Source organism: Cryptomeria japonica, chromosome 5, assembly GCF_030272615.1.
Source record: "Cryptomeria japonica chromosome 5, Sugi_1.0, whole genome shotgun sequence".
Taxonomy (NCBI): Eukaryota; Viridiplantae; Streptophyta; class Pinopsida; order Cupressales; family Cupressaceae; genus Cryptomeria; species Cryptomeria japonica.
In genome coordinates, this window is record NC_081409.1 from 670,310,887 (window position 1) to 670,455,065 (window position 144,179).

General features: G+C 36.4%; 1 protein-coding gene across 1 annotated transcript; it reads right to left on the bottom strand.

The window, feature by feature from the left end:
• Nucleotides 1-15,375: 15,375 nt before the first annotated feature.
• On the bottom strand, nucleotides 15,376-96,105 carry LOC131039540 (probable RNA-dependent RNA polymerase 1). Its single transcript, XM_057972325.2, has 4 exons — nucleotides 94,604-96,105; nucleotides 91,047-92,950; nucleotides 16,660-16,810; nucleotides 15,376-16,157 (listed from the first exon to the last, which is right to left on the bottom strand). Exons 1-4 carry the CDS (start codon nucleotides 95,117-95,119, stop codon nucleotides 15,399-15,401), a joined length of 3,330 nt encoding a protein of 1,109 aa, XP_057828308.2. The 5' UTR covers nucleotides 95,120-96,105; the 3' UTR covers nucleotides 15,376-15,398.
• Nucleotides 96,106-144,179: the final 48,074 nt, after the last annotated feature.

Here is a 144,179-nt window from a genome sequence, read left to right on the forward strand (position 1 = left end):
TCTCAAATGGTCCTCATTAATGACAATATTATTGCCTTGGAATTTAGGCATCTTTCCTCTAATATCAATTGAATTTAGATGAAGATATCATGGAATGCCTTAAATTTGATTTGTTTGTATCTCTCCAATCCTAATAGTTGTCTTATTGGAACACATCTTTAAGCATGTCTTTTGGGGTAGATCCTCATAGTTTGTCTCATTTTTAATTAAGATAACCACAAGAAAGGGTCCAAACCCATTACAAAATAATCATATAGGCTAGTTGGATGAGTCTCACCAAGAGTGAGATTAAACTAAACACAAAAGTATAGAACACAAAATAAATTGGTGACAACCAAAAAGAATAGTAAACAACTGGCAAAGAAAAACTATGGGTCACTAAGTAGTTTCAAGCCTTTGGTTGCCTACCATTTCTTATTGAGGAAGTCCAATTTCTCCTTGAATAATAGCTCCTTGAGGAATATTATTATAGTCTTCTTCAAGAATCAAGGGGATATCATGTTGGATCATATCTTTACCTCTTGTTTTTTTTCTTTCTATTGTTGAATCTATCATTAGGGTTGGGAGAGATAACCTGGGTAGCAGATTCATCCACCTTGTGCTTGGTTCTCCTCTTCTCAAACAAATTGAAACAACTAGAGAGTTGTGCTTGTATTTTTCACTAATTCTTTGTAGCAAGAAACAATATCCAACATATTCTTGAGGATATTCCTAGCTAACTTTTAGGAGTAATCACCTCTTTTTCTAGAAATATCATCTTATCAATATCCTCAATCGCCTTCTTGACATCCTCCACCTCCCTTTCAAGCTAATCTCACTTATCAAACTCAAAAGCCATATTTGTTTTATAAGCTCCCACACATCATCTTCAATCTCCTCATCTTTCCACTCCAATGATTTAGACAAATCAAGGGACTCCATATAATTTTGCTAAGAGTTTTACTGATTTAAAAATTGTTGATTTTGTTGGACATTGTTTATCTGCTAGTTTGGAATAGTTTGTGAATTGTAACTTCCATTTCCCATATATTTTTAATTAGGTTGAGCATAGGCCTAAGATAGATAATCAATTTTAGATGTTATTTTCTTTGTCTCCTATCTTGATCAATCATGTCCAACTCTTCATTTAAAATCATTTCTCTTCCATCAGCCTCATTTTGTATTTGCCAATTTGCATCCTAGAAAGTTTGGTCATGATGAGACTTGTGAAAACATATAGGTGAGACTTTTTGTTCATATATTTGATCATGCATGTCATGTGTTCCTCCATTTGTGTTTTTGGGTTGACCCCTACTTGTTCTACAAATCATCATATTATTTCATCTCACACCTATAGTTATCCACATTTTCTCTTATCACTATGAGCAACTAATGACCTAAGTAATCAAATGTTTGCTAATATTGGTCTCTTTAATCAAGAATGTTATAGTAATATATGATTGATAGTAATGAATCTACGTTACTACAACAAAGTTGCCACTTCCCTAAAATGGAAGGATGTAAATTTTTTAATAATAGTGTTAAGGGTGTCAAAATTTTGATTGGTTTTCCTCTTTTTGTCTCCTGAGTTCCCTTCAATTAGGGTTTATTAAAATCTCAATAGGGTTTTTTCTTTTGTTCACCCTTGTGAAAAGATCCTCTTTGTATTTGTAATTTGTTATAGACCAATGTTAGCAAGTGTCTTTTTTTTAAGTTGTCGTGAGAAGGGTTTCCTTTCGTGTTTTGACCGGCCCCATGTGCTAGGTAATCAAAATTGGGTCGGTCACCTTCAATGAGGGGTCTGGTCATGTTCGTCGTGTTAAATATTTTCCTAGGACCCCCTAGGTTCTAAGTTTCCCTAACACACTAAAGAGTCACAACCACATTACCCTTTGTTAGTCGTCACGTGCTGAATTGGCTACTTAAATGTCGGCCTTGAGCATTTTGGTCCAACGGGATGACAGGGTCTCGGCTTTGTGCCTTTAAATCTTGCCCCACAAGGGCTTTCTTGTAGCTTCCTGAGCGTTGCGGAAAAGCGTGGTATGCACCAACAAGAAGAAAACTTTACCCCGCACCCCTCTTTGGTTCCAAAATTTAGTCCTGCGGGCTAGCGGGATGAAGACCGACAAGGAGAATACTTTGCTCCATGAGTGAAACAGTTTAGCACCCGTGGGATGGCAAGATATGTTAAAATATCAAGGGAATCCTTACCCCAAAAGCGGCATGAAGTAACAAGGATGCATCCATGGGACAACAAGATGTGACATAGGAGCCACGGTAATTCTTCCACATAGGAGAAAGAATGCTATGGAAAAGGTGTTGCGAGATGGCAGGACAAGTGTCTTCCCCACCACCCCGTGAGCCGTAGGAAAGAAGACAATTTACGGTGCGGGCCAGCGGATTAAAGGAGAAAAGGATGTTTCTCGCTACCCCGCATGGGCAAACCCGAGATGATCATGCCAGACAGTGAGCAGGTGCGGACGAAGAAATATGAACCTTGCGGGCTAGCGGGGAAGGTTTTAAAGGTAAGAGATAGTTTACCCCGTAGGGGTATAAAAATTTAGATAAATATGACACGAGATAGTGGGGAAGCTGCAAGATGATTCCCCCACCACCCCGCAAACCAAGTATGAAGAAGAAAGTCGCCCCGCAAGATAGCGTGATAATGAGAGTAATGGGTAACCCCACTACCTCGCAACATAGAAAATGAAGGAAGCTGTTCCCCGTGGGGTAACAAAGTGAATGGAGATAGCAGGACCCTGCCACCTTGTAGTGTCAAAAGCGATGGAAAATGACATCACAGGGTAACAAAGTAGATGAAAATCGGAGACCCCGCTATCCCGCAGAGGGAAAATCATGAGTAAAGGTGGCGAAATGTTATGAAAGGCAGGACTTTAGAATTGATGGAAAATTGAAGGTGGCGGAGAATGAATTGTATGAGGCCATGTCATCATTCAAAGAGGTCAACGATACAATCTCAACCATCCATGCCTAGATCGACAGTGAAGTTTAAATCCTGAAGCCACCAACCAAATGAGTTTACACGAAGGAATTAATGACAACGTCCCTAAGATCAATAAAGGCGAGTTCTGAGGCAGAAGTGTTCACCCTGCATTCGAAGGGCACTGGCTATGCAGCAATTTAAACCACACCTTATAGCCCCCTACTTTTTAGCCTTCCATGCCTGCCTCTTCCTGCAGCATCGTGCAACCCTCTCCCGTCCGTGCAACCTTCTGCGGCTTCGAAAAGTGTGCCCTTCTTGTTGTCCTTAAAGGCGTATTAAAGGATTACGCTGCCACTTTAAAAGAAATTATTTATATTTTTGTTAAATTTTGTATATATTTTTCAATGTATTTTATTTATATTATATTTTTTATATTTTTATTTATTATTATATTTTAAATTTTATATTTTTATTTATATTTTGTTAAATAAATTTATTAAAATATTTTTAATATATTTTTTTTATTTTGATAATTTATTTTATTTTTAAATTTTTAATGTATTTCTATATTTAATTTTATAAATTTAAATTTAAATTATAATATTACATAATTCATAAATAATTATATAATATATTTATATTGTATTTTTATATATATATATATATATATATTATTAGTTTTTTTATATTTTAAATTTTTTATATTTTATTAATATTTTAATAAATATGTTTATTAAATTTTTAATATATTTTCTTTATTTTTAATGTACTTTATTTATACTTTTAAAATGTATTTCTATATTTAATTATATATATTTAATTTTAAATTATATTATACAATTCATAAATAAATGCATACTTTATATTTAATTATATAATATTTAAATATATTATATTTTTTAAAGTATTTTATAGTATAATAAATTTTATGTATTACATAAAATTTATTATAATATAAATTTTATATGCTTTATTATGATTCTAAAGTGAATAGTGAATAAGCTTTCACTTATAATTCAAAATCACTAAAGTAAATTATAAGTAAAAGTTTATTCACTTTTGAGTTATAATTGAAAGTTTATTATGTTTTGAATTATAATTAAATTTAATAAACTTATAAATCTTAATAACTTTATACATAAAAACTTAATAACTTTATAACTTTATAACTTTATTAAATTTGATTATAATTAAACAGTGAAAAAGTTAACACTTTATATTTTTTAATCTTAATAACTTTATACATGAAAACTTAATAACTTTATTAAATTCAATTATAAGAGTCAATAAACTTAGTTGCATAAAGTGAAAATATATTTTAAATTATATTAAATATAGATTATGCAATTATTTATGAATTATGTAATATAATTTAAATAAACTTTAGGCACTTTTGAATTATAAGTATATAAATTAAAAGTGCAAAAGTTTATTAAAGTATAAAATACAAAGAAAATATATTTTAAATTATATTAAATGTAGATTATGTAATTATTTATGAATTATGTAATATTATAATTTAAATTTAAATTTATAAAATTAAATATAGAAATACATTAAAAATTTAAAAATAAAATACATTACCAAAATAAAAAATATATTAAAAATATTTTAATAAATTTATTTAACAAAATATAAATAAATATATAAAATTTAAAATATAATAATAAATAAAAGTATAAAAAATATAATATAAATAAAATACATTTAAACTTTAATACAAAATTTAACAAAAATATAAATAATTTCTTTTAAAGGGGCAGCGTAATCCCTTAAGGGAAACAAGAAGGGCACACTTTTCGAAGCCGCAGAGGGTTGCACGATGTTGCAAGAAGAGGCAGGCATGGAAGGCTAAAAAGTAGGGGGCTATAAGGTGAGGTTTAAATTGTTGCATAGCCAGTGCCCATTCGAAGAGCAATTGGAGGAGGGCCAGTCAATGTTCTTTTCCATTTTTGTGTTTTCTATAATTTTCTACGGGTTTCCATTTTTTGGAGATATGATATGAGCATTCAACCAATATGTACCAACCCCAATGCACCTGACATCCATCGCCAGAGTTCAAATTTTGATTGTGATGGATGCTGCAACAGAAGGACATCCTAGCGTATCAGGGTTGTGACTCCAGTTTCTAGAAGTCGTCATCATAGCCGCCCTCATTAATGCTTCTAGAAGGACTTCATATAGTACATATAAAAAGATACCCTAGGGCATATCCTAGCTTTAGGCAATCAAATTTTGACAGATGTCTTATTCGGTGTGAAGCTTGTTTTTGCTCCCTTGTCCTATAAAAGGGAAATTAGGGCTAGTAAGAAAGGATTCTAGAATTTTTGGGATGTATTAGGAAACGGTTTGAGGTAATATAGATAGAACATTTCCTCTCTATAGATGATATAAATTTCTACTATATTGTATCAATTTTTGAGATTAATGAAGAGAAATCATTTGCAGATTGCCTTATTTTTGTGTTAATGGCACATTAATTTGTTTTCTTCAAGTAAGAATATGTGATCTTGAATGTGGGTCTCTTTCAAGGAAAGAGTTAAATTCTGCTTCGAGTTTACTGCAATGTGTACGCATTGAAATGTGTTGTAGTCTATTATGGTTTCAGTAAGCATAATATGGAAGTCATGATATGTTTGAATGTGTTAAAATGATGATACGTTGCAGAAAGTTGAAATTTATTTGTATTTTTTACTCTATTTGCCATTGGATGAGCGTTGGTCTCTCCTTCTCAAGGTTTTTTAGGGTCATATTTATTTAAAAACCACTTTATTTCTGTTTGTAGGAGTAGGTGTAGGAGTAGGAGTAGCTTAGAATCGGTCCCAATAGCTGAGTGAGAGTCTAAAACCAAGATTGCAGCCAAAGTCTAGAGTGTTGAAGCTTTCCTTGGTATATTTTCATGGGGATATTTTCTTAAAACAATGTTCATGTATGTATCATAGTAGTTTATTTAGACATTGTTTAGGTATACCCGCCTTGGTCTTGCCGAGCCAAAAGTGTAGAAGGTTTCGGTCTTGTAACTGAACCTTGTTCGTTGGCCAAGTCCAGTCATAAACCTGTTGATAGAAAGTGGCTAATCCTCTAGGGTTTATGATCTTTTCATTTGGGAACCAACAAATAGTATATTGTTGCAACCAAAACCTTTGGCTACAAACACACAAAATCATAATTTTGCAATGATCTCATGTAGTTCATACATGAATCATTGGTAATGATGTCATTTATTGGTGATCTAAGTTGTAAATCTAAAATCCCTAAAGTTGGATAGTCTCCCAAGTGTTAAGGGTGTCAAACCTAGGAAGAATGCAAAGAAAACTATATTCAAATTGGGTAACTGAGGAATGATTACTTAGGTGGGTAAGACCTTCACTTCTAGTTCCACAAGACCAAGGGGGTTCCATAATTTGCTAAATTATGTGATTTTACAAGGATTGAACAATCACTTTACTACAAGGCATACCCAATCCACAATGTACCCATATTTTGGTTGTCATTGTTGATGTATGTGGTTAGCAGCGGGAGATATCCCAAAGCTATTAATACATTATTTTATATTTGTTAGATGAGACGACCTTGATGAAGCAATTCATATATTAAATATGAAATGAATTTAATTAATTATTGCTTGAGTCATGAGGGTCAAACCTTTGTGAAAGGGTATCACTCATGTATATATGAGGTACGATTTCATTCACTTCACTATTAATCATTTCTAAGACAAGTAGGTTTTTTTAGAGGAAATGTGCTCGGGGGTGACGATACCAGTTTATCGTTTATGGTTGGGAGGGCAACAATGATCTGAGTCATTGCCCGTGGTTAAACGAGCACCCAATTAATATGTCTGATTACTTACATCTTTGATCGTCAAAACTCAACATGATATCAGAGCCAGGTTGCGAAATTTGATCAAATTTGTTGAAGCAATCTAGACATCTCCTCATCTAAGTCAGAGACTCTATGGTGTCAGTATCCTTCATCGAGTGGGAATCATGGATGTTTGGGAGTCATGAATGATAATCAAATTGTATCTTAGACCTTGCATCAGACGTACATTTCATCATCCATGCGAAGGGTTTTGAAGGGTGGATTGGCATCCATCCATGACCCTCCCACCTATGCCCTCGGTGATCAACAGATGGTGTTGGGAATTAATGCTACGCATTTGACTGCAACTGTGCGCATTCACCCTTGACCCTCGGCCCTCACCTTCATCTTTGTCGTCGCTCACCCTCTAGGTGAGGTCTACGTCTTAGTCGACGGCTCTATGCAACAATGTGTCTCACCTCCTTCATGCGGGCTGCACAGAGAGGCGAAGGGGGTCTATGGGGGCTCCTTCGCGTGGCCTTTGCAGAGCCGCGATGAGTGGAGGTCTACAACTCTCAAGCGACACCCCTTGGCATGCCTAGCCACCCTGCAGTCATGGGTTATCACATAAACTAACCTTCAAGAATTAAATGCATCCAACACACTAATAGTTTCTTCAAACTAAGAGAAGTTTGACAACATTTGTATAATTACTAAACAATCTGCCCTTAATATATAGGTACAAAGAGGACAAAATGATAAATTATTACCAAAATAATGGATACCAAAACCATTGTATAATGCAAAAACACCACTCCCACCATGAAGAGAATTTGTTAAAAAAAAATTGCATGACCAAAAAAAAAGGAAAAAATCTAAACTCAACATGGTATCAGAGCTAGGTTGTGAAATTTGATTAGATTTGTTGAAGCAATATAGACATCTCCTCATCTAAGTCGGAGCTTCTATGGCATCAGTATCCTTCATCGAGTAGGAATTGTGGATGTTTGGGAGTCATGAATGATAATCAAATTGTATCTTGGACCCTGTATCAGACCTACATTCCATCATCCATACGAAGGGTTTTTAAGGGCGGATTGGCATCCATCCATGAACCTCCCTCTATTCCCTTGGTGATCAACAGATGGTGTTGGGCATTCATGCTACGCATTTGACTGTGACTGTGCGCATTCACCCGGGTGAACTCACAAAGCTAGTTCCCACTTTCTGGTACGTCCTGATTTTTGTTGAAATCATACATTTTTTAGAAAATATAATGATTTAGGATTTAAGAGGTCCCATTTTAAGTAATTAATTGAAGAGAGTTAAATCAAAGGCTCTTAGATCAAAATTTATTAGATATAACCTCTCTACTTCTAAATCATACTTGCAATGGAGTATCCATTGCCTCTATCAAATGCTGATAAAAAACCAATTTTACATTAGCTTTTGGGGGGTCAAATTAATTCATTTAAAAGTTTTTTTTATAAGTATTTAGTCCTTATTATAAGCTTTCCAAATAGTATAACTTTTAATATATTTAATTTCATTAATATAATTTTATTTTATTTCTTATGAATGTAGGTTTTTCATCAAACATGAACTTCTTTGTTCAATGCATTGGGAAAAATAGTAAACTAATTCAAAAAAATTTAGAAAACTATCTATGCCCTAGGTATTGATGTTTTCTTTCTAACAAAAAAAAGAAAATTGAATTTTGATATGTATAGAACAAGTTATGTGTTCAAACGTACACCTATATCTAAATTATGATTAGTCGAACTTCAAAACTTAATAAATTGAAAAATACTCAACATATCACTATCAAACCAACTGCATGCCCTGGGTATTGATGTTACAAACCAAAATTCAAAAGAATTAAGTATTTATCATTTATAGAAAAAAGCTTATGCATTTCGGGATACACATCACTCTTAAAAAATGTTGTTTGTTGTAAAAAAATATTTTTTGAGGGAGATGGAAAAATCGATAAAGTTTTATTCAAACAAATTTGAAAAAAATATATTTAGAATCTACAAGCAAGATGTTAAAAATCACTTGTTTATATCATCTTCAAATTCTTAACGGTTTAAAAGTTATAGGTGTCGGAAAGTGAAGGTTTTTTTCAAAATATTCATATAAGTGTCAAAGTTGGTCAAAAAGTGGGAACCAGTATTGTGAGTTCACCCACCCTCGACCCTCACCTTCGTCTTTGTCATCACTCACCCTCTAGACGAGGTCTATGTCTTAGTTGATGGCTCTACGCAACAATGCGTCTCACCTCCTTCATGCGGGTTGCATAGAGAGGCAAAGGTGGTCTATGGGGGCTCCTTCGCGTGGCCTTTGCAGAGCGGCGATGAGTGGGGGTCTACAACTCTTAAGAGACACCCCTTGGCACACTTAGCCACTCTGCGATCATGGGTCATCACATAAACTAACCTTCAAGAATTAAACGCATCCAACACACTAATAGTTTCTTCAAACTAAGAGAAGTTTGACAATATTTGTATAATTATAAAACAATCTGCCCTTAATATATAGGTACAAAGAGGACAAAATGATAAATGATTACCAAAATAATGGATACCAAAACCATGTTATAATGAAAAAACACCACTCCCACCATGAAGAGAAATTGTTAAAAAAAAATTACATAACCAAAAAAAAAAAAGAAAAATTTACAAAAATCTAAACTCAACATGGTATCAGAGCCAGGTTGCGAAATTTGATCAAATTTGTTGAAGCAATCTAGACATCTCCTCATCTAAGTCAGAGCTTCTATGGCGTCAGTATCCTTCATCGAGTGGGAATCATGAATGATAATCAAATTGTATCTTGGACCCTGCATCAAACCTACATTCCATTATCCATGCGAAGGGTTTTGAAGGGCGGATTGGCATCCATCCATGACCCTCCCACCTATGCCCTTGGTGATCAACAGATGGTGTCGGGCATTCACGCTACGCATTTGACTATGACTATGCGCATTCACCCTCGACCCTCGACCCTCACCTTCATCTTTGTCGTCGCTCACCCTCTAGGCGAGCTCTACATCTTAGTCAACGACTCTACGCAATAATGTGTCTCACCTCCTTCATGCGGGCTGCATAGAGAGGCGAAGGGGGTCTATGGGGGCTCCTTCGTGTGGCCTTTGCAGAGTGGCAATGAGTGGGGGTCTACAACTCTCAGGCGACACCCCTTGGCACGCTTAGCCACCCTGCGGTCATGGGTCATCCATGTCATGACACCCCTCAACAGCGATAGAGAATGTATAGAGGTAGCAGCACGATCTGCGCAGAGCAACAGACTCTCCTCCTTGGAAATCCGATGACAAATTCGAACTGTCTAAATCAAAGAAATTCCTCGGGCTCCAATATATCAAGACATCAGATCCTTTGTGTTGGCAGCTTTCCATATGTTGGCCGCATGTAATAATGTTGGTGTGGAACAAGATATGGAGAGCTTCAAAGAGTTCTTTGAGAATCCTTCTTTCTGGGCTGATGGCCTTAAGGTTTATCCTCTTTAGTGAAAAACTGAGCAGATTCACTGTGGATGGTCACATAATATTTCAGTCTACTGTGTTGACAGCTCTGAGTGATCTGTATATGTTGTCATTGAGCTGAAAATAGATGATGAGGGATGGCGAGGGCCAAAGGCCACGCAACCATCAAATCTTCACTAGATGCTTTGAGATTGCATTCAAGGAAGGAAGATTGCTTACAATTTTTCGTAGAGGAAGAATCAGCATTCAGAGGGAGTCTGACATATCATCAAAAGTAACCTTGGACAAAGAGGTCAAAAGGTTGATATATGCTTCAGAGGGAGCATGACGCTTCAGCTTCAGAGGGAGCTTGACATTTCAGCTTCAGAGGAAGCCACATCTTTTGGTTAATGCATTTTTCTTTGTGATGGAGAAATTTGAGGTGAAAGCCCTTGTTAATGAGTCCTTCTCTGTGAGGAAGAAGTTTGAGGTGCAATCCCTTGTTATGCATTCTTCTTTATGAGAGAAGTTTGAGGTATCAGCCCTTGTTATGCATTCTTCTCTATGAGAGAAGTTTGAGGTATCAACCATTGTTGTGCATTCTTCTCTGTGAGAGAAGTTTGAGGTATCAACCCTTGTTATGCAATCTTCTCTGTGAGAGAAATTTGAGGTATCATCCCTTGTTATCCATTCTTCTTTGTGAGAGAAGTTTGAGGTATCAGCCCTTCTTGTTGTGCATTCTTCTCTGTGAGAGAAGTTTGAGGTATCAGCCCTTGTTGTGCATTCTTCTCTGTGAGAGAAGTTTGAGGTTCTGGCCCTTGTTCCACCCTCTGCGAGAAGGTATGGTGGATCCACCCTCTACGAGTAGGCATGGTGGATGTCATGTGAGAGACTCCATGACTTAGCACTTGTTTTTATTTACCCTCTGGGAGTTGCCACAGTGAATGTCATGATGAGATGACGACATCATGTTGAGAATTCAGTGATGGGCACTTGTGTTCTTTTGCATTTCCATTCATGAGAATAGCCATGATGGACCCACCCTCTGGGAGTAGCCATGGTGGTTGTGTTCATTTGTATTTCCACCCTTTGGGATGAGCCATGGTGGACCCACCCTCTGGGATGAGTTATAGTGGATGTCATGTGTGTGACACCATGACAACATCACGTGAGAGAGCTCGTGATGATTTTCTTGTACTTGTGTATTCACCCTCTGGGATGAGCCATGGTGAATTTCATTGTGAGGTGACATTCTCACAATGATGAACACTTGTGCATTTTACCATCATTGTGAGGTGACAATCTCACAATAATGGTTGATATCACGGTGAGGTGATATATTTCCTTTCCACATATGGGAGTAGCCATTGTGGCCAAACATCACGATGAGATGATAAGCTTCTTTCATACACATGAGTGTAGTCATTGTGTTAGTCATTACGATGAGGTGATGTGACTTGTAGATATCAAGAAAGATATCTCCCTAGCTAAAGAGGCAGTGTTGATGTATGTGGTTAGCAGTGGGAGATATCCCAAAGCTATTAATACATTGTTTTATATTTGCTAGATGAGCCGACCTTGATGAAGCAATTCATATATTAAATATGAAATGAATTTAATTAATTATTGCTTGAGTCATGAGGGCCGACCCTTTGTGAAAGGGTATCACTCGTGTATATATGAGGTACGATTTCATTCACTTCACTATTAATCATTTCTAAGACAAGTAGGTTTTTTCAGAGGAAATGTGCTCGAGGGTGACGATACTAGTTTATCGTCTATGGTTGGGAGGGCAACAATGATCTAAGTCATTGCCTGTGGTTAAACGAGCACCCAATTAATATGTCTGATTACTTACATCTCTGATTGTCAAAACTCAAGAGTCATAATGTACCTATGTGTTGGTTTGAAAATACAAGGTTATACACCTTCATTAAGTAGAAAAGGCTTACCATGTAAAGTTATAAAAATATGGATATAACAACCCCTACCATTGTTATGCACTTATACATGGATGTTGACATGACAACAAAAGTAAACATGTCTATAATGATTAATTTGTTTGCAAAGCAAATTCTACACATGCAAATGAGTTATTTAGAATATAATGATCATTTAATAATTATTTTTATTGAAATAATAAACTTTTTTTTTGTTAAGGGGTAAATGCTTTTAACCCGGAGCTATGAACCGGTGGGCTTGAACCATGATGGCAAGAACAACAACACAACAACTTAACCATCACAACATGCCACTATTGGCATTGAAATAGTAAACTTAATTCTTAATTATATATTTAATTAATTTAAAAGTTAAATTTTTAAAAATTATGTTTCACATTAAACTACACAATAAATTTTAAATTATATAAGATAAGAACATGCATATTTAATCATATTTTTCATATATAAGTGCAATAAAAATCTCTAGAAAGATCTCTATATATTTTATATAATTTTTTTAAAGATATATTGATCGATTATAAAATATGTTTACAACTATCATTAAAAGGGAAAATTTGATGGTCGCATTTTGTTTGTTACATAGTGCTAGAGAATGATCAAGATCACTCTCAACATTGATATGAGTGATCGTGGAAGACTTTGAGTGACAATTTGTTACGTAATATGATGTTAACTAGTTACTGTGTTGTGAATTTTAGTGCTAAACTCCTCTATGGTTGGTCCCCTTGCAACTGCTTAGCTTATTTTGGCTAGCAGCCAATGCTTAACCTTTTAAGCAACAATTTGTGGATTTGATGACCCCATGAGTATATATTTTTGTTACTTATTTTTTAGCAATCATCTTAAGTTGCATGTTTAAATCAAATTATTAATAATAATTATTGCACTTATAAAAATTGAAATAAAAAAGAGGGAAAAAATTTGTTGAACTACATGTCATCCTATCAAGATCCATGCAGTCTAATTTTTTTGTCTAATTTTTTAATTAATTCATCCAATCAGTGCATAGAATTAAAATAATTTGAACAAAAAGCTATAGTCTAAATTTTATTTTATTTTGAATAATTATAAAAATAATATTTTTCTCTATTTCTATTGGTGACAGTAAGTATAAAATTCAATTTTTTAACAAAAAAAAATTTAATTTTTTGTACATTCCATTCATTAAAGAAAATATTAGTAAATTTGACATCATCATTCTCATGATAGGCTTCCTTACTTTCCAATAAAACTATTATTATTAATTTAATTTTATGGTTGTTTTTAAAATATCCACTCCTTAATTTAATTTGTCATGATTAATAAATAAATATTATTATTATTAATTTAATTTTATGATTGTTTTTTTAATCTCCTCTCCTTAATTTGCCAGACTTCATACATCTACGTCAAAAACTCCTCAATCCTATTACTCCAAAAAAAAATCGATTTGTTAGTGTTGTGTTTTCCTTAAGAATACATAACGCATTCAAAACTATATTATAATTAAATTATTTATCTACATTTATTTTTTTGACTTTTTTGGTTAAAAAATAATTGGTATAGATATTATTTATTAAGGTTTACCTTTTTAAGATTTTTTGTTAAAAATTATTAGTAAAGTTTTTTTTATAATAGTAAAAATAATTTATATTTGATATTTTTTTTCTAATAAAATAAGGTGTAAGATAAATATTATTATTAAGTCTAACATTACTCAAATATTAAAAGGGAAATAAAATGATTTTTTAAATATCTAAAGATGATAAAAGTAATTGAATTTGAGTGCACAAAATAATCTTATGTATGGGATTGTGCTATAATTTGTAAGATTGACTTAACCTATTGTGGACTCCTTGATTGTGCATAAAACATTGATACTTAAAAATATTGAATGCAAATAATTAAAATAAACAATATGATGTGAGGAAAACAAGTTGCAACTACTTGTATGTAGTGTTTTGTGTTTAGTAGAGAGTAAAAAAGACTTTGGTAGTTAGATGCAATTTTTTTTTAAAACTATTGAAATCAATATTCAACCTACTAGCTTTTGTAAAAAAAAATTTTAAATTTAATATATATATAAAAAAAACCTACCTTAATTGTCTTCATATGGCCATAAACATCAATTATAGTCAAGTAATGTCTCTTTAATTTAGAAAAATAAATATTAACTTCATAGTATAGAATATAAGATTATAATGTGGGTTTAGGTATTGGAATTCCAATAGCCCATAGAATGCAATGTAATTATGGAGGAAATATTTAATATTATTTTTTAATTTTATATGATATTTAATTAGAATATAATTATATAAAAAAAAATTTAATTTATTTATTTTATATTTTATATTTTATAAATATAAGAATCCATTTTGTTAGTATGAATAATTTACTTAGTATCAGTCTATTTAGGTAATGTTTATAACGATGGAGTATCTCAAGTATAATTTTGATGGGATAGATTCCTTCAAGATCAAATCAACTTAATTTGTTAATGAAAACATCTCTTTCTAGTGTTGGTTTTACTCTATGATTTTTTTAACACCTCTTTACAAACAAAAATATCTTCGTTTCACTAGGGAAACATTGGATCTCTATAATCGGGTGCATAGGTGATTTGAAGTTATCATCTATCCATTGCAACAAAAGACAACTTTACAAAAGAATCAAATTTAATATACTAAAACAATTTTACTTTATTATTTTTGAATATTTAGTTGTTCACATCAAAAAAAAAAATCTATCCTCTTTATCTGTCTATCTCTTTATTTCTATCTCTCTATTTTTGTCTTTACCTCTACCTCTATCTATTTATCTCTTTCTTCTTCCCCTCTACTTTCATCTCTACTTCTGTCTACTCTAAATTAACTACACTATTGGCAGAAACTCAACGCATCGCATCCCTTGTTTTCAATATGCAGCTACTTATTTTCAGGCCCCCCTTTTTTTTCAAAGCTTATTTTCAATTGTCAAATAGTAGCTGCTATATTTAGGAAAAGATTCCACGGAAACACTAGCTGCTTAAATTTAAGCAGAAATTACACTTAACCAGCCACATGAGGACATGGGGTTCTCTAATGTAAATTTACTGAGCTTTAAATTTTTTAAAAACAGATGGTAAACAAAACCATTTTTTCATTTGTGAAAAAAAATTAAAAACAAGAACAAAAAAAAAATGGCCTAACATACAGGACACCTACAAGCACAGCATAACAAACTAATTAATCGTTAAAATTAACTTCCATTATTTATTATTAAATTCATTGTATTTTTTAACATTGAGTAATACATCATATATAATCCATGGGAAGCTGACAAAATGAGTTTTCGTAGAATAATCAGAATGGTAAGTGACATGATACCAAGCAGACGCCATTGCAGCCTCATTATGGTGCACTTTGCAACTTTCCTGAAACCATCCCCTCACTTCACTATGAAGGGATCTTACTGACTCGTTGATTTTCTCCTTAATGTCACCATATCTCTTCTTGTCAAAGAATTTTGAAAATGAACTTACATTCCCACTTATTATTTCAGCTTCACTTTGTATATCATAATGTTCCATCAATGCAGATAACTTGGCCTCATACCAACTTTTATAAATTAATGCATCTTTTACATAGTCCTTAAAACCTTCAACTTCTAGAGCACTGTCATGTGCTTTATGGGCATCTTCTCTTCGAGGCTCTGATACACAAGGACTCTCTTTTGATGTGTTTTTCGCTGCTCTATAAAGCTTCCCAAGAATCCCAGTAGATATGTACATTGGTTTATCCTCTTTCTCCATGAAATCAGGATATTCTTTTGGAAACAAGGACAGAGGCATTTCTGCAGGTATACCTGTCTTGGGGAAATTAACTGCCTCTGAGTGAAGCCTTGCCAACAGTTGGCATCTCTGACTCCGTGCCTTGGTGGGCTCTTTGTCAGCGTATACTGCATGCATATCAGCTATAATACCCAAGCTATCGTTAAGCATGTAGTTCACAAAATATTCCTCTATTTCCTGCATCACAAAGTTATAGATGAAATTATCTGATATAATTACAAGAATAATTTTGCATTATGCATTCTCCATATCAACTTCCAAGCTTAGATGTAACATGGGTAGCAAGTTTATGCTATGGTTCCATGTTAGCATTCTGGGAATGACTGAACTGGTGAGGTTATAGTTAAAAATGTAGGACTTCAAATCTATAAATGATTTCTATACATGATTTCACTGCTAAAGTAAACCAAAAATTTATAGTGCATATTACTATATAGAAAGAGAGAAATAAATTACAGATCAATGAGATACAAATGTGATATTAAACAGCTAAATATTGAATGAAGTTCACAGTGATATGTGAAGAATATCCTCTAAGCATCTTTGCGAAATAGTATTCTGAATACCAGATCATATAGAGTAGTAAATCAAGATCTTCTCTGCATATAAAGTTGATTAATAATGGCATTTATTGGATCTAGAAACCATGCTGTCAATTTATTTTATCACACACACATACCTCAATCATCAAATCACAATTTCGTTGAATAGGTTTCTGAACAGAGTAGTCCATTGGCAGATCTTGATCAGGTGGAATAAGTAGTTCATCCCAACATACAAAGTAGAAGTTCCCACCCAAATCACTCCCAGAAGATTCAACTGGATGAGGCCTAAACAATTGATATTAAAGAGTTAATCTCTAATTATTCAAATTCTTGCAATCTACGTATTGTTGCAAAAATCAATATATGTAGCTTCAAACAACCAAATAATTTCAATGAGTTGGGAACTAAGTGTTTTCTGGGACATATCGAAGTGCCTCTTTAATTGTTTAAAAAATTAATCTCTGAGAAAATGTGTAATGAAGTTTCTGTATTAAACTATGTTGATAATTTTCATCAATTTGAATCATATTCTATAATCGAGACAGTCAAATTCAAAAACTCCATTACACAATATCAGACTCTCGAAATCTAATGTCTTTGTCTTTAAAAATGTCAATGTTTTCTTGAATAGAATTTGTTGATGTATTAGTCTGCAATGCAGCCTAAACTCAATGCTCTACATTAATTTCATAACAAATTTGCTTTCATCCAAACAAAAGCACAAATCCTCTACATTTACATAAATGTAAGAATCATCATACACGCAAGCACCATGACACATCATAATGATCCACTTTCCACCATAAAAGAATGAGAAAGGTCAAAAAACCAAATGACACAACATGATTGCAAAAGATGCACTAAAACTAGCACCAAATGTATGATAAAGCATTTGCCTCACACAAACAACAATCTCAAAAAGCAATATATGAAGCTTCAAAAATCCAAATAATGTCAGCGAGTTAGGAATTATGTTTCTTCTGGGACATACCAAAGTGCCTCTTAATTGTTTAAAAAAATTAAACTTTCTTTGAAAATGTGTAGAGGAGTTTCTGGATTTGACTATGTTGAATTTTTTCATCAACGTTTCAGAGCCAGAAACTCCATTACACATCATTGACTGTGGAAAATTAATATCTTTTGTCTTTAAAAATGCCACTATTTTCTGTGACTAGAGTTTCTTAATGAACTAGTCTTGAATGCAAGCCTAAACTGAATGCTCTTCAACAATTTCAAAGCAAATTTGCATTCATCCAAACACAAGCACAAATCTTCTACACTTACATAAATGTACGAATCATCAGAAATGCAAGCACCGTGACACATCATACTGATCCAATTTTCATAGTAAAAGAATGAAGAAGGTCAAAAAACCAAATGACACAATATGATTGCAAAAGATACGCTAAAACTAGCATGAAATGTATGATAAAGTATTTGCCTCAGACAAACAACAATTTCAAATTTATATTCTATCCAATAAGCTTCAATGAATTTAATTTGATTTAACAGATCATTACAGGGAAAAAGGTAGAAAAGGACTGAACAATAAATATGCGGTTGTACAAGGCTTGCCTTCATACTGCTAATTTACAAAAACACCTAATTCTCTACTAAGGTGAAGCTGTTTATAGGCAGCTGCAACTGAAAATTTTCACCACAGTAAGATAAATGTATACTCTAGTGTAGAAAATAAAAGAAAATATAACAGAAATTAACATGCATGAATCCAGGTTGTTAAGATATGCTATGCCACCCTTAATCTTTGAGTACACATAGGGTTATTAAAAGTGGGCTTGTGGCTTCCCTAACTTTTAATTAAGTCATGTTATCATTATTATATTGTTATTTAGATATTTAAATCAGCCACGGGCTTTATATGTAGTTATCTAAGTCAGACTGGGTGATATCCTAGGCATAAGTAGTGTATATATTAGTGTTCCACAGGGATGCATCCCCCACAAAAAACCTTGTGTTTTTGGGATAAGGATGTTTTCGGGATGTTGGGACTCGGGAAACATTCCCCCATCACACAGCCACCTCCGCCAAGACTTCAGAGACACTGGGGCCATCCCAAGATGTTTGGAGGACTCCTAGGAGTGTCCCAACCATCCCAGAGATGCCCAAGCATCTCCCACAGCACGCAAGCCATAAAGTTGTTTGTAATGAAAAGATAAAAAAATTCTTGAAACCTGCACCCAAGGCCAAACCTTAATGGCCAATGGCCCCATCTAAGCCCCTCAAACCCTATAAAACACCCTAAAATCCTCATTTTTACTCAGAAACGCAATTCAACAAATAGGGTTAAGGAGGAGCAAATTGGTGAGAGTGAAGTGCTGAAGTGCAAGAGGGTTGAGAAACAAGAAATAGAGGAAGAGGATCTACACCAAGTTGAAATATTTTTCAAGCATAAGGTAGGATTCTATGACTATTTGTTAATTTTATTCATAATTTCATAGACATTATTGCAAATGCACATTCAATGTTTATTGTTCATATTGTCATCAAGATTCAATATTGAAATTTGAAAATAAAAAAAAACGTATTCATAGACATGGTTTCATATTTTTTTATTTTAAGTTATACAAATTTTTTTAGTAGTTTATATGTTCGAATTTTTTATTTTGTCAAACTAAAATGAAACTTTTGAGTATCCTCTCCTTTGTGTAGATGTATGTCAGGTGTAAGGGACAAACTTGAAATTTAGGGTTGAGATACGTAGGCTAGAGGTGTCAAAGACTCGGGTTGTCAACGTCAGCCAAATGATTCTACTTCTACTTTGCAGAGGCAAGTTGCACATATGCCAGTTTCTTCTATTTCAAGGGCCTATGCAACAGAGGCTACGGGAAACGCAGGTTGACGAGTGATGCGCCTAACCCATTAGCTGAATTATTCAATGTGCAGATGAAAGATGAGCCAAATAATTGTTGCAAGGTTTGCGCCCTTGGTCTCCTTGTGTTGTGCAGCGCAGTGCTTGGGTTTCTTTTAGTGCAAAGGCAACCGTGTTTATAACAATAATGCCATTGGCAAATTCTTCTTTGCCAAAGGCATTCCATTCCATGTGGCTCAGCTTATTATAAGGAGGCGATGGCAAAGGTAGCAAGGGCAAGTCCATCATATGTGCCAGCAAGGGAGACAAAATTCGAGGACCACAATCTTGGATAAGAAATATTCCAAGATAAATGTGCTAATGGAGAAAATGAAAGAATGTTGGGTGGCAAGTAGATGTAGTATAGTCATATAGATGGGTGGATGGACATTAGGCATTGTCCACTAATCAATATCATGGCTATATGTTTTCAGGGCCCATATTTTCTTAAGGCAATTAATTGTTCAAGAAATCACAAGGATGCCAATTTTTAGTTTCAAATCCTCAAGGATGCTATTAAGGAGGTTGGGCCACAAAATGTGGTCCAAGTAGTGACTGTAGACACCCAAAAATGGTTAACGCTTGCGGAGTCATACTTTAACAATTGCGCATTGCCTCATTTTAGGTTTTTGCGTCGCATTAACATTTCTCCTATGATTTGCACTTGGTCTTTATCATTTGCAAACATCGAGTCATTCTTCTACATTCTTCAATCATCTCGTCCTCGAATTTGGTCTTGTCGACAACGTTATCCAATCATGATTTTGATCGAACTTATCTTGTTGCATCAATGTGCGTGCTAATTTGTTATCATTTTGGACATCGTCAATCCTAATTAGGGTTTTGTCCTCTCATCAATCTTATCATTTTGGACATCGTCAATCCTAATTAGGGTTTTGTCCTCTCATCCATCTTATCATTTTGGACATCGTCAATCCTAATTAAGGTTTTGTCCTCTTTTCAATCTTGTCATCATACGATCGATTTGTCATCAATCGTTGTCATTGTTCGATCGTGGTCGTTTTCAATCTTGTCGATTTATCATCAATCCTTCAATCTTGTCATCTTGCGATCAATTTGTCATTGATCGTGGTCGTTTTCAATCTTGTCGTTTTGCAATTTATTGGTCATCGATCCTTGTCCTTTTGTCAATCTTGTCATTTTGCGATCGATTTGTCATCGATCGTTGTCTGTCTCAATTATGTCAATTTGGATCAATTTGTCATTGTTCCTCGTCAATTGGCACATTTATCAATCAAATCATTTTGTCGCATTGGTCATTTATCAATTCAAAATCATGACATTAATTATCTTCAATCAAGACCTAATTGTCATTCTCGCATTTCTAATTCGTCTTCTAGGGTTTTATGATTTATTCATTTAACCTAATTTGTCATTTCTTCCTCTAGGATTACTAAATTATTTATTAATCCTAAGTCTTCTCATTACAATTAAATCTTTATTTAATTGGCTAATTATTCTTCCTCTTGTAAATTAATTAATAAATGACAAATTGTTAATTAATTTACCTAATTTCTTCTAGTTCCTAATTTCCTATTTTTCCATCAATTTCTAATTCCTAATTTTCATCAATTTCAATTTTCTAATTTCCTTAATTTCTAATTTCTTTTCCCTCCTATTTCATCTCCTAATTCTATGGGAATGACATTTCAATTTGTCATAAATTGTCATAATTGATAATCAATCAATTTTGACATAGAATGTGTCATAATTTGTCATCAATTATCAATCAATCAAATTGTGTATGGAAAGTGCATAATTTGTCATGATTTGTCATATTGATTTGCAATTTCCATTTGAATTGCATCATGCTAATCTTGTCATTTATCCAATTCTTCTATAAATTGGATGATTTTCAATCAAAGCTGATCCCGAATCCCTAATCAAACTATCGAACTTATGCTTCTAGTACTCTTGACCAATAACCAACATCCATCTTGCTTTCAATTGTATGTGTGCACTTGTAGGTGAGATCCACAAATCCATTTGAAGAGGAAAGAAGAACAATGGAGCCGCATGGAAGAAGCATCCAAATCGTCATCTGGTTTGCATGATCTTTGCTTTCGAATGCTTTGTTTTTATGTCTCTATTGAATGTGTTTTAGGATAGGTTCATTGCAATGAGTGCTCTTATGATTGAGTTATCATGTCTAGTGTTTTGATCTACTTGTTTTTGATGATTCCTATTTCCTATGCCACAGTGACAAATGTGGCCCAAGTGTGCAAAGCTATAGGGAAGTTAATTGAGGCAGCTTATAGACATATTTGGTGGATTCCTTGTTGTGTGCTTGCTATGAATAATGCACTCAAGGTCATGGGAAAGATTGATTGGATCAAAACAATGGTTAATGATGCTCGAGATGTCCAAATGTTTATCTACAACTACCACACTTTACATGCACTCTTTAGGGATTTCTCTAAGAAGGAATTCTTGAAACTTGCCGAGACTAGATATGCATCCTATTTCATTCTCTTATAGAGAATACTTGAGTTGCAAGAGGCCTTGCAACTAATAGTTATGACAGCATAATGGAATTAGTGGCCTGAGTCCAAGACAAAGCAGGGGAAGTGGGTGAAGGATGTGGTGAAGAATGATGTTTTTTTGAGGTGATGCAAAATCTATTGTCTCCATCATTACTCCAATCTTCCAAATAATTAGATATGTGGATGCCAATGCACCTAGCCTTGAAGATGTGTATGAGTGCACTGATTCTATGCTAGATCAAATGAAGACTACCATGTGAGAAGGACCCCACATTAGCATTCTACAATAAGCATATTCAGCCAATAATTCATTGGAGATAGGAGAAGCTCAACACTCCATTGCACATGGTTGCCAATACATTGAAACCTAAATGGTACATGCAAAGCCTTGGTAGAGTTACACCCATACAAGATGCTAAGATGAAGGTAGGGTTCATGAGGGCTAACCAAAAGATGTACGATCCTATAGATGTTGACATCATTCATATTAAGAGGACAAAATTTGCCATTCTTAGGGGTTATTTTGAGGAGGCCAAGATGGATAGGGCAACTATCACACAAAAGGACTCAATTTTGTGTTGGAATATGCGTGGACTGAATTATTTGACTACCACTCCAGCCATTTATTTTCTATCTCAAGTTTCTAGTTCTTCTACTACTGAGAGGAACTGGTCTACTTATAGTTTCATCCACTCCTTTAAGAGGAACAAGCTTATCTCTAGGAGAGCAAAGAATCTTGTGGCTGTACATAGTGTGTTGTGTCTCATTGACCACAAAACACCTTTGTACAGGGAGAGTCCAGCACCGCATAGGATGTAGAGCCAAAGGAGCCAGCATAGATTGATGAGGATGCTACAATTACATATGCAAGGTTGTTTGATATTAGAGTAGAGGAGCTTGACCATGCACAGTCCAACAATTCTAGTGATGGGGAGTTTGGGGATGATTAGAGGCCTCACTTCACTCCATTTTGTTATTTTAAACATTTGAAATCATCAGTGTACTCATTGCAATCATCATTATGAAATCTTGAATATAATATAAGTTTCGAATTTGAAATTTTCATTGTTTAATGTTAAATTGTCAATGTTTACTTCATAGTTTATAAGTTTTACTGATTTGCCAAAAGTTTCATTTGTAGTTCTTATCAATCTTTTTATGACTATTTTTCCAAGGACTATATGCATATCAACATCACCCCCAAAACTTGTCACTTTGTCATTGTCCCCCTATCATCCCCAAATTTAGGCCCTTGGTCCCCCAATCCCCGAAACCCATCTCGTGTCCCCTCATCAAGAAATTCTATGCAACTATGGTATATATAGGAGGTAGTGAGTCTTATTTGTTAATTAGATTGTGAATGGTGTTCCCATTGGAGATATTTGGAGGTTTGCCCCCTCAAAGTGGCTTGTTATTCTTAGCTATTATAAAGTATTTACAGCATATTTCATATTATCTTCCTCTTTTGTGTATGTTATTTCATTGCAAATGGTAATAGAGCATGATCTTGGCACCATGAAGGCAAAGCGCTTTCTCAAAATTTAAGGTCATTTTGGGAAGCACATATATCAAACTTTGGCAATTTTTTAATTTTTAAAGGGTTTTTGAAGAACCTATTGAAGCAACTTCGATCCATATTTTAGAGGAATTGGAGCACAATTGAGTGATTTATTGCCGAATTAGGATTTCTAATAAATTTATTTGGAAAGCCTATATCTCCCAAATCTTGGTAAAAACTTTCCTGATTTTTAGTAGGTTTTTCAAGAATTCATCGAGGCACCTATAGTCCAAATTATAGAGTACTTGGAGCAGAATTTAGTGATTTGTTACAGAATTAGAGCTTCCAATAAATTTGCCTTCAAAGCTACAAATCAGCTAGTCTTTGGGAGATTTTTCTAGGAAAGTGTATCCTAGGCCTTGATAAGTCACAGCAAAACTTTCAAAGTATTTTGAATTTAGTGTGTGATTTGTTGCAAAATTATTATTTTCCATCATGATGGGGCTTACAACAAGAGGCAAATAGAATGCCACAACACCTAGGAAATCTCCAAATAAGGATGATGTAGAAATTGAGGAAATTACATCTAATGAAGAAATTGGCAAGGTCAAGGGTGAAATTTCAACAACAAAGGAGATGACTGAAGGAATTTCATTGGTGAGGATGCAGATGGACATGAATGACTTTCAAGGAAGTTGGAAATGTTTATTCAAGGGATGAAGTATAAAGGAGAATATTCACCTAATAAGGTGGGATATAATGCTTTCATTGGACATAAATTTTGTGGAATCGACTCAAATCTCAAAAAGGATCGTCTCTTTAATAACCATATGCCTAGGCAATTCATACCCAAGTTGGATATGACAAAGTTTGATGGCAAGGACCCAACCAAATGGCTTTGCCAAATGGAACAGCTCTTTGATCTTCACCATGTTCCAAGTCAACAAGAGGTAGCTATGGCATCATTATACTTGGAACCAAACCAATTTATTTGGTCTCATTTAATATGTGATAAGACAATAAAGAAGGGTTGTGTGGTCACATGGTCAATTTTTCAAGAGGAACTTGCTACCCATCATGGAGATAATTTTATGGATAGCTAATTCTACAAACTCATTAAGTTAAAGCAAAAAAGTACAATCAAGCACTATACTCATCAATTTCAATCCCTTTGTCTATGAATGGAGAATGTTAAAAACCAAAATTTGAAAGAAATATTGCTAGGAGGTTTGAAGGACCACATAAAATATGAGGTATGTTTTTTCAAACCACAATCCTTGTCACAAGCAATACTTATGGCAAGACAAGTTGAGGAGAATTTTTTGGCCAATAAGATGACAAGGGATCGTAAACATAAGAGAAATAAGCTAGTCATTGCCTCAACTATAATATCCCCCTTAATTTTTTTCAATTATTTCAGTTTACAATCAACACAAACACCCGTTAGGGTTAGAAAATGAAATCCCAATACTGCTGAAAGTAATCCTTTCCACCTTTTGATCACCGAGAGCCCAATCTAGGAGGGTGAGAGCATGCAGTGTTGAGGGGATCGTTAGATGCAAGAAACTGAAATTGATTACGGTACTTGGGCGGCAAGCCAGCCCCTTCCACTTTTCAGAGGGATAATGAGAATACTGAAAGATCACTTGGCGGTAAACCAGCCAAAAACAAGCCAAGAAACTGAAAAAGCAATCACTCAACTGCTTATCCAGCGGGAGGACTAGAAATGAAATTACAATCAACTCTATCGCTTATGCAGTAGGAGGACAATATTACAATATTCAAAATAGGTGGCAAAGCTAGCCTCTTCCACTTATGCAGTGGGACTAAGAGCAATAATCCAATTAGATAGCTGTTAGTACTACTAACCAGTTTTACAATGCACAATATGGATTACAATTTAAGGGAAATCACTATTCCAAAGATAGGCGGCAAGGCCAGCCTCTTGCACTTATGCAGTGGGACAAGAGTCAACAATAGAAACTGTTGTTAGTACTACTACCAACATTACAATATGAATCATAGCATATAAGAGTGATGAACCAAGTGCAATAACATGACCGACAGTTGCAAATGAAACCAAGTCCTTTCTCTTCACACCAATGAACTCACACACCCCAAAACCAACTCCAAACACCAAAAACTCTAATTCTGATATACTCCCAGCACGCAGAAAACACACAGACCAGCAACACCAAATCCCACTAAAACACACACAACTCACCCAATTCTTAACCAAATGACACGTAACTAAAGCAAATGATCACTAGGAGGTAGGCGATCATTCCTAGGACAACAAAACATGGCAAACTGACCCCAATAATTTATGCACGCATTCCACAGCGCCCAGCCACATGGTACAGCCAGCTAAGGTACGATTTTGCAAAAATAAAATCCAAAACACCATTTTAAGCTCTATAAACTTGCAAAATGAATCGCCTAAACCATAAAGAAAGATAGATGAGATACCCAAAACGAGGAGAATGACACACTGAGACCTGTGACCAAAAATCGACTTCAGCACACTCCGCGACCAGCAACAAGAACACTCAGAAATCCACACAAATCTTCACCACATTGAGCCCAATCTGCTCCTCTGGATGAGAAACAGTCATACATTCAGCTAGGCGCTATCTTTCAAGCACGAAACTGAGGCACTATGAGGTATGCATCCCTCGAAGTAAGAATTTGACGACATTTCAACAGCACTTCGTTATCATAACAAGAATGGATATCCAAATGAGAGCCCAAGCCATGTATTTATAACTTTTTGCCAGCCAAATTCAAATTCAAATTCCACTCAAACGGCGCCCAAATTCCATTACATTTCATTTCACCCCTTAGGTGTTGCATTTCATATTTTCCCCTTAGCAAATGGCGTCCAAACATGACCCCTCTTAAGTCGAACTTTTGGAGATAACATAAAGTATATAAAATAATAATAATGCACTGTATTTTGGTGTCTAGCAAAGGGGTGAAATAATTCGCCCAAGTAGACTTAGGATAGAATTATTATTTTCTCCTTTTCCTAAGTCGTCCATCCATAAAATAATCAAATGTCAAAACCTTATGCCTAAGGTATTAATATATTAAAAATACCTTCTCCCCAAATACCGATTATTGTCAAATTGAGCCGGAGACTGAAGTGCTGGAAATCACCAAAACTGAACTGAATTGGAGCTCTGAACTGAACTACTAAAAATAGTCATCTGAGTTCGAATACAGGATCCTGCCAAAAATAGTACTTACTATAAATAGCATACTGCTAAAAATAGTAAGTTTGTCAAAAGTCATTTTCATCACATTCTGAGCAGTAGTCATGACTTACTAAAAATAGTAAGTCCGGAAATCATCTCCGAAGAATTTGCATGTCAAACCATGGTGGAGCTCTCAAAAAACCTAGAAAACCCTATAAAGAAAATAGTTGTCGGCCTATCGCAATTTACTAAAAATAGTAAATTCAAAAATCTTCACTGATTGGAATGCATGTCATACCATCCTGAAGCTCACGAAAAACCCAGAAAGAATGTAGACAACAAACTGTAGAACTCCTGCAAACACCTCTCCGAAAACCTTCCTGAAGACAAAAACCCTAATTTAGTCTTTGATTAGCCTACGAGTTTCCAAAATAGGCTAAGACTCCATCCATCAATCTAGAACTGAGAAGGGAGCATTACATCAACCTACCACGTTGACTCCACAACTAGGTGAGGAGAAGAGAGAAAAAGGGTTATTTTTTAATTCTGATAGCAAAACCAATCGAGGACAAAAATGCAATGAAAAAAAATTGTTTATATTGAAGGTCCAAGTGAGGAAGAAGAGGAACTAATATTTGAGGGTTATATGGAGTCAGATGATGAATCACATGGTCCCCAACAAATAATTTCTTGTCATACGCTCTCAGGTTTAGCATCCCACAAACTCTCAAGGTAATGGGGTTCTTAAAAAAACAAAGAGAAATGGTGTTTGACTTGGGTAGTACTCATAATTTCATCAACAAATAGTTGGCTACTTGTCTAACTGTTTATATATTTCGCTCCAAAGTTTTAGGTCTTGATTGCAAATGGCAATGCTGTTAGTTGTTCTAGAAAATGCCACAACATTAAATTATCCATAGGGGACTATAATTTGGATTGCTCTATGTTTGCTATCTCTATGGTTCCAACAATATTGTTTTGAGAGTGTAGTGGATTACTAAATTGGGAACAATTGAGATGAACTTTCAGGAACTATTCATGAGATTTCAATCAATAGGAAAGACAATGGAGCTAAGAGAGTTGCATGCAAAGTCCCCCTAGATGGTAAGCTCTCATTAAAAGCAAAAGTTTATTAAGAAAGGAGCTAATGGATTTGTGACCCAATTGTTCTCATTAGAAGCCTATCAATCAAATGCTCCTACCCATCCAGATTTACAAGTAATTATAGATTGTCATGCAGTAGTTTTTGGAGATATGCCTAAAGGAATTCCTCCTAAGAAGGATCATTATCATGCCATATAACAAGTACCACAAAGCCAGTCACCCAACATCAGGCCATGCAGGTACCCATATACAAAAAAGTGACATTGAAAAGATTGTTCAAAAGATGCTAGAGGTGAGAATCATCGAGTATAGCCAAAGTGCTCATGGTGATGGTGCGTAAAAAGGATCAAACTTGGTGCATGTGCCCAAACTATAGAGTTCTCAACATGTACACCATCAAAGATAAAATTCTTATTCCAATCATTGATGATTTACTAGATGAGTGGGAGCTATGATTTTACAAAGTTAGATCTTAGATTGGGTTACCACAAAATTCAAATCAAGGAAGAAGATATTCCCAAGACAACATTTAGGAACTCATGGGGTCATTATGAGTTTTTGGTGATGTCATTTGATCTTACTAATGCACTATCTACATTTCAAAGTTTGATGAATTCCATCTTTAAGAAATTTCTTAAGAAGTTTGTATTGGAGTTGGGAGGAACATTTGCAGCATCTAGATCAAGCATTACAAGTTCTCAAATATAACCAACTCTATGCTAAGCCTACCAAGTGTGTGCTTTTGGACTCAAAGAGGTGTTGTATTGTTGTGACGTAATCACACATCGCCCCATTGCAAATGGGGACCCCCTTGTTTTTGCTTTTTTGGGTAGTGTTTTGGTGTCTTAGGGTTTTGTCTTTGATTTCTCACTTTCACAAATGATTCAAGATTTTCAAAATTTGGAGGAGCCACCAAAATCAATAGGGAGAAACAATGGCCAAAAGAGCGTTATGATGCTATAGAAGTGCTCAGACATGTTAGAGGAGTAAAATCACAACTTTCCAAGATCAATTCTGACAACTTCCTATTTTTAGGAAATTTGCAATTTTTTGCTTTTTCTAAAAATAGAAAGTTTTGTTTTTGACTTTTTGGGGCCAAGCCAAGCACTTTCTTTTTCGTTCTGCTTTATTTTCTAAAAATAGAAAGTTGCTTTTTTGCTTTTTCTAAGGTCATAGGTGGTCATCAAATCAGGAAATTATGGAGCCAAGAGAGTTCATCTAGAACAAACCAAGTGTCTAACCTTCTTCGAATCCAAAGGATAATTTCCAAAAAGCTAATTGAAGATCACGAGAAAATGGCTAAGTCTGGAACTTGGATCAAGAAATTCCTTGTTCAATCATCAAGATCATCTATCCATGGAAAAATTTCTTGATTCCAAGAGAAGTCCCCCCTCTAGATAGGAAGTTTCCTTGACGTCACATGAAGTCCGCCCTAGACAAGAGGAAAATTCTTGGTGGCATGTGAAGCGCCCTAGTAAGGAAGGAATTTCCTTTTCTTCAAAGTCAAATTTTCTCTCCAAACATGGAAAATTCCTTGCCTCGACATGAAGTCCGCCCATGCTTGGTGAAAATTTCCTACTGAGACATGAAGTCCACCCTAGATAGGAGGAAAATTCTTGGTGGCATGTGAAGTCTATCCTGGTAAGGAAGGCATTTCCTTGCTTCAAATTCAAGTTTGCTCTCCAACCATGGAAAATTCCTTATCTAGACATGAAGTCAGCCCATGCTTGGTGAAAATTTCCTAATGAGACATGAAGTCCGCCCTCTAGACAAGAAGTTTCCTTGACCTCACATCAAGTCCGCCCAAGCCAAGAAGGAAAATCCTTGTGTTCGCACCAACTCCACGCAAGTAGACATAGAAAGTTCCACAAACATGTGTGAAGTCCACCAAGGCATAAGGAAAATTTCTTGAAAGCAAGCAAAGTTCACCTTGGGAATGAGAAAAATCCTCAAAAGCACATGAAGTCCACCTTCAAACATGAGGATTTTCCCTACCCAAGCATGAAGTCCGCCCAAAGAGAGGATAGGAAAATTGGTTAAGTGTTGATACTTTGGAGAAGAGAAAATTCAAGAAATTTGGCTAAGTGTTGATACCTTGGAGAAAAAAATCGAAAATTTTGGCTAAGTACTAGTGGATTAAAGCAAAAAAGTTAAAATCAAGTGTGAAGTTCACCCTCCAAGAGTGAAAATTTCCTGACTTCATGTGAAGTCCACCCCAAGCTTATTTCCTATTTGAATAGCAAGTCCACCCTCAAGGAGAGGGAAATTCCACATCTCAATAGCAAGTCTGCCCTCAAGCCATGAAGGAAACTTCCCAAGAAAGTGCCGAGTCTACCATCCATGAGGAATTCCTTGAGATGACACCAAGTCCGCCCTAGGTGCATGAGGATTTCTCAACCAAACATGAAGTCCGCCCCCCACCCACCCTTCCCCAAGTGAAAAATCCTTGTTCAAACATGAAGATCATCCAATGCCTACGGATGAAATTCCTTGATTGCCAACTAAGTCAGCCCAAGGGAGATGAGGTAAAATTTGCCAAAGTGTTGAAAAAAATTCAAAACTCTAAAAATTTGGCCAAGTATGAAGACATGGGAAAATTCTCAACCAAGAAGAAGGCCCGCCCAAGGGAAAATAGAAAAGAAATTAGCCTAAGTGTTGAAAGAAAAGTGATGAGGAATTAAAGCAAAAGTTAAAAAATCAAAGTAAAGTTCACCATGAGAAGAAACTTCTAGGAGAAAGCAAGAGGTCGCCTTTGAGGTCATTAAAGCAAAAGAGAAAAGGGAAGGTTCAACTTGATGTTCAAAACATGATCAGATTCGTTTCCAATAAAACATTAAAACAAAAAACAAACCAAAGCAAGAGTTCGACTTCTCTATAAACATAAGCATTGGCATTCATTCAACTCACAAGTTGCTTGTCAAGGTTGAAAGTCGAAGCCAAGGAAAGAATTTCTTTCAGACTTCAAAGCAAAATTTGAAGTAAATTGCAGGTACTGGACAACTTCCAAGGGAATTTCAAAGCTAATTCCTACATTTGGAGACGAAGTTTAAGGCAATTCCTTAAAGCAATTTAAGGAATTTCATCAAAATTTTCAGGTTTACAAAAGATTGAAAGCAGACTTTTGGAATTTCAATTTCTTTCAAACTTCAAGATTTCTTTAAGTCTGAATTTCTAATTTTCCAGACTTGCATGAGAACTTTCATTTCAAATTTTTTGAATTTCATCTAGGATCATGTTGCTTTTTATGCTTTTTACAGTTTTGGAGACAGAAAATTTCATAATCGGACTTAATTTTAATTTCCAAATTTCACTAAGTCTGATTTTTAGTTAAAATTTCATAATCAGACTTGATTTCACAATTTCCAAAATTCCACTAAGTCTGATTTCTAGAATTTTATAAGTTAAATCAGATTTCTTACTTCGAAATTCCTTCAAACGAGCATCAAACCCCCTTGTTCTTTTTTCTAACTCAAGAATTTTTCATGTTTTTTAAGTGGTAGATGTCAACTCAAGAAGGGATTTCTAGAAAGGTGCAGATGAAGTTCAATAACAAAGGACCACGACTGGAGTCCAAGATTGTGACAAATGAAAGAAGATTGGAGATACCAACCTTGGCCATGTGGACCTCAAAGATTTCAAGAAAAGAAGGCAAAGAAATATTCCTTAATCCTTAAAGATGGCACGGGATCTTGTTCAATACAGGTGGCCATTCCAAAAGTTGACAAAACAAAAGAGGACATCACTCCCGATGATGACAAGCTAATGATCGTGGACTTAGGTCCTACTACAAAGGAACAGGAAGTCCAAGACATCCCGAAAAGGCTAAGGAAAGAGGAAGAAAAGAAGAAACAATCAAAGTAGTCTGAGACAAGGACATGGATGTAGAGAACCTGAAAGCCAAAGTTCAAAGCAACTTCTTCGCTTCTGCAAATTCAATCCGAAAGCAATATTTTAGCAAGGCATCCTCATTTCTGTCCATTGAGGATGGTTTTCGAAAACTGGAAATAGATTGGATAGCCACTTTTGCCACATGTGAAGATGAGATGGACCTAATGGAATATAAGATCGACATTATGCCAAGTGTCCCAATGGAAGAACTCGACCCCATAGTGACTAGGTTCATTGAATTTGTTGCCAAGGAAAAGGATATGAGACGTGTTAATTTTAAGCAATCAGATGTTAATCTTAAATAATCAGGTTATAATAGAACAGTAACAGCAATGAAAAACACAAGACAAGACACACCAATACCCTGGGAAAACCTCCCTCTTGGAGGTGAAAAACCTAGCAACAAAGTAGAATATGTATTATCTCAAATGTAGGCAATTACAAGGCAAGTGAGCTTATCTCAGACTGCTGTCCAATCAGCAGGTTAGTAGATCTGAATTTCTCTTTATATAACAATGAAGATAGTAGCCCTTATCAGCAGCAGATGACTAAGGAAGATCAGCATCAAATTCGCACAAAGTGAGTCTCCATTAATTTCGCAAGATGATCTTGATAGCATCACCTAACAGCCAGCCTTAATAACTTCACACAATAGATGAGAAGCAAGTTTGCACAAGACAGAGAGAGATCGCCAATATTGGAGAGCAGATTACATGTGATAATGAAGATGATAATGACTTCATTTGCTGTTGGTTTTATATCCAACCTTTGGTGCCAATACCCCAAGTCGACTTGCTCATTAATTTAATAATAATAATATTATGTATATCGTCCAAATAGGTCTTGACCTATTAACACGTTATTGCTTGTTTTCCTTTTACCACACGCTACATGAGTTTGGGCCCAGCCCAATTACATAATCGCTCAAAATACATATTTGATTTTACTGCCCAAATTGGGCCTGCCCTATCTACAAGTACCATTATACATAGGTCTTGTCCTATCCATAGCAAGATATAATTACAAGTTACATGTATTTGCTCCCAGCCCTAAGTTACATCATTTGCCTTCACATTACATGTGTTTGGGTCCAACCCAAAATAGTTCGAATTGTATGAGGGATGATACATGTGTATTTTAATTGTCATTGACAACATTAAAATACAATAGACAGGTATCCGAGCTAGCTACTATTTCAACAAGACGCTCACTTCTAGATGAAAGTTGGATTTAATAGTTATTTATTTCTCATTGGTCCGTTTTGGATAACTGTTGTAGCTTGCCCTATTTAGGGTTTAATGTTTTAATCTCAACTGTTGATCTTGGATCAATCTGGGCCATTGCTTTGTAATGGGGTGTCTATATAAACCCTCCTCTTTACATTTGTTAGAGAGAGATTTTGGAGAAATTGTTGTAGTGATACTTATTAAGTAATAGACAATTCATTGTTCAATATGTTGGTGAATCTTTGTCCACTTTTGCAAGTTAGCAGTGTTTCATGGTGTTGACAATTGCAGCGGCGAGAGTCTCCTTGGCTGACTACATCCAAATATGCAATTAGCCATTGACTTTGCATATTTGTTTAAGAATACCTTAAATAGCGCTTCATTATATAAAATATATTTATTTTATTAAGTGGCCGACTTTGCAAAAGTCCGCCACCCTTGTGTAAAGTCGCCTTGATTCAAAGGAGGCCAAACCTTGGTGAAAGGGTGTCTTCGATTGGATATAAATAAGGATCGGATCTCTTCCCATAAGCATCGAATGACATCAAGCACAGATCGCATAACTTCAACAACAGTTCGCATACCTAGAGCAAATTGTGGATTCTCAAGATCAAATTAAGTTATCTATCTTGCTTCAAGGAGTGAAGCGATTCATATTGGTCCTTGTATTTGATCATTGTAAAAGCATCTTTTTGTTCTTATTTGATAATTATAATAGAGATACTTGTTGCTGGGTTTTTCTCCCTCATGTTGAAGGGTTTTCCCAGGGTACATGGTGTGCAAATTTGATTAAATTGTCTTACATATGCTTACCCTAGAATCTGATCATAAAATAACATGGTATCAGAGCGGGTTTAAGAAGATCTTGATCAGATTTCTCTATAGCAGTGAAGTTCTCTACTCTTCTCATCCCAAGGAGTAATTCTTAGCAATCGAAAATGATGAATGGACTCAAGGTTGAGGATAGGCTTGAAAGTGCATCAAACTTCACTTCGTGGAAATATAGAGTCCTTATTGCACTAGAAGAAAATGATCTTCTTGAGTTCGTAGAAAAGGATGAAATACCTGATCCAGCTGATGAAGCTGAAAAACTTCAAATAAAGAAGAATGGCATAAAGGCCAAGAAGATCTTGATTGATTCGGTGAAGGATCATTTAGTGCCACTTATTTCCAAGATGACAACTACTAGAGATATGTTCGAAACCTTGGAAGGACTTTATGAGATCAACAACACTAGTAGAGCCCTTGCTCTAGGGCAACAACTTCATCAAATCAAAATGGTGAAAGGAGAAACAGTCATATCATTCTTCATGAAGATTACTAAGCTAAGGGATCAATTATGCGCCATTGGAGATCAAGTTGTAGATAAAGATCTAGTCATGTTAGCATTGAATGGTCTCCCTCAATCTTGGGAACCATTTATTCAAAGCATTAGTGGGAGAACCAAATTGCCCAAGTTTGATCATCTTCGTGCAGATTGTTACATCCCACTTGTGCCCTAGTTGATTTTGTGCAGTATTTACATCCTGATACATGTTAACCCTAGTGCATTTTGATATACTCGTATGATGTATAATGTGCCTAGTTTTATGCTTTAAATGATGAATTTGTTCAGATGATTATACATATGTGAATACTGATAATTATGTTTTCTATGCAAAATTTGATGTACTTTGATTAAGTAAATTGATGAATTTCAGTTAGCAATATGATATCATGTTTCACTTTTATCATGATTTATTAATTGTCAGAACTAGACAAGATTGGATCTAACCGATTTCTGTGGGCCAAGTGTATGCAGGAGACAATCGTCCTCCACGAAAGGAGGGAAAGTATCATCAAGTCGGGAGGTGAAAGGAAGGAAAGAACTCAATGCCATTTGAAAATCCTAGCCTAAGCCAGGTAAACCCAGGTTGATCTTTTCGGACCTTGATTAGTCAGTGCGTTAGGTAACCTGGTAGGTCAATGCATAGAATCTAAGGTTTGTCGCTTCTTGAAATAATTATTAATTATTAATATTAATAAATTATTTCATTCATTATTAATTAAGTTGACTGCACTAATATTACTTTTATTATTTAAATATATGTGTTTATGTATAAGTATATATACGTAACTTATATATCCTATACGAGTACCTGGGTACGGTAGCACGTATACCTGATCGTATACGTACTACCACAGTCAAGTATTCGTAGGGAGTATAGGTCACGTATATATAAATATAAATAAATATGTATTATTAAATTTAATTATAATTGCCTAGCAAGTTTTATTTTAATTAAATAAATATTTTATTTGCCAACTTTAATTGGCAACTCAATAGTTAAGTAAAGGTTATGAGAGGGGGAGATATGAAATTAACCTCTCCTATAGTTGCTAGTTAATTGGCTTGGAATATTTTAATAATGCCAAGTGGGAAATAAGTTTTTAATAAATCATTTTGCATCGCTCCACCTTACCTTATGATTTTATCGGGCATGAAGGAGGTAATAATTAATAAAAAATTAAAGGAGATTAAAACGATTGTTATTTCTCAACTTTGATATAAATTTTATCGAGCATATTGGAAGGGGGAAAGATATTTCATTTCTTCGGGCATTTTGGCGTGAAGTGGTGGAAGCTTCTCTTGGAAGGCAGAATGCAGATCACGTGAAGGAATAAGCATGCTCTGCGTGACTCCTTGGGGGTTTTGATAATCCTGCCTGGTATTAGGACGTGGGATTGAGATTACGTGGTATATAAAAACCAAAAGGATAAGAGAGGGATATCATATTTTACGGCTGGCTTCTGGAAAATATCAAGAATAGGGGTTTGTTTGGTACTTGCTTTCATTCACAACTCTACTATTTGATATTCTAGAGAGAGTTCTCAAACGAGATACTTCATATCTCAGGTCATGTTATCTTTCAGACCTGTGTTTTCCTCTTCTTCTTACTGTTATTTTCTCTTATGAAAAAATAAAAAGAAGGAATTGCATAAATGCTTTTGTGGTTGTTAAATGTTGAAAGTCTGAAAAATTCTCATCACAATCACGTGAGTTTGAAACCCTTCTGCACTTTTATGTTTTATTTTAGCTGTAATTTCAGTTTAATCATGTGATACCAGCATGAAGAAATGTAATGTATTATGCTAAGGGACCAGTGATAGTCTGTAATTGAAAGTGCATACATGCTTTTCTCCTGTTAATACTCTGTTAATATTTCAGTAATAATTATGTTTCTTGAAATTACGGAGAGGGTTAACCCTATGTAATTAAATAAGACACAATGAATCTCGAATTTTAGTGAGGAAACACAATGGGTACTGTTTAAATCTAGGAAGGGTTTGGGCTCTTAAAAAAAAGAGCAAGAAAACATACGTATCACAGCTGCATTACCTTATAGTTAAACCAGATTTCCTAGCTGCCTTCTGTAAATTAGGAAGTAATTATCCTTCCATTCTGCTTTTAATTTTCATATATAAAGTAAGGGGACTTACGTAGCTGTGACTGCATCTATTTATTTTGTTCCTATTATGGTGAGGAGTGGTAATAGTTCTTTATACATATATATTTGTATATACAGTAAGTATATATATAAATATGTGTGTATAAGAACCCATACAATGGTTTCTTGAGTCTGATGTAAAATGTGAAGGTTTATAAGAATCTATACTACCGATGTTAGACAAGGGTTTGAACAGTTTGCAGATTCTAAGGAAATATAGACATTTTCTTCTGTTCGAACTATGTTGTAGCTTCTTGAACAGCAAAACCCTGCTTCCCCCATAAAAGATTTTGGCAAACTATAGATATCTGGGTTGCTTATACGGAACTACTGGATCTTCTTTTTATATCAATACTGAGTTAATGTATCAGTCTCTTGTAGGAACAGTCCATTCTATTTCTGTTATGGAAAGAAAGGGACTCAATCACTAGTACTTTTGTTTCTTTTCCAATCTAACGAATAAGGTGTATGTAGTGTATATAATTACTTGCATACATATACAACGTGTATAAGTACTTGCCTATACTAGGTTGTGTGTGTATGGAAGCATGAAGGTGTAATACTACGTACCGATATATGTATGATATATAGACTGAATTCTTAAACTGCAAAATTAATTGAAAGAAATTATAACCACAAGGTCCCTCAGTATAGAGTCGGAAACTTGCATTGTCTCATGTTTTAGAAGACTGCTGAAACCTTAATAGAGCTTACTCAGTTTTGCTTAAACCCGAACCACCGATCAGCAATGTCAAATATACTATTCAATTGAGATCATCGGGCCCTAGTTTCCCTTTTGAGTTCAGTTGAACTCCCTAAACCTAGACTTATTGCCGAGAAGGGTGGGATATTGACAGTGCGAAGACTCGTGCTTATAGTGTAAAACCTTGGCCAAGGTGGTGCTACGTAATGCATGCACTAGTCTGATCTTTAGCACCAGATATACCCTTATTCAGAGCGTCATACTAGTAGGGAGTTACCCTTAGTGTATGACTGACTAAGTGTGTAGGTCCTAACACCAAGTCTCAGATGGCATTGAGTTCTCGTATTCTTTTACCTCCCTACGAAGGGTCGGGCCAGTCCAGAAGGACATGGCATGGTAGACTAGATAGTCTGTGGTCGGGTGGAAAAGCGCCCTAATGATACTTTCCCTTCTCACCAGTATCATGACAGAGTTTGAAGTTTAGAATTTAGCATGATTTGAAAAGTACTCTCTAAACCCTATCTTTTTTAATTCATGCAAGTTAATTAGTTCTTAAATATTGCATGTATACTAAATTTTTAGTTCAACGTACTTAATCTTTAGTTATCGTTATTCATGTTCCTGTTTGAAATTAAAGAATATATATATATCCATCTTGCTATGCTTATGTTAACGGCTAATTTTGCAACAGTTAGATTATTTGAATTTAAATTTCTTTCAAAATTCTCAGCATGTTACACATGGTATCATAGCATCTGGTTCAACACTGAACCTTGGGCTCACCACAACAAGAACAAAAAAAAACTTGAAATGAAACTAAAACAAAATACTTGGCATTGTCTAGAATGTACCGCACAACCAAAAGAAAACAAGCACGTGACCCGGTTTACCTTCGGTTGTGGAAGGTAATCAATCGCAAGTATGATTACTCGTATTGCTCCATATTGTCTGATGACGAAAACCTAGCCGATGCCCTAAAAAGAATCGTCAAGGAGAGACGACTTTGGACTGTTGCTAGTAAGGCAGCAGTACAAACTAAAATACTAGCAAACAAAGCACCGAAACCGGTTAAGCCTACAACTGAAGAAATGAAGTACAACACTGATGTCATCCATCCTGAACCTGAGGAACCGAAAACGGTTCGCATACCCCAACCTGGTTTCCGGTTGTTACCCTTCTCCGACTTTGAGGGGCAAGAAGAGCCCATCACAAGATCGGAGAGTAGTTCTTAGAGAGGAAACCTTTCTTGTAAATATTGAAACCTAAGCCGAACTATTTTTTGAGAATAACCCTGATAGGGTTACATTGTATATAATGAACTTTAACTCCCCCGCTTACTTTGGACAACAGTTTTTGGAAACATTTTCGTGATATATATGTGGATGGTTAGATGGTTTAAAAAAAAAAAATTATTTATGTTTTCATACCATACTCTTAATGTTGAATACTAGACAAAACTAAAACTGCATATTTTTGTAATATCAGGTGTCACAAGAACTATAACATGTCTCATCACCCAGAAGGTGGGGGAGAATCCGGAGGTCCGGAAACATCAAATGATAAACTAGATGAACTCATCCAAATGGTTCAAAACACGCAAAACAGGCTCCAAGACTTGGAGCAAAGAGTAAGTGGCCATACAAAAACACCCAGCATGGAGTTTGAGTCTCAATTTAGGGACCAGTTTATTGAGCAAGAGCACACTCTTCAGAGTGGGTTCCAAGAAACCCAAAACCGTAACCAGAACCCTAAGGGAAAGCAACTTATGGGGGTAATATCAGAAGATATGAAGAAAGTAAGACCTCCACAGTACGATGGGGCTGAAGGAGGAGACGTTGTTGAAGCCTGGCTTACAAGCATGGAGAAGTACTTTGAGATCAGAGATTATACTGAAAACATGAAGGCTGTTTGGGGAGACTACCAACTAACCGGAGAAGCTGTCGATTGGTGGGAGAACAAAAAGACTGAACTTGGCCTGAGATCAGCCAATATAACCTAGAGAAAATTTGTGGAGGTGTTCAGACAAAGATGGCTGCCTCAATTATTCTTTGAGCAAAAATTGACAGATTTCTAGGATTAGAAACAAGGAGAACTTTCTGTGCATGCTTACTGGGAAAAATTTACGCGTCTCCTGAAGTATGTACCTCACTTCCAAGTAGATGAAAGGTATAAAATCAGAAAGTTCATTATGGGCTTAAAAAACCAAATAGGTGGTTCAGTAGATGTTTTAGCTCCGACTACTATGCATGAAGCCTATGAGAAAGTTGTTAGGCAAGAACAAAAACTCCATAAGGACGATTCCATTAGAGATAGAAGCAGAAAGAAGAGTAACTGGGGACAGTCGTCTCGAAACTTCAAGAAGAAGGGAGACATATATGGAGTCAACAATAAAAGCAATAAAAGGTACCAAGGAGGACAACAAAACAACCATAGAGAGGGTAAGAATTATGATAAACCCAAGAGGGACAATGGTGGGAATAGTAGCAAACCAGAAAAGAAGGGACACCAGGGGGTTGTTTTAATTGTGGTGGTAATCACTACGCCAACTAGTGCCCAACTAAACCACCAAGAGGGCAAAATTAGAGGAACCCACTGCCACCTCAACAGGCAGTTTTTCAGCAAAGAATTCATGCGGCAGTTGATAACCAAGTTGATTACCAGTTCACACCAGTAGAAACTCCAGGTACTTTATATGGTATACCCATTAATATACTCATTGATACAGGTGCTAATGAAAATTTCATTTCGCCAAAACTGCTTAGTAGATTTCCTAGGAGAGCTATTTTTATGGTTAATTCATGGACTGTAGAATATGCCAACCAGTCAAGAGCTCAAGTAGAGCAATGCCTATTTGGGGCAAGAGTGGAATTTCCAAACTTCACTACTGAAGTTGACTTGTTTGTAGCACCACTAGGCACGTATATGATGTCATCTTAGGAATGAAGTGGTTGGGTCAACATAGGGCAAGGGTAAATTGTTTCAACAAGTTTGTGGAATGCCAGGATGACTTTGGCAACAAAGTACTCTTACGAGGCATGCAACGGGAAATTAGATTGCGGCAACTCTCTGTTATGCAGCTGAGACGAAGCGAAAAGAAAAGATGTCAGATATTTATAGTTAAAATGGATGAAATCAGGGATGCAAAGGATGTCCTATATCAGGATGATATGATGATGTATGAGAACTGTTATCGTCATAAAAAGGAGTTTGGTGAAGCTGAAGAACCAGAAGAGCCTTTTGATGTGAAATATCCTTACCCCCAAGATTTTCAGGATGTATTTCCAGAGGAATTGCCTGGCTTACCACCAAAAAGGATATTCGATTTTTTTGATCAAATTAATACCACGAGAAGCACCTGCATCCAAAGCCCCTTATCGGATGACAACGGTCGAGTTGATGGAGTTAAAAGCCCAACTCCAAGAACTCATGGATAAGGGATTGATAAGACCTAGTGTGTCGCCTTGGGGGGCACTAGTAATCTTTGTTAAAAAGAAAGATGGGACTCTCTGACTTTGCATAGATTACAGGATGGTGAATAATTGACCATCCGAAACAAATATCCTCTACCCCTCATTGATGATTTATTTGATCAAATGTGTGGAGCAGCAATCTTTTCCAAGATCGATTTGCGATCAAGGTACCATCAGTTGAGGTTAAAGGATGAGGATATCCATAAGACTGCCTTCAAAACTCGTTACGGACATTACGAGTTTATGGTTCTGCCATTTGGACTTACTAATGCACCAGCCGCTTTCATGAATTTAATGAATAGTGTATTCCATGACTGCCTCGACAAGTTCGTCTTGGTGTTCTTAGATGACATTTTGATATACTCAAGGAATGAAGAAGAACATCTGCAACAATTGTGGTTTGTTGTACAGCGATTGCAAGAAAACAAATTATATGCAAAATTATCCAAGTGTACCTTCTTCCAAAAAGAAGTACAATACCTAGGGCATATAATTTCAGCCAAAGGGATAGCAGTAGACCCGACAAAGATTAAAGCCATTTCTAAATGGCCAAGTCCCAGGAATGTGCATGAAGTTAGAAGCTTCATGGGGTTAGCAGGATACTAAGAAAGTTCGTAATGAACTTCTCGCGCATCACACACCCCATCACATCATTGCAAAGGAATGGCAAAAGATTTGAATGGTCAGAAAAATGCCAGGTGGCGTTTGAACTCCTTAAAGAGAAATTGACCATGGCACCAATTCTAAAAGTGCCAGATCCATACGACCAATACTTAGTAGTAACTGATGCTTCAGGGGAAGGATTAGGTGGAGTCTTGATGCAAAGAAGACAAGTAATTGCCTATGAGTCAAGAAAGCTCAAAAATTATGAGCAAAATTACGCACCACATGACCTTGAGCTCGCAGCAATAGTACATGCTCTACAAATGTGGCGTCACTATTTGCTAGGCAAGCCTTTTGATCTTCAATCGGATCACCAAGGGTTGAAATATATTTTCACTCAACCCAACCTTAACGCACGATAGAGACGATGGTTAGAACTAATCTCGGATTATGATTTTGAGATCAGCTACATCAAGGGTAAGGAAAACCGAGTGGCAGATGCACTGAGTCGTAGACGCCATATTAATGCCATCACTGCAATGCATACAGATTTTTGGAATTGTGTCCTACAATTATTAAGAGGGGATAGATTTTACCAGCAAGTAGAAGAGGCTTTACACATAGATTCCCAAGATCCAAGATATGACGGTTTGAAATTTGAATCAGACAGACTTTTAAGATACCAAGGTAGGATGTATATACTTGAGTCCTCCGAGCTAAGAAAATTGGTGTTGAAAGAAGTGCACTTGGCACCTTACTTTGGACATCTGGGAGTAACTAAATTGCTTGCTGACATCAGACCCTTATATTTCTGGAAAGGAATGAAAAAGGACGCCGCAAGGTTTGTGGCTAGCTGTTTTGAGTGCCAGCGAGTTAAGGCCGAACATCAACACCCAGCAGGGTTGTTGCAACCTAACGCAATACCCAACTGGAAATGGCAGATAATCAACATGGACTTTGTCCAAGGATTGCCTATGTCCAGAAATAAGCATAATGCCATTCTAGTGGTGGTAGATAGACTAACCAAAGTGGCTCATTTTATACCAGGCAACTTATCTGATGGGGCACATACTATAGCTTACAAATTCTTGCATGAGATATTTCGGTTGCATGGTATACCAGAGAAAATAATCTCGGATAGGGATGCCAGAATGACGTCCAGATTTTGGCAAACTCTATTTTCAACTTTAGGAACTCAGTTGAATATAAGCTCAGCCTATCACCCTGAAATCGATGGTCAAACGGAAAGAGTTAACAAGGATTTAGAAGACCTTTTGAGAATGTATTGCATGGATCAACAGTACAAATGGGAGGAATACCTTCCATTGGTCGAATTTGCCTATAACAATTCCTACCAATCATCCATTAAGATGGCACGCTTCGAAGCACTATATGGAAGGTGTAGAGCTCCTATCAGCTGGGATAAGCTAGAAGATAAGATAACCTCGGTCTAGAAATGCTCTCAGAAATGGAAGAGCAAGTCAAGCTGATCAAAAAAAGATTAGTAGAAGCTAATGATCGGCAGAAAAGCTATGCAGATGCAAAGCGTACCCCCAGACAGTTTGTAGTGGGAGAGAAAGTGCTTCTACGGGTGAAACTGAACAAAAGTAGCATAAAATTTGGGAAGTCCTCCAAATTAGCTCCGTGATACGTTGGACATTTTCAAGTGCTGGAAGTTGTAAACCCACTTGCCTACAGAATTGCTCTACCGCCAGCTCTTGCCCAGTTGCATGATGTATTACATGTTTCCTATTTGAAAAAGTATGTTTCAGATTTTGCACATATGATTGATTCAAACTCCTTGCAGGTACAAGACCCAGGGGTGGTCATGATCGAGACAATCAGGGTGCTCGAGGCACGTAAGCAGCACTTACATAACAGAGAAGTTACTCAGTGAAAGGTCCAGTGGGACCAGTACACTGACAACAGTGCCACTTGGGAAGATTATAATGAAATCCATCAAAGATTTCCACACCTGTTTAATGTTTTTAACAGCTAAAACAAAAATTCTTTTGTTTCTTTAATACTGGATAAACATTGTTATGTTCATAGTTGTTTTAAATGATACTTGAAAATCATCGAGGATGATGATTCACAAGGGGTAGGATAAGTTACATGCCACTTGTGCCCTAGTTGATTTTGTGCAGTATTTACGTCCTGATACATGTTAACCCTAGTGCATTTTGATATACTCGTATGATGTATAATGTGCATAATTTTATGCTTTAAATGATGTATTTATTCAAATGATTATACATATGTGAATAATGAAAATTATGTTTTCTATGCAAAATTTGATGTAATTTGATTTAGTAAATTGATGAATTTCAGTTAGCAATATGATATCATGTTTCAATTTTATCATGATTTATTAATTGTCAGAGCTAGACAAGATTGGATATAACTGATTTTCGTGGGCCAAGTGTGTTCAAGAGATCGTCATCCTCCACAAAAGGAGGGAAAGTATCCTCAGGTCGGGAGGTGAAAGGAAGGAAAGAACTCAATGCCATTTGAAAATCCTAGCCTAAGCCAGGTAAACCTAGGTTGATCTTGTCGGACCTTGATTAGCCAGTGTGTTAGGTAACCTGGTAGGTCAGTGCATAGAATCTAAGGTTTGTCAATTCTTGAAATAATTATTAATTATTAATTTTAATAAATTATTTCGTTAATTATTAATTAAGTTGACTGGACTAATATTACTTTTATTATTTAAATATATATGTTTATGTATAAGTATATATACGTAACTTATATATCCTATACGAATACCTGGGTACGGTACCAAGTATACCTGATCGTATACGTACTACCGCAGTTAGGTATTCGTAGGGAGTATAGGTCACGTATATATAAATATAAATAAATGTATATTATTAAATTTAATTATAATTGCTTGGCAAGTTTTATTTTAATTAAATAAATGTTTTATTTCCCAACTTTAATTGGCAACTCAATAGTTAAGTAAAGGTTATAAGAGGGGGAGATATGAAATTAACCTCTCCTATAGTTGCTAGTTAATTGGCTTGGAATATTTTAATAATGCCAAGTGGGAAATAAGTTTTTAATAAATCATTTTGCATCGCTCCACCTTACCTTATGATTTTATCGGGCATGAAGGAGGAAATAATTAAAAAAAAAAGTAAAGGAGATTAAAAAGATTGTTATTTCTAAACATTGATATAAATTTTATCGAGCATATTGGGAGGGGGAAAGATATTTCATTTCCTCAAGCATTTTGGCGTGAAGTGGTGGAAGCTTCTCTTGGAAGCCAGAATGCAGATCATGTGAGGGAATAAGCATGCCCTGCGTGACTCCTTGGGGGTTTTGATAATCCTACCTAGTATTAGGGCGTGGGATTGAGACTGCGTGGTATATAAAAACCAAAAGGATAAGAGAGGGATATCATATTTTACAGCTGGCAGCTGGAAAACGGCAGGAATAGGAGTTTGCATGGTGCTTTCTTTCATTCACAGCTCTACTATTTGATATTCTAGAGAGAGCTCTCAAACGAGATACTTCATATCTCAAGTCATGTTATCTTTCAGACCTGCATTTTCCTCTTCTTCTTACTGTTATTTTCTCTTATGAAAAAATGAAAAGAAGGAATTGCATAAATGCTTTTGTGGTTGTTAAATGCTGAAAGTCTGAAAAATTCTCATGGCAATCACGTGGGTTTGAAACCCTTTTGCACTTTTATGTTTTATTTTAGTTGGAATTTCAGTTTAATCATTGGATACCAGCATGAAGAAATGTAACATATTATGCTAAGAGACCAGTGATAGTCTGTAATTGAAAGTGCATACATGCTTTTCTCCTGTTAATACTCTGTTAATATTTCAGTAATAATTATGTTTCTGGAAATTAAGGAGAGGGTTAACCCTATCTAATTAAATAAGACACATAATGAATCTCCATTTTTAGTGAGGAAACACAATGGGTACTGTTTAAATCTAGGAAGGGTTTGGGCTCTTAAAAAAAAAGAGCAAGAAAACATACGTATCACAGCTGCATTACCTTATAGTTAAACCAGATTTCCTGGCTGCCTTTCTGTAAATTAGGAAGTAATTATCCTTCCATTCTGCTTTTAATTTTCATATATAAAGTAAGGGGACTTACGTAGCTGTGACTACATCTGTTTATTTTGTTCCTATTATGGTGAGGAGTGGTAACAGTTCTTTATACATATATATTTGTATATACAGTAAGTATATATATAAATATGTGTGTATAAGAACCTATACAATGGTTTCTTGAGTCTGATGTAAAATGTGAAGGTTTAAAAGAATCTATACTACCGATGTTAGACAAGAGTTTGAACAGTTTGCAGATTCTAAGGAAATATAGACATTATCTTCTGCTGGAACTATGTTGTAGCTTCTTGAACAGCAAAACCCTGCTTCCCCCATAAAAGATTTTGGCAAACTATAGATATCTGGGTTACTTATACGGAACTACTAGATCTTCTTTTTATATCAATACTGAGTTAATGTATCAGTTTCTTGTAGGAACAATCCATTCTATTTCCATTATGGAAAGAAAGGGACTTATTCACTGGTACTTTTGTTTCTTTTCCAATCTAACAAATAAGGTGTATGTAGTGTACATAATTACTTGCATACATATACAACGTGTATAAGTACTTGCCTATACTAGGTTGTGTGTGTATGGAAGCATGAAGGTGTAATACTACGTACCGATATATGTATGATATATAGACTGAATTCTTAAACTGCAAAATTAATTGAAAGAAATTATAACCACAAGGTCCCTCAGTATAGAGTCGGAAACTTGCATAGTCTCATGTTTTAGAAGACTGCTGAAACCTTAATCGAGCTTACTCAGTTTTGCTTAAACCCGAACCACCGATCAGCAATGTCAAATACACTATTCAATTGAGATCAGTGGGCCCTAGTTTCCCTTTTGAGCTCAATTGAACTCCCTAAACCTAGACTTATTGCCGAGAAGGGTGAGATCATTGACAACGCGAAGACTCGTGCTTACAGTGTAAAACCTTGACCAAGGTGGTGTTGCGTAATGCATGCACTAGTCTGATCTTTAGCACCAGATACACCCTTAATCAAAGCATCATACTAGTAGGGAGTTACCCTTAGTGTATGACCCACTAAGTGTGTAGGTCCTAACACCAAGTCTCAGATGGCAATGAGTTCTCGTATTCCTTTACCTCCCTACGAAGGGTCGGGCCAGTCCAGAAGGACATGGCATGAGGGACTATATAGTCCGTGGTTGGGCGGAAAAGCGCCCTAATGATACTTTCCCTCCTCACTAGTATCATGACAGAGTTTGAAGTTCAGAATTTAGCATCAGCTGAAAAGTACTCTCTAAATCCTATCTCTCTTTTATTTCATGCAAGTCAATTAGTTCTTAAATATTGCATGTATGCTGAATTTTTAGTTCAACGTACTTAATCTTCAGTTATCATTATTCATGTCCTTGTTTGAAATTTTTTTTAAAAATCTATCCATCTTGCTATGCTTATGTTAACGGCTAATTTTGCAACGGTTAGATTATTTAAATTTAAATTTCTTTCAAAATTCTCAACATGTTACACAGATTGTATCCAAGAAGAATCTAGGTTGGCTGCAAGAGGAAATGGCCGAAGCTCTCACAATGAAGACAATCATGTTCTAGCCACTCAAACTACAAAGAAGAAAGGAAGAGATAGGAGAAAAGGCAACTTCAAGAGAAACAGAGATAGAAGATCAGACTCTGCACCTTATTCTAAGAAGAAGAAAGACCTCTCCCACATCCAGTGTTTCAGATGTGATAAGTATGACCACTACGCAAGAGATTGTTTGACAAGGCCAAAGCAACATGCTTCTATGGCGGATGTTGGTGAAGTATCTCCTCAAAAGGAATCTAGAAACAACAAAGAAGGGTTTCTATTCATATCTACTCTATCAAGCAATGTTCCAACCGACAGCAACACTTGGTTGATTGATAGTGGCGCTTCTCGACACATCATGGGTTATAGGGAACATCTTTCAGATTTGGTGGAAAGGAAGACCAATCTTCAAGTGATAATTGGAGATGATGCATGCTACTCTGTGGAAGGTTCTAGAGCCATCTCTCTAAACTTAGAATCTGGCATCCCCCTCCATCTAAGTGATGTCTTGTTCGTGTCAGGAATCAAGAGGAACCTTGTATCCGTTTCGGCCTTGGAAGACAAAGGTTATCAAGTAGCATTTTTAGAAGGGAAAGTTCTTGCTTGGCCAAAGAACTCTAGCATCAAAATAACACATGTGATTGGCAACTAGCATGAGAGTCTGTACAAGCTGTCCATCCGACCAGTTCAAGCACTTCTACATAACTCTTCCAGTTCCAGTGAGCTATGGCATAGAAGACTTGTTCATTTGCATTACAGGGCCCTTCCATCATTGGAGAAAATGTTTAAAGGCATACCTAAGCTCAGCCATGACCATGATGGCACTTGTAAAGATTGTGCCATGGGTAAAAATACTAAGAGTCCATTTCATAGTAGTGAAAGTAGGTCAAAAGAAATATTAGATCTTGTACATTCGGATTTATGCGGTCCAATGTCAATGGCATCCCTAAGTGGATTTTTGTATTATGTAATTTTCATAGATGATTACTCTAGGAAGACTTGGATTTACTTTTTGAGGTCTAAAGAATCTGAAGGAGTCCTAGATAGATAAGGCCCAAGTAGAAAACTTGTCTAGAAAAAGGATCAAAGTCTTAAGGTCTGATAATGGGGGTAAATACACTTCCGCAAGCTTTCGTAATTTCTACATTCAGCCAGGAATTAAGAGGGAATTTTGTGTTCCTTACAACCCACAGCAAAATGGGGTTGCAGAAAGAAAGAATGGGTACATAGTTGAAGCAGCTAAAGCCATGATTCAAGACCAAGACCTACAAACCTTTCTTTGGGCAGAAGCTTCCAAAACAACAGTATATGTTCAAAATAGGTGTCCCCATCGGATATTGTAGAATATGACTCCAGAAGAAGCCTTTATAGGGGTTAAACCTGAAGTCAATCATTTGAGAATCTTTGGTTGTCCAGTGTATGTTCATGTACCTAAAGATAAAAGAACCAAGTTAGAACCTTCTGGCAAGAGAGGAATATTTGTGGGCTACAGTGAAACTTCAAAAGCCTACAGGATTTACATTCCAGGTCAGAAAGAGGTAGAGGTTAGCAGAGATGTTACATTTGAAGAAGATGTTGCATTCAAAAGATCTAAAGGTTCATGCATGGAGATAGATAATGAAGATCAGGAGACTCCTAAAGCTATGGACATTGATCATACTCCTAAGATTCAGAGGGAGTCTATTGAACCAGTAGAGCCTATTGATCCAATTGAGCCCTTGGAACCTACTGATGGTCCAAGAGACATTGTCATAAGTCGGAAGAGACCTCTTTGGGCTAGGAAAACTATGCAGGAGGCATAAAAGTTTCAAGCTCCTAGAGGCACATTCAAAGAAAGCAAAAGACCTCAGAAGTTTTCAAGCTATGTTACATTAATGAGTGATATCATTGAATCCGAACCTTCCAATGTTGAGGAAGCTTCAAGTTAGCATGTATGGAGAGATGCTATGGATGAAGAATATCAATCTATTATCAAGAATGATATCTGGGACATTGTTCCAAGACCTAAAGGAAAATCAGTTGTGTCTTCCAAATGGCTTTTCAAGACCAAGCATGCAGTTGATGGAAATATTGAAAAGTACAAAGCAAGATTTGTGGCTAGAGGATTCTCTCAGAAAGAGGGAATAGATTATGAGGAGACATTTGCACCGATTGCTCACTATACATCCATCAAAACTATCATTGCCATTGCAGTAGTAAAGGGATGGAAGCTACATCAAATGGACATGAAGATAGCATTCCTTAATAATGTGATCAAAGAGGAAGTTTACATTGAGCAACCTAATGGTTTTGTGATTCATGGGAAGGAGTCATGTTTGCAAACTAAAGAAGGCTTTGTATGGCCTTAAGCAAGCTCCTCGTGCTTGGTATGAGAGGATTGATTGATACTTGATGGGCTTGAGGTTCTTCAAAAATGATGCAGATTCAAATCTCTACTTCAAGGTAATTGATGGCGAGGCTCTTATATTGGTTCTTTATGTTGATGATTTATTTATTACTGGAGAAGATCATCTCATTGACAAATGTAAGGAGTTAGCTTCTGAGTTTGAAATGAAGGACCTAGGCCTTATGCATTACTTTCTAAGATTGGAGGTATGGTAAAGACCTAATGAGATTATTCTAAGTCAAGGGAAATATACCATAGATATCTTGAAGAGATTTGGAATGATGGACTGCAAATCCATGTCTACACCTATGGAGACAAATTTGAAAAAGTTGAGTGAGTTTGCAGCTAGTTCAGATTTGGTAGATCCTACCGTGTACAAACAATTGATTGGTTCATTGATGTATCTAGTCAATACTAACCTAACATTTGCTATGCAGTGAGTGCTCTCAATCAGTTTATGTGTGAACCAAGACATATTCATCTAGTTGCAGCAAAATATATATTGAGGTACTTGCGTGGCACTGTAGGATATGGGTTGAGATATACTTCCAATGCAGATTTGAATCTACAAGGTTACACTGATTCTAATTGGGCCAGTAGTGTACTGACAGAAAGAGCACATCTAGTTGTTGCTTCAATTTGGGCTCTGCTATGATTTCTTGGTGTAGCAGGAAGCAGTCTTCAGTGGCACTGAGCACCGTAGAGGCAGAATATTTGCAGCATGTGTGTCAGCTCGAGAAGCAGTGTGGCTTCAAAAGCTCCTTGCAAGATTGTTTGGACAATCGATAGAGCCTACTGTCATTCATTGTGACAATCAAAGTTGTGTGAATCTTTCTGTCAATTCTGTGTTTCATGACAAAACGAAACATGTGGAGATCAAATACCACTACATTCGAGATATGGTTCTAAGGAAAGCCATTCAACTAAGGTACATTAGCACTGACGATTAGACAGCTGATATTCTCACCAGGCCACTTGCCAAAGTGAAGTTCGTGCATTTTCAAGATAAACTTGGAATTGTAGAGAATGAAGCCCTTGCTGAAAGGGAGTCTCAGCATCAGCAATTTCTTGAGATGTACTTTAATGCATTCTTCTCTATGAGAAAGAAGTTTGAGGTGCAAGCCCTTGTTAATGCATTCTTCTCTATGAGAGAGAAGTTTGAGGTGAAAGCCCTTATTCCACCCTCTGGGAGTAACCATGGTGGATGTCATGTTGAGAGACTCCATGACAACATCACTTGTGTTTGTTCACCCTCTGGGAGTAGCCATGGTGAACGTCATGATGAGATGAGGACATCACATTGAGTGACTCCGTGATGGGCACTTGTGTACATATTCATTTCCATACATGGGAGTAGCCATGATGAATGTCATCACGTTGACTACCTCAAACTTACTAACCCGAATCTCCTGGAAGAGCAGAATCGGTGAGACACTTGAGATGTGTTGGCGACGGGTAGTTTAGCTCTAAAGGATCGAAGTGATCGGATCAGTGAGACTTGTACAAATATCAGTACATGTCTTATGGCCAAGTTTAATGACAGCTGGATATGACAAAAGAGACTCTGCCATGTAAACTTTGATAACATTGTGAAGGCCAATAAGATCAAGGCAGTTAGAGGGTTGCCAGTGCTAAGAAAACCAGAAAATACCTTGTGCAAAGAGTGTCAACTGGGAAAAATGTCTTCCTCAACCTTTAAAGGTAAACCTTTCACTGCTGACAATTTACTTGATCTTGTGCATACTGATTTGTGTGGTCCTATGAAAACTAGGAGTGTGTAGGGTGATAGGTACTTCATGATTCTCACTGATGACTGCTCAAGAATGATGTGGGTTACATTCTTTAAAGATAAGTCTGAAGCTTTTGGAAAGTTCAAAGCTTTCAAAGCATTAGTGGAGAAGGAAAGCGGTAAAAGGATCAAGTGCCTTAGAACTGATCAAGGAGGGGAATTCACTTCCGGTGAATTCAACAAGTACTGTGAAGAACATGGCATCAAGAGGCAACTGTCTGCCCCTCGAACTCCTCAGTAGAATGGCCTAGCAGAGAGGAATAACCGGACTATGGTTGAAGCAGCAAAAACAATGTTGATTCAAGGAAAGGTTGCTCACACCTTTTGGAGAGAAGCGATGAGCACTGCAATCTACACAATGAACCGAGTACTCATCAAGAAAGGTAAGGATAAAACTCCTTATGAGTATTGGACCGGTAAGACACCTGTGGTTAGCTACTTTAGAGTGTTTGGTAGCAAATTTTACATCAAAAGGAGCGAACACCAGAGCAAATTTGATGCGAAATGTGATGAGAGAATATTCCTAGAGTATTCCACCAAGAGCAAAGCTCTCAAGTGTTTCAATAATAGGACTCGGAGAATTATGGAAAGCATCAATGTGAGGGTTGATGAAACCTCTGAGAAAATTGAGGAAACTGGCAGTAAGCAAGCGGTAAATGAACCAGTAGTAACCTTCTGGGAACCAGTTGCCAGTCAACCAAGTACTAGTAACAGCGTTCCTACACCGGCAGATGTAGATGCTAATACTGATGGAGAAGAGGATGAAGAAGAAAAGCAAGAGGAATCTGTTAAGACCATTCCTCGGTATGTCAAGTTGAATCATGATCCTAAGCAGATCATAGGAGATAAGGATGCAGGAATCCTTACAAGAAGAAAGGTCAGAGAAAACTCATGTATGATCTCTGAATTTGAGCCTAAATCATTCAAAGAGGCACATAAAAATGAAGACTGGATCAAGGCAATGGAAGAGGAACTTGACCAGATAGAGAAAAATGGTACATGGTCTTTGGTACCCAGACCGGAGCATAAAAATGTCATTGGTACCAAATGGGTTTTCATAAATAAACTGAATGAGGATGGCACAGTGATTAGAAACAAAGCCAGACTGGTGTGTAAAGAATATGCCCAAGAAAAAGGAGAAGACTATGGAGAAATCTTTGCTCCTGTAGCCAGATTGGAAGGAGTTCGTATGCTTCTTGCATATGCAGCTTTTAAAGGATTCAAAGTATATCAAATGGATGTAAAATCTGTATTCCTAAATGGTGTACTTGAAGAGGAGGTGTATATAGAGCAACCAGATGGATTTGCCCTATCTGAAGACAGTGACATGGTGTGTAGGCTACATAAAGCCTTATATGGTCTAAAGCAGGCACCTAGAGCATGGTATGAACGCCTGCACTCCCATCTTGTGAAGATTGGATTTGAGAGAACAAGCAAAGATAGCAATATCTACTTGAAATCTGAAGGAGATCAGATCCTGATCTGTGAGGTATTTGTTGATGACATTATCTTTGGTGGAGATGACAAGATGAGTCATGAGTTTGCAGATGAGATGAAGAAAGAGTTTGAGATGTCACTCATAGGGGAGATTAAGTTCTTCATTGGACTGCAGATTCAGCAGATGAAAGATGGAATCTTTATCACTCAGTCCAAATATGTCAAAGAGGTGTTGAAGACCTTTGGCATGGAAGATAGCAAACCGGTTGGTACACCAATGGTGACCAGTTGTAAACTATCCAAAGAGGATGACTCAGCATTGGTTAATGAGAAGGAATACCAATCAATGATTGGTAAGTTGCATTATGTAGTGCATAGCAGACCAGATATTGCACATGCAGTTGGCATTACTGCAAGGTTCCAGAAAAGTCCAAGAGAATCCCACTTGGTTGCAGTCAAACGGATTCTTAGGTATCTGAAGGGAACTATTGATTATGGATTATGGATTATGGTATCCATATAGCAAGGATTTCAACTTGAAAGTATTCACAGATGCTGATTGGGTAGGTAATGTGGACAACCGGAAAAGCACAACCGGTGGTGCATTCTTTCTTGGTGGCAGACTGGTTTCATGGATGAGTAAGAAGCAGAGTTGTATCTCTCAGTCTACAGCAGAAGAGGAGTATGTTGCAGCTTTCATGAACTGCACTCAGACAATTTGGATGAAGCATGTACTAAATGGCTTCAAAGTTCCTGTTTCTGAACCGGTAAGCATATTTTGTGATAACACAAGTGCTATCAATATTTCAAAGAATCCGGTTTTACATTCTAAAACCAAGCACTTTGAGCTTAAGTATCATTTCTTGAGGGAAAAGGTTCCAAACAAAGAGATTGTACTGGGACATGTTTCCAGTAAGGAGCAGTTAGCAGACATATTCACCAAACCTCTCCCAAAGGCTACATTTATGTACTTAAGAGGTGAATTAGGGGTACTGCCCCTTCAGGAGGTGAACTAAAGGTATTTGTTCCACATCAGTCAAGTATTGCATAGTCAAATTTTTTTTCAGGATTGATGTGTTGAAGGATGCTACTCCTCAGGGGAGCAGCATAATGGAACAGGGAAGCTTGTGCCTCCACTTTGGCATTGTTGTCAAAGGAGGAGAAGAAGTGAAGCGGAGAAGATATTTGTAGAAATTGGGGGAGAAGATGTGAAGCGGAGAGATATCTTTGTATATTGCCATCAATGCCAAAGGGGGAGATTGTTGGCATTATGTGAAGCGGTATGAGGACATGAACCAGTATGAGGACATGATGACATTGTATGTTGTCATTGATGTCAATATGTTGAAGAAGAGAGAACCGGTATGTTAGCAAGAACCGGTATATATGAGAACCAGTATATGTGAGAACCGGTATAACATTGTGAACCGATATATGTGCCAAAGTGAAATGGTATGTTTGTTCAAGGTGAACCGGCATGTTGATATGAGAACCGGTACATGGAAGCTTTGTATGACTACCGGTTGGTAGTCTCAACTTCAGGGTTTCCGATTGAAGTGCTTCAAGCCTGTGTGACTCAACCGGTGACTTTATGTGATGAGTTAGCATTGTAACGAAGAACAGATCATGTTGCCACGTCAGCCTTGTGCGCGTGAAGGATCTTGCATGAAGGAGATTGTTCCTATCTACCTCGGGAATGTGCGAAGTCTGTAAACGGTGAAAACGCGTGATGGGTTATCAGCCACCATGAAAGCAGTGGAAAATGAACGATAGAGAACGTCTTGAGATCGGTTCGAGACTGTTGCATTTAATGCAATGTGCTCAACGGTCAGGATTGAACCGTTTGAATTGCTTAACCTAACAGGTTTAGGGTTTAGGGTTTATGCTATCGACCTATCTGTTTCCTATAAGGTCGATGTTGTGTTTCTTTCTGAGGTTGTTGGCAAAAGTTGTGTGTGTGTATCCAAGTGAAAAGATACGTGATTCTTGCCAGACCAGAGGAGAGAAGTGATACCTGCAAAGTGTAAGTGCAGAAGGTGAAGAGGAGCTAAAGCGGATCTGCATTGGCATTGAGTGTTGTTACCAGATCATTGTAATACCTGTTGATCTCTAACCACTTCAACAGTTGGGAAATCCCTTAATAGGGTAGCTTTAACCGGCTTATTGTAAATCCTTTAACAGGGTGACTCAAAACCATTGAGTTCTTGAAATCCTCTAACAAGGTAACCTTTAACAGGGTTTAACCCTTAACCGGGTATTCTAGCCATCCCTTAACCAGGTGATCCCTAACAGAATCGGTTCCTAACAGAACCTATTGTATTAGTCTTTAACCGGACAAGGCTCCTAACAGAGCGGACTTCTAAAGAGTTCAAAAACAGCTTGTGGGTATTCATCCCCACCGTGGTTTTTCCCAGTTGGGTTTCCACGTGAAAAATCTGTGTGTCATGTTTGGTATTATTCATGTGATGGTTTAAGTGATTTGTGTCTGAAGGTAAATCATGTTGATCTAGCTGTTCATATGTTTTTGATGATAGATTACCTATTCATGCATTAAGGTGAAATGGAAATGAAGTATTAGATTGTATGAAAAGATAAGTGTCAACCGGTTTATGCTTGTCTCAGTTATTCTGGATTTTGCCAGTTGTACTCTGTTTAAGACCGGTGTTACTGTTTGTTTGTCAAAGCGCAGTGTTTGCTGACAAACCGGTTTTAGGAATGTGTTTTTGTCTGTACTGATTCACCCCCCCCCCCTCTCAGTATCGGTTTGGTACTATCTGTTCATCATTGAGTTATCAATACTATCTTTTTCAAAAAACATAGTGATTAACTGCTGCTAATAATGTTGTTCTATTTTTGCTTCTGTGACATGAGGGTTTACTATTACTGGGCTGCTACATGATTGCTATAACAGTCATATATGACTGCAGTTAATCTTTTCCTCTTTGGCCACACTCTGCCTCTGTCTTTGTTATTATAACTGCTTTCCTTGGGACAGATGTCGTTGTTGAACATAGCACCATTAATAAGATAAATCTTATTGTTTTGCATCCTTGACTAGCATCAAACAATTTTTCCTTGATTCTTCAATGAGGATGGTCTCTGAGATGACACATTGGGCTGCTATCTCTGTCTATTTATAATATCACTGTCGCAAGACTTGTGACTGACTTTATACCTTGTCATGAACGTGATAATCCTATCATGGCATAAGCTGGGGTTTGCCTTATTGCAATCTCGACTATACTGAGACTTGAGTGATTGAAAAGTCCCAACACAACTTTGAATGAAAATGCCTCCTTCATGCTTCAAAACTGCACCTATGACTGCATTCTGCATGTTACTATGACTACATCCTATTTTAAAAGGCTGTTGCTGCTACCCTTTGACTGCACTGTAACCTCTTTTTCTTGTTGCTGTTTGACTTATGATTGGAGATTGATATAGGATAGTTGTCATTCTGTTGTTTGGCAACCATTAATGTCTTACATCCTTTCATGACCCTTAAAAAGATATTAGCTGGACTTAGGAAGAGGGCTGTCTCCTTGGCAACCAAGCTTCAAAACTTTATTCACTGCTGTTCTGAGCTACCTTTTGACAAAGATCTTATTTGCTATTATTGGCTTCACCTCTAGAAATGTAGCCTTCTGGAACACTGTAATGGCATCTCTCTGATATTGGCACATTAAATGATAAGCTTTACTTCTTAACTACAGTTATCATGATGATCATGCAATTTTCCTTAATTCTCTTGTGCGATGGTCTCCGAGATGAGTGTCCCTCGCTTATGACAGTATGCTAGTGCTGATATTTAGGACTCTCATGTTCCTATCAGCCTAATGCCATGAGCGACGTGTACTCCTTTATTGTGACCATCGTAGGAGATGGGTAAGGATTGATTGCATGATGTCATAATAATCTATCCCTAATGTCATACATGCTGAGCTCAACCCCCGTGGGAGCCCATTTTTCCCACATGCACATATTTAATTGAAGTAATCAGCGATAAAACTTTACTTGTATCTGCACATTGGACAAATTGTTAAACAAAAACTATGAATTTTTAGATATGTTTCCTACGGCTTCTGATACGTACAATGATTGGACTGGTATAATGCATTGTAGGAGTGGATTGTGCATGCATTGATGATGTATATGCAAGGATATGGTATCCCGAGCTCTAATGCAATTCTCTTATCTTCTTGCAGACACTTGGAGCAGTAGGGGACCTCTGCAAAGGAGCTGGATATGAAGCTACTCAACTGCGGGGGGTTCGTCATTATGAGGCAATGACGGATCCCTTATCTTTGTTTATATTTTATTTTTTACATGCATCATTTTCTTGTATAATGCATCATAGGTAGTCATTCCCACGGCTTGTGTGGGAGCATCTCATTTAACATTTATGAATAAAGAGAAATGTTTTTTCAAATATGCAATGTTGTATGGTTCTTAATTGGTTGTGAACACTTGCATTTACTTGGAAATCTTTTAGCATTCTATAGTATCTCTTGGCAAAACACAAACAACAAACATGTCCCCTTAAAACTATAAAACTTGACCAGCTCCACCTGATTGAGCTGGAGAATGAAAATGGGTAACAGTACCTAACTAAAAGGAAAAGATCTTCTAGAAGGAATCATATGATTGGATAAGAAATAAATAAATAGAGGGAGGTGATTCATTGTTGAGCATCAGTTGTTGAGTAACTCTTCTTGTATAGACTTGTGGAGCCGAAGGGTTTTCTGTAGAGAATCATTTGGGAACGAAAACTCTCAATGGTTGGCATAACTGAGGAAGTGAGAGATCCTCCGAGGGGTTGGTTTTTGAGAGAGGGAGACACCTCACTTTCCTAATTGTGCTTAATGAGTTTGTTGTACCTTTCATGGTGGATGGGATATACATGGCATCTTCAGATGTTTCTGGTTAAGTGCCCTTTTTGCATCAGCTTTCCTTAAGGCTTATAGGCGATATTGTTGGAGGATGGTTGGAGGTCGAATTGCATGAAGATTGGTCTATTTGAAGGTCTGATATCTAATAGACTTCACCCCTTATTCCATCGATCTGCACATAACTCTTCATTAGAGCATTCAAGGGTCACTCGGTGGGGTTATTCATCATTGGAAGCAGAAGTCGATAATTTGTAGAGATTGGAGGAGTTCAGCAGCCATTTGAGGTCTAAGACAATTCACATCAGATATATAAGAATCCACAATTTCGCTCATTCTACATCATTGGAGTGTCATATACCAAATTGGAGGATGGCGATATTATTGAAGGACAAAGGCGATTCATCTTGTGACAAATTTGAGAAGGTTTTGTAAGGAAACGAAGTTCTATCAGTCTGAATCAAAAATCGAGCCAGTCTGCCATAAACCATCGATTTGGCATCAAAACTCTACATTAAGGGTAACGCATCACTCAAGAAATAAGGGCGATCATTTTGGTGAAGGTTTGGAGTGCATTCAGCTGTCAATCATTGATACCTCAGACCCTAATTGCAGCAGCAGGGGCGATTTGCTAAGAAGGTCGAAATTATTCTTTGGAGGCTCCCTATCACCGAATATAGCTTGCTTCTTCATCCTTGTATCAAGGCGTCTAAACCAGGTTCAATTTGGTGTTGTTTCAGTGTATATTTAATAATATCTATGTATGAGGTCATGGTTGTCTATGTACTCAGAAATTTATGAGTCAATAATTGGTTGAGTTTTGGATCTCTATAGGCATCATTGTAAGGACTGGTTGAAACCTCTTTTTCGAATGAAAGAAAGAATATAAGGTTGCATTCATACATCATGCTTGTCTGAGAGTGTATGAAAATTGTTTGTCATAATGTCAATTTGTTGTTAGCTTATGATTTGGGCCTAGTTTAACATATATCAACATATGATAGTTATATATGCATCTCAAGTTAAATATCAGTCAAAGGAGTCATTTAGGAGCTGATTATTCGTAAGATATTCATGTGTATTGGTCTTCATTATAATCTGAAAACTTTGTCAGCATAACACACAAACTTCAGAACTGCATAACATGCAACTTGGACAGCAAATATTCGTTGTTTTCAATCATAATCGGGACAGGGGATATTACATATTCAATGGGAGAGAGAATATTCAGTTAGAATGATGCAATTGTGGTTGTGGAGAAAATGAAGAAAAAATTTGATACTATGATGGACATGATGTCCCAGATGATAGCCACTTTTAGACAAAATGTTGGAGGAGGACATAGTCAAGACCAGAATCAAAATACTAGTGGAAATAATGCCAGCACTTCCAACAATTATGGTGGAAATGGGAATGGCAACAACAATAGTAGCAACAATGGTGGAATGCATGTTGGATTAGTGTCAAGGCCTTTGCAACCAGTTTTCCTTCCAAAGGAAACGCCACCTCCTGAAGTATAAGTCCCTATGGCTCATGAGATCTGGGCTAGTTTCTTGGAGTATGCATCACTTCCCCAAGAGATTTGAAATGTCTTGTCTCTTGACCAATACATGAATCAGAAGAAGAGGAGGGAAGGAACGTATGGCATTCAATAATCCACTCCAAGGGACTATCAACAAGCTCTTGGGAAGGTTACTCTAGCGCATTTTGATGGAAGCAGTAAGAGCACAAATAGAGCGTGGGTGCAAAAGTTGGACAATTATTTGTCCTTGAGGCCTATGCCCGAAGAAGAGGCCATCAAGTTCGCCACCTTGCACTTGGATGGAGCTGCTTACGAGTGGTGGTACCATGGGTTGGTCACCCTTGGCCATAACTTGATCAATACCTATGCGGAATTCACCAACAAGTTGATTGAAAGATTTGATACCAAGAATCTGGAGATGAAGTTTAGAGAGCTTGCACAACTCAAATAGTAGGGCTCTTTGGATACTTTCGTAACTGAGTTTCAAAGTCTTTCAGTTATGGTTAGTAGTATTTCTGAGAAGAGGTTAGTGGTCCTATTCACTGACGGATTTGAAGAACCATTGAAAGGTTGGGTAAAGGCCTTTGACCCACCCACCTTGGTTGAAGCAATCAAGAAGGCTATGAGCATGGAGTTGGCTGCCCCTAAGTCCAAAATTCAGTCAAAGTCTTTCTCATTTCGTAAAGACAAGAAGAAGTTTTCAAATCAGACCAAGAAGTTCCCTTCTCGAATGGATGATGAGCTCCGTCAAGAGCTCTGGAGGAAGAATCTTTGCTATTCTTGCAGAGAACTTTGGGCCCCAGGACATAAATGCAATTTACACCAAATGGAGTCCTATTCAGCTGATGGATTAGATTCTGAAATTTCAGAATAGCAGACTGAAAATGAGGACAGCAAGTATGAAGAGGCTCCAGAAGGGCCTGATAGTGAACTAGAAGATAGAGGAGTGGTCGCTCAACTCTCAAGCATTCACAAAAATGAGTCCTTCAGAGTTCGGGGAGTGATAGGAGAACATCGTGTCATTGCTCTCATTGACACGAGCAACTCACAATTTCATTGATGAGAGAATTGTTGCGAAGAGGGGGCTAGTGGTTGAGGAAGTAGAAGGCTTCAAAGTCATGGTAGCTGATGGCTCCACTATATCATGCAACCAAATGATTTCCAACATGTCTTTGAAATTGAGAAATCATGAAATTAGAGATGACTTCTTTGTGGTTAGCATTGGAGGGACTGATGATGCAGTCCTTGGGATTCAGTGGCTTAGATCTCTTGGTGAGATCACATTAAATCTGCAAACTATGGAGCTGTAATTCATGTCTGATGGGAAGAAGGTGGTATTGATAGGAATGTCCAATGGTGGTCTTAGAGTTGTTTCACTGAAGAGGATGGAGAGGCTAATCCGCCATAAACAAGTGTTGTGGGCAGCAAAGTGTTTGATAATGTCGTCAAATCCACTAGAAGACGAGAGAAGCTACTCTACAGACATTCAAGCGATAATCACAAATAAGAGTAAGGTCTTTGGGAAACCACCTCTTGGTAGATCTCCTGAGTGTATGATCATGCCATCTAATTCACCTGAAGAGAGAAGAAGTTAGCCTACTGACATTCACGCTTTGCTTACAAAAAGGAGTAAGGTGTTTGAGAATCCACCTCCTGGTAGACCGCCTGAGCGTGGTACTGAACACATCATTGAGTTAGAAGAAGGCACTAAGCCTATAATGACTACTCTTTATCGATACCCCAAGAAGCAGAAGGACGAGATTGAGAAAGCCATTAAGGAGCTGTTGGACATGGGTTACATTAGGCCAAGCAAGAACCCTTTTGCTTCGGATGTTGTATTGGTGAAAAAGAAGGATGGGACCATGCGTATGTGCGTGGATTACCGAGCACTAAATTAGAAAACCATCAAGAATCGGTACCCTCTTCCGAGGATTGATGAGCTACATGGTGTCGTGTACTTCTCTAAGATAGATCTCAAATCGGGCTACCATCAAATCAAAATGAGAGCATCTGATATTGAGAAGATTGCTTTCAAATGCCACTTTGGGCATTTTGAATTTCTAGTCATGCCTTTTGGCTTGACTAATGCTCCTGCCACATTCCAGTCTTGCATGAAGAAGATCTTCCAAAAGCGGTTGAGGAAGTTTGTGCTCATATTTTTTTATGATATCCCCATCTTCAACAAGTCTTGGAAGGAGCACTTGCAGAAATTAGATGAAGTGCTCAGTATACTGGAGTCCAAATCCCTATTTGCTAAGGAGTCCAAATGTGAATTTGGAATGAGAGAGCTGCTCTATCTTGGTCACATCATCAATGCAGAAGGTGTGAAGGTGGATCCTGAAAAGATTAGAGCTATCATTGATTGGCCACCACCTGAGAACATAACACACTTGAAGGGATTCTTGGGTCTATGTGGTTTTTACAGAAGGTTTGTGAAGGGATATTCTCAGTTGGCTGCCCCCCTCACAGATCTCACTAGGAAAGGAGCTTTTGAGTGGTCAAAAAAGGCACAAACAGTGTTTGATCAGTTCAAGGAGATTACAAGCTCATTACCTATTTTGGCCTTATCAGATTTCACCAAGCCTTTCAAACTACAGTGTGATGCATCAGGAGAAGGTGTTGGTGTGGTCCTTATGCAAGACAAGCATCCTATTGCTTTTGAAAGTAGAAAGTTGAGAGGAGCTGAAAGATTATATTCCATACATGATAAAGAGATGCTTGCCATAATGCATTCTCTTGCGAAGTTTAGGCAGTACCTTGTGGAGAGTAAGTTTGTTGTTAAGACTGATCACAACAGTCTTAAGCACTTCATGCATCAGAGGGACTTGAATGAGAGACAACAGAATTGGGTGAGAAAGCTACAAGCTTACGACTTTGATATTGAGTATGTCAAAGGGAGGAATAACATTGTGGCTGATGCTCTATCTAGAAGACCCCACTTAAGCTCTTTATGTGAGCTTACTGCAGATTGGAGAGAGTTGTTGCTTGCTGATTATGCCAAAAATCAGTTTGCAACTAGCATTATTTAGGGTACTTTTCATGACGAAAGGTACAAATTGGTTGAGGGGCTGATCTTATACAAGGGAAGGATCTTCATTGTGGCTAAATCTAAGCTTAAGGAGAAGATTTTGCAGATTACTGGTCCACCAAGGTTATTTCAAGACTTAAAGCAGATCCAAGAAAGATTTTCTTGGAAGGGGTTGAAAAATGATGTCTTGAGATACATTAAGGAGTGTCATACAGGTCAGAAGAACAAAAATGAGAACACTCTACCAGCTGGTTTGTTACAACCTTTGCCCATTCCCATTCAAAAGCGGGAAAGTACATCTATGGACTTCATCACTGGGTTGCCACGGGCTCAGGGGAAGGATTGTGTATATGTTGTGGTGGATCGATTGACTAATTGACTAAGTTTGCTCACTTTTTCACCATCACCAGCTCATTTACAGCAGCACAAGTTGTTGATGTGTTCTTTCGGGAGGTGTTCAGGTTACATGGATTGTCGAAGAACATTATAAGTGATAGGGACAGCAAATTCCTCAGCACTTTTCAGCAGGAAGTCTTCAGATTATGTGGTACTGTGCTCACTCCAAGCACAAGTTATCACCCTCAAACTGATGGGCAGACCGAGATAGTGAATAAGTAGTTGGAAGGCTATCTCATAAACTATGTTTTAGAGCAACAGAATGCATGGGTGAGATGGCTTCACCTAGGAGAGTATTTTTATAACTCTTCATATCGCATGTCCATCAGAATGTCACCATTCATGGCATTATATAGTTATGAAGCTCCTAGTTTCGCTGACTTGATATTTGATGAGAGCAGAACCCCTCAAGCGAAGGATATGATGCAGCAGAGTCGAGACATTTTGAGGTCTTTGAGGGATAATCTTCAGCATGCACAAAATCAGCAGAAGTCGTATGCTGATCAGCAGTGGATTGAGCACACCTTTGAAGTGGGTGACATGGTTTACTTGAGGCTCCAGCATTACAAACAATCTAGTCTCAAGAAGAGTGGGGTTGAGAAATTGAAGCCATGTTTCTACGAGCCTTTCAGAGTCATCCGAAGATTTAGACAAGTGGCATATGAGTTGGAACTTCCAGCGAGCAGCAGAATTCACAATGTATTTCATGTCTCTTGCCTTAAGAAGGCTCTTGGACATAATGTAGTAGCTTCAGCAAAGTTGCCTCCACTAGATGACGAGGGAGAATTGATTTTGATTCCTGAAGCTATCATTGACTTCAAGGAGCGTTCTTCGAGGAAAAGAGTGATCAAGGAGTACTTGATCAAATGGAAGAACATACCAGTTGAGGATGCCACTTGGGAGAAAGAGGAGATTCTGCAGCATCCAAGCTTGTGATTGCTTAAGGGCAAGCAATCTTGGGGAGGATGGACTGTAATGTCCCCTTCCTAGTAAGGAGTAACCAGTGGTCCATTGGCCTATTTCGGAGACACGTAGGCAAATTGGAAATGAGGAATTAGGGTTTCTTATTTTCTAGGAGGATTCTTCGCAGTTTTCAAGGATGTTCTAGCAAGAATTTGGCAGAATGAAGTCAGGATTCCTTCTGGATTTTTTGATGGCTACACAATGGTTTAACATGCATTATGTTCCGAAGTGATTTTTGAACTTACTATTTTTAGTAAGTTGGTGGCAACTGATTGGATTTTGAGGTTTTTTTGGGTTTTCCGAGCTCTCTCACAGGGTTTGACGAGCATATCTTTCGAAGATGTTTACATGACTTCCTATTTTTAGTGTCAATCAGGCAATGCTATTTTTGGCAGTCTTGAGCAGAGCTCCAATCTAGTCCAGAATTAGCATCTTCTGCACTCCAGTTCATATGGTTGACTTGACAGCAATCAGTGGGCGACTTATAATTGTTTAATTAAATATTATTACTTTATTCTAAAGTTAATATTTAATTATTTCACTGATTATATTTTGAGGAATGACTTAGGAAGAAGAGTATTGTGTTATTTATCCTAAGTCCGATTTTATTTCTTAAGTCCGATGGGCGTCCAAATGAAGTCATTTTACACTTAATATTATTTCCTGAAAGTTCGAACTTATGCACCTTGTTCAAGTTCGACTAGGGAGGCAGAAGGGGGACGCCATGTCTTGAGGAGGACATGAAATGAAATGAAGTGAGTTTCATGTGAGTTTGGGCGCCATTTACATTGAAATTCAAGGGAGAAATCTATAAATACAAGGGATGGGCTCCTCATTTATTTATCTTGAAGAAATCATATTGTCATGCTGTCAGAATGGTGAGTGAACTTGAGCTTCGGAGTTGTGGCTCCCTACTTTAGCCAGTTTCGTACTTGAGACATAGTACCTAGCTGAGTGTTGGATTGTTGTGAAGTTTTCAATATGAATTTTTAGATTTCCAGTGTGGTGTGGTTTTCAGTGTGTGGTGTGGATTTCCGTGTTGTTGTTTTTTGGTGTGGCTGAAGTGAAGATTTGATCGTATCTCCCTGCCTGTGCAATCGATTATTCTAGGTAATAGCTCGTTGAAAGCATATCTAGAGGGCGATCATTCTTCTATCTTGGCGTTTGTTTTGGTGAGCATTCTGATTTTTGGCAGCAAATCGTACTTCCCATCTGGGTCGTACCATTTCTTGGCTGCCTCGAGGTGCGTGCTGATTGTTTGAGGTGTTCGTGATGCAGCTTTGAGGTTCTATTTGTATTGTCTATGTTATATCTCTCATTTGCTTTTGCTTTGGTGGAATTCGGAGTTGAATTGGGGAAGTTGTGAGCATTTTAGTGTGTCCGTAGCTTGCTGGTCTGCATATTTTCAGTGTGTTATTGTTAATTTCAGAATTTGAAGTTGGTTGTGTGAAGAGCTTTCTTGGTGTGCCTTGAGCTTTTGGTGTTGGGAGTTGATTTTGGGGTGTGTAGGTTCATTGGTTTGGAAAGAAGGAACTTGGTTATTATTTGCAGTTGTTGGTTCTCAATTCTTACTTCTATGCTTCATATTGCAATGCTGGTAGCAATACTAACAACAGTTCCTATTGTTCTTTCTTGTCCCACTGCATAAATGGAAGAGGTTGGCCATGCCGCCTATTTTGGAATAGTGATTTCTCTTAGTTGTAATCCATATCATGCATTGTAAGCTGGTTAGTAGTACTAGCAGCCATTTTATTGGATTATTGCTTTGAGTCCCACTGCATAAGTGGAAGAGGCTGGCCTTGCCGCCTATTTTGGATATTGTAATACTGTCCTCCTGCTGCATAAGCGGTAGAATTGATTTGAATTTCATTTCTAGTCCTCCCGCTCAACAAGTGGTTGAGTGATTGCATTCTTCAATTCTTTGGCTTGTCTTTGGCTGGTTTACCGCCATGTGATTGTATTGTTTTCATTATCCCGCTATATAAGAGGAAGGGGTTGGCTTGTCGCCCGAAGATGGTAATCATTTTCAGTTATTGGCATCTAATGATCCCCTCGTCGCTGTATGCTCTCACCCTCCCAGATCAAGCTCTCGGTGATCAGAAAGTGGAGAGTTACTTTCAGCAACATTTGGTTTTCATTTCCTAACCATAACAAGTGTTGTGTTGAATGTAATTGTGAGGAAAAAATTGGAAAAAATTGAGGATATTACATTTTTCTCCCTCAAGTTGAAGGGTTTTCCCAGGGTACATGTTGTGCAAATTTGATTGAATTGTCTTACATCTGCTTACCCTAAAATCTGATCACAAAATAACACTTGGCTCTCATTAGAATAGATTAAATTTCCAAAGTTGATAGATTGAATGAAGGATTTGATAAAATTGCTTAATGTGGAGTGATGTGTTCATACTTTTTATAATTGGATGATTTTCAATTATTTTGCAGAGTTAGCATGAACCAATAAATCAAAACTTAACTTCTATTGCTATATTCATTGTGTGAGATTTTGCCAAGATCAAGAGCTCAATGAAAAGTACAAAATATAGAGACAAAATATATGATAGGAACAAACTATATTCTATCAAGATGAAAATACTGATCAACTGGATCATCAATCAATACATACAATGTAGATGAGTCTGCTTATAAAGACAAGGCTAAGAGAAAAGAGAGCACACAATTATGACATGTGGCTCAATGAGAAACAAGGGTAGGTAGGAAATAGGTGTGGTAGGTAGGAGAAACAATAAAATATTCCACATGAGGTGGATCACCCACCGAAGGTGGAATTATCATCCCACAATAAGTGGATATGATAAAGTAATAACAAGATCACACCATAAAAAGTGGAAATCTCCTACAACACACTATCCCAATGTGGCACAAACACCCAAGTGTCTCATATGCAAGCTACTATGATATGCATGTACCTAAGTAAACTTAAATAAGGTGTAATAATATCCAAGATGAATAAATAATTACACCAACAACCCCCCTTAAGTGCAACTTAGGGGAATGCACTTAAGTCTACAATGCAACTAAGCAATGCAAGATGGGTCCCAACTACAAGGCCATGTTAGGTACCCATGTACAAATGCAAATGCACGCAAACCAATGCAATCTCTCATAAAGCGGAGAAAGAGAGAAAAACCCAATGGGAAAAAACCCTCACCCAAAAAGAGAGATGAAAACTATATACAAAGGAACTCTCATAGAAGTATGAGAAGGACAAAACCCCATGTAAGGAAAAAGTCCCCCCCATATGAGAGAAGAAGAGAGACTAGGTAGCCCCCCCTCAATGTAGAATCAGCACCAATGGTAGAAGCTCAAGGATGAATGAAGAAATTGCTCCACGAACGTCGAACAACGTTCCTCCCCTTGGGAAGAAACAAAACCAAAGGTGTATCCATGACATCTCCCCAATCATGAAGGGAAGATGTAGGAAAAAAATCTCATGATGAATGAAGTCTTTGAAAACTGCTCAAGTGTCCCCATGTCGATGCTGAAAGATACCCCCTCCAAAGGTGTTGAACTGCTCCACACTGCTGAAAAGGCACTCCAATATCTAGTGGAGGAGAATGTAGAACAATATCCAAAGACTCGAATGTCTCCTCAAAGAATAAAGAGACCTCCTCCAACTACTGTACGAAAGTATCCACAATCGTGTCAACCTCTAAAGAATGATCATGTAGAGAATGCACAAGAGGGTTAGAGTGTTCCCTCGCAACAATCAAAGAAGGATCGTCTTCATCAAAGAGAAGATGAATATCATCAATGATGTCTCCCAAATCTGCAATGTAGGACTCCACAAACAAACCTACAATATCTGTCAAGTAGTCATCCAAATCAATTGAAGTTGGAAGAAAAGGAATATCCTGCTCCACTGAATCACAAGAAGGCAAAACTGTCACACTAGCTGCATCATCAGGTGCAACAGGTGATATGATATCAATAGGAGGAGATGAAATGCAAGGCTCAAGAACGGGGTCACATCTAAGAACACCCAAGTTCAAGTACCCAAAGTTCTCAAAATCCGAATCATCAACATAGGAAGAATCAACCTCATCAATAGGACCAAAATGTGAAAAGGAATACAACCAAGATGCATAATCAACCACCCTAGTTGCAATGATAGCTCTAGTCTACAAGTCTAATGATAACTGAATTAGGTGTGAACTCCACAGTTTTCCTAGTTGCCCCATGTGTGATTTGATAGATGGAAAGAAGATTGTTTGTCAAGTGAGGTACACACAACACATCATTGAAGGAGTTATCCCCAATGGCAATAGATCCTTTCCCAATCACATCCATGTATGTATGATTGCCCATCAAAATTTGCGGCATGTGGCAAGGCTCAAATGAAGAGAACATAGACTGCAAAGATGCCATATGATGACAAGCCGTTGAATCTAGAAGCCATCTCCTTGAACCATGACTTGTAGTAGCACAAAGAGCTTGTCCCTTTCCTTTATTTATCCCAAAAGAGTGATCCTTTCCTTTATCCTTTTCTTTGGAAGCCGAAGTAGACATTCTAGAAGGTAGGTGGATTTTGTTCTTCCCAAGAAGATGCTTCAACTCATCAATATCCTTCTTGTAACAACGGTGTTCATCATGTCCTGACTTCTTACAATATGCACAAAAAAGATTGTCCTTATATGATTTCCTCTTAGGTGAGGAAGTAGAATCAACTTCTTGTGGAGAGGAGGATTGTGCTCCATCTTGTTGTGGTTTTGACTTAGGTTGCTTTTGATTCTTGCCTTTTCCTTGATTGCTTTGACTCCCTTTATTAGCCACCAAAGCTTGTGACTTTGAAGATTTGAGAATCCCCATCTTGGTCAACTTAGATTGCTCAAGCATCAACATCTCCGTGAATGCATCAAATGAGGGAGAAGTGTATGAGGAACCTTGAGCTAACCTATGGGTGTGAAAGCTAGATACAAAGGTTGCATACTCTGAAGGAAGCTTGTCCAACAAGTTATAAACCAATTGAGCATCCTTTTTGTCAATGCCACAATCATTTAGCTTTGCTCTTAACTCATTTGCTTTTGTGACATAATCTTGGATTGTATCAAAATCCTTGCAATCCAATGTTGCAAGTTCACTATCAAGCTTGTCTTAATCTCATCAACTTGTCCATACAATTTGTCATAAATATCCCAAGCCTCTTTAATTGTAGTACACTTATCAATGTGAAAAATGAGGTCATCTGATACATGCTTTCTTAATGTTCCAAGTGCCATAGCATTCTTAGTGAGCCATTCAATTTGAGCATTAGGATCAGCCTTAGGATCAAGTGGTGGTGTTATAGTTCCATTTACATAATGAATGAGTCCTTTTTCCATAAGTTTACTCCATGCCTTAATCTTCCATGAAGCATAATTATGAGGAGTTAAAAGTGGAAATTTAGGAGAACCCATAGCACCAAAATGAAAAAAATGAGATAGAGAGAGGCACAATCACACAAGACACCCCCCCAAATTACTCAATCAAGAACCCCCCCTAAAATGATGATTTGGCACTTTATACTTAGTGCATATACAATGGGCCACTTGCAAAACAAGGCAAGGTGGACTTCTGATTTCAACTTTACAACTGCCTCAAATAGGCTAAAAAAGACTCCCACAAATACTGCAAGTGATCTAAACTGAGATAAACACAAGTGCCAAAAAGGCCAAAAATGACCAAATACTTAAAGTACAATTTCTACTCAAATTCACTGCAAACTAATGGTAGATTATGAAAGTAGAAGAAAAATTATGCACTTTCAAAAAAAACGGCACCTGAAAAGGAGGTCGTATGACCCCAAACGAAGCTTTTGAAGTTGCAAAATCTAGGATTAGACAGGTACAGTCATGAAAATCTGCAAATTCTGAAAAATCCGTCCATCCAAATCAAAAAATGCCTCCACCACTGCAAAAAGTGCAAAAAATTAGCCCATTTCAAAAAAAATGTACCAAAAAAGGAGCCAAAATGAGTAAGATACGGCCTCCTGAAGTGGGACTGCGAAATCAAAAAGCCAAATGAGAGGGGGTCCAAAAAATTTCAAAAATCGTTGACGTGTGCTAACGTCATCATTATACTGCATTAAAATTGACGGTCATCTAGTCATCGAAAAAAACTTCGCCTCCCCCTGCATGGCTGTCCGTACCGTACGGACTGTACACATGGCATATGAGGTGTCAAATGACGTGGCACATAATTGGAGGAGTCGAGTGCTACCATGTGGCACTACCGAGAGCGAGCTCGCAAGGCGTTGGAGGATGGGAGACTGTCGGCAATTATCGGCACAATGGAACACTAGAAGATATTGCGGCTAAGAACGCGACAGCCAGGACCCGAGAGGATGGAAGCGCCAATGAGTGATCGGGCGCCGGCCGGAAGTTGCCGAAGAACCAACGTCGACGAGATGCAGGGCTCGACAGTGGAGCCTCCCAAAAAAGAAGACCGGTGGGCAGCATATGGGTGGTGGCCGGTGGAGGAGAGTATGGCCGGTGGAGGAGAATATTGCGGCTAAGAATGCGACAGCCAGGACCCGAGAGGATGGAAGCACCAATGAGTGATCGGGTGCCGGCCGGAAGTTGCCGAAGAACCAACGTCGACGGGATGCAGGGCTCGACAGTGGAGCCTCCCAAAAAAGAAGACCGATGGGCAACATATGGGTGGTGGCCGGTGGAGGAGAGTATGACGACAAGGGATTACGGTGGTACGTCTGCCAACAAACCCTACATATAAAAGAATGCTGCATGGTATGATCAGGCCAGGGGGTGGGGTAATGTCCCTCCCGAATTTATAATAAAAATTTGATTTTAATAAAAAAAACCTTTTCAACACCCCAAATAAAATTTTCTGCAGAATAATAAATAAGATAAAAAAATATTTTCCGCAAAAAATTAAATAGTAATTTTTTTTGTGCAAATCGTACCGTATGCCCAAATTGGGCAAAAATTTTCTCCAAGGCCCCAAATGCAATTTTCACCCAATATAGGCAAATTTATAGTCAAAATTCATGGAAACAACCTCCTAGACGCAATCGTGATGTCCAAATCGCTATAGGATGCCCCCAAAAAATGCAGATCCCCAAATCCGAAATTTGAAGCCTTCAATAACACCTCTCCAAGACAAATCAATGGCGCCCTTTAGGCTCTGATACCATGTGATATTTTGCCAAGATCAAGAGGTCAATGAAAAGTACAAAATAGAGAGGCAAAATATATGATAGAAATAAACTGTATTCTATCAAAATGAAAATATTGATCAATGGATCATCAATCACTACATGCAATGTAGATGAGCCTGCTTATAAAGGCAAGGCTAAGAGAAAAGAAAGCACACAATTATGACATGTGGCTCAATGAGAAACAAGGGTAGGTAGGAAATAGGTGTGGTAGGTAGGAGAAACAATAAAATATTCCACATGAGATGGATCACCCACTGAAGGTGGAATTATCATCCCACAATAAGTGGATATGATAAAGTAATAGCAAGATCACACCATAAAAGGTGGAAATCTCCTACAACAAACTATCTCAATGTGGCACAAACACCCAAGTGTCTCATATGCAAACTACTATGATATGCATGTACCTAAGTAAACTTAAGTAAGGTGTAATAATATCCAAGATGAACAAATAATTACACCAACACATTGTTCAAAATGTTAATGAATAGCATTGGTATGAAAATCTTTTGAATTCCTTACAAGATAGCATTGTTCTTGCATAGTTGTTGAATTTGGCGAAACAAGAATTGGTTTAAACTCCATTTTTGCAATTTTTGTCCCCAAAGTTCATAGGATTAGCTTAAGATTAGAGTTATCTTCCTAAACCCATATCCTTTTTAACTTTTTTTCCAAGTCTTAGTAGAAGTAGGATTGAATAGAGCTTACTACAAAATTATTTCAAAAAAAGAAGGTTACCCCTTGAACAATTATGTGTAAGTCCCCCTTGAGATTACCAACAAATCAAAAGGAACCAACTGAGACTATCCGTACGCATTTGGGAAACTTGGAGTCATCTTTGTAATCACACAGTTCAGCTATTTAGCACATAGAAGATTTTGATCAAGAGAGAATAGGATATCTCTGGGTATTTTGTTTTGTGTTGAATGTGCATAGAAGCCACACCAAGAAGTACTTGGGACATATACTTTTGCATGAAAGAGTAAAGGTGGATCCTAATAAAATTAAGGCTATCATGGAATGTCCTATTTCTAAATCCATTAAGAAATTGAGGGGTTTCTTAGGATTGACTAGATACTGTAGAAGATTTGTGAAGAATTACGATCGTATAGCAGCCCCCCTTACAGCTTTATTGAAGGATTATTTTCAGTGGAACAAGATAGCTAATACAGAATTTGAGAGATTGAAGGAGGCTACGTGTACTACTCCAAACTTCACCAAGGATTTTATTGTAGAATGTGATGCTTCAAGAAATTGTATAGGAACTATTCTCATGCAAGAGGGTCGACCCATTGCTTTTAAAATCACCAATTAAAGGGTAAGAATCAACTCAAACCTATTTATGAGAAGGGAATGCTATCTATTCTTCATGCAATGAAATAATGTAGGCATCAAATAGGTAGGACACTTAAGATAGATCATGGTATCCTTAAATATTTTTTGGAACAAAGATTATCTTTTGAAGGGCAGCGAAAATGGGTCACTATGATGTTTGGCTATGACTTTGAGATTGTATACAAGACAAGAAAAAAATATTGTGGCGAATGCACCATTTAGGAAGGATGAAGCTTTATTGTGTGTTATTTCAATATTACAAGCAGGTTGGGTAGTAGAAGCCAATGCAAAGTGGCAGAACGATATTGCTACAAGAATCTCATTCAATAGTTACAAAGTGATCCCAATAGTTCAAATAAGTTTTGTTGGTAGGGAGATTCTTTGTGGTATAAAAAGCAATTGTACCTCTGCAAAAATTCCAGTCTCAAATAAAAGATTCTCACAAAGCTTCATGAGTCTCCAATTGGTGGTCATTCAGGATTTTTTAAGACATATCATCAAGTCAAGCAAGACTTATTCGAGAAGGCCTAAAAGGGGATGTTCAAAAATTTTAGCTGAATGTTTGGTTTGTCAAAAAATAGGGAAAGACACAAAGATGTGTGGTCTCTTGCAACACTTAGTTATTCCTAACCAACGTTGGGAAGAGGTATCCATGGACTTCATTAGAAGGCTTCCATGATCTAAAGGTAAAAATGTCATCATGGCAATGGTGGATTGCCTCACTAAATATGCACATTTCATTGCATTATCGCATCATTTTACAGCAAGTATAGTGGAAAAAGCATATTTGGAGAATATACAAAAGCTACATAGTACACCTAAGGTTATTATCAGTGACTGCGATCCTATCTTTAATAGTAACTTGTGGATAAATTTATTCTCATGTTTGGGTACTCAACTGGCTCATAGTTCTTCATATCATCATCAACCTGATGGACAAACTAAGGTTGTTAATAAGTGTTTGAAAGGATATCTATGCTGTTTCACTTCAGATAAGCAGTTTTAGGGGGTAAATTGGCTACCACGAGCAGAATGGTAGCATAACAGTTACTTTCATAATTCATAAATAATGTCTCCGTTTATGGCACTATATGGATATCATCCTACTTCCATCACATCATCATTGAGGGTTTCACCAAGAGTTCAGGCCATGGAGAACCACATGCTTCATCAACAAGTAATTTCAGCACTCAAAGAGAAACTAGTCATGGCATAAAATTGTATGAAGCAGCAGGCAAATCAACATCGTAGTGAAAGGATTTTTGAAATTGGAGATTGGATTTTCTTGAAATTGCAGTCTTACAAGCAAATGTCACTAAAACAACAGACAAAGAACAAGTTGTCCCCAAAATATTATGGCCCATCAAATCATGCAAAAGAAAGGCAGTGTTTCTTGTAGGCTTGAGTTGTTGCCAACAACAAATATATATCCAGTTTTTCATGTTTCCTATTTGAAGAAGGTAATTGGGCATAATATCCCAACTCAGACAATATTACCAGAGCTTGATGAAGAAAGAAGAATCATATTGGAACTAGAGTTCATTCATTAGACACACACAAAGAAGCTAACGACAGGAACACACACTAAATATCTCATCCAATGGAATTTTACCAGTTGAATATGCCACATGGGAGGATGAAGAGTTCATTCAGAAGCATCCACAATTGATTAGCATCGAAGACAATGCTTCTTTGAAGAGGGATGGCGTGGCGGGGTGGCATGATCCGCCCTTCGTCTTAGAATATACATAGGGTTATGAGTAGTCAGCTTGTGGATTCCTTAACTCTTAATTAAGTCAAATTATCATTATTATATTACTATTTAGTTATTTAGGCTGGCCTAAGGCTTATATGTGGTTATTTAAGTTGGCATGGATGATATCCTAAGCATAAGGGGGATATATATAGGAGGTAGTAAGTCTTATTTGTTTATAAAATTATGAATTGGGTTATCCTTGGAGATATTTGGAGATTTGCCACCTCAAAGTGGCTTGTTATTCTCAGCTATTATAACGTATTTATAGCATATTTCATATTAGCTCCCTCTTTTGTGCATGTTATTTCAATACAAGATACAAGGAATTTTTTTAAAATGATTGAGGTTGAGGTACTTTGTCATATAGAAATGTTCCTCTAAGGCCACACTATATTTGAAGTACTTCAAAACAAATGTTTGAGACGGTTCAGTGCCAACAGCTATTAGTTGCATGTTTGCTTTTTGACCATGTTTGTTTCACAATTTGCTGTCAGTAAAATTTCGAAGTAAATAAATAGAGGTCCACAAACATCTTACAAAAAAATTTATTACTGGCTTCCATCAAGAATGAAAAATATTAACTTTATTGTCCAAGGTGCTGAAGTAATAATATATAAACAAATTAACAAGTATAAATGAGGAATGTTAAACTGATGAGCTTAAATGGATGAAAATGCAATTGAAAAAAAGTAATTAGCACATCATGTGCGAACATTCAGTAATTTCAAGGATAAATGGAATAAAAATAGAAAGCCAGAAAATATGCTTGAATACAGTACAAAAGATCATCTCCAATCTAGATAAGAAACAATGACATGATCACTATAAATTTAAGTGAGAAAAATTCATCATTATGATTTAGTTGTTTGTGGAGTTGTCCCCCAAGGGCTTTTGCAATCTTACCTTGATAGGGACATTTCTTGATCATAGTGATAACATTGTTGTTTGTGGCTCTCCCTAAATGGTACCTTCCCTTTATGAGTATTATTTAAATCAAGATCAACATTACAGACGAGAGTAATCAAGATCGCCATTAATCTAGATACGGATCAAAGACATAATCAAATCTGAATGATTATCCCCATTCGACTTTTCATTTTTTCATTCTTCAGAAATCTTGTTATTGCCTTTTTTAATATTTTTCTGGTAAACGGTCTATTTTTGCATCTACTCAGCTCTAGCTAAAAAATGAATTGTGATGAAGTTCATTCAAAATCTTAACTAATCATGTTAAGAAACAAATAGTGGTTACAACTTACAAGCTTCAACAGTCTTGTATGTGTATTACCTTCCCTCAGTTTACTTTCAAGCATATTTATGCATTTCTTTTGCTTATTAAGGGGATAATCCTTCTGTTGGATGAGAGGATCATTTGCTAAGTTTTAAAGGCTTTTATCAAATCACAGTTAAGGTAAAGAAGGCCTATGATACTGTGTAACCAGGGTAGAATCATGTCCGTTAAATACATCACTAGCACTAATAGGAACCAATTGTGAGTCTGCTTAGCTGCTCAAACCCAGGTACATAATCATATATATTTATCCTAGCAATTTTTGTGTCTCCTTACATGAACTTGTGGGATTCTTTTTTCTCAGCCAGAAGTCAGATAAATCTCAGTGAAGCTGAAAACTAAAAATATATTTTGACAGTACTTAAGAAGAAAATAAACTCAAGACACCTTTCAACTCTCAATGTTCCAATATTGTATGTTTAATCGAGTACAAGTGGATGTTTTGTAATATACCAAAACTGAAAATTTCACCTGTGATTCGATGGCCATACAAGCATGAGTGTATGTTAGATAGGTTTGGTTCTTGTCTCCATCCTTCGGGATAAGCTTAATGATTCCCTTGTTGATACTAGGTCCCAGAGAGCAACCCTGAATTGCTTTTTGAAAAACTGTCTGTAGCTCACTTGCATCCCAATCCTTCTTGTCTATGCCTTACTATGGATGGCCAATAAACTAAATTAAAGGAACTAATCAAAGGAAAGGCAGCAATTCCATTCCCCCATTAGACAATTGGCCTACTCTTTGGAACAAACCATTGATGTAAAAAAGATCTTCCCCACCTGGCCGTCCGTTGGTTGAGCTCGAGGCAATTCTATTCTGCCTTTGAATTTCATTTCTGGACCTAACAGTGGTATCAAAGCCAAGTTGTATACAATCAAAGGAAAGGGATATAGTGATTATGAGCCACTTAAAGAAAAATAATGATGATACAAATATCTGAGAAATGTGGTTGTATCTCTGTGAAGAGATCCTTATTGATGAAGCAGACACCTTTATCAACCATGCAAATATAGAGATTCACGAATCTCATTACTTCTGGTAGTGCATGCAATGGAGTTCGGAAGCAGTTATTGGAGTCTTCTTTTGATTCATTCTAGTTGAAATTCACTAAAAGGCAGTTGGGTATTGGAATATTTCAAACAAAAGCATTGAAATCTTTGTACATCTGCTGAATAATAACAAATGATGTCCGAAAGTTATAAAGAGTGTGAGGCTGCAACAATATTTCTTCATATGCTGAATATTTGTTAGAGTGCACAATGGGACTGAAATTTGTTCATGTGGTGCAGTTTCAAACAAAGTAATGGCATTTGAAGTTAAACTTTTGACTAGATTTTGGATTCTGAAGAATGATGTGGGAAAAATGCTGCAAAAGGTGTTGAACAAAATTAGAAACTGCTGAAGAAATCCCTCGAGTAGCGATTTGCTTATTGGTTTTTTACCAGTCTTAAAAGGCAGAAAGGCAGTGGCTGATGTTCAAAGGCATTGAAAACTTATTTGAAGAGGATTCCATAATTATTGCAGCTTCTGTTTTGAGCATTTTTGTAGTATGGCAAGCCACTAGCGACAATTCTAATTGTAGGCACCTGTTATTTATTCAGCATTTGAACAGTTACAATTATTTTTGTGAGTCATGAGTATTTTGGAGTAAACTGTACACATGGTTGACAAATAATATCAAAGTCATCATAATAAAAGAGATTTTGAGATTTTTGTTGCATTGAGGCAGTTTTTAGATGTCAGTTATTTGTATGTCATGTAAGATGCAGTGAGTTGGGAACCCAAAAAAGGGTTTGGTTGCTCAAATGTAAAGTACATATATATTTTTGTCTGAGAGGTTGACACATGGGGTTTCTTTCTTCATCTTAGAGATTTGTAAAAAGCTGTGTGATAAATAATTTCGAAAACAAGGCTTGCATTAGGAAAAAGGGGCAAGTTTGATTCTGAATATTAACAAAGTTTTTTTGGGGGTGTCTGTGATAAGAGTATAGAGAGGTATATGAGTATAATTGAATTTATTGAAGTTATAAGGTGTTAATTTAAATTCTCTTGTGCTTGATTGATCATGGTCAACAGTTGAGACTCATCAAATAACATATCTGGTTTTTTCTCAAATATTATTGGTTGATCTTGCATAATGGAATTTAGTTTGTATGAAGATAGCATTTTATATTTATCATTATGACTTAATATGGACAACTCAAAAGAAGCTAATCAAATAAAAGAGTGTTGAAGGCAATTTTAGCATGCCTTAATACAGTTTTATGGTCAATAAATTTTGCTATAATATGAAATAGATAGGTTACAAGATCAGATATCCAATACCTCATCATAAAACAAGAGGTTAAGTAGGATGTCCCTTCTTCTAGCACTCCCACATAGCAAGCAAGTGAAAAACAAACAAAAATATTGAATTCAAAATCAAGCAAAAACATGTTCTATCTTCTATTGCATCATAAAAGAATGATGTTGTGTCTAAGTCAAAAGGTGTTTTGTCAAAATCTGTGTCACATAAAATCCTATATCAGATACAACAAAGACTATCGTGTCAAAATCAAAGCTTCAAAAGTGCATAACTCTATTGTATCGTAGTCCAAACCCATTTTGAGAGGCTGGGAATGTCAGAAAATAATAAAGGGAAAATATGGTCTTGGATATAAGGGTTTTGTTCAATTTTATCATTATATGTCACAATATTCCAAAGCTAACAAACTTATGTCTATAGGTGTTCAAAACAAAAATCAAGTTGAGTCTTCACATCTTGGTCAGCTATGTGAAATTAACAAGTTGCCATGTCAATCAAAATCAACTTGCACTAGAACTCATCAAGTTCAAACATGTTATTATAACGGACATCAAGGCCCTATTTCAAGTGATTGTTTTAATCTACATCCTTGTCTATTATATGGTTAGCACACACATTCTGCAAAACATTATTACGTTGGAGATTGACCTACCAAATCAATGGGGCATATGCATTTTGGATGAATAGATCACTCCAAATAGAAAACTAAGGCTCCCCATATTGTCAAAATCATATACAAGAGTCCAATCTGCCATTTCAAATGATGGTTCATCTCCTCCTAATGTGGATCTTGTTGTCAATCCAATTGATAATAAATCTAGCATTTAGATATTGTTGAGCATTATTATGAAAGGAGGTTGTCTACACATAATTATAGTATTGTCATCCATCTTGCCTCTTCCAATGATGATGAACCAAGTCTTGGAGATTTTATTGAGCCTACGTTGACTAGTGTTGATGTTGATATTTTTTAAATACCATAATTTTTGATAAGCCACCACTTGTCAAGACGATTGTAGAATTAAATTTACTTGCCATAAAAAGTGATTCTGCTAAGATGTGTGATTGTTTTGGGTATATTGGATATGCAACTTATGATGGTGTTGACCTTACTACTATAGTCCAATTATTCAAGGCTATGAAGATTAAGATGTTGCCTCTTATTGATTTACTAGACAACTTAGGCTCACATTTTATGTAGATGAGTTGTGAATTGAAAATAAAGAAGGGCAGCTTCCACACTATTCCCACTAAGTTAAAAACCCAAAAGGTTGGTTTAGTGGAGACTTGTGATAAAAACCTGCAAGGGTATTTTTGAGGTCTGCCACTATTTACAGAGTTTCTCATATGATGATCCAAGTAGTTGATTTCACTTACATCCTATTTAGGGGATTATGTGCTCTCTCCTCTTTCTCCATCATGGAGACCTTGTTGGCATTCTCCTCTCATCTATCAAGAGGGAATTTTGTGTGTATACCAGATTCAATAGGAAACTTTTCAAAGATGATAAAAATGTGCATTTCAAATGCTTTGTGTAGATTTATTATATGGCATTGTTGATGTATTTCAAAATTTGTTGCTTACATTCCAAATGTTGCAGTTTTAACATGTTCATTGCAGATGTCATTGGTGGATATATATATATATATGTATGTTCCTCATTATTTTATTGATTTCAACTAATGAGTGCTTATGTCTACTGCAAGAAATATGCTACAATTGGTCAGATGTCAACTTGGAGACTGACATATACTTCAGCTATCATATTCAGTAATGATGTGAGTCTTGAACACACCTGCATGATGAGAGGGGGGAGCCTGAATCAGCATTAGCTAAAACTTATGCATTCATTAACTATTAAATATTAAATCAGATCTGTAGAAAGAAAGAACAGAAACAAAGCATTCACCACACAAAAACACCAAGATTTTTATGTGGAAAACCCAAAGAAGGAAAAACCACTGTGAAAATTAACTCACACTATATGAAACAGAATTTACAATGTTCATTTCAGGCCCTCTACAAAGGAAGCTCACTGCTCTCAGAAGGACTTCTGAGTTGAGGTCCACTACCTTAGGGCAAGATACAAAAGACTTCCTCAGAAAACACACTATCTCCTAGCAAGATACATGAATATTACAATGAGAGATGTCGCATGAACTGCTATAGTAGAAGCATCTAACATATTCTAAAGTTGCAGTCCTCTTTGTAGCACAATTACTCTGTCATATTGATTTCACACTCTTCATACTCAACTGACCCATCACCAAATTATTTCGCACATTACACCACACAACCACACTTTCAAAAATGACTTATACTTCCTTATATACCCTCTGCAACACACCAAAACATTTTTTAGGTTAGCATTCATAGGACCTATCAAATGAAACGTGTGACCCAATATAGGTCAGCTCCAAACATATATATCACACACCAAGATTAGGTTGCAAATCAACCCAAGGTATAGTTGAACCTTAAAAACATCTTATCACATCTTGCAAAGCTTTTAGAGTAGGTTAGGATCAACTGCGATTGAAGGAACTCAACCTATCAGCCCAAATATCAACAACATTGTCAAAATTGTTAACTGTTAGCCTTCACACCATCATGGAGAAACTAAAATCATCATGTGGGCCAAGCTGAGAGCACTAAAACCATCTACAACCTCTCCACAAAAATCTCCTAAAGAGATCAAGTCTGGCACAAGTGGAGAAACCCACTAAACAAATAGAATCAAGGGAAACCAAACAAATTAATACATTTCAATATGATGAATATTGCATTGTGGAGCACCAATTTCCCTAAAACTCATATTACCTAAATCCCTACACCAGCCTTAACATATGCCCAAATCCACATAGGCATACCAATCACCACGGAAGAATGCAGAGCTTTCTAGTGACTCAACAAAGATGCATTACGCTATCAAACTGTAATCCGGAGAACAAGTACATATAACTCTTGGAGCACAAGTGTGAATAACATGCAATCCAATAGGAAGGCAACTTACACCCTATCAATCTTACTCTTGAATCATGTAACCAGAACAAGAAATGTGGCAAGATGCAAACCAAAATACCAACTCCAAGTCTTAGAGAAATGCACTATTCAACACTTGGGACAAACTTCCTTAACAGCATAGGTATGAATCCAATCACAAATGTCAACCAATAACCTCCTAAAACATGTAGCCACCAAAATCCCACAACCAAAGGATAAAGTATAAGTAACAATGTGTTACCATATACTTGCAATGAACTTCCAGACTAATTGGGCTTCCGAACTATCTTTCATGCTAACCCCAAGATACCATGTGTGTTAGAGGCACAGCTAGTCTCAAATATACTAGACACATTTCATCTAATTCATCAATGACCCCAATACAAATTCTATTCATGTTCCCAATCACAACACATATTGCCAACAATATCCCCCTTTGTCATTGATGGAAACACACATATATCTACAAATCTTCTCTTTTTTATCTGTACATACTCCTCTTTTGACAACAAAACCAACTATGAATTCTCTCCCCCTTTGATATCAAGGACAAAGTGTATAATATCTACAACAACAAGAAGTATTGCATATACTCCCCCTAACTATGTGCACTCATTACAAAAACTCTCCCCCTTAGATGGAGATCCCTCAAAACCTAATATCATGTACATGAAAATTTTAATAAAGATATTGCTATCCACCGTAAAACACAAAATCTTCTTAACTATGCACTGGCAACTCCCTTAGAGGGTAAGATACCCTTATAGATTATCTTGAGATAAGCTACAATTGCATCCCAATTCATCTTTGCTAAAGAAAGAATTTGGTTTGGCATTCAAATTGTATGTGCAAATCCTCAACCACATCAACATTGTCCAACACATTCATCTTCTGTTTTCTCTTTTCTACTTCACCCAAAATACCAGATAGAGAAGCCAACCTCAAATGTACTACTCTCACAGACTAAATTGCTTCTTGATTTGTTCCCTTAGGTCCTATAGCAAGGATAGCTGCAAATGAAGCTTATCCACTTGGGCTCTAGTGGAGCCATCCTTATCCTTTGTCAGATCATAGGCTTCGACAAACTACAATATTTGTGACTCAATAGTCACTCTAAGTTTTGATGCTCTTTGTAGACTCAGGCCACCTCAAAAAAAACTGATAAAGAATAGTAGCTTCATCAACAGAACCTTTAAATTCTTTTATATTTTCCTCTAGTTTGTTGTCTGAATTGGCACATTGATCGAATATTTCTACCATTCTTTTGTCATTCAACTTCCTTAATTAAGGCCTCTTGCTCTGCTCTCCGCTTTGCAGATAAAAAGGTATCGATGTTTATTTCCAATATGCCTTCTTGTATTACTTTCACTACATCATCAATTAGGTTTGTCTTCTTATCATGTTACTGCAGAAATTATTTTCTTGTAGATGCATGTAGGATGTCCCCAAGCTGAAAATTATGAAGTGATGAAATGTTTGACAAGTTAACTTGCCCTTCATGTGTTGGAATCTATAAATACTGTGGTGTCACGATAGGCACAAGCTGCATTTGTAGACCTAATAGGTCCTTGTCAACCATAAATGTAATTACTTCCTTATATCTTTTTACAACTTGACTAGGAATTCTATATCTCATTTGCATTTCACTTTGAAATGTTTTGAAGAAACCCCAATAAGCAGCATCACTAGTTTTGTCATCTGAAAAGCTATGTATATGATATCTGATTTGTGAAGCTACCAGAATATCCTTTCTCCAGACAATATTCTTCACACCAGGCAATTCTTTCATGAAATAATGCATTAAACAGATGATCGGAGAGCCATAATCCTATGTCTTATACAAGTTCTCCATCAGTTGTTGGCGCAATAGCTCACAAAGATCAAAATCTTTTCCCTCTTTGACTATTTGGTATGCAGTGTGAATGGTCGGTGCAGTGGTACAACCCACTCTATTTGTAAAGTATATCTTGTAAGCAATGCCCATGGTAGCACAGCGGATTCCCAGATCAACAATGTCATCAACTATCAAAGTTCTCTTATCAAATTTTGCTCTTGTCAGATGGATAACCTCATCATTCTTTACAAATTTCAAGGTTGACACCATTCCAGTGGAACATAACACTATCAATTCCCTTATAGTTTCCTTTGTGATCATATAGGGTTGATCTAACCAAATGAATTCCTCATATATGTGGCTTAACACAATCTGGATCATCTCTTCTTCATAGAACATAGGAAAACTTTTCTAGACATCTAATTTCTTCTCTTCTAAGCTAGTGTACTCTAGTTTCAACATGAATTGATCATCCAACGGATGTTTGTTGCTGAATTATTCCATTTTCACATGGTTGTACACATTCAAGGGTGCAAGAATGTATATGTGTATGTCCTCAAAGTGAATTACATTAATGGGCATGCAAGAAAATGCTCTGGATTTGTCAGTCTCAATGGATTTAAGTGGTCACTTCTTGAAGATGGATCTTGGTTTCTCCATGACATCTATAACCCTAGGTGTAGCCATTTTTACTTCCTAAAGCTTAGGGTTTGCAGTAAACTGAAAAATAATTGGATTTATGTCTGTTAGGGTTTGCACACAGCAACACTTTCAATACTTTCTTCACTCTTCAGCTTTCGTCACTCTTTATTGCATAAGGTGAGATTAAAAATGACCAAGTATCGACTAAACAGCCCTCCTAGCTGCCCTAGCACATCTACACTGAATGCGTTTTGATTTCAATAGCTTTTTAACCTTACTATGATAATAGGGGATCATAAAACACTCTGTAAACCTCCACAAGGAAAGTATTTCCTCCAGAAATTTGATCAAAAGACATAATATCACTAGCCCAACATGTTCACACCATCATTAACCAATATGCTAAAGATTTCAGCACTTATGCTTCACAGGGGATCTAAAAAGTCTGCAAATATAACTCCCCCTGAACCAATCTCTTTTCTCTTTAGTTTCCAGAAGAACCATCTACACCACCCTGAGGTACAAATCCATTCTTCACATCACTTCCTTCTTCCAAATTTGATTCATCTCCTTCTTCATTGAATTGGATCAACCTTCTTTTGTGGAATAGAAGCTTTGACATTCTTTCCTTTGCAGAATTTAGCAATATGTTCAAATTTGTTGTAGTTATAACATGTATTACCACGTTGTAAACCATTTCCACCTCTCCTTATATTAGATCTACAATCAACAGCCTTGTGACCAAACTTGTTGCATGTGTAGCAGTAGCCATGGAAGGATTAACTAGTCATAGCACTGCCCTTATTTATGAAATTATTCATCATTACTCTACTTCTGGATACATTAGCTTTGTGACCAAATTTATTGCAAGTATAGCATTGACCATTAAATGGTTGAGGCCTTGAAGAGCTGGATGAATTCATGCTCATTCTATTCCTACATTCAACAACCTTATGTCCAGTCTTATTGCAAGAGAAGCAATTACCATTGGAAGATTGAGAATACCTAGTTTGAGCAGCTTGATTTGATGCTGACATTCTAAAGTTCTTGTTCCAGACAGGTGTGAAACTATTCATATCTTCCTCTACCTTCTTGGATTCATCTGGTAACATTCCTTTTCCTTTTGCATTCTTGTCTTTAGTCTTAGAACTTTTTCCCTTTTCAAAACCAAGGCCACCCTTGTTCTTATGTGGTTTCTGATAGTTGAGCATCTCATCAAGGTCACTTCCACCTTTGAGTACCTTTCTCTACCTGTTCTTTTGCATCCTCCAATTCTTTGCTCAAGGCAACAATCTCTTCTTCAAGCTTGGTGCATTCAACAATTTTATCATAAAGCTTGGTTTCCAATTAATCAACAGTCATCTTTGCTTCCTCAACTTGAATCTTTAAATTAACTGTAATTCTCCGCTCTCTTAAGTTTATCATCACATTCTTTGCTTCCTTCATACTTATTTTAAGCTTGATAGTCTCTTCTTCTGCCACTGTGAGTTTGTTTTTACATTCCTTGTCTAACCTTTTAGTTTGACAATCATCTTCTCTTCCTTATTGAGCTTGGTCTTGTATTCCTCACACTCATCTCTTGCAACATCTAGGTCATCAAGAGCAGACCGGAGTTCGCCTTCAAAGTCTACTTCACAATCATTAGGATAAATATCCCAACTGCCATTCGGTTCCATTGTTGCTAAATCTGCTTCCAAGAGAATTTCACTATTCAACATTGTTCTTTGTGTTCAAATGCAAGATCTACCTCACCTGTTAGACTATTACCTTAGGAACCTTGCTTTGATACCAATTGTTAAACACACCCAGATGATGAGAGGGGTTGGGGGGTGAATTGGCATTAACTAAAACTTATGCATTCATTAATTATTAAATATTAAATCAGATCTACAAAAGGAAATAATAGAAACAAAGCATTCACCACACAAGAACACCAAGACTTTTACGTGGAAAATCCGAGGAAAAAACCACAGTGAGAGTTAACTCACACTACATGAAACGGTATTTATATTGTTTGTTTTAGGCACACTGCGAAGAAAGTTCACTGCACCCAGAAGGACTTGCGAGCTAAGGTCCACTAACTCAGGGCAAGACATAGATGACTTGCTGAGAAGACACACTATCTCCTAGCAAGATACATGAATATCAATGTTCCACGGGCGTTGGGGACGGGGGGGCGCAGGGACGCGTTTTCAAGACGGGGGGACCAAGGGCCTAAGTTTGGGGACGGCAGGGGGACGGCGGCGGCGGGGGTGGCGGGGTGGTGGTGCTCATATAGTTATACATATACATATAATACTTGAAAAACTAGTTTTGAAAAGATGTATGACAGTATAACAGTATAAGAATTAGATTTCAAATGAAACTATAGGAAATACCAAGATTTGCAATTTACTAATTGCTAAATGCTAAACAAATGAAATTGTCAAATTGGAGATTTCAGATTTCTATTATATCGAAAAAGGAAAACGAAAATATGAATATCTAATGCCATTGCAAAGTCTATAATAATAAAGATGATTACATGATTCATCATTACAATGAGCAGCCAAATACAAATACGTGTAGCAATAGCATTACAAAAGAGACTAGAGTCAAAGACAAAATGACAAAACTCAAAATGTAGCTAATGGAGGCCTCTAATCATCTGTGAACTCCTCCTCACTGGAACTGTTGGACTCCTGAAGATCAAGGTCCCTCAAGCTCACACCATCCCTGCATCTGAAGTGGTAGGATCATCCTCATCAATCTGTGAAGGCTCCTCTGGCTCTACATCCTATCGTGCCGCTGGACTCTCCTTGTACACAAGTGTCTTGCGGTCCATGAGACGCAAAGCACTGTGTACAACCACAAGCTTCTCTACTCTCTTAGAGGTAAGTTTGTACCTCTTAAGAGAGTGGATGAAGCTATATGTAGACCAGTTCCTCTCAGCAGCTGAAGAACTGGAAACCTAGGATAGCAAACAGATGGCTAGAGTGGTGGTCAAAGATTTCGGGCCATGACAATTCCACCACAAAAGTGGGTCCTCTTGTGCCATAGTGTCTATATCCATCTTTGCCACATCTGAATAAAATCTAAGAGTGGCAAATCTTCCCCACTCAGTGCGCATTGTGTCGACATCTCTGGAATCAAACATCTTCTATATGCACCTAAAGAAACCCGCCTTCACCTCATCATCCTGAATCAATGTCACTCTACCTGGTCTAGCCTTGTACCACTTAGGATTCAAGGCAAAGGCAGCCATATGCAAAGGAGTGTTCAACTTGTCCCATCTACGCTGAATGATAGGCCGGATTTGCTCATTGCAGAATGCTAGAGAGGGGTCCTTCACTCACACAGCAGCCCTCATCTGGTCAAGCATAGAGTCAATGCACTCATACACCTCTCCAAGGTTAGGTGCATCCCCATCCCCATATCTGATCACCTGGAATACTGGAGAAATGATGGAGACAATGTATTTCGCATCAGTCCAAAACACATCACTCTTCACTATCTCCTTCACCCTTCTCCCCTATTCTGTCTTGGCCTCAGCCCACCTATTCCACTCATTAGTCATAACCATGAGTTGCAATGCCTCTTGCAACTCAATCATTCTCTCCAAGAGAATGAAACACGATGCATATCTAGTCTCAACTGGTTTCAAGAACTCCTCCTTCGCGAAGGTCCTGAAGAGTGCATGTGAAGTGTGGTGGTTGCAGATAAACATCTGCACATCTCTCGCATCGATGACCACTCCTCTAATCCAATCAATCTTCCCCATGTCCTTGAGTGCATTGTTCATGGCATGCACACAACATGGGGTCCACCAAATGTGTCTATAGGCTGCCTCAATGAGTCTCCCTACTGCTTTACACACATGGGTTGCATCTGTCACTACTTGGACCACATTTTGTGGCCCAACCTCCTCAATAGCCTCCCTGAGGACCTAAACTGGAAATCAACATCTTTATGATGCCCTATACAATCAACTGCTCTAAGGAAGTATGGGCCCTCTACACATGTGACCATGACGTTGATGAGTGGACAATGGCTAATGTCCGTCCACCCATCCATAACTATGCTGCACCCCGATGCCACCCAACATGTTTCATCTTCTACATCAAAATATTGATCTTGGAATAGCATTTATCCAAGATCAAGGTCCTCATTTTCGTCTCCCCTAGTCGCACATAAGATGGTCCTCCCTTGGCCACCATAGCCATCATCTCCCTGTAATAAGGAGACAGTGTAACATGAAATGGAATGCCATTGGCAAAGAAGAACTTGCCAATGGATTCATCTATCTCATCTCTTAGCTGCACATTAAATATATTAGCAATGGGGTTGCTCTGTGGTGTCTACAACCTACGTTTCCCAGCCCTGGCAGCAGTAGAAGTGGAAGTGGATGGAGATCCAAATATCATTCCTCCCATCTACGAAGCATGAGAAGTATGTGGCAGATTCTAGTTGCCCTGAAGTGCTGCCGTAGCAGACAAAGTAGTAGGCATTGAAATATTTGTGTCATCTGGAATCCCCCAAAGCCTGTTAAACTCAATTTTGTACTGTATATTTTTAGCTTCCTCCAAAAACTCAATGTTTCACGCCTTTTCCTCTCCAAAACAGAAAGTGTGCATTCACCCTACTAATGCTACCGAACCATTTAGTGTCACAAATGTTGCACTTCCACTTCCTTGTTCCCCCACTTGAATGTGATGTGCCTTGTACTGATATTTGTGAAGCAAACTATTTTAGAGGAGACTTAGGATCAAAATGACCCCTAGCATATGGTGCCAACAACTCTAAAGGGCAACCTGTACTAGCTGGTGCACTCGCCATATAACTAGATTGGGCTCCAGGATCAGCCCCATGATCACCCCCCTCATTTCCAAGTTCATATTCTGAATCATTCTCACTATGAGAATGGATTTCCATGTCATCTTCACTCATGCCTTGGGAGCTCATTGTGAAATTGACACTGCATTTCACAAAATAAAAATAAAAATAAAATCAGCCTAGTTTAACAATATGTCAATATATTTTTTTTCCTATTCATCTCAAAGTGAGATTTGATGTTGAATCTTGAGGGCAAAATGATGAATGATTCAACATCAAATCTCATTTTGCCCTCAGGATTCAACATCAAATCTCATTTTGAGATGAATAGGGAAACAAAATCCAAAAATGACATAGAACAATGAAAATCAGAAAATAAAACCAAAAAAAAAACAAGAAAAAGTTGAAAAACCCTACCTTGTGCTTGAAAAATCTCTCCAAAATGCTTCTTCCTCTTCTTCTTCCTCTTCTTCTTGCTTCTTCTAGCTCCTATCACGCTTACAATCACTTTTGTCACCCCTTCAATCAGTCTTCTTCAAGTTTTTCCTCCTCTTCAGCTTGCTAGAAAAAAAATTAGTTTTCCAAAATGAGAGTGAAATCTAAAAAAAACAAGGTTTTGTGTTGTTTTGGGGGAAAGGGTGGGGCCCACATTCAATTAGGGTTACCCCTTAACTCCCAAAGAAATCACATTTTTATTTAAAATTGCCTTTTTTAATTGCCTTTGACGTGGGGTGACGGGAGGCTTTTGGGCGTCTCCCCGTCCCTCGAAAGATGTCTGCATGTCTCTCGAGAGACGGGGAGACGCCCAGACGTCTCCACGTCTCCCTGGGAGACGCAGAGGCGTCTCGGCGGAGATTGGGTGGCAGCAGCGAGACGGCGGGGGACATCGCATCCCCGTCCCCCCATCCCAGAGATGTTTCCTCCTGGGAGACGTGGCCAAAAAAGTGGGGGAGGCATCCCTGTGGAACACTGATGAATATTACGATGAAAGATGTCACATGAGCTGCTATAGTAGAAGCATCTGACATATCCTAAAGTTCCAATCCTCTTTGTAGCACAATTACTCTGTCATACTGATTTTGCACACTTCATACTCAATTGACTCATCACCAGATTATTTTGCACATTACACCACACAACCACACTCTCACAAATGATTTATACTTCCTTATATGCCCTCCGCAACACACCAAAACATTAATTAGGTCGACATCCATAAGACCTATCAAATGAAACGTGTGACCCAATATAGGTCAGCTCCAAACATATATATTACACACCAAGATTAGGTTGCGGAACAACCCAAGGCATAGCTGAACCTTAAACACATCTTATCACATCCTTCAAAGCAATTAGAGTAGGTCAAGATCAACTACAATTGAAGGAACTCAACCTATTGGCACAAATATCAACAACCATAGTCAAAACTATTAACCATTAGCCTTCACACCACCGAGGAGAAACTTAATCATCACGCAAACCAAGATGAAAGCACTGAAAACCATCTACAACCTCTCCATAAACATCTCCTGAAGTAAAAAATCATCAAGTTTTGGTGCAAGTGGAGAAATCCACTAAACAAATAGAAACAGGGGAAACCAGACAAATTAATACATTTCAATATAATGAATATTGCATTGCGGAACACCAATTGCCTAAAACTCATATTACTGAATCCTTAAACCATCCTTAGAATATGTCCAGACTACACAGACATACCAATCACCACGGAAGAATGCGGAGCATTCTAGTGACTCAACAAAGACACATTACGCTATCCAACGATAATATGAAGAATAGGTACATATAACTCTTACAGCATAAATATGAATAACATGCAATCTGGTAAGTAGGCACCTTATACCCCATCAATCTTAACTCCAGAACTGCATAACCAAAACAAAAAATGTGGGAAGATGCAGACCAAAATACCAACTCCCAGTCTTAGAGAAGTACACTGTTCAATACTAAGACAAACTTCCTTAATAGCATAGGTATGAACCCAATCACAAATTTCAACCAACAACCTCCTAGAACATGTAACCACCAGCTACTACAACAGCATCCCACAACCAAAGGATAAAGTATAAGTAACAATGTGTTACCAGATACTTGCAATGAGCTTCCGGACTAATGCACTGACACGGATACAACTACTGGGCTTTCAGACTGTCTTTCATGCTGATCCCAAGACACCATCTGTGTTAGAGGCACAGCTGCTCTCAAATATACTAGACACACATCATCTGATTCATCAATGACCACAACACATTCTATTCATCTCCTCAAAGGCAACACATATTGTCAGACATCAAGTTGACATCAATGACAACACATATTGCCAACAGCGAGTTGTTCCAGATTGACAGTTGGTGACTACTCATATTGACCACTAAGAATTGGTCTTTTCTTAGATTGCAACATTGTAGATAGAGTGACTACATTGATGATTGGAGAATGCAGATTCGTCATGGGTAAAACAAGTCCAACAATACAAAAATGGATAAAATAGGTCCAAATTTGAAATCTGTCAGAGTAATATGCTCAATTCAAACAAAAATTTGAGACCTATCCAAGTATCAAGCCTAAGTCACACAAAAATTTGAGACATGTCAAGACAGCAAGCTCAATTCAAACAAAAATTTAAGACCTGTCAAAGTAACAGGCTTGGTTCAATAAAAAATTGCGACTTGTCAAGGCATCAAGCTCACTCCAATAAAGAATTTAAGACCAGACAAAGTAACAGATCTTTTAAAGAAGCTTTTGCTCCGCCAGCAACAAGTGCTTGACAGAGAGAACTTTAGCACTTCAAAAGATTGTTTGGTTTAACTATAACCCCTTCAGATAAAGGGGAATGTGATCATGTTAATCTTTTGAACTAAGATATTCATATTCAATTTTCAGTTTAGATAGATTTTTCTTTCTGTGACAGTTTAACTGTTCTTCAATGCCTAAAATACAAATGTAAACCTTCCTTTGGAAATACAATAATTCTACTCTACCATTGCATTTCATTTCTCGGCCTTACAGTCATCACTAGCACTGTTACGATATCTGATCAAAGTCCTGGCCCAAACTTTCCAGGCACTCCTCCAAGCACTTGATATCAAAAACAGAGAGACGGGCAAGTCCCTCGATCTATCAAATACCTTAAGCCCCCCCTTGGTCCACCTCCTGAGGATGACAAAAAAGCTCCCCTTTGAGTTTCTATGCTTTTGAAGGATATGCAATAGGATAGATTAAGTGTAACATTGTTGAATCCTGGCAAAGGGGCCTTGCCTCGCATGCTAACTTATAAAAAATGCCTAAAAAACAAGAAAATGTATGAAAGACTTCCAGCACTAAGTAGACAGTAGCCTAGTTTACATTTCTCTGCTTTCACACAGATATTGAGCATGTTGAAACTGACCGCGTTGGTTGTTTCTGAAATTAGCAGCGCTGTTCTACTATAGCACAAGACTAGCTTACCTATCAATGCATCAATGTTTTTAGTGTTTGTAGAGTAGGCTGCTTCTACAATTTTGGCCAGTGGGTATGAAACCAGAAATTGACAGTACTTTTACATTTCTGCAGTCTTGTTGATATTCTATGCATGAAAACCGTGCCATACTTCAAAGATACAGGTAACTGACTAACATCGGCATTTACTTTTTGCTCATTGTGGTCCAGTTTCTTTAAAATAAAATATTGTTAGTATGTGCCTATCAATGACTACATCAACACCTTTTTCCAGCAAACATGTATATAGCAAGATTTGACAAAAAATATTACCCTTGTCCAATTTCTTACCTCGGTCCCTTCTGTGGGAAAACTAAGCAGTCAACCATATGATGAAGTTCAGGAACATCAACAGCACGCAGGACTCTAATGTCACCCGGATGAAGGCATGAATTTTTTGCAACTACTACTTTTTCTTGCAATATGCACGTCTTTTCCTTTGAATTGAATCCATATGTGGAAATCCCATCGTCATAAAATTTAATGTTTGCCTTAGAAACTTGGATAAACACCTCACCATATTTCAAATTGTTGGTTTCATCCAAGCATCCCATCAAAGTCCGGCCCTTTGGGACATATATATGTGACTTAGTTCTTAGCGACGAAAATTGATATCCTCTTAATGCTTGAAGCATCATTGAAAGATAAGGCTCGCTATTTGGACGGTATCCCGCCTTTAGCATGTCAGTCAGACACTTATGATCATCCCCTGAGAACATTATCTCTACAGCATCAAGAGCCATGTCACTATTGAGCAGCATTTGATCTAAGCACGCCATCACCTTTTTCTGCATGCGTTCAAAGTTCTGATCTGGAACGCCCAAAGTTGACAACAATGTGATTATTTCACGGTTCAAGAAGGCAGGCAAAAACCTGCTCCAATTTAAAATATCCAGTGCTGTATTATTTGAATTAAATTTGAGCATGCTTGGTCTCAAAGATAGCTTGTGATAGGAAGTAGGATCGACTGCGACTACGCCTTTGTAGCCACCATACCTTATCTGGAACGCTGAAGGAGGGGGCATATTCAATCCACGTATATGAGCTATCTGCTTTGCCAAATGTAAGGAAATCTTTCCAATTCCATCTGAGTAACAGTAGTGGATACCGTCAGTACAAACGTAACTATCAGGAATGAAGGAAACTTCATGCTCTCGAACATTTAATGTCTTCCTGCAAGAGTTAAATGATTGTTCCATTCTCGTGGCACACATAGCTGAATCCTTTGTACAGTGGAAATCTCCCATCCATTTTCTGATGCTCTCAGCACTAACTTCGTCGTTTGAAGCAAACATCCAGACAGAATTTTCCCTCAACTGACTGGCTGAGAAGCCAAGGAATTCAAATCTTTTGTTACCTATTGTAATGCCTTCCTTCAAAATTGACAATATTCTATCATATACTTGTGATCTTTGTGGTCTTGCATGAAAACCATATTCACTTTTTGCAGTCAAGGCAATGGAATGAAGCTTATTCCAGTCCTCGTCAATAAAAGAGACTTTAAGGAAATCATCAACGTACTTTGAAAAATGCCTTGTCACTCGACTACAAATATTGAAGTCGGGGCCCAAAAAGTATACCCTAGAGGGAGTAACTAGAGCCCGATGGAATTTCAGTGTGCCATTATCTCTAGAAATTGTCACAGACTTCAACTGATTTTGGCTAGTTTGCAACTTATTTAATTGATTTTGAAGCCATACATGCGGTTCGAAACATGTGGACTTCAATTTATGCAGATCTCTTAAGGCTAGAGTTATCTGTAAAGCTGGTATCTTCTTATTATTTAGCAAATCAAAAAACTGACAATTAAGTGTTGGGCCACTGAGTATCCCGCAATGAATAAGAGAGTTGATTTCAAACAGTATCTCATAAGGCAGATTAACACCCTCTGGAGCATTAACAGTTGAAACCATACGTGGAAAGGGAGAAAATGAATTGCCATTTTCTAGAATAAGTTGCTCTGCCATTGCTCTGTGCAGAGGCAAGCTTTCAATTATCTTACTAAGTTCCACACCATCAGGAGGTTTCAAACAAAATGCATTGGACTGTCCAATGCTAAAGGATGTTGAAAAATCTGTTGTTCGAACCCAGAGAATCTCAATGTTCTCTTTGCAAAATTTATAAGAATCCTGGCCAGCTGTCGAACATGAACTCTGCAATGCAACCTTTTGAAAAATTCTTGGACCAAACTGCCACTGCAACAAATAAAATCGCAGGTTAGCTGTAAATCTTAATATCATAGAAGCTAAGAAGACAATTAATATTAGCAGTTTACTCCAAGTTTACAAGCATCACCATATATGTAATTTCACATTCTTCTGTGTGTGAAATAGAAGGTGAATTTTACATCTTGCTTGATTGAGATGGCAAAATTTGAAATCCCTCAGAATAATATACCTTCTTTACAGCTTGTGACGACAACTGCATGTTCCTTGTATGACAAATGTTTAAGTACCAAACGTGGATGTGGCAGGATACCGTCATGTAAGCAAATTTAGAAAAGGATTAAAACATAAGCTGCAAACAACAAGTAAAAAGGCTGACGCGCTTCTTTGAGAATCTAACATCATGTGTTGTTAAGTACATAATGTTACCAAGATAACTTGCATGTCTTCTGATCCTATTTAATATATGTATAAGACACATAGGTGTATAAATGTTATTACAAGTTTTGTCTTAGAAAATATATGTTATAAGCATTTGGTGACCTCAACCACTCATAAGAAGATTCTTCCAGTGGCGGTGACCTTGAAACTAACTAATGAATTTGTAAGGCATTAAATGGGATAGTAAGCTAGGGAAATTTTATGGTTACATGTATTTGGGTTAGAGTAGTATTGGGATGGGCGATCTTCTTGAAAATGTCCATGTTTCATTCCTGTGAGCATCACTTAGATGCAATTAGTACTAATAGACCATTTATTCTTATAAAAGATGGCTTTATACAAAATCGCTATTTAAAATATGAGAACAAAATTGACTAAAAAATTACACAATTGAATCCTATATTAATATTGTAACACATATTAATAATGTTAAAACTTAAAAGCAAGATTCCAAATTGATGAATGACAAATTAAATGGCACTAAAGCATCAATTAAGACACAGTGGTTCACACAGAATTCTCCAGTCGTTAGGAGACATTTGCCTGCTATCAAATTCAACAACATCCTCGGCAATATTCATGAACTGCAAAACGAATAGCAAATAGATAGGCCAGCATGGCTTTGGGTTATGGTAACACAAGGCTTGGCCATTCCATAGCTTAAGCAATGAGAAAATGATAACGCATTTAATATTGAAGGATTAAGGTGGTATGTTTCAACAGGAAGCAGAAGGAGTACTAGTTTGGTACTAGAAGCTCCTTCACACTTTATCGTTCACACCTAGGTGAATCTTTGCATTCTGAACTTAAGGTTTCCGCTGAGTTTCACGTCTATGAGAAAACCCCAATGCACAGTTTCTGCCAAGGCAGAAATTTGGTATTTCTATATAAGCCACAAGTACTAAGAGATTTAAGGCGCACGTAACAATTAGTCGCCAAGGAATCCAAGCATATGGAAAGGACTTGAAGATTCTTCAGAGCTTCAGTATAAAGATTTATGGGTTGTATGAATTGCAATCGGCAGTTTGAAGCAGGTAAGCAAATGTAAGCTGATTATAGCCGCCAAGATATGGCGACAAGTGCTAAAAATAGAATTTTGTAAATTGGCTATGAGATAAATTAGGCAAAAAGATTTATATACAGATAACATTGCTAAGACTTGAAGAACATAGGGCAATTGCATAATCTCTCTACAAAATAATATGACAGTAACAGGGTATTAAGACCACAAATGTGACATACCCGTAAGAGAATAGCATGTGTCCCATTTTCCTTCAAAACGCATGTAGAGATATCAGCAATGTCATGAAAGTGAACCACCAACTTATAATCTACACCATTTTCAGTAACGAAAAAGCTAACCCTTTTCGTCTCTCGTGCAAACTCGGAAAGCACGTCACTTGCAGACCATAACACACACAATGCATTATGGTACACTGGACAGCCTGCAAACAGTTTTGCTTTGCAGATTGAATAAGTTGTCGTTTGAAACATGTCCTTGTCTGCAGTGGAAACAATAAGGTTTTCATTCTGAAACAGGAGAAGACCCAATTGGGAAAGCATGCACACTTCTTTTCTTGAGTCAATGCTCTCAAATTGGACCTTGCCAAATCCTCTGGACCTCCCGTTCTTTCTATCTGTTTTAATCTCACAGGCGAAAACACTGCCCTTACCTGCAATACCCTCCAAATACTCCACCAGTTCCTTTGCAATGACTGTTAATGGTATGTTTGAAATTTGAACTGTACAACTAATCATGATTAAGCCAGCCAGCACTCAACTAAAATTCAATTAATTTTATTATTCTGCCACCCTTCCCAAAACCGAAAAGCAAAGACTGAATATTAGGAAATGTGTTTTTCTTTTCTCTGGAATTCCTTGTTCATGGAGCTCATTATGTTTGAGATTTGACTTCTATGCAATATATATTCCCTAATTATTGTGCTTGAGTGTTTCATACCATTATAGCTCCCACTAATATCAAATGGACAGTCAGTCTCTTCAGATTAACAAAACACCTCTGTAATTTTGAACTTCCTGAATCATAACACAACTGGACTCGCGCATAAGCTAATACTTAACATGGCCACAAAACTCCACAGTTTCGAATTTAAGGTGTGCTCCAGTAATAGCCCACAACTGCCAATAACCCAAAATATCAATCTTTTTATGTCTTCTGACAACCCAACTCCATTACCACACACGGTACATGTTTCCTGTCCTCAAACCACGCATGCACATCTTAGAGCATCCCAGACTTCTCAAACAGATATATATATTTTCCGTATATATCCTGACTCCAGCATGCAACACCATAAACCGCATTTCTTGGATTCCCATACCAAAAATTTTATACCATCTCAAAGATCAATTCACAATAATTCTACATCTCCACTCCATTACATTACAAGAGAAAAACTGATATAATATTCTATATCCGCTGTACTACGTCACAAATCCCACATGCCTTAACCCAACTTGTAATCCCACTTGAGCCACTTTGTACTACATTGTTTCGATACTATGTATATACCTACTGTGTATATACCACAGGATACTGTGGTTTACTAAATCCACAGAGAAATTTATGCACATAGTAATCAAAGCACTTATGGTATGCATGCAATGCTCTTTCATATCAACTGCTGCAAGATATAGCATCATAAAAACCTAATCCACCAACTTTAAAGACCAGGGAACCGATTATTTTGTTTAGATTGTAGTGCTTCTTTTGACGACCCAATAACAACCTTATCTTATAATATAATTGAACTCAATCCACAAAATTTATTTTACCATTGAACTCTCTCCGAAGCTTGAGCTGAACGTGGGGTCAGATTGAATGGGAATTGAATACGTGTCGCATCTCTTGAATGAATGTCTTCATTTATGTCCCTTGCTTTTATGTCCCTTACCCCATAAGTGATGAGTCATTAGTTCATCAATTTGAAAATGAGTTTTCTACCGTTCAAGAGGTAGTTTTTCTTAATATAATTAGACTGTTGATGTGGCATGTTTTAAAATTGAATTTAAGACAATTGTGGGGCAGTAAGAAGCATATTTATTTTCGAAAAAAATTATACTAGTAATTGTGTTGGGTTGTAGTTATTGCTCCAAAATGTTATGTCTTATGATGCAAGCTCTAAAATCACATGCCCTCGCATGATACCATGAGACCTACGTTTGGGACCTACCATCAGATTTCTAATGACGTGGAGGCATATTTCTATTTCATGGTTGACGGAAAGCATTTGCACGTGGCTAACATTTTCCGGTAGCTCTCACGGTTACTACAATTTGTGGCCACATGTGTCCAAAAATTTGAAATGCCTCTGGTTACAAATGGAGGGCGGGAAAATAGATGAAATGATAGTTTGAATTTTAAATTTTCTCCCACCTAAAATGTTTCAAAAATATTTCAACGAAATCCCTCAAGCTGCCCCTCCATTTTCATTCTTTTCGTTTTCTAGAAAGTGGTCACCAGGATCTCTATATCATTTTTGCACAACTACAGTAACTTGCTTCCAGTCGCTCGCATTGAAAATATCATGTTCGTGGCTCGTAACAAGCTCATGGCGTGCAAAAATAGATGAGTTTCAAAAGGCCAGAATTCCTCAGCACGAGGTAAGATTTTGAGCAATTAAATGTGAATTATATATTTTATATACCCATGTCTGAATTCATTTGAGGCTATGTTTGAAAACAAAAGAAATATTTGTGCAGTATTAAAATTTCTTATTTTTAAACCTGTAAGATAAAATTATGTGTGAAATTCATATTTTAGGGATTAATTAAATTAACATTCTCAGTATCCCTCTCAACTTCGAAGCGTAGAAAGTACGTGGAAGTCTGTAATAAGGCGACAAGAGGGGAGAGAGTTTTTCCCATTGGTTTTCTTTATTGTGATCAATCTCCATATAATCTCAGCACAACATGGTAAGAAGAAACTTTGTTACTATTTTCCAGTTTTATAATTCATAATTGTTTGTTCTTTATAAGCTTTTGTAGCCGCTTAACAGTTACTATACATTGAATTGATACACAAATTGGGAGGAAAAATCGATGGAAACGGGTGGGTGCACATTTGGAGACAAGCAGGTGGGTCATATCCAATATGAGGAGATACATGAGCGAAATGAGGAGGACTAAATTTTTGGATAGTGACAATTGAATTTTGGGTTATAAATGCTTGTGATAAATGTGATGCAAATAACGTTACGATCGCTCTCAGATTCAGTGAGGGGAAAGAAGAGTTGAAACTTTTTGTCGATGGATGGATGCAGTCCTCATAAAATCCGTGGATATGAAACAACTCATGCTGACTTTTTAAATTGTAAATAAACTTGCCTCTTGATAAGGTAAGCAGCAAGCTATTTTGAATGTTGCTACATCAGTTTGGAATCTTTTGGTTGTATAAAATTTTGTTGCAGATTTGTTCTCAGTAGTTGGGAGATTTGGAATTAGTGTGAGGTATTTTGTTGCAGTTGTTGACTCCATAGATTATTTGGTTTGTAGATGTTTTAAAATTTTCCATTTCATTTTGTTTTTGGGTGACTTAAATTTAGGTCAGCTAAAATTGTTTTGTTAAATCAGTGAGAAATATGGAGGGGAATAAAAGAGAAAACAAGAGTAATTATGTGACTAGTAGTGATTGGAGTTATTAGCTAGAAAATATGGTGGCGATCTCACTTTTCGCTAGGCTTTTTTTTCACTTTGTATGGACAATAGTTTACAAAAAGATATGGAGCTTAAATGCTTTGGTGCATTTTTTTTTTTTGAGGTATAGTTTTCTTTATCTATAAATGAGTATGATGGGTGATGCATTGAAGATTAGTAAGCATGGGTCAGAACTTAGACTGCGTATGTTGATGGGTGTGAGGGATCTATACCTAACCAAGCTTGATTATATTATTCATGACTTTTCTAATTACTGAGAATTATTATATCTACATTCTGTATCTGTAATATTCCTTTCTTGATTGCTACAGCTTCTTATTCTTCAATAAATTTCATGTTTATTGTCATTTTGTTGTTCATCCCTTGTAATTTGATTTATCTCTGTATTTTTTATCTTCTTCATCCAATAAGTTATAACATACACTTTGATTTTATGCTTTTGTGTAATTTACATTTATAACATGCTTTTATCTAGTTTAAGTTATATATTTTAAATATTTTTTAAGTCTATTTTAGATTTGTTATATTGAGATTGTATTTATGTCAAGAAGGATATTTTTTAAAAATATTTTATCAATAATATTTATATTATGATATTTAAATTTATGATGATGGATTATCAAGTATAATAAGATGATTGAAATATATTTAATTTAAATTAAAAAATTGTCATAAATTATTCAATAAATTATAGAAAACTCATTTCAAATATGTAAACTTATCTATATATTAAATTTGAAAAATCTTATTTAAATAAGAAAAAACTTACATTAAAAAATATTAAAATTATCAAGATTCATATATATATATATATATATATATATATATATATATATATATATATAAATAAACATTAATTTTTTTCATTGAAAATAATGGAGAAATAATATTGAAATGAAATGATAAGGCAAAGATCAATAGGTTCATGAAACATAATTCATAGGAAAATCAATGAAGTGCAAGATGAAGTGATACGACCAAAACCAATAGATTCAAGAAACATAATTTGTAGGCAAATCAATGAAATTCACTTTCATTGATATAAAGGGAGCTATAGAAAATCTTTAAGTAGTCACACTATCTTGAAAAAATAATGAGTGGTCACAAGCACTTTTGAACAAATATAAAACGTATTAGCAAGGGAAAGAATCTTGACAATCTAATAGTGGAGTTTTATCTCAATGTTTACTAGAACAAATTGCTTGAGAAGGAATGTCTAGTGTTGAAACCATGGAGTATTTTACAACTACATAATGGAGATAGAAGCAAGGCAATAATTATTAGTGTTGAAATACCCATTCTTAATAATTGGCTTGTTGTCCATCACCCTTTGATGGCGAGCCAATTATCCGCCTTTAGAAATGATATATTAGTGTCTTTGAAGTGTATTAATCCTTTTAGAGATATGAGTCACCTAATTAAATTGATTTAAGGCATTAAAGGCTCACACTATTTATTTTTTTGGTTCCAAATGCCATATTAGAGATTTCTATTGACATCGCCCACACTTTTATAAGTATCCACTTTCTAATCTGTTTCTCAACTTCATTGTATATGTGAAGTTGTAGGTTGAAATACCCACTGTCTTTTGAAACACGTTGTGTTTACAACACATCATGTTTTGAAACCAAGACAAAAAAATAAATTAATGGAATAAACATTTGAGATATCAAACTAGTCATTTGAGATATGTTTTACACATTGTGTTTTATACAAAAGTGCATTACACATTGTATTTTGTAACCTACACAAGATTAGTTCATAGTTGGTAAGATGTGCTCTAGTAGACATATATATCCTTGATCTTAACTAGACACTTCTCATGAATTCCAATCCACCAAGGCCATAATGCATATTTGTAATATTAATAACTTTATTCTATTTTCATTTTATAGTTTTATACGCTACTTATTTTGAAAAAATGATTTACTATAATAGTGATATATTCTAAGATTTTATATGATTTAATGATTTAATGTAATAGTGTTTTTTCTTGATTTGATGTTTTCTCAAATGAGCAATCTTCATCTTTAGGTAAAATAGGCATGTGAATCCTAACAAAAAGCGTATTTTTTATTTTATGATGTTGTAGGTACCTCATCCTTGCAGGATGGTAGGGGAGAACAAACTCCCTCCTTGCCAACTCGCACTTCACTCTTCTTCATTATAAAATGCCTACGGGGTGACAAGGAGATTAAACCTCCTCCTTCATCATCCCTCACCCTCACCCTCTAATGGTGAGCCAATTATCCACTTTTAGAAATGACATATCAGTGTCTTTGAAGTGTATTAATTCTCTTAGAGATATGAGTCACCTAAGTAAATCAATTTAAGGCATTAAAGGTTCACACTATCTTGTTTTTTGGTTCCAAATGTCATATTAGGGATTTCTATTGACATCACCCACACTTTTATAAGGATCCACTTTCTAATTTGTTTCTCAACTTCATTGTATATATGAAGTTGCAGGTTGAAATACCCACTATGTTTTGAAAATGAACTCAGCTAGACATACTAAATCTACTCAAAAAATGAACTCAAAATATGAACTCGAAAAGTAAATGAGCATATGATGAACTCTACCGAGATCTGTTATTTTCAACTTACCTTCGTGTTATTCATGCATTCTTCTTTCTCATGCTAAGTTCATCATAACCCAAATCTGGGATATATTACAGTCTTCGAACATGATAGATTATTGGCAGGATGTCATATAACATGAAGGTAACCACAAGATAACATTGTACATTATTGACCGGATTTCATATACACGAAAGTTATTACAAGATAACATGACAGATTATTGACTCTATTTCATATAACACGAAGGTTTTTACATGATAACATGATAAATTTTTGACAAGATTTTGTATTACATGAACATATTAGGAGATAATATGACTAAGTTTTGCCAAAGTCAATAACACAATGTTTATAACCACTTTTACCCCCACCGGAACGCGGATAAACTGACTCTAAAAAGTGGTTATAAAACTCATGTTATAGACTTTAGAATCTTTTTTGAAAAATCAAAGTCACGTCCCAACTAGTTCTAGTGATCATGAGCAACGATCTGTAATTTTTGAGTGATCTCAGTTGCGGAAATTTTTTCTCATCCCTCCAGACCACAACGTCATTGTCTTTCCTTCTTTTAACCTACGGGCTGGTGGGGAAGTCACTTTTCCACATGCCCCAAATTTATGTATAACACGACGATTATAACGAGATAATATAACAGGTTATTGACAGGATGTCATATAACATGAAGGTAACTACAAGATAACATTGTAGATTATTGACCGAATTTTGTATAACACGAACGTTATTGCCGGATAACATGACAGATTATTGACCATATTTCATATAATATGAAGGTTTTTTACAGGATAACATGACATATTGATGATAGGATTTTGTAGTACATGAACATTATTAGGAGATAATATGACCGGGTTTCGCAAAATTCAATAATCACAATGTTTATAACCACTTTTATCCTCACCGAGACACGGATAAACTGACTCCAAAAAGTGGTTGTAAAACTCATGTTATTGACTTTACAATTTTTTTTGAAAAATCAAAGCCACAACTAGTTCTGGTGATCACGATCAATGATCTGTAGTTTTTGAGTGATCTTAGTTGCGGAAATTTTTTGCTTGTCTCTCTAGCCCGCGGCGTCATTGTCTTCCCTTCTTTTAACCCATGGGGTGACAGGGAAGTCACTTTTTCACATGCCCTGTTATATACTACATTTATGTATAACACGATGGTTATAACGAGATAGCATGATAGGTTATTGAGATGATGTCATATAACATTAAGGTAACCACAAGATAACATTGCAGATAATTGACCGGATTTCGTATAACATGAAGGTTATTACAGGATAACATGACAAATTATTGACCGTATTTTGTATAACACGAAGTTTTTTTACATGATAAAATTGCAGATTGTTCACTGGATTTCATAATATATGAACGTTTTATTAGGAGATAATATGATTGGGTTTCGCAAGAGTCAATAACATGATGTTTATCTCTCATGTCACCTCTTTATCTTCCAGAAACTCTAGACCTATTACTCTCCCTTTCTTCTCTCTACTTCTTCTCTCTCTCCCCTCTCTAGGTCTCTCCTATACTCTCTCCCTCTCTATCTCACCTTCCCTCCTTATCTCCATATCTATCCTTCCTTCCCCCCTCCATCTCTCTTCTCCTCCTATTGTTTCCATCGACTCTCTCTTTGTTCTCTTGATCACTACCTATCCCTCCCGGCCTCTCTCTCCATACTTATTTTTCTCTCTTATTTTCTTCTCTCTCTCCCTCACCCATCTACCTCTTCCCTCTCTAGGTCTCTCAACCACTCCCTACCCACTTCTCCCTCTCTTCTTAGATCTCCCTTTCTCTTTATTCTTCCCTCTCTCCTCTTCTCTCTCCCTCCGCTCTCCAAGTCATCACCTCTCCCTCCTCGATAAAGTATTTAGATATTAATAGGTTGTAGGATATAAGATTTATGATATAAGGTACAAGATTGATGGTACATAGTTTAGGGAACATAGGGTTGAGGGTAGCGGTCATATTGATTCCTCCCTCTATCTCTCCATCTTCCTCTCTCTCTCTCTCTTTTATCTCTCACCTCTCTCTCCATGAGCCATGGTCTCTCCCTCCCTCTTTGTCTCCCCCTTCTTTACCCTCATATATATCTTCCTCCCCTACTCTCTCATACTCTCTCTCTCCCCTCTCCATTGTCTAGGTCGCCACCTCTTCCTCCTAGCCTCTCTCCACCTCTATACCACTCCATGTATGGCTCATTATGCACCTCTCTCTATGCCCCTGTATGTATGTCTCCCCTCTCTCTCCCATCTAGGTATAGGGTACAATATTGATGGAACATTGTTTAGGGTAGATAGGGTTGAGGGTAGCATAGTGGTATTGATAATAAGAGAGGAAGAGAGATGATGAGATAGTGGGGGAGGGAGATAGATATGGAGAGGGGAAGAAAGGAAGGGAGATACCTTGAGAGGGGAGGGAGGGAGAAGAGAAGAGATAGAAGAACAAAGAGATGAGTAAGAGGGGATGGATGGAGAGGTAGAAATGGAGGGAGTGAGAGACCTAGAGAATAAGGAGATAGATCTAGGTTTGGAGAGAGAGAAGAGAGGGAGAGAGTTCATAAATATATAGGGGTAAGGAGAAGAGAGAGAAAGGTGGAGAGGGAGGGAGAGATCCAGAGGGTGGACAATTAGATAAGAGAAATCTAGAGGGAGAGAGAGAGGTGGGTTTGCACGTGTTTCAATGAAACTAAAAAAACACCATAGCGAACTCGATCTCTCTCTTATCTATCTAAGCATGTAATTATTTTTGCATTTTGATTTCGTTAAGGCTTTCATCTATAATTTCTTTTGTTAGTGTGTTCATTTTTTGTCAAAAACCAACTTGCAGTATTTTGAGTATAGTTTTTTACACATTCATCAGATTTTGAATTAACTTACATTTTTAGAAACTAGACTCCATTCTACACAATTTTTTAGAAAATTTGATTTTGGATTAGTTTTCAATGATTTTAGGGAGGGGGGGCGCTCAAATTTTTGTTTTTCAGGATGTGTCCACTTCAAAAATTAGTAAAAAATCATACACTCATTAAAAAATTAGCTGAAAAATCTAGCATAAACTACAAGGTGTTAGCTAATTTCTCACTGAAGCGATTTTAAAAATTCAAAAAAAAAGTTAACATTTTAGGGGGGCCACAACAAACACTATGTTATGTTTTGTGCATAAAAATAGGACCACTTTTTGTGGCCCCCCTTTTTGAAGCCCTTAATCTCCACCATTTTCAAAAAATATTAGTAGTTTAGAAAGTAGACTTGAAGCACTCTGACTCTTGTTCTTGTTGCATCTTCAAATTTGGAGTGTAACCATGTTCAATTTATCGTTGAATTTCAGACTTTGTTGATTTCAGAAAAAAAAAAAAAAAAAAAAAAAAGTGGCATCTTAAGACCCTCTTTTGGTACTACAACTTGGTGCACATACCCTTTGTGAACAAGACTTGTACTTGTAAAAGTGTATAAAACATATAAAATGTGCCTCAATGTATTATCAAGTACAAGGTTATATTAGAAACATTCCCTATTCAAAACCCTCGTGATGGGTGTTCAGGGTCACTCTTAAGTTACCAATAAATTATAGGTCTAATAGGCAAAAAAATTATTAAGATCTAACTATGAAAACCCCATTTATAAATCATCAAAGAAATTATTAGAAAAACTCTTTGAGGTAAATTATACTAGTCTTAATTGAAACCACTGTCCTATGCATTTTTATTATATTCAATAATTTGAAGACTTTAATAATGCTATAATAATTTTGGAATTAGGTAAAATTTTAATGTTGTTTTTAGTTGTGTTCGTCCCTAATTACAATTGGATGTGCTTGTCCCTAATCACATTTGTTGGGTGATGTTTATTCTTAATCATATTTATTGATTATGATTGGATGTGTTTGTGTCAATCATAATTACTATGAATAGAAATGTGTCTTATTTAAAAGTAATGATAGATAGAAGTGTTTGCTCCCATCCGAAATTTGTGTATGACCTCAAATAGATATGTTTATCCCTATGCTTGGTTATATGAGTATATGTGTTATTCCCTATCCTTGGATAAATTCCAATAAGGTTAATCCTATTAAGGAAGCATAGTGAGGGTAGATCCACTATTGCTTGTCACGAGTAGTGTATTTTTTATGAACTAATGAATGTTTCATCAAGTATTGTTAGTCCACTTATCCCCATTGGAGAATGATGTAATAAGGGAGGTATTAGGAATATCACATCATTTCCATTGGTTTGTTGGTTGGTCATAAAAATATTTTTGGAGGAGTGATTTCTTGTATTATGATTTTTTAAACAACTCATATATTTTCCTATAGCATAGGAGATAACATTTGAATAATTGAATAGAAGTACAAGATTGTTTTATGTATACAATTTATTTTTGACTTCTATAAACTCAGCCCAAAATCTTAAACAAACTTTGGATTCATCATTCTTTTTGGAAATATGGGGTGTGTATGCAAGGAACGTCATATTTCTGGCTAGCTTTGTGAGATATAAGTGAAGAAAATGAATAACATAATCCCACATATTAGGATGGTATACTATCTTTCCAAGTAGGTTTAGATGTTTATTTTGAGTAGTATATGGTGAGCTCCAAAAGTGAATAGAATAACATTGTTATTCTATTAAATTTGATAGGCAAAATACTAGCTAGAGCATCGCATGACAATAACACGATGTGTTATTGACCGAGTCATTTTATTTACCACCTCATGTTATCTGCATGGCATGTTATTGACCGCCTAGGCAGTTTTAGGTTTCCCCCACGTATGGATAGGAAAAAGAAAAATGTCATGCGAGATAATATTTTGGGGTATCTTTCCCTTATCTCGTGCTAAGAAGAATATAAGGACTAAAGGGCAGAGAGGGTTGCCCCCTTATTACGCAGTTGAGTGAAATTCAAAGAAAGACCGCATAGGATAAGCAAGTGTTGGGGAGGTTTTCTTTTTCCTTATCCCGCGACCAAGGAAAGCACAAGGCGACATCATGCAGGATAAGATTTGTGACAAGGCAGAAATGCTTTCCCCTTATCCTGCATACATTCCAGGGAGACATGAGGGTCGTGCGAGATAAGCTATCCAAGGACAAACCACGTGGTCCCCCCTTATCTCGCATCAAAGTAAGTGCAAAAGGTTGACCACATGGGATAAGATAGGCAAAGTGTGGGAGGTGTTCTCCCTTATCCCACCCTAAATGTGTGGTTATTGACCTAATTTGTCAGCCCTATGTGTTATCGTACAAGTATAGTAATGGGAGACAACTGTCTCCCACTACTTTCTCGCTCACCCAACCAGGCCTTCTGCGGTCACAGCCCTGGCGGTTTGCAAAGGACCAATTGTGTGTTATACACACCTTGAAATCCGACAACATGACATGTTGTCTGGATATCCTTTCCAGCAAATCCACATCATCAAAGCCCTGACCTACATGATGTACTGCCATGTCCATCTTGTCACTTCCCGTGTGTGCGAGTACCAACAATTAGGCATGGGTATGCATGTCTTCGGTATGACACTAACATTTTGGAGCCATAATAGTTGTGCCCTAACAATTGTACCTTGGTGTGCAATGGGTACTTCAAAGAGGTTGAAGTTCATTTGGAAAAAAAAATGGTCTATTTTTTGTATAAATTTGTATAGTAAATCATTTAACAAATGATTTTGTTTGTATGATAATTGCCTTGAGGGATAAGTGATAATGAGATAAAGATGGAGAAAGATGGAGGAGGGAATATGGAGATAAGGAGAAGTGATAATGAGATAGAGATGGAGAGAGGTGGGGGGAATATGGAGATAAAGAGATAGAGACGTAAAGAGATGTAGATATAGTGGTATAGGAAGAGTGAGAGGGAGAAAGAGAGAGGTGTTTCCTTTATGAAACAAAACATGTTAACTTTCTAAATCAATGACTTGTCCTACTCCAAAAGAGACATAAGATGATTTGAATCATCCTAGCCATTTAAGTTGTGGTGGGTAACACAAAGACCAAGCTCATGAATCCATTCTTCTCTTTTATCCTTCTCATACAATGAGATTCTCCTAATATCTCTTATATTTTATCATAAATTTTTATAACTCAATACACAAAAACATCTGATTGATTAAAAGGATGACAACTATTCACATGGCAGCATTATGGTTTAAGCGTTGGTGAGTAATTAGATCATTATTTTAAGCATGATTTTTTATGGATTTGTCATAGAAAACTCTTATAGAACTTTAGACTTCGTATTGTAAACATTGTGTCATTCAAATAATTTTATTTTTTTAAAGCGACGTTGCTAATTTATTTGAGGTTGTTTCATTTCACATGTACAACTCAATCATTTTCTTTCAACCTTTGGGTACAATTTAATCCATTCTCACCTTTATTGATGCTCTTCCAATTAAAATGGAAATCTATCAATATGAAAATATTCAAATACGTACAAACTCAAGGATGAAATGGGTAAATTTACGTTAATTAAGTTACATATATTGTAAATAAACAAGCGACAAATTATCATAGAATTCCCACAATCAAGTTAGTGTAAAAATTAAACATATAAAGAACACTTTATTAAGACACTTAATCTTTAGAAAAATAAATAAACATGACAATAACATCACCAGTCAATAAATTTTGACCAAAAGGTTTGTTTGAGAGTGAACCCTTTCTTTATTGCTATAAGCAATACTCAATATAGATGCTTTCTTAACACAATGTATCTTATTATTAATATTCAAATTCATATGATGTTTTTGTTTGGTTGAATTCCTTATAAAGTTATATCTAAATGACACAACCGTAATTTATGTTGCTTTTTAAGTTATATTTATAGAAAATGGGATGAAGAAAATATAGCGCATGTATGTTGCAAGGGATAACAAAGACGCTAGCCACAAGGATTAATCTTTTTAGTAGGTGCTTTATGTAGTTTTGTAGATTAAATTTATATATTTTTGTAGAGAAAGACAAAGGCAGACATGAAGATAGAGCAAGAGATGGAGACGATAGAGGTAGAGATAAAGAAATATATAGGGGATAGGGAGGGAGTTGGGGAGGGAGAGAGGGAGAGAGAGAGGGAGAGAGGGGGAGAGAGGAGGAGGAAGGGAAAGAAGGGGGAGTTATAGGTGTTGAACAATACCAGATGTTGAGAGGGAGGGTGAATTAACATATGTACTAAAACTTGATCTAATTAAAACATTTATTCCACATCAACCATTTGTTATGAAAGTAAACAACTCAAACATCAAATGCATCCACACAAGAACACTGAGATATTTATGTGAAAAACCCAAACCATGAAAATTTATGGTGAGAATCAAGCTCACAATATGCATAATAAGTGTTTACAAAAGTTTAGGCCACATGAAAGGGAGCTCAATACTCCAAACTTGCAAGCTAAGTCACACAACCTTAGGGAAAGATAGAATAGGACTTGCACAAATGAAGATCACTTCTTCAGAGCAAGATACAAAACATTTTTCCTAATACAATAAGAATAAGAGATTGAACTAAAAAAGGGATTAACATCTATCAACATGCAAATTACAGTTCACAACTTAATACTCATCTTATTTATCTTTCATCTTTTCTCTATAATGCATCTGAACCTTTGTATCACTTTAAATTAACATTCACACCACACCTTTCCATCTACTTCACCATAAACACATTTTCTAATGAAATTGATCTATCTTATATATACAAATCAGATCAAATGTTTATAATCTCAATCAAGTTATCTTAGAGATGTGGTATGTATAAGCATCATCGACCCAAAACATTGCATGTGAAAGGCAAAGAAGATGTGTGAAGTGTCACACCAAGTCATCACACCTTCCAATTATACTCAAAAAGGCTCTACACACAACTGCATGGACCAAAGAACATAAGTCAATTCATACTAATTTGCTCTACCCAAACACTTAATCTGAATGCAAAAGTAAGATATGTGAATCACCACAAAATAAGCATGACACGCTAGGAATAATATCCAATGATCCGCAACAACCTTAGAGCACTATAAAGATAAGGAATGAAGTGCATTCCTTCATAACATCCTAAAACTACACCAACATGGATCATAGGCATAGATAACGCTCGTATCTTGAAATATTTTCCCAACTGAGATATTGAAATATGAGAAGATTGGTCTACTATAATCATTCAACTCCAATCACAAAACCATTTGAAACATATTTGGTGCACACACACACTTCCATACAAAGATACTATTCACCAAAGTAGTCACTATAGATAGTCACATAGTTTCCATGCCAAAGAAGAGACATTAATCCGCTAGAAATAAGGCATATCATCAACATTAGCCATCTAGATTACTTGTAGATAGTTAACATAGAATATCCATCTATCCTAAAAAACATCACATCATTTTGCATACAACTCTACAACATATTACTAATTTATAGACATCTAAATCAACAACCAAATACAACAAATATCAAATACTTAACCAAAGTGTTGTTAGACCATATGCATTTGCATCACATCACTTCTAGACTAGTAGCACCAACAACTAGACCAAACCAATAAGTCAACTAGACAAACAATAGGTTTGACATCAGTGACAACAAAGACTCATATGTGCAACAATCTCTCCCTTTTCTATTGATGGCAAAACATACATATTTCTCTCAATATGCATAATACTTCTCCCCCTTTGACATCAATGACAAAGGGCAACTCTTCTAGCCAAAAATACACTATACAAATATGTAACTCCCCCTATAAAAAATCTTCAAAATAAAAATGAACAAAAAAAGTACAAATACCTTCACATTATTATCCATAAAATTTGTCATACATTACCAGGTCAAATATCCTTGAACTGATTCTTTAGGCCCACAAGAGAGGAATTCCATGCACGAATAGTAGTAGAAATAATTCTACTCTGACACTCACATTCAAGAATCAAGTTTACTGCAGTATCAAAAATATCAACATATATCACACTTTGTTCCACCCTTATAGCTTCTGCCAATAACCTGATAAATGAAGACATCTGCAGTTATATTGCATACTTAAAATGACAAAATGGTTTCATGTATTCATCTTTTTGTCTCCATCATCATGATAATTGAGAGTGAAGATCTTGAACCTTAGATCTTGTAGCACCATTACCATCCTTATGGATATCAAATGAATAAGCCAACTTGGTAAGCTAAGACTCAATGGAGTCTTTATCATCCTTGAATTTCTTTGTAGCATTAGGCCACCTCAAACGGTAGCGGTACAACCATCCAACATTATCAATCACTTTCCTAAAGTCAACCAAGTTAAGCTTAAGATTTTGATGTTCCCTTGGACACTTCTCTATCATCTTGTCTGCCAAATTTATCTCTATACATGGTTTATCTTAATCATTGCTATCATTCCCAACATAATCCATATGCTCAATTAGCACTTTCAGCAGCAAGTCATAAGCATTTTTAGGAACAAGATTGTTCTGGAGCAGATTTGTCATAAATGTGTGTTCAATGATTTCTTTATCATATGTAGGAACAATAAGATATAGGTCACCAACATCATTCAGACATTAGGTCATCCAATGAAATCAAGTACTTTATCAACATAAAAATAAATTTCCCTAGAAGAAGCAGACGAAGCAACTGACCTTTCTTCTTTCTCCACATCCATACTAACCTTTCTTAATTCTTCTTCATCACTTTCCACAATCACGTTATTTGTCCATTCCTTCTTTTTTAACTCAAATGCTCAAATTTCAATACTTTAGAGACAGAGGAAGAAGCCTCTACAGATAACTTCCTAGATCTTTTAGCTTTTGATACACTTCCAACATTACGAGCTTTCTTTTTGCCAGACTTTCCTATGATCTCATCAAATGTTTTGAATCTTTCTTCACTCAAATCATTAGAAAATTTAAGAAGTATCTTCACAATACTCATGCATTCATCTTCACACACCTTATAAGGAAGTTTTGACACCTACTACCTCAATAAAATAATTGTCCCTGTCTACCATGAAAGTAATCTCACTTTATACCAATCCACAACTTTCGAAGGAATAAGATCCTTGATAACCATCTCCTTCTGGAGATCCATAAAGAACTTGTAGCAAGTAGTATTGTAGTTATCCAAACTATCCATATTCTCCTTAATTTGAGCACCAATAGTCACATCTTTTCTCTACACAACATTTTTCATTTTGGGCAAAGTACAGAAAATAGAATACCAAACAAACAATAAGAAAGCCATACCAAAAGAGGTACATTTCATCCTTTGTCATCCAAATATTGTCTAATAGTTGACGCCTCAAAATCTCACATAAATCATAATCCTTATTCTCCTTTACCATTTTATGGGCCATATAGACTGTCATAGAGGAAGTCAATCCTTCCCAATTCCTAAAATATACTTTGCATTAAATTCCCATAGTCACATACCTTACACCCAAATCAACAATATTGTTAATTCGAAGAGATTTCTTATCAAATACAACTCCAGTTAGCTTGTTCACTTCCTCATTCTTTACTAATTTCAAAGTAGACACCTTTCGTAAACCAGTCATATCCCTCAAGGCTTCCTTGGAAATCAAGTATGGTTGATCTAACCATAGAAAGTCTTCATGTATTATGCTCAACATAATCTTCTTTATTATTATTATTTCTTCGTCATAAAACATAGGTAAATTTCTCCTTGTATCCAACTCCATATGCCCTAGACTGACATAATCAAATTTAAACCTCTACACATCATCAACTAGATGTATTTGCCTAAATTCATTGATCTTGTTATGATTATATTTTTCCATATAAACTTGAATGTAATAGTGAACATCTTCTTATATAACTTTATTAGGAACAAGAAAAAAAGCACAAATAAAGCCTTCTATTGTAGGAATAAATGGACGAGTCTCGAAAACTGGTCGAGCCTCATCATGAACACTGATAATTCTAGAATTTACCATTGAAAGATTATAACTTGAATAACACGTTTGACCAAATGCACTATCACCCTAGCTCCTCTTCATATTCACCAACTTCTGAATCGCAATTTCACAAAATAAACTTTGAAACACAATATATACTCGTCACTTAAGGTTTTCAAAGGTTTTCTCAAAAATATAACACATTATACACCAAAAACCACAACAAAAAGTAATGGATCATTAAATCCACTCAAAAACCACCAAAATCACTTTTCAAACTTCTACCATGCTGAGAACAACTCATCATCTGAACCACAAGGGGGTACAAGAGATCTGTGTTAAGTTCCCCCTCTCAGATAATATTATCTAAGTTAACTTTTGGAATAAGGGTTTAACACCCACAGTAGATGCACATCCATCTTCAATATTCTCTTCATCTTTATCTTATAACTTCCTTACCCATGTCATCTTCATTTTCTCCTTCTCCTCATTGATATCAATTTTCTTTTTTGGGTTGGTTTTCTTCTCATTCCTTCTTCTACAGTGTTTCACAATATGTCCTATTTCATTACAGCTATAACATACTAGACCTTCTTGTAATTTTATTCCATTTATTCTACAATTTCTACTTCTTCCAAGATCCCTATTTGATCTACTCTCAACAACCGTGTGCCCATTTATATTGCAAACATAGCATTATCCATTGAAAGATTGAACATCTCTACCAAAACCTAAACTTCCATTTCTATTCCAATTCAACCTACTTCTGCACTCACTTGCTTTGTGTCCAAATTTATTACAATAATAACAATTTCCATTAAGGATTTTCTAATTTGACTTTTGCATTCATTATATCTATGTCCAAATGTATTGCATGAAAAATAGTTACCATTAAAAGATGAATACAATAACAATTTCCATTAAAGGATTTTCTAATCTAATTTATGCATTCATTAGATCTATGTCCAAATGTATTGCATGAAAAATAGCTACCATTAAAAGATGAATACCTAGAGGGAATGGAAGGAGTTCTCTTGACATACTTTGAGTTTTGGAAGCTCCGGTCCGAAATGAAATCCTTTTGATGTTTGTTAGAGTTCTTCAAATCATTGTTGACCTTTTCATTTCCTTTATCCTTTTTTCCATGTGACTTATAACATACACTATCTTTAAAACCAATTCCACTTTTATCTTTAGTTTGTTTTTGAGAACTAAGCATAGCATCAAGCACTTCACTGCCACCTTTGAGTTTCAACCCATTATCAATTTGATCCTTTGCATATTCATTTCCTCCTTAAGTTTGATTACTTCTTTAAGTTTTGAACATTCTTTAGTCTTCTCATTAAGCTTCATTTCAAAATCATGAATAACCTTCTTTCCTTTATCAAGCATGCTTCTTAAATAAGAGATCTTTTCAATTGCCTTCTTATGTTTTTCATTTCTTTCATCTAGGTCTACCAATGTAGATCACAACTCTCCTTCCATGTCAACAACACCATCAAAATCATCTCAGTCACTCTAACATATAGCATCCATGTCATTCAATTCTTCTCCAAACATTGTGTTCAATATCTTGAGTCTACCATAGCGGTTAAATAGTCTCTTCAAGAACCAATGCTCTCATACCAATTATTTAACACTATCAGATGTAAATAAGGGGGATTGTGAATCAACATATACTAAAACTTCATCTAATTAAAATATTTATTCCATATAAACCATTCATTATGAAAGTAAACAACTGAAATATCAAATGTATCCACACAAGAATACTAAGTTTTTACATTAAAAACCCAAAATGTGAAAAACCACAGTAAGAATTAATCTCACAATATGTATAATAAGTGTTTAAAAAATATTAGGCCATAGTCTAGGGAGCTCACTGCTTCAAAATTTCAAGCTAAGGCACACAACCTTAGTGCAAGATATAATAGGACTTGCACAACTGAAAATCACTTCTTTAGATTAAGATACAAAATGTAGTACCCCTCCTCGTTTGGACTCTTTTTGTATGTTTTTGATTGACTTCAGTTGATTCTTCAGTGGAACATTATTGTATATTGATTCAGATTATATGCAATATTATTTCATGCTTTACCTGGATTTGTGGTGTATGATTTTATGCAGTATCTCAGTGCTTACGGTTAATGTTATTTTTATGGATCATTATTGTTGGTGTAAATAATTATTCATCTTGGATATTATTACACTTTACTTAAGTTTACTTAGGAAATGCATTTCATATTAGTTTAGGTATGATACACTTAGGTGTTTGTGCCACATTGGGATAGTGTGTGTAGGATAATTTCCACCTTTTATGGTGTGATCTTGTTGTTACACTCCACCTTCAGTGGGTGATCCACCTCATGTGGAATATTATATTGTTTCTCCTACCTACCCACACCTATTTCCTACCTACCCTTGTTTCTTATTGAGCCACATGTCATATTTGTGTACTCACATATTCATATAGCCTTGCCTATATAAGCAGGCTCATATTCATTGTATGTAATTGAACGCTTGATGATCTAGTTGATCAGTATTGGCATCTTGATAGAATATAGTTTATTCCTATAATCTATTTTGTCACTCTTATTTATGCTTTCCATTGCCACTTGATCTTGGAAAAATCTCACATGGTATCAGAGCCATTAAAGTGTCATTGGTTTGCCAATTGAGAGAAATTTGATGCTATTTGGGGTTTGCATTTTGGAGCTTTCTATTGTAGGTTATTATTGAAGCTTGATGGGTCAAATCTGAAGTCACCATTGGATTGAGGAGGTCCAAGAAAGTCAGTTTTGCCTTTTGTTTCATCCAAATCGGACTTTGAAGGCCAAATCTAGAGGCATTTGAAGTTTGAAGCCGCGACGAAAATTTTCTAGAAATTATAATTTTGCAGACAATTTTCAAATAGTGATATCTCACTCATCCATACTCCTTTTTTCAAGCATTTTTTTTTGTTTTGAGGTAGAATTTCGTGATCTGTACAATGGTGCATGATTTTTTGGATTTTCGGATACAGGTTTTTTGGAAATCATGAAACCCCAATTTTTACAACTTTGGAGGCTTCATTTGGGCTCATATGGACTCCTTTTCAGGTGCCATTTTTTTTAAAGCGCATAATTTTTCATCTACTTTCATAATCTGCTATCAGTTTTTAGCAATTTTGGGTAGAAATTGTACTTTCATCATATGGTCTTATTTGGCCAATTTGGCATTTGTATTGCATAGATCTATCTTTCTGATATTTTGCTTTGTAGTTCTCAGCCTATTGGGGCAGTTGTAAAACAAAATCAGAAGTCCATCTTGCCATTTTTTTGCAAGTGGCCTATTGTACACGCACTACATATAAAGTGCCAAAATCATCATTTTTGGGGGGCTACTTTGATTGAGTGAATTTGGGGGGTCTCTCTTGTGCTTTTGTGCTCTTGTGTTCCTTCCTTTTTGCTGCTATGGGTTCTTCTAAGTTTCCTCTATTAACTCCTCATAATTATGCTACTTGGAAAATTGATGCATGGAGTAAACTTATGGAAAAAGGACTAACTCATTATATTGATGGAACTATTGTTGCTCCCACTGATCCTAAGGTTGATCTAGTTGGTCACTTGGATTGGCTCACTAAAAATATCATGGCAATTAGTACCTTAAGAAAGTATGTATCAAAGGATCTCATTTTTCATATTGAGAAGTGTACTCTAATCAAGGATGCTTGGCAAAAGTTTCAAGACTTGTATGGTCAAGTTGATGAGATTAGGGGATATCAAATTGATAGTGATCTCACCATGTTAGATCCCAAGAACTTTGATACTATACAAGATTATGCCACTAAGGAAAATGATTTGAGGGCACAACTCAAGGATTGTGGCATTGATAAGAAGGATACTCAATTGATCTTCAACTTGATGGGCAAGCTTCCACAAGAATATGCAACATTTGTTTCTAGTTTCCAAATCCATAGGATGACAATGGGTTCAAGCTACACAATGCCTACATTTGATGTTTTCACTAAAATGTTAATGATGGAACAAACTAAGTTGATAAGAATGGGAATTCTTAAGGCTTCCAAGTCTCAAGAATTAGTGGCAAATCAAGGGAACAAAGGAAATCAAGAAAAGGACAGCTCAAACAAGAAGAAATGGCAAGCAAAGCCTAAGGACAAAGCATCATCCTCTCCACAACAAGGAGATTCGTCCTCTTCCAAGAGGGATAACTCACCAAAGAGGGAGAGACCTACTTGTTCCTATTGTAAAAAGTTTGGTCATGAGGAGCGTCATTGCCATTCTAAGAAGATTGATGAGCTCACACATATCCTCAAAAATCATAAAATTGATTTGCCTAATATCTACAAGAAGGATGATTCATCAACTTCCACTTCCTCACATTCAAAAGGAAAAGGGCAAGCATTCATGGCTTCTACAAATGGAAAGACTCACTCTTTTGGGACAAGAAAAGGAAAAGCTCTTTGTGCTACAACAATTCATGATTCAGAGAGATGGCTTCTAGATTCAAGGGCTTCTCATCATATGACATCTTCACAGTCTATGTTCTCTACATTTGAGCCTTGCACCATGCTGTGGATTTTGATGGGCAATCATACATACATGGATGTGATTAGGAAATGATCTATTGACATTGGGGATAACTCCTTCAATGATTACCCCACTTGACAAACAATCTCCTTTCCAACTATCAAATCACACAAGGCGCAACTAAGAGAGTTATGGAGTTCACACTTGAGTCAGTTTTCATTAGAGACTTGGAGACTAGAGCTATCATTGTGACTGGGGTGGATGATCATGCATCTCAGTTATACTCCTTTTTAGATTTAGTTGATGATGATGATTTCACATTTGATGATTCTACACATGATGATCACACTTCTTGTGATGGTTTAGATTTTGAGGAGAACTTTGGGCACTTAAAAATGGGGATTCTCACATGTGACCCCATTCTTGAGCCTTGTATTTCATATCCACATATTGATATCACATCACCTATTGCACCCGATGATGCGGATAGTGCGACAATTTTGCCTTTATGTGATTCAGTGCAGCAGGATATTCATTGTCTTCCAGCTTCAGATTCATGGGATGATTACTTGACAAACATTGCAGGTTTATTTGTGGAATCCTACAGTGTAGATTTGGGAGACATCATTGATGACATTCATCTTCTCTTTGATGAAGATGATCCTTCTTCGATTGTTGCAAGGGAAAACTCTGAACCTCTTGTTCATTCTCTACATGATCATTATTTTGAGGTTGACATGATTGTGGATACTTATGTACAACAGTTGGAGGATGTCTCTTTATCTTTTGAGGAGACATGTGAGTCTTTGGGACATGTTCTACATCCATCTCCACTAGATCTTGGAGTGCCTTTTTCAACAGTGTGGCACAGTTTACCACCTTTGGAAGGGGTATCTTTCAGCATCAACATGGGGACACTTGAGAATTTTTCAAAGATTCCATTCATCATGAGTTTTTTTCATACATCTTCCCTTCATGATTGGGGAGACTTCATGGATACACCTTTGGTTTTGTTTCTTCCTAAGGGGAGGAATGTTGTTTGACGTTCATGGAGAAGTTTCTTCATACATCAATATTTTATCATTGGTGTAGATTCCACATTGAGGGGGGGCTTCCTAGTCTCTCTCTCTTCTTCTTCTTCTTCCCTCATATGGGGGGGGGAGGAGGGGCGGGACTTCTTCCTCACATGGGGTTTTGTCCTTCACATACTTCTATAAGAGTACTTTATATCTAGTTTTCATCTCTCTTTTGGGGGAGGGTTTTTTCCCATTGGATTTTTCGCTCTTTCCCCACTTTGTGAGATATTTCATTGCATTGGTTTGCATGCATTTGCATTTGTACATGGGTACCTAACATGGCCTAGTAGCCGGGATCCATCTTGCATTGCTTAGTTGCATTGTAGACTTAAGTGCATTCCCCTAAGTTGCACTTAAGGGGGGGTGTTGGTGTAAATAATTATTCATCTTGGATATTATTACACTTTACTTAAGTTTACTTAGGAAATGAATTTCATAGTAGTTTGGGTATGAGACACTTAGGTGTTTGTGCCACGTTGGGATAGTGTGTCTAGGATAATTTCTACCTTTTATGGTGTGATCTTGTTGTTACACTCTACCTTCGGTGGGTGATTCACCTCATGTAGAATATTATATTGTTTCTCCTACCTACCCACACCTATTTCCTACCTACACTTGTTTCTTATTGAGCCACATGTCATGTTTGTGTGCTCACATATCCATATAGCCTTGCCTATATAAGCAAGCTCATATTCATTGTATGTAATTGAATGCTTAATGATCCAGTTGATCAGTATTGGTATCTTGATAGAATACAGTTTATTCCTATCATCTATTTTGTCTCTCTTATTTGTGCTTTCCATTGCCTCTTGATCTTGGCAAAATCTCACAATTATCATGGACTAACACTTTTACCTTATATGTGTGATGCATTATTTATATGTTGTGTGTTTGCATGTGTATTGGAATGTGGGGATGATTTTCCTTTACTCACTCTGGTGAGATAGGGAACATCACGATTCTCCTTCATCGATGTGTGTGTTGTGTTTGTATATATATTTGTCTATATGCATGTGTGGTTCTTTGGTGCAGGACATTGCAGGTACTAGTACGGGGTAGGTACGAAGTATCGACTCCACCTAGTTTCACAGGTCTAAGCGTGCCTTATATGTCTGATGGAAGTGGAGGAGATAGTTGTTAGACCCTATCTTGACCCACAGTTACACTCGTGTGAGTACTGTCAGTCAGTTGTCTTTCCAGTTTGGCTGGTATGCAAGTCATAGTGCTTGGTTTGGTCATTTGTGAGTTGTCATTTGATCATCCTTCATTTTGCATGTTTTCATTTATTTAAATGGTTATTTAATTGAATGGATGATGCTATCTTATGTTGGCGTAATTAGTTAATTATTATGCTCTTGTGGTTATTGATTTAATTAAATTAATGAATTGCTAGATTAAATGGTTAAATGACTTATTTTATTGTGCAAAGTTGATATATTTTGTGAAAGGAAATAAATTATTGCCTAGCCATTTAAGTTTTAAATGCCTATGTTGAAAGAAAGTATTATGGAAAATAGAAAATAAAAATAAAAATATTTCCTTTTTACCTTTCCATTTGACTTTTGCATTTTAATTGTTGGAAAAGAATTGTTTAAAAAAAAAAGAGAAAATCTGATTGCTTTTTACTTTTTAAATATTTTAATTTGATTGGAGGAGAAAGCTTTTAACCTAGAAAGTTTAGGTTGAAATTATTTTTCCCATATAATTCTGGAAATTCACAGGAATGGGAGGAGAAAATTGGGAAGAGAAATTTGGAAAAATAGTCTGGAAGAGGAGCTGGAATTTGATTTGGTTTGCAAGGACTGAGATTCTTCCATCATTTGCTTGCTAGTTTGCTTCAAGGTTGGATAATCTCTTCTTGTTTTGAAATTTAAATTTGATTTTTCAGTTGCTTCCTATGTGTTGGAAAAATGCAAATCTTCTTGTAGATTCTTGTGGAATGATTGGAATGGAAGAAAGAGTGTTTGATATTGTTGATTTTGTGAAACTCATACCATATGTTTGCTTATAGGAAAGAAATGGATCATTTCTCTATTTGTTGTTTGTTATTTGTTCTGAAAATCAACTTCTTTATTTACCTCTTCTATTTGGAATAGAATGAATTAGATTTGGTTTGTTGTGTGCTTCCTAGTATTTATTGCCCAAGATTTGGTTATCTACTGGGTTCTTGTGTCTCTTTATTTCACCAATTACCTTATTGGTAATAGCCCTTTGAATGTTGGATCTTGGCACCGTGTGTGTGCCCGTGAAATGATCTGGGAATGAATCGTTTCCATGTTAAAATTATTTTTTGGCATATTGATTTTTAATGCTTTGGAAGCATGTTTTTATTTGTTTCGTAGACTCTACCTTACCCCATGGCGGGCTAGTCCCACCACGTGGGTCGGTAGTGTTTGCTACCCGCAGGTAGCAGTACTACCGGTCGGCAGTACCGCTACCGGTTGGTAGCAGTGCTACCGGTCAATAGTGGCTGCTACCAGTGATAGTGGTACTACCGATCGACAGTACTGCTACCGGCTCTGCTGCTTCGGCAACAACACTATTGCGGGTTGACCTTGACCCCCGCTTGACTTTGTGCCCTCACCGATACAAACCTGTATGTGCTATGAATTTAATTTTTATTAAACGAAATATTTTTAAAGTAGATTTTGATGTTAATGAATAGTGATTTTCATGTGATTTTTATTATGTGGTTTAATAAATTATCTATGGAAATCAAGGCATGAATTAGTGATTCAAATTGGGTTAATTTGGATATATTTTGGAAATGGATTAAAACACCTATTAGGAATTCATGTTTTTTCTGCTTGAATATTTAATGTGAATTTTATCCTTAATGGAATATTGATTTGGAAATTGAATAGATGTGAATTTCATAAAGGGTTGTTTATTTAATTTTCAATCAATGAATTTGCAAGTGCTTATGATGCTGATTTTCTCAAAGATTGTCTGAGTTTGAACTTAGTGAAATTAGATTTCCAATGCAAAGAGTTGTATTGTGTTATTTCTGGTCTGTGGTTCAATCATCTTGTGGTGGCATAATTGGTACATTTGACCAAGTGATATATGATGAATTCATTATCTAAACCATGTAGTGTCTTTGCCTTATGGTTAACCAAGAGTCAGTATGTCCTTGTTTTGACCACTTGTATTTGGATAGTGGTGTTATGCTTGTTTGCTTTGCCATAGGGTCCTCATGTAGTGACCATGTTTATTTAGTGTCCTTTGAGAGAGTGGCTTTTGAATGGGGGTTGCGCCCAAAGAGGTTGGCAGGATGACCCTTCGAAAGTAAGATTATAAGTGACAATCTAATTAATTGATTAGGTGGGTAATTCTCAAACATTAATAAAGATATTGTACCTTGTGCATAGGTGAGTGCTTGTACTGAGGCTCATAATGTAGTGAGAAGGTATGGAATGGAAAACCGACCACCTTGTCTTCAGGAAAGGCTAGTAGGGTCTGCATGAGACTTAGTTGGAGCCGGAGGTTCAGGAAAGGTTACCAGGATAGTGAGTCAGGACCTATGGAGGCCGACCATGGTAACCATCGTAAGCTATGTGATGACACTCTCTCTTTAGGGTCACTTGTGTTTTGTGATGTTGATTCACTTGTGTGTGTGAAGTCATTTCACTTGTGTATTGTGATGTTGAGTCATTTGGATTATTGTGGAGTCGTATTGCGATGTCATGGTGTCGTATTGTCTATCGACCATGTCATGCTTTTGCTTGCTTGAGGGTCCTTTGCTATCTCCTAGCATGGTGGGGTGATTCCATTTTGGGAATTACATGGTTGGGTGGTAGTGCCACTTCCCATTGGATGTTCTTGTTTGTACCTTCTTGCGAGAATTGGCTTCATAGGTGTTCCTATGGTTCGTGACTCATGCTTATCTCATGTTTGGAGATTATTGTTATTTGGAGACCTATGTGGTCATTGTATCATGATCTTATGTAACCTTGTGTTTGGTTAAGTTGTAACTTTATATGTATATTGAGAGCCATGTATTGGAAGAGCAATGTAATCCTATGTTTGGGGATGTTACTTATCAGTTTTCGTTATGATATATGTAAATGCTTATTGAAGAAGAACTATGTTGCATCCTTTCAATCTCTTAGTGGTGTATCTATTATTGCTTATGGCTTCTTATGTTCATTGTGTTATGATGGATTATTGGATTAATCATAATTGTGGAATTTATATTATGGTTTTAATTCTTCGTTGGTAACCCTTAAGGAATTCTGGTGTAAGTCTTCCGCTTGTGTTTTATCATGCATATTGTGTAAATGCACTTGATATGTTTATACTTTAAAAAAAAAAATTGTTTCACCCTTGTTGTGGGTTATTCCTTTGGGATTTCTGGCAGGGCATTACACAAAACATTTGTCCTAATATAATAAGAATAAGAGATTAAATTGAAAAAGATAATAGCATCTACCAACATGTAGATTACAGTTCATAGCTTAATACTTATTTGATTTATTTGAGTATAGCTTGAGTCAGCTTGACTCACTCCAAGGCTTTCTTCCTAGCCTAACCTGGGAATGCTTCTCTCTATTCCCCTAATCCACTCTAGGTCCTCACTACCGAGGGTTGATACTCTGCACTTTGTGAATTCACTTTTGTAAATCCACCAACTCACTAATCCACTAAATCTAACCTACAACTTCTCCCAAGCTGTTTTCCTCCTCATGCTTGGATCTTTCTTCCTATTGATCCCATCTTCCTCTGGTCTGAGGCTAACAACCTAGACTCCAGTCTACCCTGCAAGTGATTCCTCTTGGTCACTGATACCTAGTCGGGCTATCATTAAGCTCGCCTAGGGCCAGTTTGTTGAAATGACCAACGCCATTCCCTGGTCTTCTACAAATAGAACTCTACTGTACATGGTTGTCTCTTCTTGACAACCTCCAATAGTCGTGTGGATCCCATAGTGGAGAATCAATACAGAGCCATGTTTAACTACTTGTCACCAATAGAAAATAAAAATAGAAAGACAATTTTATCTACAGAGCCGAGCTTAGCACGACTTCAAAATGGAACTCACAAAACACAGAAAAGTAACATCTACTCTATCACACTGGCATTTAAAGATTTAAGCCATTATTTATAGTTTTCAAATGAAATTTGAACTCTGAGAACGAAACTAGAAAATGGTCTTCAAATTGTCATTCAAAAGATGTTCTTTATTCCACCTATCCAACCTCCTTCTAACCTTTATACAAAATGCCCATTGGGTCTTTTATAGCCTCTACGACATGTCATGAAACATCCCTAATGGATGAGATCAAACTCGACACAATCGGTTTCCTACTGTAACTATCTTTCAACCTCCATCAGGTCATTGGGTTAGCACTACAACACTTATCCCGACATCCAATGGCAATTTACAACTCACTTGTTTTTCTATCGGGTCATCAGAGTAGCCTCAAAACACTTATTCCGATGTCCGATGACATTTCACACATTGTGCACTTCCACATTGGTTTCCATCGGGTCATCTGGTTAGCATCAAGACATTCTTGCTGATTGTCGATGGCCAATGGTGCACTCCCAACAAAAAGCTTCCTTATCGGGTTATCGGTATAGCCCCAAACATGTTCTGTCGATGGCCGATGATACGCTCCAAACCGCATGCTTTCCCATCGGTTTATCAGGCGGCACAAAAACTAGTCTTTTTGATACCCAATGGCTCCACTTCGACTCGCTCCACTTGCTGACTTCTCGCTGGATCCCATCATGGTTGCCAAGTCGTAGGTGATAAACCTTGTGCAGCTTGCCATAGCGGTATAGAGACCGATGTTGATCAACCCGAGACTTGCTCACCCATTAGTCGACGGTTTCATTGGGTTATCGGGGTAGGTGGAAAACACTCCCACCGATATTCGATGGTTCCACTTTGAATCGCTCCAACCGCTGGCGACTTCATCGGGTTAAGTCTCGCCAAAAACATGAATTTTCAAAAATGAAGACCAAAATGCACTCCAAGCTCCAAACATACAACCTAATGGAGCAGAACCAGTCCTTATGCCAAAATTGCTAAAATTGAAAAGGGTATTTTCTCACCCTTAGGTGCTCCTGCACCATACTCCCCACATGAAAAATCAAGTTCCCCCTGGGGGCGACAAGGCGACATCAATGCCCAATCTTTTAAAATCGGATTCTGCAACCCAAGTGGCTTCGGCCTCAAGTAAGTTGCACCACTTGATTAAGTGTTCCATATGCACGCCATGCCTTGTTTGCTTCTTCACCCTGGAATCTAAAATCTGTTCCACCTGTGGTTTAGAAACAGGTGGTATGTAGTACCCTTGCTCTAATCAATTTCTAATCTCGGTTTGACCATGGTTAGTCCTTGGTTAGTTTATCATAATATAATGATTATAGTTAGATGTTGATATAGTGCATATCTATTAATGTGCTTTTTTGCACCAATTTTTATGCAAGTTATCAATTCTCCTATTTTGTGTTATTATCTCGGGCTAACACTTTCATTAAGTTTATATATGTATGCATGTATGACTCTTGGTTGCAGGAGATTTCAGGTACAGTATCACATGGGTGTGAAGTTCATCTCCACCTAAATATGCAGGTTTGAGTGTATCTCTTTAATCCTTAGAGTTGGATTAGGTGGTCGTGAGACCTTCGTTTGACCATAATCGTGCTTAAGTGAGCATCGTCAGTCGTCGTCGGTATTCCCTTTGGTTGGGTATACGGGTCGTCTGCCTGTTTAACTTCTTGGGTTGTGTGTTTTGTGTGTATGGTTAAATTGAGCAATTAGTCCTTAGTATTTAATTTGATTAAATATGTGTTTGTACATTAAAGATTAATGGACTAAATTAAACAAGGTTTCTTTATGCGATTATCGTTAATTTGAATTGCTCGATTTAAATTGGGAGCAAGTTCAATTAAATAGTTGATTTTAATGTTAAACTTAATATGTTTATGTTGTTGGAAAAGAAAGATTTAAATTTAATTGCAATAGAATTAATTTAATCTTGTTGGCATTTTGGAAATAGATAGGTTAATTTCAGTTATTTGGGAAAATCAATTTTTAATTGAAAAGCAAGTTTAATTTACTGATATAGTTTAAAAGAATGATTTTTGTAAATTATTTTAAATAAAAATATTTTAATTCCAAAAATAAAATTTTGGTCAAACTTCTCCCATTTAACCTAGACTTTTGGAAAATATGGGGGTTTGATTTTTTTTTGGAAAATATTTTGGATGGAAAATTTTGGGGGTTTTGGGAGGAGAAGGAATTTCTTGAGCTGGAGAATTGGGTTCTTCTTTAATCTTGCCAGGTAGGCCTCTGGTTAATTTAATTGATTTCTTTGTTTTAAAGAAATTATTTTGGATTTATGAAGAAATTTGTTTGTGAAGATTAAAAATCTCATTTATTTGGGGAAAATGAAAGAGTTGTAATTGTAATTCCAATCCAATCCTCTCTTGTTCTGTTTCCATTCCAAATTTAGATTATGGTTGTTGTGGTTGTTTTAAAAAAAAATAAAAAATTGGGTTGGCTGTTTACAATGAAAATTTGATAAAAATTCTAAATTAATGCTTTCAAATTCAAGCTTTAATCAAAGAATTCTGCCTGTGTTGGGATAATGGATGTAATCCTTATTATTTTGCCAATCTGGTGTTTGTTTTTAATAAATTTTTTTTCCTTCTTTGGATATGGGTTTTCAACAACAAACAAAATGTATATTTAAGAAAACTTATAGTTTTTTGAAAAAAAATAAAATATTTCTTTTAAGTCTCTGGGAGACTGGTTTTGTTGGATTGTGTTTTACACAGTAAGTAAATTTTTTTAAAAAAATTAAAAAAAAAAAAATCAAACCCCCAGCCACGTGACAGAGTTTCCCCCACCATGTGGAGGGGTGTTGCGTGCTCCCTTTGGGTAGCAACGCTCCCCAAGGGTAGCGCCTGCTACTATTGGGTAGCAGTGCTAAAAATGGGTAGCGCCTGCTACCTTTTGGTAGCAGCGCTACCTTGGGGCAGTGTGAGCTACCAAAGCGGGGGCAGGGGGGTACGTGGGTACCCTTCCCCCCCATAAATATATTTTTTTTAAAAGTGGTTTTTTATATATATATTTTTTTAAAAAGTGTTTTTTTTTAATATATTTTTTTAATCAAAAAAAGATATAATAATTTAATATTATTTAAATGATAATTTTTAATAAAGTTTAATGTTAAATTTTATTTATTAAATTATTAATTAATGTATACATTTAATTAATGAGTAATTAATATATATATTAATTATTGGTTAATTTGCATTTTTGATATACTTGCAAGGAAATAATATAGCATTTAGAAATTGAAAAAGAATAAAATCAAATATTATATTATTTGTTAATTCTTGGAAATTAACCCATATGTTAGTTGGAAATTTGTGAAATTTAAATAATATGTTGATTGGGGAATTGGAAGATTGGCAGATATAGTTGAAATTTCACGACAGTCTCTCTTAATGAAATATGGATATTAGATGAGAAAATGCATTTATTAATGTTTTGTTTTTATGTATTGGAATAGAGACATGATCTTATAATGGCAATTTTTGGCATTGAAATTACTATGTAATGGTGATTTTGTTCAAATATTATTGTTTTGGAAACTTAGATCATTTAGAAAACTTGATCAACTTTTAATATTTAAATCAATACGGAAAAAGATTGTATCTACCGGTTATTGCCTATGCGAGTTTAATTTATGTATTCGCTTTTGCTTAAGTAATGGCAAGCCTTGCTTTGTTTGATTGGACCCTGTCATATGGTTGATTTGGGTACCTGTTTCTATCCTCAGTCTCAAGTTGACTGTTATTTTGTTGTGGTGTTGTATTGGTCATATCCTTTATGTGGGTGTCAAATGATGTTTAGTGGTTGACCATAGCTAGTCAGGTCTTTGGTTAGAGTACCATCAGTAAGTGTACCTCTTTTGAGTTGTGTTTGACCAAATGGTTGTTCCCTCCTTTTTGAAATTCGTTTGCTTGACCATGTGTGTTCCTTGGTTTCTGAGGTCACTTGAGTATAGTCTAGTATCGTATGGGAAAGTGGCTTTCAATTTAGGGTCGCGCCCAAAGTGGCTACTGAGTAACCCATCGAAAGTGTGTCTAATAAGTGATAACCTAATAGCAGATTAGAGTGTTAATCTCTAAGTAAGATAATTGTGCCTCACACATGGGATGAGTGCTAACATAGACTCGACATGTTGTGAGAAGGCCTGAAATGGCAAACCATCATCCTTATCTTCACAAAAGGATGTGTGGGTCCACATGAGGCTTGGATGGGTCGGAGGTTTGGATTAGGTTGCCAGGGTAACCCAGTGTATGGGGCCGAAACCTATGAAGACCTGCCATGGTAACCATACTGGGTTGTGTGATGACACTTGTCCTTATGTTCGCTAGTGTGTTGTTGTGTTGTCTAGATAGGAGCACTTTTGTGGAGTCATCCTGTTGCTTATGCCCTTGTGAGTACCTGGTTTCATGCTATACCTTCGGTTGCGATGACTTAGTTTGCGAATGCTCTAGTGGACCTTTGTTATTGCTTCGATTATGTTCAGATGGATCCTTTCCTATTTAGGGATGAATTATGTATTTATTGACCGATGTGGTCGTTTGTATATTGGTTATGTTTCGCCTTGATGGCATGATTGTAAGTAATGAGAACCTCATATATTCTTAACTTTATTAATTATTAGAGGGGTCTTGCAGTTGAGCGGACCCGAAGATGTAGCCCTTTAGGGGTGAACTCCGAGATCATCTTGGTGTTATGTGATGCTTTTGTTCTTATGTTTCATGTTTAGTGTTAGCATGTATGGATGACATTTTGATAGAATGTATAAGTGGGTTAGAAGAAATTAATCTTAAATGCATGTATGCAGTCATCTTTTAAATGCTGAAATGGGATCATGGTAGATTGTAGATTAGAGCAATGGAATATATTCAGTTATTGTTAAGGAAATTAAGTGTGCATGGAAATATCTCATTAGTTTATGATAAAATTCAAGTGTGTTGTTAAAATTAGATGCATGACTTAAATTCTAAATGAAAGTTTGAACGAAGGGTATAGATAAATCTTAATGGATGAACCTTATTTTATGATTTATATTTTCATCTACCTAAAAGAAATTATCCTTGTTTAAGAATTATCTCGTTATAAGATAACCAGCTTATTGGATTTATTAGTGTGAGTTAAGTTAAATGTGTAATTAAGTAATCATGTTGGGAAACTCTTTATGTGTTAGATGATGTCTTTCACTATGTAATATGAATTTTGATATCTCATTGTATCCTAATGTTGTGTTTATCTTTAAAAAAATAAAATTATTACACTCTATTCTTGTGTTTTAGTTTAATCCCTTCGGGGTTTCCTGGTGGGGCATTACATGGTACTGGAATATCACTGAGAGTTCCCCTTCTGGATTTGGTCCATCTGGCATTGCTACATGACCTTTAAACTGAAACAAGTCTTGGACATTAAACACAGGGGACAATGCCAAATCTGCAGGTAAATCTACCTTATAAGCATTGGAGCCATACTTAGCCAAAAATTTGCAAGGACCTATCCACCTCATTTGAAGCTTACTAGGGACTCCCTTCTGCAATATTGCCTTGTTCAGATGTATCTTAACCATGTCTCCCACTACAAATTGAATGTCTTTTCTCCGCTCATCTGCTTTAGCCTTAATCCTCTACGTAGTGTCGATCAAGGTTCTCTGCATTTGTTCATGCACCTCTTTCATAAACTAAGTGAAATCCTCTACATATCCACTTATTCCTTCTAGGATTCCTAAATCTCGAAGTTCACAAACACCACGTGGGTGGAGTCCATAAACAATCTCAAAAGGACTCTTACCTGTAGTTATGTTGATACTTTCATTATATGCAAATTATGCCTGTGGTAGCACTTGATTCCACATCTGTCCATACTCTTTTGTCAGACACCTCAGAAGATTAACCAGTACTCGGTTAATGACCTCAGTTTGACCATCTATCTGCGGATGATACACAGAACCAAAAGAAAGGTTAGTTCCTAGTCTTGTCCACAGAGTTTTAAAAAAGTGTCCCATAAACTTCACATCCCTGTCTAAAACTATACTGAGAGGCAGTCCATGAATTCTTACCACCTCTTTTAAAAATAAATGTGCAATGTAACTAGCATTATGCGTAGTCTTGCATGGAACAAAATGACTCATTTTACTAAATCAGTCAACAATGACAAAAATACTATCTAGGCTAGTCTTGGTTTTTGGTAAACCTACAATAAAATCCATACTAATGCACTCCCATGGTCTTTTGGGAATTGGTAAACATTGGTATAGTCCAACATTTGAACTAGTACCCTTGGCTTTCTAATATCTTTATGCATTTTTGGCCAATAAAAAAATCTTTGTACCAACTCTGTATTGCTTCCACCTTGCTAGAATCCATTTACAAAGTGCCTTGGGATACAAAAAAACCCAGATAAATGAGTTCTTATTTCATGAATTCACATTTTTCAAGATTGATTGCCAACTGTTCCTCATCCAGTTTCCTTAATACAATCTGCAAGTGTTCAAGATGCTCTTCCTCTATTTTTCTGAATATGAGGATATCATCAAGGTATACCACTACAAATCTACCTATGTAGTCTTTCAACACCTCATTCATCAACCTCATGAAGGTGCTAGGGGCATTAGTAAGCCCAAATGGCACAACTAACCACTCATACAACCCCTATGTAGTCTTAAAAGTTGTTTTCCATTCATCCCCTTTTTTAATCCGGATCTAGTGATATCCACTCTTTAAATCTAGCTTAGTAAAATACTTTGCTTCTCCAAGGAAATCCATTAAATCCTCAAGTTTAGGGATAGGAAACCTATATCTTACGGTGATTCTATTTATTTCTCTAGAGTCAGTACATAATCTCCATTTACCTCCTTTCTTGGTTGCTAAGACCACTGGCATAGCACATGGACTTATACTTTTCCTGATTAGACCTTGATCAAGCAGCTCTTGTACTTGTCTTTCCACTTCTTTGTTTTATTCAGGAGTCATCTTATATGTATCCTTGTTAGGCAGTGAGGCTCCGAGTTTAAAGTCTATCTGGTGACTTATGTTCTAGGAGGAGGTAGCATTGCGGGTGTTCCATCACTCACAATGTCCTTAAACTATTCTAACAACTGTTGACTAGGTTTCACTAAGAGCGAATAATGATCTCCATCTCCTTTCTTGAGATCTCTCACAAATTCTTTTCCTTCAACCAATAACACATTAGGACCACTAGTCTTGGTTCCTTCATCCTCTACCAAAGATTGAATCATGTATGTCACCCCTTCCTTTGTGAATGCATAAGAGTTATTTTCTCCATCATGGATAGCCTTTCTGTCAAATTGCCACGGTCTGCCTAGCAACAAATGACAAGTGTCCATGGGTAGAACATCACATAAAATTCTGTCAGAATACTTCCCAATTGCAAATTCAACCCATACTTGTTCATTTACTAACACATGTTTTCCTTTATTCAACCATGTGACCTTGTAAGGATGACTTTGTGGCATGCTACTCAACCCAAGTTTACTTACTGCTTCTTCGGAGATGATATTGTCCGTTGATCCCGAGTCAATGATCACTTTACATACCTTACCAAGTATCTTGCACTTTACTCTGAAAAGAGACCTCCTCTGTTTAGGTTCTTCCTTAACCGGCTCCCTGATTAGTACCCTTTTTACCATCAAATTCTCACCATTCTCTGAGTCAAGGTTTACTTCAGGAGACTTCACACTACTAGAATCCTCTTGCACATAATTGATTATTTTCTCTTTATGTGATGATGTTTCCTTCTCCAGACACCTATCGACAGAATGACCAAAATTACTGCAATGGTAACACTTCATGTTTGCAAAATATGAACCTCCGCCAAAACTTCTAGATCTACCTTTGTTGTTGCTATTATGACCTCTTCCTCTACCATAATTTCCTCTTCCACTGGATTCATTAGTCTTCTTAGTCAATTTTGACTCTCCTTGTGATCTTACTTCACTTCCTCTGCCACTATAGCTTCCTCTCTAACCTTTTGAATCTCGGCCTCTACCTCTACCTCTACTAGTGCTTTCATGTTTCTTCTTATTCTTTTCTTCTACTTTCAGGGCCAACTGATAACATTTGTGAATGGTATTTGGACTCAACAAACTTAATTCCTCTTTTATATTCCATCTTAGACCGTTAAGATACCTGGCTACTCTAATGCTTTCATCCTCCATCACTTTTGACCTTAGACACAATTTCTAGAACTCTTCAGTGTAGGTGCTTACCTCTAACTCCTTTTGCTTCAGGTTTTGTCTTTTCCTATGCAATTGCACTTCATAATCCTCAGGAAGATAAGTCTCTCTGGTTTTGTCTTTTCTTATGCAACTACACTTCATAATCCTCAGGAAGATAAGTCTCTTTTATTTTTCTTACCATCCCTTTTCAAGTAGAGATGGGGATCTTACCTTCTCTTTCTCTCTCATTTTTTATAAAATTCCACCAAGTAATGACAACACCTCTCATTCTTGACTTATCCACCTTAACCTTTTGGGCCTCACTCACACCTTCATACTCAAAATGGTTTTCTATACCCTCTATCCATTCCATTACCGACTCAGCTTCCATCTTGCTACTAAACAATGGTACTCCTTCCAAAGACTTTCCACTCATTGCCTTCAAAGCCTTCAAGAATGGTTCTTGATCAATAACAGGGTCTGGGGCAGGGACTTCATCCTCTATTGCCAACATTTTACCCTTCTCATCTATATTCCCACTCACTTCTGCTATCTTGACTTCCACTACACCTAGTTTCTACTCTAACTAATCCAACCTTTCCTTGAGCAATTGGTTTTCATCTTCTTGGTCGGGGACCTGCTTAGCCAATTCTACATTGGCCACCATCTTTACTCCTTCTTTTGATACTAGATTAGTCTTACACTCTTTACCCCAAATCTTTATCTTGCTTTGATGCCAATCTGATATGGAGGATCCTATTTGCTTGAGTCAGCTTGACTCACTCTAAGGATTTCTTCCTAGCCTAGCCCGGGAATGCTTCTCTCTATTCCCCTAATCCACTCTAGGTCCTCACTACCGAGGGTTGATACTCTACACTTTGTGAATTCACTTTCATAAATCCACCAAGTCACTAATCCACTAAATCTAACCAGACACCTTGCAGGGTTTTCTCTACCATGGATTATACCTACAACTTCTCCCAAGTTGTTTTCCTCCTCATGCTTGGATCATTCTTCCTAGTGATCCCATCTTCCCTTGGTCTGAGGCTAACAACCTAGACTCCAGTCTACCTTGCAAGTGATTCCTCTTGGTCACTGATACCTAGTTGGGCTATCATCAAGATTGCCTAGGGCTAGTTTGCTGAAACGAGCAAGGCCATTCCTTGGTCTGCTCCAAATAGAACTCTACTATACATGGTTGGCTCTTCTTGACAACCTCCAATAGTTGTATGGATCCCATGGTGGAGAATCAAGACAAAGCCATGTTTAACTACTTGTAACCAATATAAAACAAAAATAGAAAGACATTTTATCTATAGAGCTGAGCTTGGCATGACTTCAAAATGGAACTCACAAAACATAGAAAAGTAACATCTACTCTATCACACTGGCATTTAAAGATTTAAGCCATTATTTACAGTTTTCAAATGAAAATTGAACTCTAAGAACGAAACCAAAAAACGGTCTTCAAATTGTTATTCAAAAGATGTTCTTTGTTCCACCTATCTAACCTCCTAACCTTTATACAAAATGCCCATTGGGTCTTTTATAGCCTCTATGACATGTCATGAAATATCCCTAACGAATGAGATCGAACTTGACACAATCAGTTTCCTGTTGTAACTATCTTTCAACCTCCATTTGGTCATCTGGTTAGCATTGCAACACTTAGCCCGATGTCTAATGGCGGTTTACAACTCACTTGTTTTTCTATCGGGTCATCAAAGTAGCCTCAAAACACTTACTCCAATGTTCGATGACATTTCACACATTGCACACTTCCACATTGGTTTCCATCGGGTCATCGGGTTAGCATTAAGACATTCTTGCCGATGGCCGATGGTGCGCTCCCAACAAAAAGCTTCCTTATCAGGTTGTCGGTATAGACCCAAACATGTTCTGTCGATGGCCGATGATACACTCCAAACCACATGCTTTCCCATCAGTTTATCAAGCGGCACAAAAACTAGTCTTGCTGATACCCGATGGCTCCACTTCGACTCGCTCTGCTCACTGACTTCTCGTTGGGTCCCACCATGGTCACCAATTCGCAGGCAATAAACCTCGTACAACTTACCATAGCGATATGGAGACCGACATTGATCAACCCGAGACTTTCTCACCCATTAGTCAGCGGTTTCATCAAGTTATCGGGGTAGGTGGAAAACACTCCCGCCGATATCCGATGGTTCCACTTTGACTTGCTCCAACCGCTGGTGACTTCATTGGGGTAAGTCTCGCTGAAAACATGAATTTTTAAAAATGAAGACAAAAATGCACTCCAAGCTCCAAACATACAACCTAATGGACCAGAACCAATCTTTATGCCAAAATTGCCAAAATTGAAAAGGGTATTTGCTCACCCTTAGGTGCTCCTACACCATATAGGTTTGACATCCTAGACCACAATCATAGTTTTGACATCAATGACAACAAAGACTCCTATGTGCAACAATAGGTAGAGGAGGGGGAGAGATAAAGGTAGAGAGGGAGAGGTACAAGGAGAGGGATCGATATATACAAAGTGTGATATAGAAAGATACAAAGGTATAGGGAAAAAGATAGAGAGGTAGGGAGAGAGATAGAGATGACGAGATAGAGGTATAGAAAGATATAGATAGAAAGAGGTTGAGAGTGGAGAAAGATAGTGATGTGGATAGATGGAGGTATAAGGAGATAAAGAAGAATAGGGTTTAGGATTTATGTTCCATATTATTATATGGTGAAATTTGGTGTATGCCTTTCTCATTGAAACATCTTCTATAGATAGAATTATTATTTGATATGGTTCAATTTGATATTTTGTCATTCTAGAGCCCATCGTCTATAATACAAAATATTAGGGTAGATTACTAATTTTGTGAAACAAAAGAAATGCATTAATATAAAATATGCTTTTTGTAAATTGACACACAGCATGATAAAAATGAATGTAATTACAATTGTCTATAATGAAGAAATGTATTTGAGATGAATATAATCTAGTATAAAATATGTAGTAGTGGAAGAATTAAATTTTTACATTTTATGACATAGATAAATATACATATATATACATTACTACAATGCAATCAATGGATGTAGGCCTAATTATTTTTATCATCGCACATGTTGCTTTGACAAAGCAAGAGAATGATCTCTATAGTAAAATATATATTTTCAAACTTAGTAATTGTTGCTTTCAACTGTGGTTCATTGTCACATACATTTTGTGCATGACAAGGTGAAGAGGAACTACATAAGAAGAACACTGTTTTTTTATCTCATCAATGTCTCTTTTTTATTCATGATTGAATTGTAGAATATGTAATTATTCTACATACATACTCATGAGTTTTGTTGTTGTTTTGTCAAATGTGTTTTCCCATATTATATCGATGTGATATTGTAGTTTCACTTGTAGTACATACTTGCAAATACAAAAGAAGGTCAATTGACCACATTAAGATTACCACATGTGGAGGTTCTTTTAATAATCTAAGAACAAATTAACAACAATTGGAGAAGTGGGCAACATCAAACGGAAAATTAGAACATTAAGTAAAGTTGGCAAAAAAATACCCCTAATCCTTTGTGGCTATAGTGCAATTGGAAGAAAAAGTCAGAAGAAAAATAAATATCTAGTGACATTCCAATCCTTCATTGATGTAAGTAGGAATAGTTGTAAATCCATTTTTCAATGTTCTATCAATAAAAAGAAAGGTAATTAACAATTGTGCATTCACTAAGTTCTACTTATTTTTTCTTCTCCCCTTGTTAAAGCATGAAATTGATAGTCATTATGAGAATTTGATTAACATTTCATTTTAATGTGTATAACATAGTAATGAATTGAATTGCATGTTGCATTGATGATGATAAAAAAAAAAAAAATCATAATACTTTTAAAGATTTTTTTTTATATGTATCATCACAATATACCACAATAACATTTTGAAATATATTTTTTGATTAATTAATACTATCAAATCAAATTTTAGAAAATAAAATAATAGTATAAAATAATATAAAAAAACAAAAAATTTATTTAAGAACTTTATAAATAAAATAGCAATCTTACTTTTTATGAGTGATAAATAAAAAGTAATTTTATGCTCTAATTTAAAACTAAATTTAAATGTAAAATTTAAATTTATATTAAAAAAAATGTTTTTTTCATGCACTATAATAACATTTTGAAATATCTTTCTTAAAATAAAATTTTTACTCAAAAAATTTATAAATAAAACAAAAAACTTATTATTTATGAATAACAAAATATCCAATAGATTGGGGATTTAGGGGTTGTCTATGGCTTCTATGCATGTCAAGAGAGGGTGAAGAGTGAAACATAAAATTCATAGGGGAGGGAGGTGGCAGTGCCCTCCTAAAGGTGTTCTAAAGGTTAATACAGATGGCTCCTCTCAGGGTAATCCTGGTCCTGTTTGTACTGGGGGGATTGGCAGGGATTCTTCAAGGTCGGTGATGTTCTTTTTTTCATTATATGAAGGGGTGCAAACTATCAATCTTATGGAAGGTTTGAATATTCTTTGAGATTTTGAGAAGGCGTATGTGATGGGGTGGAGGAGGGTTATTTGTGAGTCTGATTCCCAGGTTCTTATTGATTTGCTTATGAAAGGGAAAGCTGAGGGGGTCAGTTGGCAGCTAGCTTTGGTGGTGTAACATATTTTGTAGGTTAGTTCTATGATGGATTTAGTGACTTTTGTTCATATCTCAAGGGAGTGGAATAGGGCTGCAGATTTCCTGGCGAGATGGGCTTCTGAGCGGTTAGATGGTGGACAATTGGAGGATTGGGAGTTGGTTCCCTTGGAGTTTCAAATGAGATGGAGAGAATTCTTGTTGATGATAGAGATGGTCATGGTGAAGGATGATTTTGCTTGATCTTTGTGTTTGTTTTTGTTTCCTTCTGGTACCTTGGTCCTGTTGTTCTTATGTAATGTTGTTTTCTGAATTTCAATAAAGTTTTTACCCATTTAAAAAAAATAACAAAATATCCAAAAAAAACTTACTATTTATGAATAATAATTAATTTAAAATATACAGAAAACTTAATAGTTATGAATAACAAATGATTTAAAATAATTGTATATTACAATTTTTAAACTAAAACTGATTTTTATTTTATTTTATTTTAAATGTGTCAAATAGAATAATATGCAACAAATTATCTTTTATAGTTTTTATATGTAGAACAAATAATCTAGTGCCATTTATTGCCACTTCCATAAACTATTTAGTGTCTTCCATTTGTGGACTGCATATCTCCTAGGTATCATCGATATACACTTAGAACATAATGCACAACACTTGGAGTTATATATGCAATATGGGCTCTTGTGTTATGCATTTTTCCAATCATGACTTCTGGTTGAGACATAGATTCAGTATGGTTTATCAAGTTTCTATGGCTACCTATGCATCAACATTTAAAGACCATGGCTTCCTCCTATTTTTCTAATATTGAGGATGTCAAGAGTATTAAAACAAGTGACTACAATATTTGCATTTCTCATATGTTTCTTAAGAGTGTAAGTCTAAACAATGGACTTCACAATCTTGAGGAGATAGATATGAGGAATTTGGAGCTGGAGACTTGACAACAATTGATGGACAATCTTTTCAAAGTTACAAACTGGGACAATGAGCACCTTCTACAAAGGCTTAGTCAAAGAATCAATAGGTTTGGAAGTGACTCTCTCTCTCTCTCTCTCTCTCTCTCTCTCTCTCTCTCTCTCTCTCTCTCTCTCTCTTTCAATAAATTTGAATTGTTTATGACTATCTAACCTTGTCCAATATTGTTAACAATTATGGGGTCTAAAATTGGTTTTTAGAGCCAAGATTAAATTGCCTAGGTTGAATATTCAAATAGATGTTTATTTTGGGGTAAGAGAATTATAATTTTAGTATATTTACATTGGAGGAGTTATGGGGAGTTATGGTACCAAACTAGACCAAGGTCCACTTACTCTATCCTCATGTTTTTCTACCAACTATTAATATAATTTTATCTTATCTTTGATTGAGTTAGCATTTCAACCAATTAGATGCCTAGTAAAGTTGTGAGAAGCTCCTTGAAAAAAAGGAGATTGTAGAAAAGAAGCTTAAAATTTGTAATTTATTGCTACTTAAAAAAATTACAGTTAATGGATAACTCATGTGGTAAATCAATTAACCAAGACTGGTATTGAATGTAAATGCAACAGTTCACCTAGCTATGTCAACTATTGTTATGATGATGTTGAGTAGTTTTGTGACATTGTCAAATTCAACAAAACCAATGTTTTTGTGGGCTTCAAAACCAAGTGTAGTAGTTGTGGTAGAAAAGCATGAAAACTATGTGAATGACACACCCACAATTATAGAGTTTTTAACATGTAGAACAACAACTTAATCAATTTTAGGCATTCCTTTTATAAATAAAACCTCTATTACTAACTTGGCACCAAGGTAAGTAGTTGTTGGAATACCACAATTTACGATTGTAGATTTGACAATATTTAAGAAATTGTGGAAGAATTTATAGAGGTCTCATAAAGGAAAGACACATTAGTAGGAGGAAAAGTACATAGAAGTCAGTTGCATGAAGACAATGGTGTATTAAATAAATGTGATACAATAAAATAAATTTAGCAAATTATAATGATGAAAAAATAATGGTCGAGTTTAATGCAACTGTCTTGCATTACTTCTAAGCAACTCTCAACCATTGATTTGAAGAAGCAGGTCACCACTTCAAATAACTTTATTTTGTCCCAATACTATCCCAACTGAAAAGTAAGAAGCATTTGTGTGTATGTGAAAAGGAAGAGTCCTATTAGGCCCTCTAAGTATTGGTGCTTGAGTAAGAGCTTTTTTAGTGCTTCAAATGATTGTTGACAACTTGTAGTCCATTTAAATTCCACTTCTTTGGATAACAAACTAGAAATCAATATAAGAATATTGCTAAAGTCCTTTATGAAGTGCCTATAATAGCCAACATATCCAAGAAAATGTGTGAGATATCTCTAATTTTATGGCACTTGAAGTTTAGATATGATCTTAATCTTGGCATGGTCTCCCTGAATTCCATTAGTTGAGACAAAATGACCAGGTACAACTCCCTCTTCCATAATCATAAATCGTTTCACATGGCTAAGGGAGAGATTATTATCTTGACATATTTGAAGTACCTTTTCCAAATTCACCAATACCTCCTCATAGGAGTTTCCATAAGTACTGAAATCATCCATATAAATTTTGATTATATAAGGGAAAATTCTAAAAAGATGTTCAAGGCAACTCTTTGAAAGGTAGCTAGTGATTTTCATAATCCAAAATGTAATACTAAATAGGGATATGTTCCCTATGAGCATATGAAGGTATTCTTATCTTTAGGGGCTATCTTAATCTAATTGTAACCAATGAACCCATCTTGGAAAAAAAAAATGCCAGCTAGTGAGTCTAAAAGTTGATCAATAAAAGGCAAAGGAAAATGATCTTTGAATTTAGTTCTCTATAATCTACACCCACTTTCCATTTGCCTCCTTTTTTAGACACAATTATAAGGGGTAACACCCATTAAATTTTTGAAATTTAGTGTATATAAACCTTGCATCTAGAATCTTTTATAGCTCAACTTTGACAATGTTCCTAAGTTCTAGTTTCGTTCTCCTTTGTGGTTGTCTCACTAGTCTACAACCCTCATAGATGTATATCCTATGCATGCATGGGCTGGGATCAATGTCTTTCTTAACTTGATAGTCCCATAAAAATATTGAAGTATGAGATTGAAGCATCTATAGTAGGTCAACATGTTGAGATGTAGTCAATTTATTGCTTATGTTTAGTGTCTTACCCAAAGACACTTCTATAAGGTTGGTTGTTGTCATAACTGAGGCAATATCTAGGCCAAATATGTTGACACTATAGTTATGTGGTAAGAAACCATAAAACATATGTGTTGTATATTCTTCTTCACTAGATAATGAGACTATGAAGTGTACAAGTTAGACAAGATAGGAACTCCTCTTCCTATGGGTCCAAAACACAAGAATTTTGCATAATGTGCGCAAGAATTTCATCTTCATCTTGGGTATCTGTTACAGTACTCCTCTCTATTGTAATGAGATTTTGAAGATAATACTGATCCTTATCCCCTATATTAGACCATATAGATTGTTCTATGTCACAATGGGGCTAAGTTGGAGGATAAAAGAATAATATATTCGTCATACTCCCTTTGGATATAATCATATTTCCAAACCTGTAGTCAACAAAAACATCAATAGTAGCCAACCATGGTCGGCCAAGGATCAATGGATAACCCCCTAAAATAGCTTTGGGCTACAAAACCTTAAAGCCAATAGGGTATTCCCATGAATCCAAAGTGATCACTAAGTGTTCACTTACTCCCTCTGGTTTAACAGTGGACCTATCTACTAGTTGCAAGATTGTTAATGTTGGCCTTATGGTCAATAGTTGAAAGGTATTAATTGTCTTTGTGGTCATGATATTGATTAATACATCAAGTTAAATTAGGATGTTCTTGATAAGAGTCACATTAAGATGCACATCTACAACAAGACTATCAATGTTTGAGTATTTAGGGAATACGAGGGTACCCAACATGATATCAACAAGTTGTCCCATAGCATGGACAATGAGAGGGTCCTTCCTCTTCCTCCCTAGGAATTTGAGACATAATTCCCTCGAGGTCATAGTATAAATTGGCACATCATTAATAGCTTGAATGAGAGGGATCTTGACACAAACATTCTTCGATTTCCCTAGAAGATCAAATTTGGGCTTAGGATGGTGTTTTTGAGTAGCCATTTTTCCTAGAAAAGGAGGTTCATTATTTAAAATTTCAACTTGTGGTTGGATTTGTTTGAGTTGTTCATGTTGTTATTGACATTTACTACTAGTTCTTCATTAGATTCTTATTTGATTCGAGGAAATGTAGGACCAACACAATTCTTTCCTAGGTAGAGGTGAACATCACTTATTCCAACTACATAAGTTCAATATTATGTATCTTCATTAGAGTAAACATGTTGAACAAGTTTTTTGTTAGGATTGGGTGCAGGATGAGCAAGAAATTGTGGCGATCTTGGCTATGTGGAGGTAGGTGTGTTTTGATTGAGTATAATGTCTTACTACTAAGGTAGTCTATTAGGCATAAGTGTAGGCTACTGGGTCAAGTTTGTTTATTACTGCGGGTAAGATAAATTAGACTATTACTACTGTTGGTTTTCTCTCCATGGTTATCATCATGGATTTTGAAGTTTTTGACACTTATTGTAACTTCTACAATGATACTAAGATTTTTATGTCCATTCCCCTTGTCACATTCAACTTGATGTTAAATTGGCTTGCCACTATTGATTAAACATTCAATTTGAAGGACCATAATTCCAATTTGTAGCATTTGAATTGATCCCAGGAAATGGAACATTATAGGATAGAGGGTCTAGAGGAATTCATTTATTTTGTTTACATGAATTACATTGGGAAATATAGGAAAATTGCCCTTATTCATCTTCCAAGGCTTGAAACTTAGGTCGAGTCAACTTTTCCTTAGAAATAGTAACAATCTTCCTACACTTCCAATTGGACTTCTTTTGTATGCAATGGGGGCAGTACTTTGTAAGAGATTATTTGACCTCATCTTCCTTCTTCTTGATGTCAAGGGTGTCCAATTAGATGCCAAGATGACTAATGATATTCTCCTTTATGTTGGAGACAAGGTTGTTGAACTCCACTCTAAAGAAACCATTAAATGTCATAGCAGTGCACAAGAGTTTGGAGATTTTGTTTTTCCTCGAAGTAGACTTAGAATAGTTCCTAGAGGAAGCTTGTAGATGTATTCAAATGACACTTGGGAGAAATAAACTTTCCCCATTAGGTTGATTTCATATATGCAGTCCTCATTAATTCCCCTTGGAAAGACCAGCTTAAGGGATTTAAGAGAGAGTTTACTTTGTATAGATTTCTTTAGACAAAATTGAAATCTCTCTCTATATTCCTCAAGAGGTTCATCTTCAGTTTGGGACATCCTAAAGATGTCCTCTTTCTTCATGTCATTGCCTTTACAATAACCTTGATAATTTAAAAAAAAAAATATCCTTCATTGTGCCCTAGCTTGTAATAGCATTACTACCCAATCCCATAAACCATCTTAAGGAAGAATCCTTAAAAGTTGTTGGAAACAGTTTTATTCTATAGGCATCAATGGTATAGTCATAGCTATGACACAATACATCAAATTCAAATAGAAAAGTATCAAGTTCAATTCTAATTAAGTCATAGAAATTAGGCAGAGCAAATAGAGGTATGTTCTTGAGTGTTGTTACTCTCTCTTGGTCAAAGATGGGGACAAAATTAATTGGTCCTACAAGGTTTTCTACCTTTGCATGAGCCATTATTGCAATTATTTCTTGTGTTAACTCCTTGGTTAACATGGGTGCTTCTTGTGTTTGTGTACTGTCAGAAGAGGTTGAATTTCTTGGTGCACTAAATGGATCTTCTAGTGCTCATATTATGTCTAATAAATTTTTTGACCCTCTTATTGAAGCTAGGATGTCTTCTCCACTCTGAGTATAAGGAAGAAATTTTCTTAAATCATCCCTTTGCTATCACATAAAATGAAAATATGAAGCCTTTGAGCTACCTTCATGCACTTGTTAGTAAATAGTTTGAAATTCATCTTAAAATCTATTGTTCTTAATGCTGAAAGAAAAACTTCTATAAAATAACAAAATATAAATAACACAAAGCAATTAACAACACCCAAATATAAACATGAATCCTATACCTTAACACTATCCCTTGACAATGGCACCAAAAATGATTGGTCTTCACTAAGTATAATATATTGGTGCAGACAACTCAATGCACATGCTTGATTGGGCAACTAATCCCACACAGAGTAATCTAATATCCTAGAGAAGCTCATTTAATTAATAACTAGGGATATATATACTTGGATTGTGCTAGCACTATATGTGCAGCTAAGTACTCTCAATCCACCAATTAGTTGCATAAAGGGGACTAGCATTAATCTAAAACATAAACAATAATGAAATGGGAAATATATTTGTACAATAGTTGTTGCAAGTAGCTAGCAAGTTAACTCAGTAGTAGCTATAAGTAAACTGTGTTATGACTCGAATGATGCCCTAACTTACAATCTAACTATCAAATTCATCAACAAATTTCATGAACTAACTAAGAATAACAAGTAATCTATTGGAAACAATAAACATTCTAGCTAATGCTAAATAAATGAAAATAACTATGTGAGAATTACACTAACTCAACTGGTCCTCGCTCGAGGGGATGTAACCTCAAATCACACAATAATATTTTACTCACCATGTTGTCGATAATTCACTTTATTCATAATTGATCAATGCATAACAACAATATTAACACTTCTCTAATTACTTTAAAATCTAGGTGAAATATCATCTGTATTACCTACGTGAGAAGATCCTCCAACTTTGGCAAAACTAAAATTTATACATGGTTTGTAGGATTTGGCTAATTAATTCTCAAAATATACTAAGAATATGCGTCGATCCTCCGTAATACTGAGGATAGTTTATTTCACTAGGAAACTGAAAAGACAACTACCTTAACAATAGTTCCAATCCAACTTGAAACCTTATTCAAAATGGTAAAACAACAGCACAAGATTATACAATAATTCATGCACGGAACTTAATGAAGCATAACTCCATTATCATTTTAGCTCATACAATTCCTTCAAGCATTTATTTTGTAAGACAAAATCAATAAATCTTCATAATAGCCACATTCCAGTTGGTATCCTTCTAAATTCTTCCACATGAATGATATGGGAGCATTATGCTTTGGCTACATGTTAACTGCTAGTCCTTAAGTTGTAGGTTAGACTCTCATGGCAAGCAATTGTTCATATTAGCACAAGTTAAGTATGATGGAAAGTTACCTTTGAAATGTTTCTCTTGCAATAAAATAAAACATTTTTCTTCTAGATGCCCAGAGAGAATGGTTAAGTATGACAGGCATGATAAGTTTGATAAGCATGATAGGAATGATAGATATGAAAAGCATAAGAAGTATGATAAGCCTTACAAGCCTAACCAGAAGTTTAAGAATTTTTATTATGTTGTTGATGAAGGTGTTATTGATGAAGAATCAGAAGGAGATGAAGCTGTATTTATTTCCATTAAAGAAGATCGACTTGTACCTGTTGATTCCACAAGTTGTACTATTAAAGAGAAATATTTAGCTCCTAAAGTTGAAGAGAAATATGAATGGGTAATTGACAGTGGATATTCACATCATATGATCGGTGATAAAATAAAATTTGTGAGCATGGAAAGTTATGATGGTGGAATAGTTATATTTGGAGATGACAAAGCTTGTGTGATCTGTGGGAGAGGTTCTATTTCTTTTGATGGTAAGCATAACACTGATGATGTCTTGTATGTTGAAGGTTTGAAGCATAATATTTTGAGTGTTGGACATATGGTTGATAAAGGCTATGATCTAAAATTCAAGGATGGAAAATGCAAGATCCTAAATGCCTCTGCAATAGAGATTGCTCTGGAACTAAGACTGAAGGTAACATTTTTCATTTGAATGCTGGTGAGAAAAGTTGTTTGATTCCTCAAATTGATGAGAGTTGGTTATGGAAAAGGCTAATGTATCATGTAAATTTTGATTCAATGATTAAGATCAATTCTACACACGTTGTTAGAGATCTGCTTAAGATTGTTAAGCCTGCTAATCTGGTATGTAAGGAATGTCAATTGTGCATACTGACCTATGTGGACCTACAAATGTTAGAAGTGTGCAGGGTGATATATATTTTATGCTACTAATTGATGATTATTCCAAGATGGTGTGGGTTGTCTTTTTTAAGGAGAAATCAGAAGCATTGGACAAATTCAAGATATTCAAAGCAAAAGTTAAGACTGAGTCTGGATTGAAGGTGAAGTGTCTGAGATCTGATAGAGGTTGAGAATTTTGTTCTGGTGAGTTCAATTTACTCTATGAGAATCATGGGATTAGAAGACAATTATCTACTCCTAGAACCCCTCAGCTGAATGAAGTTGTTGAAAGGAAGAACAAAACTATTTTGGATGTTGCAAGGACTATGTTGATTGAAGGAAAAGTTCTAAAGATCTACTAGAGAGAAGCTATTAGCACTGTTGTTTACACATTCAACAAAGTTCATATCAAAGGTGATACCGGTAAGACTCCTTATAAGCTTTGGTTTGGTCATGTTCCTACTATGAGATATTTCAGAGTATTTGGTAGCAAATTTTATATCAAGAGAGATGAGGATATAGGAAAGTTTGATGCTAGAAGTGATAAAGGAATTTTCTTGGGATACTCAACAAAGAGAAAATCCTACCGATGCTACAATAAGAGACCGAGAAAGATAGTGGAAAGTGCAAATGTGAAGGTGGATGAGAACCTTGGGAAATAGATCACAATATGCGGTTATGATGATGGTCAGCATGTTATTTTAGCCCCTATTCAAACTAAAGAGCCTAAGAAAAATAATCTAGTAGAGACAGTTAACCTGTAAATTGCTGCTCCTAGTGAAGATATGTGGGAACCTGATAATCAAAACAATTAGAAGACTCTAAGGTATGTAAGACTGGATCATTCTGAAAATCAAATTATTGATGATTGGAAAAATTTCTCATAACAACATTACAACATTCTCTACTTTGATTATGACTATCAAAATATGTACTTGACCTCTATTGTGATTGATCATTCTAGTGTCATGCTTCCACATTGATTTGTCATTGAATCT

Excerpts from the sequence above, each read along its gene's own strand:
- LOC131039540 (XM_057972325.2), bottom strand. The coding sequence starts at position 95,119 with ATGATTAGTTGTACAGTTCAAATTTCAAACATACCATTAACAGTCATT. Across the intron at positions 92,951-94,603 it reads CACATGCTATTCTCTTACGG|TGGCAGTTTGGTCCAAGAAT; the intron begins GTATGTCACATT and ends TATTTGTTGCAG. Across the intron at positions 16,158-16,659 it reads ATTGTGATTTGATGATTGAG|GAAATAGAGGAATATTTTGT; the intron begins GTATGTGTGTGT and ends TTTGTGATGCAG.